Here is a 144,179-nt window from a genome sequence, read left to right as displayed (position 1 = left end):
AGATTCTGACTTTATTCAAAATTGTCTGTTAAGAAGTGGTCCCTGGGTTTTATAGTACATAATTAAATCGCTCCACCATTTGACAATTTGAAAAAAGGCGGTAAACTGTGGGCTGAATTTGTGGGCTTTGGCAGCCAAGTCTGCCAAACAACTTATTCGACAGCATATTCACAGTAACGTTGGAATCGGTTTAGATGAACTTTTTTTGAACCACCGATCTTGGACATCGTTGCAGGACCCACAGCATTAGGGCGTAAACCATGGCATGTTGCCCCATGAGGTGTATATACATGAGGTGTGTGTTGGGTGGTGTTCCAGTGATACAGCGCCATGCAGACTGAAAATAGACACCAAGGCGACTAAATGACAAAAATCCGCTCCCCTCCCAGAAAAGGAAATGAAAAACATCTAATTTCCACTTGCTTTTTCGTCGACAGTGTATATGTACGGTCAGACCAGGCCTAAACTTCACAACATTCGCAATCTTCGTACTCACCGGTGTCAGTATCTTCTATGATTGGATGGGGTGTTTTGGATAGCGTCTTTAGCAAGGTGTTACAGTGGGTCAGCATTGTTAATAAGGCGGAAGCGAGACCGCGCTGTGACAAGGAAACAACGTCATGAAATGACCGCAATAATATTGAAAACGATGTAAAGCTGAATCAAGAAAACAGGCTAACCATGCGTCATACCAGTTCGCAAATGGTCATATATGTGGCATTTAGGCTTACCTTGACATTTACCGCTTATTCAACATCCGGTGGAAAACATGTAGCTTCGATGCAGGAAGGCCGCCAGGTCTCTCCAGTAACACAATGTCAGTGTATTCGGTGACAGCACGCTATACAGTGAGGCTGAAGTGTGTATTTCCTGGGTTCTTTCCCATGCCGGAGTCCCAGGATATGATAAATAGAGGCATTGCTAGCTTCTTCTTATTGTGCCTATCCCTGTTAAACTGTAAACTAGGGGAAAAAACTGTTTCCTGAACTAAAACTGATATAGTTGGGCGTCCCCGTGGCCAGCGCGGTGAAATAACCCAGGAGACTCTCACTAACGCAGTCGCTGTGAGTTCTCATGCTGTCCTCCTCTCCGACCATACGGGGAAAATGCAGCAATCTGCGGATGGTCGTGAGTTCCCCACGGGCTCTGACCGGTTTCTTCCCACCATAATGCGGGTATAAGTGAAATATTCTTGAGTACGACATAATGAATACATAAATAAATATTTAAAAAACTAATGGCTGAAGAACTGGGATGCAGCAAATGATGGTTGACATAATTATGATAGGAATGCGTCTGTCGCTGATGTATTTGTTCGGTTATCAAGTCGTTATAGGCTGATATGTGATGCTTTCAGGGCTCTTTATGGAATATGTCATAACCATACATAGAATTATTTTCCACTGTGTGTTGGAATCTGTTTTTCCCTTATGCTGTCATTGTAAAGTCAAATTTCTGTTGTAAGGTAAACTTTCATGACAGACCGATTGAATGTATATTGCCACATACATGTATATCATTAAATTAGGACAGGCTCTCCAAGGTGCTGCGGTGTGTAATGTGACTGATTAGAGAAGTCTTCTACCATTTAAGATATTGTCCTGAATACGTGACATACACGTCATCAAAAGTCTGACATATACATTTCTTATTGAGTTCACTCGATGTATAAAAAGCACAAACTTTGTGAAGTTGTGAACAGAGAGTTGTATTTTGTAATTAACTTGAAAACATGGGCGAAAGTATAAGTGCATTTAGTCTCAGGAAATGCATGATGGTATTTATTTGAAGGACAAAAGATTTTAATACAGAATGTGAGGCATTGACTTGAGTGAACAGAAGGTTGCATTTTGTAACAAACTTCGAAACCTTGGAAAATTGCAGTACATTCGGTGACATGAGGTGATGTATATGTGAATTATTAAACAACTAATAATGTTGGCCGCCGTCGTATAAGAGAAATATTCTTGAGTCCGGGGTAAAACTCCAATTAAATAAATAAATAAATAAATACAACCAAAGAAATAAACATTCTTCTCATAAAATATTTCTCTCAAGAAGAGTAAGATTGTCATTGCTTTTGTGGCCATTTTGGGGTTGTTATTATTAGACCTATTGTTACATTTATATTTCATTACACTCTGACAAAAAAATGCACTGGGATATTGACACAATTTTGCATGCAGATCACCATCGGAGTTCAAAACATATATCCATTATGTTCCCCATGTAAAGACACATAAATGACCGGCGAGAATGTGCAAATTTGTAGTTGTTTGTAAAGAATGTAGAATTCACTATACATCTACCTGGATCAGGTGATATCCGCATGAGTTGAACATTAAACAACGAGCAATCAAAGGTCACGCGACAGACACGCGTCTTCGTTGTGATTATATGCATTATGGGTAATTGCAGGCTGAAGCCTCGCGACATTTGTCAATCATGGACAAGACTGCGCGCATTATGACAGCAGACCTTACTTATTCTATATATACGCAATCACATAAATATATACGGACTGATCTCACCAAAGTAAACATTCTACCACAGCAGATCAGACAACGCCCTGTACCTGTTCACAGAGGGAAACTGTGGTTTATGTCTCTAATATATTTACATCTGACGTAAACTGGGGGGAAACCCATGTCATGTAAACGCGGAAAACGTACTCGTCCATGGGCGTGGTGCATTAACATGCATGATACTACTCTTCCATATAGCCCCGCCTTAATTCCATGATTGACGGTCCTACAATGACATGTACGCGGACAATAACTGCGTAGTAAATGTGACGCTCATAACCCATAGGCATATAGCACAATAATCAACTTGTATAGCCAACTTTGTAACTCAAGACCATAAAAAAAATAAGAAACAAAAGCACCAATAAATCTTGGAATCTGTGAAAATGACAAACCAAGATTGACCTGCAGATATTTGTAACGCATTTGTAAATTTTCTAATCTTCACAGAATACCGGTAGTCTACGCACACTTCGGAAGGCTGACCACACCGTAAACCGCTAACCTCGGAAACCAAAACATGGTGATCACGTGACAGGGAGTACAAATATAGATAAATGACTCAGACCAAGACTCCTTATATACCTCCACAAAGAGTATATAAACAATTTACTAAATCTGTATAGATCAAAATATTACGGCGCAAAAAAAGAAGAAAACAAATAATTAATAAATGGACGTGAAGACTAACATTTTACATGTACTGTAGCAATAGAACACTTTTCATAGCGATGGCAAGAATTACCAATGAAGCACTGCACACATTTAGTATAGTTACAAAACGCTGTATTTACAAAAGAATATATGCATATTCCAAAAGAACGAAAAGAAGTCAAATAAACTCTAAACAATCATTTTTGTGGTTCATGTGCAAAATGTAACGGTCTGGTTTTCAGCACTGGTATAACAAATTGTAATGAAAATGTATGGGTTGAGATCATAAATTCTGAATTTGCCTGCATGCGTATAGGCCTATTTTCAATAAAACCTTAAGCATTCAACTGGCCTTCTCTCTGTTACCCTATAGTAGGCTACCTGTATCTGTGTAATAGTACGGGAACACGATTAGGCTGTAAATTTTGAATTTGTCGCCTGTTGTGAGGTATTTTACGCCATATCTGCGATCTGACAAAGTGTATATGGCAGCGTCGATGCGTATATAACCCTCAATATACACCTCACATCACTTCCCTCAATATAGGTCTACATCTCTCAGTATATACAATCTCAGCACACAGTCAAATAAACAGCTTGATACATGAAATTTAACTCTAAATGTGAGCTGAAAACTGCAAATTTCAAAATAAAACTTACGTTTATGTATGTATAAATATTGTAAGTTAAATACATATCTGATGTGTACGACAAACTATAAGTTTAGGAAACATACATACAGGTATTAGACATGAAGCATAAACGAAATCTGTGTGGAGATCATTATATATGGATTCAAACTACTGCACTTGCGATATTTATAAGTGCATGATGTCATGACAAGGTTTTCAGTTTCGACCAGATTTCACGGTGACTGTTAAGAATACAACATACGTGTATATATATAAGCACCTATGTAATTTAACAGATTGAAATTTTCTGTTTCTATATACAAAGGTTTTACACCTATTTTTTTCATAGAAGAATATAGTCTTTATATCAAACAACCCCACTACATATGATTCATACAATTATTATAAATGTAATTAATAAATTCAGCTCTAGCTAAGTCTAATGTAATTAATAAATTTAGTTAAAGTTGACGTTTATGTTATAGTAGGACAACCGTACAGATATGCACATAAAATGCTGACCACTTCTTACATACATACCCAGTGATATATATTTCGCTGCAGCTGCAGAGGACTTGACGTTAAAATTATTATTTCTGATAATCTTACGATAGAGATACATGTAAGGTGTTTCTTACATTATAAATTATATTGCATTGCATATTCAGTTTATAAGCATTACATTATCTTCGTAAAATATTCCGTACATTCTTTATCTAGTCTATATTTATATAAGATGTTATATAGAGATCTTTTTAGGTTGAGAAAAAGACATGCCACTTATGTAAAGTAAGTATGAAAAACACCTCTCCTATCATACACACATGACATCCAAATTGCATGGACTTTCATATAACAGATGATTTTTAGAATATTTTATTTGTTTGACATTTATTTGTTTAATGACGGGCTCCTAGCAAATACATATGGTGACTGGTAACCCCTCCGTTCCGAATCACCTGATATACTAGATGACTACATAAACACCACGCAATCAGAGGATAAAGAAAAGCGACTTGCTCAGCAATGAAACGGACGTGTAGTTATAGCGGCTGTCAGTCGTGAAAAGGTCCGCGTCCGCCTGAAAAACTCGGCGGTCAGATGGGAAGGGATACACAGGCCTAGATTTGACTTAAGTACTTAGATACTTAATGACATAAACGCGTTTTCTGTGCATATCTCCTTGAATTCAAACCAAAGCACCGACAATATTTAAGATTACGATGCATAATAAAACAATTATGTTCAGCTTCGACCAGATTCCACTGCGTCGAGAATAAAGCATGGCAAAGTAAGCAGGATAAAAATTTAATTTCTTTGGCTAAGCATAATTGTCTGTTTGTAACCACGAATGTACTTCACAAAAGGAATTATACCATAGCGTTATATAGTATATATACTACAGCATGCACAATCTCGACAAGCTGGCCTGGAATAAACTTAACAAAAATACTGAACATTGCACGGAAAAATCTCTCGACCCGATGACTGGATGTAGGCTATTGATCGAATGAATAGCCGTAGAAGTGTGATGACTGCCCGTTCAAATGAACGTCTTTGGTATGCATATACTTGTGGTTATGTGACTACATGGCGGTTTACTAGCGCGTGGTGTGCTGACAATGCACGGGGAGCGGTGGGGACACGTGGCAGTGGGCGTGGTCTTTCAGCAGCTGCCTTAGGTACTTCACAGAAGCAGTCAGTTGCTCCTTCTCTCTGATCAGGGCGATGTTTTTCGATTTGAGGCTAGACAGGTCCTGCAAACAGAAAGACATGGATACTAAATACACTTATATAAAAATGTGTTTCTATGGTTATAAACCATATATTGTATTTGTTTGGCGGGATGAATGGGAGCCTGACATCGTGTGCAGAAATATCTTAGTGTCTACCGTCAAACCCCTTTATTATACATAAACGTCTCCAATTTTAAAATGAGTATCACCTTCTTATGAAAAAATATTCCCAGAATTTGTCGCATTGCTTCATAGTTTTGTCTAAATCCGCTTAACAAGTAAGGGGCTAGGGGCTGTATATACATCATCTTGAATAATATCGTCACATTGGATTACAGGTTTGCACCTAGAGCATTTGTGTATTTGCGGCATCATTAGCAAATGTTGTCCCTTCTACTTTCTTACTTTACACATTTTCCTGTAGTTCACTGCTGGTTTGTTTTGAACTTTGAACACAATGATCATGCATTGTGGTTACGATTAGTATATAAAAAAATAGCTCTGCATTATAGTGTTCCCGTTAGGCCACAGATCAGTTCGGAAATTACCTGAATACAGTTGTGACGTCAAAACGGTCATAGCTTTCAATACAGCTCTTTAGAGGAAAAGAATCCCAATGTGGGGAGGCTAAGCTGGTCTTACGTTTCTAGTAAATTCGCCGTTGATGTTTTACCCGAAAATTTCCTGCCTCTTGAGACATATATCATGCGGGGAAAAAAAGAAAAGGTTAATCATAATTTTTTAATCCAACATATGCTACTTTTCATGAATGTTTTACACTATTCTTATATATTCCACAGCATATTCCTCAACCCGCGAGCTGTGATCTATATTGTGTCAACCGATCGCTTTCAATAATTGCATTCAATACGCAAAGCTCATCTGAATTCAATTCCACGCATCACAGCAAAGACGAATTTACAAATTTATAGTTTATATAAATAATTTATATTTATAATTTGTAGTTCTGAACATCTGTGTGACCGATATGTGTAGTTCTTAATATCTGTGCGACCGATATGTACTTCTGAACATCTGTGTGACCGATATGTGTAGTTCTGAAGATCTGTTTGACCGATATGTGTAGTTTTGAAGATCTCTTTTAGTGATATGTGTAGTTCTGAAGATCTGTGTGACCGATATGTGTAGTTCTGAACATCTGTGTGACCGATATGTGTAGTTCTGAACATCTGTGTGACCGATATGTGTAGTTCTGAATATCTGTGTGACCGATATGTACTTCTGAAATCTGTGTGACCGATATGTGTAGTTCTTATGATCTGTGCAAACTATATGTGGTGTTCGGACGATCTGTGTAACTGATATGTTTAGCTCCGACGATTTGTGTAACCGATATGTGTAGTTCTGAATATCTGTGTGACCGATATGCGTATTTCTGAACATCTGTGTGACCGATATGCTTAGTTCTGAAGATCTGTGTGACCGATATGTGTAATTCTGAAGACCTGCAATTGCACGTCGCTGATTTACCATGCGCTGACTGCCATCGCCTATTCTTAAGTGTAGCGTTTAACACTCAAATAACTAGCTAACTATATTGCCGAACAGAACGACTCTATATGCACCATGATTGCGACATACGTCAAACTAACCAAGTGGAAAAATCAGCATAACTATCTGACATCATAAATCACACTTTGAATCGTGTATCACACCTTTTACATGTATAGATATATATCTCGTATGGCCTGAAGATTGATTTATTATTTATCTGACAATTTTAACGCCATACTTAAAACTTTTTACTCATACGACGGTGATCAATGTCTTGGTGGCGGGAACCGGAATGCCCGAAGTAAACGATCGAACGTTGGCAAGTTACTGACGAACTTTCCCATGTGTGACTTACAGATATGCACACCATACTGGTGGAAGGTAAGTGATGTTCAACAAACGTTAGGCTGTGTGAACGACCTCATACACGATGTGCGTTGTCGTCAATCGCTTATTGTCATCAAACTCCATGTACATGCTACAAAAATCTACAAAATACATTTGAAGCGATGGAGACTAAAATCATATCCATCATGTACGAAAGTAAAACTTACTGAAACATCAAAAAATATCTAAATGACAAATAACGAGGACAGGGACAAACTGACCTAATTAAAGCTTAACAAGATGAACCGTTGCGTTCACTCATACATAAAACAAAAGTTTCATGCACCTCAGTTTAGTTATCGGACAGTATATGGACACAGTTTACACTGATGCATATATATATATATATATATATATATGCAGCCACCGTTGCGCTTCTTTTCGGTGCTTTCACAAAGGCTATACGAGTCTATTCTGAGATATTTGGCCAAGTAACCACTCCTCCCTGACGGCGCATGCCCATAAGAATCTGGGAGTCTCTGTCTGAAAGCCCATCCCCATTCCATGTGTTGGAATGTATTAATAGGCGATGCACATATGATACACCGTGTAAGAATACTGGATCTAATCCACGTACATGATTTGGGTGTATATATACAGTTTGCAGCTCAGATATTGTGTTAAGCAACAATATGACATAAAGTTGAACAATCGCGCAGATTACAAAACACAAGTTAAAGCAGGTAATATTCAGTACAATTTAAGACACAGTGAAATTCTTGCATGAGGGCAGAGATAATATATAAATTATATATAAAATATATAGCCACTAGCCCATTTAATATAAATAATGTTCCGTCTGCATGAAGATACCACGCGCTGCCAAAAAAAATTACCGATTTACGCAAATTATACATAGTAATCTCTTCACTATTTTTTCCTGATGACTTGTCTGTTGTCAAGATTATCTAACATTCATAACACTGCCATCATTGGCACAGAGGACAGATTTCAACGATTGATGGATACGAGGCTTTAGAATCATAAAATAAAAGATCACCCTGTTAACGAAAGAGTTATACAATGCACAGAGGTGTTCTTTGAATGATGATTGGTTGGTTAATATTATTTTGTTGGCTGGAAGTTGAAGTCTGGAGGAAGGGTATAGGTTGCTGGATGGCTGACGATTGTTTGACTAGAAGCTGGGGTTTGGGTAGATTTCTTAATGATAAGACAATGATTTTGGATTAATTTTGAAAGTTAACACTATAGATGATATGCAGCTGAATGCTTGATATAGGTTGTTTGATTTCTTAACTGTCTTTGGTAATAGAAATCGGACAATAAGTAAATTTTTGGAAAGTTGAGTTATTGTAATAGGAGCTTGAAAACTGGATACGTTACCTGGATGTGGCTTGTTGTTTTATGTCGGAGGTTGAAAGCTTGACAGGTTTCTGGACTGTTCAAAATTTGCCTGAAAATTTGATCTTAACGGGTAAGGCTGCTGGATGATTAGAAAAAAGCGTTAAGTTGGATGTTGGGGCTGGGTAGGTAATTACATGGATGGCTGCAAAATCTTTTATGTCCAAAGTTGAATGTTCGGTAAGTTAAAGAATACAGCTGGACAAATCTTGGTTGAAAGTCGGAACTTGTCTTGGTATAGGTTGTTCGATGGTTATAAAAAGTTCGGCTGAATGTTGGTAGATATATATGGGTTGTTGCGTGGTGGGAAATGTTGAAGTTTTGGTTAATTTGCTGAATAATTTGGTATAGGTTGATCGATGGTTATAAAAAGTTCGGCTGAAAGTTGGTGTGTACAGGTTGTTGGGTTGTTGGATGCCGGAAAATACTGAAAGGTTTTATGTTCATTTGCTGACTAATTTGGTATAGTTGCTCGATGGGTAGAAAAGTTTTGTGACGTAGGTTGAAGGTTTGGTAGGTTACATAATTGTTGAAAGTCTAAAAATTATAACTTGTTAGGTTGCCAAATGTTTAGAAAATTTACTGGTTGTAATTTGGTGGTCGGATATAGGTTGCTGCATGTATGGCTTGACAATTTTTTCGCATCGATAATAATTGGTTTGTTTTATACTGGTGTTAGTTTCCTTGTTGGTTAGTTGGTTATGAAACCTTTCATTTTGTGAACCAGATTTCTACGTGAGCATATTTGTGAATGTTCAACTCTCATTGTTTCTTCGAAGGGGAATATATTATTTTCGTGCATAAAAGACATCTTGTGCCTCCACAATTTGCCTTGTATAGAAATGTCTGTCAGTAAATTGAAAAATGGCCACTGATTTAGCCCATCCACATGTAGCGGTTTCCTCCACTCACCTTCGTCGCCATCATATAAGTGAAAATTTCCCCAGTACGTTGTGTTCAACACCAATAAAAAAATAAATAAATGCAGGTTCAACTTACATCTTTCAGAGACTTTTCCATTTCTTTTTTCTTGGCGCGGTATTTTCTGGCTGCTGTGCAATTTTGCTGCTTCCGTTTGTGACTCTGAACTGCTATCTCTCGATCCGATGAGGCGAGCTTAAACAGGAACATGACCAAAAATCATGCATCATGACGTACAACTCTACACACTCGGTAAAGAAATCTTACGCGTTAAGGTAATTAAGTTAAATGTTGACGATTTACAGAAAATTCAAAACTGAGAAGAATAGCCTTTTAGCCTTGCCCATCATTCCTGTATATATGCAAGAAAGGTGTTCCGGCAAAATCCAGTACCATCGAGAAGTTATACACACTGCCTTTATTTTTAAAGGAAATAATTAAAAATCAATAAACCGCCATTTTATAAAGGCCTACATATTATTCACGCGGAAACAGAAATGATTTAAACTCTTTAATGGACATTGGAGACACAAAGTCTAAACTTCTATCCATAATATAACACCAATGATTTATTTACTTAACTTGTACGAAGTATTCTATAACTGGATCTTATACATGGGAACAGGGCCAAGATAAAACTCAAAAATACGGTCAAAATGTAGAGTACATGTCTAAATCATGTTGGTTACCTGTCAGAGGTGTTTTGTACGTCTGACAGGTAATAGATGTACAGATGAACAGATGATTGACAGATGTACAGATGAACATCTGTCAAAAGTGAGACGTTCATGTTCATGAAATTAAAACGATATATTTGTTATAAATTAAGTTCACACGAAATGAAATACAAAACTGCATGGTATTTATATGCTAAGTAAAAGTACCAAAGTATAAGTGAAAACACAACAGCGATTTTGTATGTTAAGTCAAAGTACATACGTGCTTAGTGAATTTACAAGTGATAAATGCAGTGTTAAGTCAAAGTATAAAGAAGTTCTAAATGAAATGCACAAAGTAATATTTGAAATATGGATAATCAAAGCACGATCAGTAAATTTAGGACAAAGAAAACATATTCTAGCTGCGTCATTTTAAAGACTTAAGATTTATAGATAGTCATTAGATTATTTTTGTGGCAATATAGGCTGACATCGTTTAGAGTCAAATAACAATGACGAAACAACGACAAGAACATTTTGATCACTTTAGTTGTAGCCTACTTGAGAAATGCTATGTGCTTATATTCCACCTGGTATTTAGAATTACTTATGTATAAACAATATAAAATGCCATCGGTATATTATTATGTGTGTATCTGCACGTTAACTGCATACAGTACGAAATGTACAAAACACTGAATAACGCAAATCTGTGTGTAAAACTGCTGGTAAAACTGTATGTAGATCGTCATATGCTCAAGTCACATTGTATGGGATACTTTGATTATTGCTATACATGCTGTTCTAACGGGTTGAAGTTTGATGACTGCGTACAGATCTTGAGCGCCTGGAGCTAGCACTGTGTAGGGGATAAAACTATCCGTATAACTACCTCACTGCAGATTTCGCAACGTACAACAAATATTACGAATGGGGACATCATTGTGATAAAAATTTAGAATACCATGGGGATTTTGGTTTTCATTTTGTTGCGTGAATTTGTAATGCCGGTACCTTGTTTATTAAATGTAAGAATACCAAACGCAGATATTTACTAAACTCATCAACTATCATGAAAACAACAAATAAAAGGAATAATTATGAATTAATTCCCAATCTTAATAACGTTGCATCAGATCAAATATGACTGCGGTTACTTTGTTATGAGATATAGTCCCTGTAGACATGTTGTGTTGTTCAGTTGTGTGGCTTGATAATGACCGCGTTGTATACCTGTGGGTCAGAGGGGCGAAGCGAATCTCGCTCCACGAACAGTTGAAACTGCGTCATAGGCCTACCCTCCAGCCCTTCATCCGTAAGCTGCCAGCTCTGGTTACCTCCCCGAGGGCTATGGTTACCTCTATCGGTCTCGATTTCCAGGGCATTCACCACCTGGGCATGTTGAGAGTCGTCAAAAGGGATTTCGGAGAGTCCGAATTGTGAAAGAATGTCCTGCATATCTTGTGAGGGATCCGCCATCTTTCCTGCATGTGTTTCTTTCACGTGTGATTGTGGTTGTATACAACAGTAGTATATACCGTATCCAGAGTAATTGCTCCGGCACATATAACCTCACACAGCGGTAAATTCGCATGCATTTAGCATAATTAGAATGGCATAAACTCAAACTGACCCTTTATAAATTTTGACATAAGCCGCATGATCTTTAGTTAACGACCATTACGTGAATCTGGAAACTCTTCTCGTGTTATTAACATAATTGTAAGTGCAGATGACAGACACGCCGAAACTACGCCCATTGTATCGATTTACTTAGGCCACGCCTTCAAAGTGGGCTGTCTCAGGCAAGTTTTTCTCTTAGCGCGGCTCAGTTTACATAACACATATAACATGAAAAGCGATATGGCCCCATAATCGATATGTTGTCGTATGCATCACAGTCTGAGGACGGATGAATGGAAACAGAGATATTCCATGTTGAATACAAAACAATATACCTATATCACTCAGGTATATGTATAAGTATCTTTAATCATTTACTATAAGGCATATATATACTTATAATTAATAAATGTTTCATCCACGAGAGTGTGCATAGCGTGATTTGTATCCGGTATATTCATGAGCTGTGGTCTCTTAAAACTTAACCTTCCTCTTCTTTTTTCCCCCGACCTCAAACTGAATTCAAATTCAAAGCCGATAAAGTTCTGTTGATTTCCTGGTTGAGGAGATTTTTTAAAGTGTACAAGTTTGTGGTTCACAAAATTCATTAGAGCATGACCATTAACTGTAAACATGAATAAAAACTGAAAGCCATTTTTCATTATTTAATAATGCATGCATAATTTATGCGCATGTTAAATTTTATTTAGACTCGTGCCTAACCTGTAAATCCAGGCTGCAAGATCTCTGTAATATATGTAGTGTCCGGCTCGGTAGCCAGACTAAGCCATGTATCGCACTATAAACGAACATGTCAGCTAAACTTCTTCTGGATGTCACATCATAATAGTGTATTATAAAGCTACCCATTAATATATAGAAAAGTGACAGGGAAGGAATCAGTTGGCTGCTCCAGTTATACCGACTGGCGGCCAAGTTTCTCCTAGAGACTGTCACAATGTCACATAGGCAAATAAGACAGTGCACAACATATAGAAAGATTGTGTTTATTCCAGACACAACCATGGTCCATAGAGAAAAATATACCATGATGAATAGTGATAGACAAAAGAGAAGGCCACACGCAAGACAGAGTGGCCTTTTTCGTATTACAGAAACAAGGAAGGTTATTGACAGTGCAACCTTTGAGACCGTTTTACCTGAAGATCAGATCGACTCAATACATATATGCATACCTATGACTGCAATACTGCCTAAGTGGTGTTACACATGCATCGATCATTCATTCACTCACTCATGTCTATTGCAAGATGCACAAGTTCAAAAAATCATACAATTGCTTAAAGTGATTTCTGTGACAGAAATTTTTTTGGGTCAAAATAGTTATATCAAAATTCTATTACAAAATGTCTAATGATATATATATATATATATATATATATATATATATATATATATATATATATATATATATATATATATTCATCGAAACACATCTTACTCCAAAGAGTCGTCCATTTAATACATACGCACATGTGAAGTATCCATATGGTTTATTTCATATTCAAGCTGATATAACAAGCCATCATAAACATAAGCACTCAGAGTATATATACATGTAGAGTAAATAAGTTTCCCACAGTCAAAAATGAATCGTGCCGACGAGCGGAAATAATGGAGTCGTATGGGTGTCGAACTCGCGGCTCTCAGTCTGCGCGTATTTGATAAGTTAACATGGTACTTTAGAACCGCGGGAAACAGAGACATAATCGTGAATAATGATATACACTTTAATAATCTTGGATTCATGCAACAAACACAGACAACATTTATAACATTTTGAGGATTGCCAAGGAACATGTGGCGCATTGTAGTACATTAATATACCAAGCTGGAAGCCCTAATAAATTAAAGAAGATATTATGCATTTATCTGAAGGAATATCATATATTACACCCAAAAAATTGATCTGTTAATTTCAACAGAAAGTCTGTTGCCTGAGTGATGCTAGGAAATATTTCTGTTAACACACTATTCTGTCATGTTCAACATAATATTTTATTAGTCTAATAGAATCTTTTGTTGATTTAAAAGAATATGTGCGTTATATTTAACAGAAATATCTGCTGCAAAAGCAGAATATATTCTAGTGTCACTCAGACAACATACTTTCTGTTAAATTAACAGACTATTCTTTTGAGTGCAAGTGAAGACCCATAAAGACATGATCAAAAAAGGCTACAGTGGAGCATTTATAATTATTGTAAATCATACAGAAGTCATGAACAACTGTCTCTATATTTCTGAAGGGATATATTTTGTAATAGAATTATAAACGTAAACATCCAAATTAGAACGCATGCTTTATAAGACTGTATACGTGGAACATATTTGCCCCCTTAATCGATGTGCACATGCATAGGCCTAGACAGACCTCTGCAAAATGATAAACTACATAGGCATGTTTATGTTCCCAGAATAACACTTATTTTTTTTTTCTTTTTACGCCCATATATTTTAGCGACAATATGATCATATTCAGAGATTGTTGATGAGACCCGTGATACGTATAGCTCTATACACGATAAGGCAGGTCTGCTACCATGGTGTCTAGGCACATGCCCATATATGCTATCATGTGTAAAGATATAATTCTTTAAGCTGACGTTTGATCTGTATATAGAACTATACCTTCTGTGCTATATTTAAATATATTCATTTATCGCAGAGCTGAGGGGATTCCCCTTCCAGGCGATACCCTGCAATGATCTGTGCCTGGCTTATCGTTATAGCCCGAAACTGTATGCATATAGGAACTCAGAAATGAAGGAATTAATTACGGATACAGTGTATGTACACAGTGAGATGACCGATGTGTATTACACACACTTTCACTAACATGCATATCTGTACACATTAGAACGACACCATAGCACAGACGATTCAAATAGTGTACATGTGTGTATGTATATCATCAGGTAGGTGAACATAACACGGATGGTCTTGCTGTATTTTTTTTTATGTTTTGTACATTCGTGTTTTAAGCGTGTGCGCATACATGTACTTCAGTTACGTGGACACATGACGAACAGACTTAGCATCAGTGTGTACAGTGTAATGTCAGTTGCACACTGTGTGTTATTCGTCAGTGTTATTTGTGAACACGGTCATTGCACACTGTGTGTTATGGTCCCGTGTGTATTGCATGTGTACTGCTAGTTGTGAATAGTGGGAGTTGCAAACTGTGAGTCACTGTCCCGTGTGCACACAGTACATGTTCTCTTTGAATGTATTGCGTGTTACAGTCCTGTGTGCTGTGTGAATATACTGCGTGTTACAGTCCCTTGCCGTGCACTATGAATGTACTCTTCGTGTCACGGTACTGTGTGCACTGCCCCTGTACTGCGTGTTACCGTCCTGTGTGCTGTGTGAATGTATACCACGTGTTAACAGACTCCAACGTTGGTATCTAATCAATACATCATCGTGCAGTTATACCTTATCACTACAGACATGACAAACAGCCCTTTGGGACAAGCAAGCATGTCCATACATGAATTATTCATGTTAATACCCTTGCACAATGCAAATACGTGAGACCATAAACATACTGAATGTCAAGACTGGAACACTTTTGCAGAGTAGCAAAGCCATCTTATATACTTATATTACCTGGGTTATTATGTGATTTTTGTACAAATCTTAGGGATTTCACGTATAGACATATTATGATGTGAAAGAGGTTATGTTTATATGTGCGAAGGTGCGAAAGTCTTCCAAGTATAGGTTAACATAACAAAATATCCGATTCCGAGCCACAGATAGACAGCAGCACCTGGATTTGACCCCATGGCCTCACTGGTGTGCTGCACGTCTTCTTGTCTATACCACTCGTACATTCACCACGCATTATAAATGTTGGCATGTATAAACGCTCCTCGACTGATTATGTTTGCTGTAAACTGACGTTAACTGCCTATACTGTGTTACTTCCCTGACAAGGAAATTGAGAAGTTTTCGTTGTTTCTGCTGATACTTGACCTCCACATCAGAGCATTCAAATTTTTACCTCAACAGTTAGCACAAGTACAGGTTTGCATACAACCCGAGTGTCAAAAATAAATAAATAAGAATCTCGATTGGGCTTGATCATGAAATGGTTGTGATTATCGGGTCACTCTGGAAGAAAAATCAGTTATATTTCCTGTTTATTTAAACGCCGGACGGATCTAGTCCTGGTCAAGGTTACACGAGAGTAGGGATTTTCCTTACTATTTATGTAATAAATTTTTCATCTCCACCCCCAAATATATATATATATATATATATATATATATATATATATATATATATATATATATATATATATATATATCCCGTAACTTTCGCTTAGTACCATACCACCACATGCAGTTTGTACTTTTCTGTACAACGTATCAAAAAATCAACCTACATGTACTCGCTGTGACATGACCACCTTTTTGGAACTGCTGTTGCTGGAAGTGAAGTCATGACATTTTGTCACCCTAGTAACCTCCAAGTGGCTGGGTAGTAACACAGGGTAGTGCAGAAATTTGCCATGTATCAACGGCTTATAATGTGTGGAAGTATTATTAAATCACTGAATTCCAACAACTGCACATGTGTAACCTCAAGTGCTCTCGAATTTTAAATTTAACAAAAAGTCTGCATTCTATTACATCAGATTATTCTATTAAATATAACACACGCATTCTATTAATAATTAGGCTAACGGGATATTATGTTGAATATGACCCAATATTGTGTTATAATAACAAAACACATTCTAGCATCTCAGACTTTCTGTCCAAATTAACAGATTAATGGTAATGGTTTAAGGTCTTGGTCTTTTTTAGCTGCTAAGAACACAGACGAGCTGTTTGTTCAATACCAGCCTCGGGCATGGACTGATTCTTGTCATTTCCTGCCTCCACTGTTTGTAAAGTAATTAGCGGTCAACAACGCTCACAGGGCAGCTGACGTGGTCCTACAAGACCGTTTTCCAAATGTGGAAAAGTTCATCAGTTACTGGCCAAAGGCTAATTGTTTACTCCAGGCATTCCGGATTCACCCACCCATAATAAAACAGACAGCCGTCCTATAAGTAAAACATTCTTGAGTCCTGAGTTACCACAAATCAAATAATTAAAAGAAATAAATTAAATAAACGGCAACAAGCAAGTTAACGGCTATAGGCATATATACGGTGTGGGTATGTAATAAGATCCATCTTTTTTATGTGCTGTTCACCTGAGTTATCACCGTCAACAGGAAATACAGCGAGCCTTCGCGACAAAGCTCCACGATGTGATCAGTTTACCTGCTTTAAAATGCATGTTTGACGAGGAAGCTGATACGGCTTACCGTTCCATTTCATACCATAGCATGCAATGTATAAAGTATATACGCTATGCCATGTGTTAATGCTTAGTACAACATAATCATGAAAACAGTCTGTCCGTATGTATGACAAGCACTCATTCAAATAACCAATCAATAAATCCCAGAATACATGTGAAAAGACAAATTTCCATATTGGCACATAAATGTGCGTTTTATTTTAATCTGACCCGGAAATTCCGTGGTTCAAGCATGAACAGTGAACTCATTTTGAATCGTGAACTACAATTCTGGTAGCCTACAAATACAGGTACAGCTGAATGATATTTAACTATAATATTAACTAAATACTTACCGGGTCACCTTCCAGTATGGTATATTCCTACATAACAGTATATATGTGGTACACAGGCAGAGATATTGTCAGGAATAATTAAATGTGCCTTCACCACAAAATTAGACTGTGTGTATACAACCATGGATTAGCCCATGTATTTTCATGGCGCAGCTTCCAGAACGTCACATCTCCACATTAAAACGGTAATCTCCAGGCCATGTACACGTTCAAATGTTGACAAGGAACAGAACAAAATTTCCACACGGAAACTGTGAGAAAAGCAGGTACTACATTTTCACACCACCGGAGTGATCAGAAATCCATATATGGCCTACACCAGCTGTGAAATGCTCGAACTCCAGGGTACAAGCTTCCTTGTGGTGCATAGGCCTACAGCGTTTACACGAACCCAAGGCCGTATTAAATGGCCTAATGAGAGGCCAGTGTGGCGCACCTTAATTGCAGCTTCTTCACAAGTACAGTTTGGTCGAAGAGGAAATAACTGTGGGTTGTGCTGATATGGAAACAAACATTATGTCCTAGCATGCAGACTAAGACGATAACCTATCCCTCAAAGCTTCCCTTTTAGATGTATAATAAGTACTCACTGGTATATATATATATATTATAGGCGACTGTGTATACATGTGAAGTCATTTAGTACGGCATACATACAGCACGTAAGCATATATACATGTCTACTCTCTGTCCCACAGTGGCACGATGGTCACATGTTATTTTCTGCATGTACGCTCTCTACATAATAGATAAATAGGTGACGGGTCTGGTATAATTCCAAAGGCCAACGATATGCACCACACAGACTTCTCTGTGTACTTTGTAAACGACATTCCGCTCCTGCTCGTCCAGGTTGAAATTCAGCACTGGCTGACCCCGATCTAGGCTGATACCGTTAAATCTGAACAACACAACTGACGTCACACAGATCAATCATTTCCAGGCGACGGACGTTAGTAATTCACCGTAAATGTAGTGGGGAAAATGTCCACAAAGAAAACGACCGGCGTGCACGAGCAATTAATACGTGTGCGTTTACTGCAAATACTAAATAAAAAAATTAAAAACAAAAATAAACTAAACCACTTAGCTGTTATGAAGGCAAGTGCGGATACTGTAATTATAACGACGTTATTAATGATACATTGGACTTTAGCCCGGTCAGTATATTGTGTGGTGTTACTTGTTATCTTTGTATATGAGTTCGATTCCTTTCTACTATCAAACATGAATGTAACCTAAGTGGTAAATAAACCAAATCAATTTATTCAGGCATATGAATGGCACATTAAATATTAATATCAGTATTTACATGGTGAAGGTGCATAATAATTTTAGTGATATAAGAACTTACGACGACCATACAAGATGGTTCACACTCAGGCCTACAATATACATTATACAGACCAGCCGTCTGACACAGACGGCGTATCAGGGGCGTATCTGAATGTTATATGTATAGCTATAGATAGAGTTACAAGATAGACTTAAGAATCAATAATTCTTTAACCTACAGAAACTCTTTTATTGGGTTAAGTGTCCGAAATAAAAAGGGTAAGCTTTGTTTATCAACCAATAAAAGATCAATAGACCATGCATGATCGCTTTGTATACCCAAATCTACCAGTATCAGACATGTCAGATGCTGCACAAGGGCTCCAGTCGCCCAAACGGGGCCCAAACATTGACCGAGGGTACACTGCAGAAAAACAAAGTTAAACCGACTAAAGCATATCCAACAACAAAATGCTAAATAAATGGAAGTCTTTAAGCCGCCATGAGTATAGCCAAAATGATGACGTCACCAACCCCATCTTGTTTTAAACAACCCGATTATACAACGCTTTTCAATAACGCTTTTCGGTGACGCTGTCTAGGACACTGTTAAACCCTTCGACCTCGGGACTCGTGCATGGGAGAATTGGGCTAGTTCAGAATTGCAGGTTTTATGGTTTCCCGGTTTCACGATTTGATTGAGACCCATGCATACATCATGTTGAATGAAATGTCTATGTACATGTATAGATAGGACACATACACTTCCGTAATTTTTACGTCTCGAAAAAACTTCTCTCGCCAAGTGCATGATTAGCAGGTTTAGAGGTCATCTCTGGTAACGTTAGGAAAAATTAGTGTTCACACAAAAAACACCTGTGTTGAAACCAAACACAACAACTTGTTTTGTTCTCATTCAACACACAAATGTGTTACCCTAACACAAACATGTGTTAATGGACTATGAAGTACACGTGTTTGTATTACTAAATAATAAAACACAAACTTGTGTTGAAACAAACTGAGGAAATGTATGCATTTGATGCGCAGTTTTGTTGGTGCTACAGCACTTGTGTATAACATCCAACACATCTTGTCTTCTATTCTTTCAACACAAGACCTTGAGTTAATTCAACATAGGATAGATTTCTTCAAATATGACACAATATTTCTGTTGGAAAGAACACAAGTTTGTGTTGCATTATCTTGTTTTTGTGTGTGTGTGTGATAACAATGATAACATGCTTTCATTGCTGACTTACTGGAACGCCCCACCGATTCCACCATGTGAGGTAACGAGAGTCTCTCATGAGGTACTGACATCAGTATTTCCGTGTTGAAAATCTTCTATGCAGAGTTTGCATATTCATGTTGTATATAGGTTCTTTGATGAATCCATCATTAAGAAATCTCGAAGCAAGATTTTTTTTTTTTGTCATACTAACTCCATTGGCGTGTGTTTGATAGTTGGTGAATAGCAATGTGACACTGGCTTCTGTTCCATGGGTGCCGAGTGCACAGAGTATATACCTTTAATTAAAGGCAAATCCAAGTTTCAGAACATGTTCAGGACACAGTTATGGTTTTCTTCTAACTGTTCACGTGTGTTCCTAAAAAGACAGCAATCATAAGCCCTCTAAATAGCACCATGGCTAAAGCAGAAGAAGTAAAAAAAAATTCAAGTGATCCTGTTGCAAATAATAGTTGCAAAGTATTAGGCTTCACCTGTCTAGAATTACACAAAATGCTGACTTGTCATCACATTTAAGATGGAATATCATCATAAAACAATGCAAAGGGAACAGGTCTCCGGTCCACATTTCCAAACTTCAGAGTGCTGTTACAGGAAGTTTACATACAGACCGAGTGAATGAATGAGTGAGTGCTCCGGGTTTAACGTCATACTTTTTTTAAAAGTCATACTATTTTACTATTTTTTTAGTCATATGACGACGAAGGAGTCCTGAGAGTGCATGTACGAGCTACCTTGTTGCAGGACGGACTTCCACCACTCTTTTATCTAGTGCTGCTTCACTGAGACGATTAACCAAAGGTAAGTAAGCCGCCCAGCCGAGTCATTATATTGATACGGGTCAACCAGTCGTTGCATTATCCCCTTAATGCTGAACGCTAAGCGAGGAAGCTACAAGTTTTTCTTCTAAGGTTTTTGGTGTGACCCGACCCAGGAATGACCTTGGATCTACCATCCGCGAAGCGGGCGCTTTAACAACTGAGGTATCGAGGCGGGTTCAAAGCGGACCAATTCCAAAAGAAATACTAGCACTGCGTACATGGGGTTGGTAGAAATTATATAGTACAGAAGATTGTGCAAACGGCGCCTTGATCGAGCGCCAACGAACGTTCTTACTGTTGTAAAGCGCCAAGGCAGAACGGGGGTTTCAGTAAGGAAAGTTTCTGCCCTGGACAGGGCCTGAACTCGGCCCTTCTGTGCTGGCAGTTGTGATTCTTGCACCGTGTTCTATAAGGCTACTGCCGCTCCAGTGAAATATAAATAACTATTTAAAAATAACACTTCTAATATAACACTGGTCTCCATTTTGATCCTAATATACAACAACCGTTAGTATGTACAAACGATCTTGAATTCTCGAACATATATACTTACTGCTGCAGATTCGTCAGTTTTTTGTACGGTTGAAATAATGAATGATTGGAATCGTGTCGTGTATATACAGCAAGTTTAGTACTGGGTACACTCTTTTTTTGAGATGAATCTGGTTCTTCTAATGACGTTAACTGCAATCCTCGCCAGAGAATACATGAATTTTGATGTAATTTTTTATATTAAGTATCACTAAAATCAAACATCAAAAGTTGTTTTATCTGGTTTAATGACCAGTGTATAGACATGTAATGACATCGTTCTCACCTACAGTTCTCCAATATGTTCGCTATTTTACAGATATTTTTATGCCTGCTGTCTCAGAAACGTAAATGTTAAAAGTCAATAAAAGATTCCGCAATTTCAAACATTAAAGTGCTGTTTAATAGAAACCCGTGCGCTTCAAGGCTGGAAATATAAAATAACCAAATGGTCTGGGCTATTTATATTACATTTACTGTTATATTTTAAAGCTATACATGCATGCATATTGCTTATATAACAATGTTGTTTTCGACATCACCAGTTAGGCCTGTATTCTTCAGGCCTGATAATTCCACTTAATATTGCTATACATATCTGGATATAATCCCTATACATCCATATAATCTTAAGACAAAATTGTCAACGGGGCATATGAATAATTAATAAATGCTGTATTACAAGTTAACTATAAGTCTAAATTAATGTACAAATGTTCTCAACCAGATTAAATGTATTTATTTATTCATTTGATTGGTATTTTACGCTGTACTCAAGAAAAACTGAGTTTTCTTGAGGAAACCGGGCAAAAACCGGGCGGAGCCCATGAGAAACCCGGTCAGATTAAAGGATAAACCACAAAGCTATTCTGAATCGAAAGTGTCATATACAAAATTTTTAATACACTCAAAATTTAAATCTGCATATATATCTTCTCTGCACAAAACTGCAACAAATTCCCACCAACTCTTTCAAGACTATATACAAAGTCACGCAGATATCTTCGTGCGGTATACATGCAGGTAAGTTAGCATGGATATGCACATGTACTAGGTCATGCCCGTTTTCCTCCCACCAAAATGCTTGCCGCCGTTATATAAGTGAAATATTCTTGAGTGCGGCGTAAAAAAATCAAATAAATAAATAAATAAATATAATAGGCCATGTTAAATCTTATCGGGTTTACCATTCTATTGTGGATTCCATGACGGATAAGTGTGACATGAGCATACATGCACATTGATACAGCTGTCTACTTAAGTAGCATTAAAGAAGAGCTGAACGTGCAAAAATGCGAGACAAAAATGGACACCAATGCTTTTACGTGCATTTATTTGATTGTTGGTTAACGCCATACTCAAGAAATATTCACTTATATGATGGCGGTCAGTTTTATGGGTGGGGGAAATCGGACTGCTCGGGGGTGGGGGGGGGGGGGGGGGGACGACCGTCGTTCGACTTGTATGTATGTATGTATGTATGTATGCTTGGGTTTTAACGTCGTATTTAACAATTCTTCAGTCATCTGACGACGAAGTGTGCACATATACTCTGTCTTCTTTTGGCAGGGCGAGCCCATGCCGTCAAAGTGCTGCTGTCACTTAAGTATATGCCGAAGACACCAGGCATGACACCCCACCCAATCCAGTTATACTGACATGGGACCAACCAGTCATGTTTCCTTGCTCGAGGCAATCAATGCTGAGCGCTGAACGAGGTATCAAATTCCGTTTTTAGAGTCTTTTGTATCATCCGACCCGGCGTACAGATATGTGTGTAGGTATGTAATATTTGGTATGACCCGAGTTTGAGCGGACGCTCAAACCATTACACCACCGAAGTGGTCCGTAGGCCTAAATGTATGCATATTGGTGGAAGACACATGCATGTGTATAGTATGTATGGGGTTGATTGGCTCATTTAGAGCACTCGTGGTGTCTATTTCTTTTCTTGAGGCCGATTTCAGACGCCTGACCAGATATCATTAGGCCAATAGCTTGAGGTAACAAGTGTCCATATTCTGGTATGTACCGGTATATGGCATCAACGCCATAAATACAGGAGCAGGCCAAGGCGATTACTCACTGGAACACCATTCCAAAGACACCAGACATGACATCTTAAAACAGGAAGACGGCAACCCAACACCACTGTGAGAACCAAGGTTGTCGATCTGAAATTATATAGGCTTTACCTAACACCATGTTATTATAAACCAGGTTAAATTGTGACCGGGGCCTCCGTGGCTCAGTCGGTTAGCGCGCTAGCGCAGCGTAATGACCCAGGAGCTGTGAGTTCAAGTCCAGCTCATGCTGGCTTCCTCTCCGGCCGTAAGTGGGAAGGTTTGCCAGCAACCTGCGGATGGCCGTGGGTTACCCCCGGGCTGTGCCCGGTTTCCACCTACCATAATGCTGGCCGCCGTCGTATAAGTGAGATATTCTTGAGTACGGCGTAAAACATCAATCAAATAAATAAATAAATAAATTGTGACCAGATTTAAAAAGAGAAGCAACTTCATGAGTAACACTATGTACATAATCACAGTATTTATATATACATTATATCTCAAACACTTACAGTAATATTACAATTTTAAACAAAGACTGTTTAGAAATTTAAACATATAATACTTATATTTTGCAAAAAAAAAAAAAAATAAAATAGAACATTTTTTCTTATCTTTAGTTATTTATATATATATATGTTCTTTCAAAATTCTTCAAAAACAATCACAAACTTAAAATTTTATACACAAAATTGCTAGTACAGTATTTATTTATTGATTTGATTAGCCTTTTACGCCGTACCGGTACTGAAGAATATTTCACTTATACTACGGCGGTCACATCGTGGTGGGAGGAAACCGGGGAAGGGGGGGGGGGGCATTTGCAGGTCGTGCTAGTACGGTCGAGTTTGGTGGCAGTATAATTTTTCATCTAATTCATTTATTTTGGCACCTCCAGTAAATAGTTGCAACACGTTTCCAAATATTTTGTATCGACCTTACGCATTATTTGAATTTTAACAAGTGGCTTGCAACAATCTTAGCATTAAGATCGACCCAGAGAAAGTAGGTTCTACCTGAGATAAAGATAGTCCGTCTATCTTAATCCCAGGTCCCACTTACCACTTCAGCTTTGCCCCTGTGCTCAAGGAAGACAGGTGGTTGATCAGTCAGCAAGGATACCAGTTGTCTGCCCCTGTTTTGGCAACCACAGCTCTTCAGTTTTGAAGTCTCGAGAAAGCCGCCTGGCCTCGTGTGGGTGAGGAACTTGTAGGTATTTGCTTAAGGAAAGCTCATTTATTTATACGAATATGCTACATGTGTTGACCAAAGTTGAGTATGCATGCTTGCATAAACACTGTGCATTAAAATGCAACAATAGTCTGAGGTAAAGTGTTTCAGCGAAGTATCCTCCACTAGAAATGGCGGGTGTCTGAGGAGGGCAGTTTTAGTTGACCACCTCGTGGATGAGGATTCACATATGTAGATATGTGTGTATGTGCGACTATGATGGAGCTCGCAAATAATTTCGCGTATGCGTTATGATTTATTTAGACAACATCTCCTCCTTTGCCCTCAGCATATCATACTTGAGAACCATTCGCATATTAATTGCATCTAACACTGTCTTAAGTTCTTAAATTTGAACATTGCGATTTTTAATAAATGATTTGCAAAACACACACAGTACCGCTTGTGTAAGTCGGTCGTAACACAACCCAGGTACGGAGACTAGGTGGATTTTTAGCTTTATTTATATGTTTTTTATTTTGCCACCGCTTTTGAACGAAATGACCCACAATTGCAACCATGGATATTGAGATCCGTACTTTCAGTTTCTATTGTAGACGAATGCTGACTGCTTAGTTGAAGTTGTTGAGTCAGTGTTTTTTTATATTCCGTTATGGGTTATGTTGAATACACTAATTTGTCAACGCAGCCATGAGCATGCAAATGGAAATCGCAGTCTTCTCGCATCCTCAAAGTCATTTATTTGGAGCTTATAGCAGACTAACATGCACATAAATGCATGAACCAAAAGCATTTTGATTAATTTATGCCACTACATGCAGAAGGTAAAACTTTTTCAATACATATGGTTCTGTAAAATTAAAACGGGGCAGGCCTGAATACAGTAGTGACCGAATGAGCATAAGAATTACACAGGGGTCGGCCAAATATCTGTGATCGTTACGCGCAGGACTAATTCTTGAATATCTATTTATCAAGGCTACAGATTCAAATAGAGTACATGTCAAGCTAGTTAATAACAAATATAATGCGTCACGATTTAATTTATTTCAGGTCTATTTCTTAGTCTCAACAAAAGGAAACAGCCGTGATTGCTGGCATGGGTAGTCAATTTGAATGGGTTATGTCCCCTTTCTGCCAGGCCAATAACAGGGTTGTTCACTGCAATTGTTTGCTGTTTGCTGAGTTAATCTTATTCCAGTCTAAGAAATAGAATTAAAACATAAACCAAACCTTTATATAATGATATGTATATAATTTTGGATAACTTGAAATGTGCATTTTTTTTTTAATGTAATAATAGGTATATATTTCTGGATAACTTGAAAGGTGCATTTTTTAAAATTCTGTATCCATGTTACAGCCACTGCTAGGTAGCTGACTCCTCTCTAATCCTGTCTTTATACCTGTCTGGGTTAATCATTCCAGTTTTTGGTTGGCCCATCAAACATCTTTGCATAAAATGAGCAGTGACATTTGTGGGAATCCGGCAACAAAATCCGAAGTGCTTGTGCGAGTAGGGGCAACATGCTACAGGAAGTCCTGTCACCTGACTGGATTTGCCTGTTTGTGTGTACAATTGCTAACTGTTGTGGGAAGATAAATCGTCTGACTTTCTTCCGTGTGTGTTTACAAAGGATCAGAGTAGCTATTGTAAGATTTCCATGAAATCATTGTTCAATCTAATTGGATCATAACACCTTTATTTCTCTACAAGGTTGACCACCAGTCCAGTTCTCTTCATCATACTGTACAGGTGACATTTTGTACCAAGTCCTAATTGTACAATTACTCTCCTCCATCTCGTGGTGTGAGGAAAGCAATATCATAAAACAGGTGCAAATACTGTTAATAGTTAAACTTATTTCTGCTTGTCACATTGATTTAAATAGTAGTTGAGATTTGGCAAGCACAATCAAAGGAGCTAAACCAATCAAGGTCCTCCATTTCTGTCATCGTAGAAAATACTTGTACCTTTTTCTCAGAACCTGATCGGTTGTTTAATGGATTTAAATTGAAGCCACTCCTCATGATCGTTCAATGTTTTGCATGAGGTTTAACTTTTAGTCCTCGGACAGGTTCAGCTGTATAATAAATAGGTTATTGTGCAGTGTTTTTCACATTGTGGATTGGTATTGTGCGAGTCCATGTTGTGTTGAAAATCCATCTTGGACGAAACGTGGCAGGCATTGAGCCCTTTTGCTGATCATCCATTTTTGTGCGCCGCAACTCAGTTAAAAAGAAATGGATATTTTTTTGTCTTTGTAGGTGATGTGGCACTTATTCGTACAAAACAACGCCAAACAAACATGCAGACAAATGGGTAATTAGATAATGTCCTGTTGACTACACATATTCAGCATTCTTTTTGTACCATAAGAAAACAAGGCTAGTGTAGATATACATGTAATATGATTAATTTATTAGCTCCCTGAAAAACTACATTGACTGGATCATCTACTGTCTCAAACATTGGCACTGACACACAAGTTCCATCCTATAAACTGACAGGCATTGTACATAAGTGATATATTCTTTCAAAGCGTTAACACCAATCGTTGAATGTGTATGTTACATGTGTGTCTCAGATTGTGTGTATAGATGTGTACAACAGAAGAAGTTGTCATCAGTATTCTTCCTAAGCCTATGTGCTTTGGTAGCCTAATGGTTAGAGCCTTTGCCTCGAAGTCGGGACACCAGGGTTCAGACTTGCATCTGGCTATACCAAAACTCTAAAAATGGTACTTGTTGCTGCCTCGCTTGGAGCGAGGATGAAGCACTGGTTGGCTCGGTTTCAGTATAATGTGACTTCGTCGGGTGTAATGTGTGGTGTCTTGGACATGATACTTTTGTGGTGGCAGCACTTTGGCCGTATGTAATCACCCTGCCACAAGAAGATACAGTGTATGTACACGCACTTAATGTCTCGTCATTGTCATGTGACCAAAAAATGCTGAGTATGACCTAAAACCCCAAGCATTCATTTATTCTTCCAGTAATACTCAGTGTGGCATTGCTGTGTAAATTAAATTCCAATCATCCACCCAGTTCAGATGCCACTTGTGGGACACAGTTTGGCCAAGGATAACCCAATGTTGGTCAGTTTGTTCCATCTTATTCACCTCAGCATAGGCTGGCAGAGAATCTTTCAAAAAATGGACAGTAGTTTATTCAAGATTTGATCAGACCATCAAAATGTGAATCAGTGTCATTTTAGATAACTGCTGATCTTGTTACAGAAATGCAGATCTTTCAGGACTAGATGATTGGGATCCTAGAAAGGATGCCTTTTTGAGGGCAGACTTCAACTCTTACACACACGGAATTGGCAAAGACTTCTCCAGAAGGTAAGTTTTCTCAGTACTTCAGAAAACTACTGTCATGAGTTTGCATTGTTCTGCACAGTTACAATGGTAGATGGGACATGAATGTGGAATATATTTGTAAATTGTAGAAAATTAAGAAATATCAGGATCACATGCAGCAGGGGTTTATAGAAGTCGTTTTTCCACGTACCGACCACCATTTTCTGGGCGAAATTGAGTTTTTCTTTCTGCTGAAATTGATATTTTTTATGTTTCAACTGATCGTTTGAGATGCCAAAATTGAATATTTTTATAGATTCCTTCATCAATTAAAATAATCAAATCAAGCTGGCCTCCTAGTTGATACCGCAAACTGATAATCGACGCACATTGCAGTTATTGTTACATGTATTTCAGGATACCTGTCCAGCAAAGTGTGAAGACTTTCTCAGAAAGCTTTCTCTAGAACATCAGTCTAGATTGACTGAAGCTCACATCATGAGCAATTGGTCTTGACAACACTTTATTCAAAATATTCATTAATCATGAATCAAGACAAAATGGTCATACAATGGCTCATGGAGTATATGGTTTTCACTCTTAGTCAGTAAAAGGACATGTCAAAAATGATCTCAGGAAAAAGAGAAAACATTTGAGAAAATAAAAAATCTTGCAACACCTTACAAGTGTACTAGAAAGTAACCTGAAAAGTGCATTCACATGAATGTTCAGTGCATTATCTACATTCTCTTGAAATATTATCCTTACCTGTCAAAATAGGCAAAGATTTCAATCAACAAAAGCAGTTCGAAATGAAGTCTGATTTGACGTATTGACAAGGCACTAATCACATGAAATTTACCTCGAAATCAGTCACTGGTAATGAAAAAATTAAGAGATCCACTAATAGTGAACTACCCCATGGAGTATTAAAAACCAGGTATAATGATCTTTAGAGATGTTACATACTTAGAGATAAAATACACTCCTACTTCATGTATCAATGAATTTTCACTTTTTCCACGACAAATATGGCTAGATCTCAACTGCCTGAAATCCTGTCTGGTACACATCTCCATGTTCAGTCTTTGCTAAAAAAACACGCTTTTCTAGTGAATTCATCTTGCTGGTAAATGTTCATATCTGGCCATGAGGGTTTTAATTTCACTGCTATAAGCCATTTGTCAAACTCCAGACTCCTGAAAACGAAACCTGGAGGCAAACTCCATGCTCGCCTTGAACGGAGCTGCACTTATTAGCGCCACCTGACATCCAGGGAAGGAAAGCTGTCGGATCGCGTGCGCTCACATGCAGTCACTTGCGCTACGCAGATGAAAAAAACAGAACAATTGGTAGCCGAAATAGGTCAAATTATTCCTGAGGACTGATTTGACAGAGACGAAAGAAGCTTACTATGTGTCATGTTTGATTTCGTACGACCCTCCGCTTCCAAAAGTTGCCTTCTTAAATCTTCTCAACGCAGATGGTCGGGAAGATTTTCGTACAACGGAGATAAATCGTAATGCCAACAGGTTGCTTCGCAGAACATGGATATGTTCGGAGTTTGTGTAAAATTCTGAATATTTCTTTCAAAAAACAACCTCAAATTGAATAAATATGACCAGTTATTGATTTTTTTGTTCAATCGGCGGACTGAATACTGACTCGGCCAGACATTGCAGTCAGTTTTTTTATATTCATAATGCGTAACCAATTAATGGAAACTTTAACTGGTCAGAAAAGTTCAACACGTTGCACTTAAATGTTCTTAAAAATTTGGTTAATTTATGCTGAAAATCTAGCGGTATTTGCAGCAGGCATCTGCAGAGTACTGCTACATATTGTTGTTCACTTAAAGTGATATGTATCTATGCCTTGATAGGGAAAAAGAAGGGACAGAGGTGAAACTGTTTGTGAAGGGGATACCTAACGAACTTACTCAGGTAAGTGTTCATTTCATATGTAACCTGTGCTAATGCTAGCCTTTGTTTTTTCTTTCGCCAATGTGGCAAAACTGGTCAGAAATCTTTTGTCCATTTTGATGTTCATCTACTCACATCAAAATTCACAACTTGCGAACAGAAGATCAAAGCAAAGCAATGGATCAATACAAAGTGTCCTGCACGACGTTAAAGATAAATGCTGGCAGATTTCGAGGGACTTGCAACTATTACAAGATTTCTTTAACTAAAGATATTGTGCTGATCTAAAAATTCAAAGAGCATGTATGATACACTTAATAATCGTGACCATTAGCAACCTTGCTCTTGATTCATGCATTGCATAAAATGCTGTCGCCAAGAATTCTCTTCGGAGTTTTACAGATGCAGGCTATTTTTAATAGGGGAGAGAATGTGTGAAGACGAGTCTGAATATCATCACTAGCAAAGTGCCTATGTATGATGTGAATTGGTACCTTCCACTGTATATTTTCTCCAGTATGTGATACATGTATGTAACTTTGAAGTAACCACTCTAACATGCACTTCCACCCTTGTCAAATTCCTGTTTCTGAAGTCTGCTTGTTTGTTTGAGATAACTCCCTGAACGTTTTACATTAACATTGATTCTTGTGCACATAAGCACTAATGATCATGGTAACTGTCGATGTCTTTGTAGGAAGGATTGAAGAACTTGTTTCTGGAGTTTGGGGAGGTCTTGTCAGTGAAGAAGTGTATAAGCAAATTTCCTGAGCAGGGAGTAACCTTTGGGTAATCATATAGTTTGTGATAATTACATTTTCTACTCTCATTTTTAGTTTGCCTTACAAAGTAAGGAGAGGTATTGTGAGAGGCTGATCAGATGCTGTCGGTGGCAAAGTCAGTGTCCAGTTTTGTTAAAGTTTTTGGCCAATACATAGGGTTGAAGTGACTACCCATAGTACACAAGAAGCCAGTAATCGATAGTGATTTGCATATCAAAGACCAAGAAAGTTTTTTATCTCCTAGCTCAGCATTTTGCTCAGCTATTCACAAGGTTGCAATTACCTCCCACAGTACATGGATTGCCAAAAAGCTCCCCCACAGTGTCTTTTACAACCACAGAGATTTACTACTCCATAGCATATGAAGTCACTGCTCTGCAACCCTTAGGCATACGATAAGCAGTCATAGTTGTGACAGCATAATAATTTTGGTCTGTTTTGTTGATTTAATGGCAAGATCTTTGCGCTTCATATTTAGAGCATAATATCTGTGTATGATAGTGTTAATCATTCTATTTTTTTTTTGGTTTAGAGGCCTATATTTGAATGTATCACATGACTTGAACATTGTGCAGCTTCCGGTATTCTCTGAATGCCTTGTTATGGACATGTCGCTAAGAGTGTTTATTCCGTCTCCTTCATGCACGACATGTCAACTCAATGGCAGCCTCAGATGGGAACTTGCGAATAATTGGGATTGCCCCCATCATTTTTGACTATGTTTGATCAGCCGCCTCGTTAAGTTAAACAACATGTCATAAAGCATTGAACTGTCATAACCATGATTGTTGCCAATACACTTTCAAGCAAAGCGTGTCAGATAAGATGTGAACCATTTTGGATTGTACTTGTACATCTAACCTGTAACAGTAGTAACTACAGTGGATGGGATATGCCCATCATTTAGATTAATTTTATCAAGTGTTTCTATCTATATTTTATGAAGTGTTTATAAATTATCAAGTGATTGTAATTCTAAAGGTACTTATTTCAGCAGTAAATGCCTTTTTCTCTGAGCTGTCCTCTCTGTCAACTCATCCATAGAAATCCTATTCACCAGGTTTGTGAGCTTCAAAACCATCCGAGAGGCATTGGCTGCCATAAAGAAGCTGGATGGATTCCAGATAACGTCAAGGTTTCATCTGAAGGTGCGAATAGCTCTGTCCGATGAAGAGAGAACCAAGCAAAGGAAAAAACGGGAGGTGTGTTCTGAGTTTTGTTTACACGTTCAGCTTCAGATGTTCAGCTCTGTTTGAGGATGGCACTGTTGTTGTTGAAAATCGTATACATGTGGCTGTTTATTGTCAAGTACATTTTTGAGAGCATCTGACTCATTAGGCATATTGCAGTAAATGTGACAATAAGTTACTTACGCGTTCCAACCATTTTCATCGACAAGATGTTCAGTAGATAAAACCTCGTGGACAAATCCGTACTGTACTGCAGCTTCAGCGCCTCTGGCATAGTGGTTAGCGTGCTTGTGTAGCATAATGACTTAGGTTGGTATGAGTTCAAGTCCAGCTCATGCTGGCTTCCCCTCCGGCCGTAAGTGGGAAGGTCTGGCAGTATCCTGCAGATGGTCGTGGGTTTCCTCCCACCATAATGCTGGCCGCTGTCATATAAGTGAAATATTCTTGATTAAGGTGTAAAACACCAATCCAATAAATAAATAAATTATGGGGGAGGGGAGTGCAGGGTGGTTGGGGGGGGGCTCTTTGGCTGAGGTGGTTACCAGGTCATGAGCGTAATGACCCAGGAGCCTCTCGCCAATGTGGTCGCTGTGAGTTCAAGTCCAGCTCATGCTGGCCTCCTCTCAGGTCATATGTGGGAAGGCCTGACAGCAACCTGTAGATGACTGTAGGATCCCCCAGGCTCAGCATGATTTCCTCCCACATTAATGCCTGCAGCTGTCGTATGAGTGAAATATTGTTGAGTATGGCGTAAAACACCAATTAAAAAAAAAAAAAAATTTGGGGGGAGGACACCACGGCCATCCACAGGTTTCTCGTAAGTCACTGATTGCACTAGTTGACTACTTGGAGCTGGTTTCACAATGTAACAGAAGCGTTGTCTTCACTTAACTACAGTACAACCCAGAAATAACATGGCCTGCAGCACCATAAAAAAAATAAAAGCCGCGCCCGTTTTTCTGACTGTTCTGATGTCTTCACATGTCGAACAGCGATGACTTTGTTTCTGCTGAATGCTTTTTATCAGGATTATGTTTTTAGCGCATGCATACGCGCCATGAATAAACTGCATTTTCCCTGTGCTTTTTTTTTTGTTGTTTGAATGTCTGGACTACACATATGCACAGTGAGATTTACCAGTTGATAGAAGCATAAATCAAGGGTTGTATAGTATAAGTGAATGTCCTTTTCTTGTACAAATCCTGTCTCCTAATTGAGGATGGTGGCAATCAGTGCTTGACGCACTGTAAAAACTGCTCACCGGTTGAGTATTTAACATGGCCACTTAGTGGTATCTGTGTAATTTTCCACCAAATGCTGGCTTATAGGGCAGAGTGGAGGTCTATATTTTGAAATTGCTAAAAACGATAATTGCTTCTTTCAATTATTCCCAATGTTGAAGTCACTATATTAAAAAATGATACTTGCTTCTTTCGATTTCTTTCATGAATGCATGAATAAAGACTGGGATTAAGTTGCAGGACATGCTGAGACAGTACCCCACTGTGAAAGTTGAAGCCATTCTCAGACATAGTACCGATAATGTCATTGCTCAATACAAATAAATAATCTGATGAAATCGCACATGAAAAATGCATATAGTTGCTGTTGTAAACGCTGTTCCCGGGTCGGGTAGGTTGAACAACAGGTCCTGAGTCTTCACGACTGAATCCGCACAGAGCTCGTACATTCTCTGGCAGTTTATGGGAAAATGGTGATCAACCGTGTGGTCTGATCGATATGTAGATTAAGCTACATTGCACCATGATTAGATATCATTGAGCAGATACCGGCTCCTTAACTGCATGTGCATCTCAGTGTACAGTGTTGGAGAGCTCAACAATGTTTCTGAAGTGCAACTGAAATCCGCTTTATATTTTTCTTGATCACGCTGCATATGTGCTGAAAAACATTATCTTCCGGGAACATGGAAAAAAACATGTTTTGCTCGAGCTTTACTTTACTCTTTTTGAAAGGTTATTTCTGGGCTATACTGCAGATGTATATAGCAAGCAGCATTGAAGATAAACTCTGAGCATGCCAGGTATCAGCATGTTACAGATCAAATTTGTATTGCATACATCATTACAGGTAAAACACCTTTACTGCTTGGGTTGTAGTATATATATTCTAAATCCTAGGTTTTCAGTGTGTTTAATATGAAAATATAAGGCGACATGAAATATCATTTCCCTGGAAAGAATAATGTGGCATGAGAAGTCATTTCCTTGGAAATAATAATGCGACATGAGATATTTCCATGGAAAGAATAATGCGACATGAGATATCATTTCCCTGGAAATCGATAAAGCAGTACTATGCTATGAACTGCACTTCAGTTTTGTCTTGTTTTAAACTGTTGTCATTGGTTATAACCGTTTTCACCTGTTATTGATGACGTGCAGGAGGAAGCTGCTTTCCTGAACTCCCTACCTGGCCGATCCACTTCTCCTGGCCACATCAGTTCTGACAAGGAGAATAAACCACAGGTGAGTAGTTTACTCTGTCAATTGTGGTAACTAAGAATCACTTAGTGGTAAAGTTCACCTGAACAGTTCTAACAAGGAGAACAAGCCACAGGTGAGTTGTCCACGCTGTCAGGTGTGGTAACTAAGAATCCCTTAGTGGTAAAGTTCACCTGACCAGTTCTAACAAGGAGAACAAGCCACAGGTGTGTAGTCCACACTGTCAGGTGTGGTAACTAAGAATCCCATAGTGGAAAAGTTCACCTGACCAGTTCTAAGAAGGAGAACAAGCCACAGGTGAGTAGTCCACGCTGTCAGGTGTGGTAACTAAGAATCCCATAGTGGAAAAGTTCACCTGACCAGTTCTAACAAGGAGAACAAGCCACAGGTGAGTAGTCCACGCTGTCAGGTGTGGTAACTTAAATGGTAAGGCTCATGAGGCTCCTGGCGAATGTCAGAAACTTTATATTGTTATTAAAGGAACGTGTGTAGTCACTGGAATGTAGTAAATAAGAATTTCAGTATTCCCGTGGCAAGTTTTACATTGAGTGTCTCTGAAACTTATCATCATGCAACACTGACATACATGTAGAAGTCATTCCCTTAGTACATGTACAAATAAATGTAAAATGTAAACTTGAGAGCTATATAAAGTTAAAGCTTATTTAAATATTTTAAAGAATTGAATATATTTAAATCCTGTGATATGGCAGTAATTATGATCTGGAAAAATTACTTTCAGATTCACATGATTGTTAAAAATTTTGTACTTTCTCCTCAGGAACTTGACATTAAGGCATCTGAGAGGGCAAGCCAGAAACCAGTTCAAGGGGAAGAGCCTAAGTGAGTGACCGCTTTAATAAACCTGTTTGACATGTAGTGTTGTCTTAGGTGTCTCCGCTCCTGTTGCAAGCTACACTCCTGTTAGCTACTTTGGTGTGCCGAGTTGCAATGGTTCATCTTTTAGTTTCCATTGTGTGAACCCCAACGACTTCATTTTCACGCCAAATGTTTCCTAAACACAATATGCCATGTTAGTCTGTAAACTGCATTTAGGAAACCATTACGCTAACTAGTTCCGTTTAAAAAAAAAAAAAAAAATTAAGGTGGACTTTCTGCATATCTTGTCGACCACAGAGCCCTGGGCAGGTGATGTCATGCCGTGAATACCTGCCAGGATTATGTATTGAAATGGGTTCCCATTATGGGCTTCAAGGTACGGCATGCTGTGATGTATCACGTGCACAGCATCTTATAGGCGAGGTGTGAAATGAGCTGGAGTGCCGCCCTGTGACCTCGTGGCTGTTGTAGGGCAAAGGTTAGTGGCTCCCTACAGTTCGTGTCACAGCCTGCTGTTTCAAACGAGCATGTAGCTCCTGACCTCTTTTCTGTGTAGCTTTTTTGGGGGATATTATAAAGCTTGTCCTTCGACCTTTCTTTTAGCAGTTATGGCGGAATTGGCAAGTTTCGTGTGTCTAAGATTGAGTTTCATGTAATTCAAGGTCGTTTTTGATATCTGATCCATATTTTGTAAAGCTGTGCCGTTTTTAGACCATGAATGTAACTTTAAAGTACCCTAGGTTGTGTTACTGCAGTAGCTAGCCACACTTGGGCATGGAATACTCTCAAAATTATCCGTAAAAGTATAGCAATTGTCCTGCTGTGTGTGTTGTACACATAGGGAAGCCTCAGATGTCTGCAGTGAATGTACCGCTGTGCGGTCACAAGGTCAGCAGTGGCTTGATCGTAGTGGAGTAGATTTTTTGGAGACCAAATTCTGCCATTTTTCTGAGGATACCGTGAGCTTTTGTCAATTATGATTTAAAGGCAATGTTTTATTATACTTATTTTCGTGTGAAGCTTGCGTTTCATGTGAATATTCAGAAAGCTCCTTTTATTTCAGAATTATTCCATCTTATAGATTCTTTAATAGTCACAAAGTTTCATTTGGCATGTTTCGTTTCAGAGGTTTTTATGAGAGGTGTGAACATGACAGTATCTGTAAACTGGTAATATGAACTCCTGTAGAATTTAAATTTCTATCTTTAAGACAGCCATGACTTTAGTTTATTTCCTCTGAACCTGACAGAACATCAACCCCCGAGAGCAGTGAGGGGGAAGAGATGGGGCGCATGAGGGGCAGGGAACGAGGGCCAGGGCTGGACAGAAGCAGGGTACCAGATTCACGGGGGCCAGGACTGGGCAGGGGATTACTGTCCATTAGCACATCTCGTCCAGGTGAGATCCGAGTGAATCCCAGGTACAGTAATCACATAGCATTAAAACTTTCCCCAAACATGGTGGGCATTTGGTAAGCTTTCATATGTATTAAAGAACGTGGCAAGCAACAGTGAAACAAACATTTGGCAAGCTGAAAGCATCCCTTATTATCAGTTAGATCGCAGTTTCTCATTCTAGGTTTGCCTGTGGCCATTTTTTTCCAGTATAAGTGCAGCTTTAAAGGGAAAAATTTTTCACAATGACATAAAACTTAAGTGAACTAAACAAGTGCAAATTCACAAACATTGTGACATGCCCTGTGTAGGGTTTCATCTCGTCTTGAAGTCAGACCCATCGTTCAGTGAATTGCCCATATTAGAATATGGGGGACCCATAAGAGATTGTGGTAAGAGATTGAAAGTTAACATAGAACAACTGAGTAAAGCTAGGTGATTACCTGTAGTTGATAAGAGTTGATATCCCAGCCACACTACTCTGTCTGCCTTGTCTGGACATTAGTGAGGGAACTGGAGAAGGGTGAGGGGGTTCTCTCCTTGTCCTCTGCTTGTCTGAATATACATGCATAATACATTACGTGATCATCTCAGGTGGGGGTTCTTCAGAACTTACTAGTGGAAATTTGAGCCCTCGGTATTTGCATTGATAGGTTTAGGGATCCTGTAGGTAATTGTAACCATAGCCTTGTCCTGCCTTAAGGTCCTGGGGGAGACAAGGGCTTACCACCTCTTTGTGGGGACGATCACCTAAGCACCACCATGCAGCCTCTGATCCAGGTGAGGGACAGCCTTAAGATCACGCTGTCAGGTGACCAGAAGGGGCGACGCCGTGTGGAGGCCACAGAGGACCAGGTGGACGTACCTGAGTCCCCCGATGACGCCACTGACAGAGACACTGAGTATGACCCCTTGGATTACCCAGAGAGGTACGCAGAAGGCCCCTCACATTACAGCACACCTAGGCACTACAGCCCGTATTACCAACCTCGTCAGCCATACCCAGGTTACAGACCCCAACACCGTCCACCCAGGCACTTTTTCCACAGGCCACCACACTTCCAGATCTATGGTAGGCCCCATTTTCCCTATGGTGGCCCCCGCTATGGAGGTCCTCACTACCCGTACCAAGAACCCAGACCCTGCAGATCACAGTGGTCACCACGATTCCACCACGGCCATCACGACTTCCCAAGACCAGCAGGAACAAGAATGTCTAGCAGGGAAATCCCCCTGAAATCCCCTCGTTCTTCCAGTGGATCAGAGCTCAATGACAGTGTTGCCATGACATCTGGTAAGGTTCTCCCCACCTCCCCAAAATATCCACCCAAATTTAACTAACAGGGATGCAGTTAAGTCTTAAGCACATTTTAGATCACTGTTCCAGTGCTGTGTTGGCAGGTAGAAATGGCTTTGCCTGTGGGGCAGTTTGTTCATGTCCTGAAACCCCTAGGTTACTTCATAGAGTTGCAATGGTCACCCATAATACACACATCATCAGCCACTCATCAGTAGCGATTTGCATATCAAAAATCAAGTAAGCCTTTTGCCTCATAGCTCAACATTTTGCTCAGCTATTCACAGGGTTGCAATTGCCTCCCATGGTACATAGATTGCCAAATGCAGTTCGTGACTTGCATATCAAAGACCTCTGTGGTAAAGCACTACCCACAGTGTCTTTTACCACCACATTGATTTACAACTGCATAACACATGAAATCACTGCTTTGCAGTCCTTACGCATAGTGTCATGTACTTGTGACAGTATAGTAATTTTCATCTTTCTTGTTGAACTAAGGCAGAATCTTAGCACTGTATAATTAGAGGATAATATCTCTGTATGACAGTGTTTTTTATATATGCCCCAACCGTCAGGCTGAGCGTATAATGTTGTAATGATTTTGTCCATCTGTCTGTCTTTATTCATGTCCGGGTTATATCTCCAGTTCTTTTCAGTTTTGGTGGATACATAAATACACAGATGATGAAGTGTCGCAACTCACATTTATTCATTTCCGTGGTTATCATGGTAACCACATAGGCATTTTCCTGTGTATATACTATGTAAACAGAAATGATTTTGTGTCTGGGCTACAACTTCAACAGTTTTCTGCATAAAAATTTCATTTTTGGTGGACACATTTGATTACCTGAGTGGTTGTCATGGTAACCACATACCTTTCCTCAGCACCCATGAAGATTCCCCTCAGGGGTTATACTCACCATAACACTGCTGGTATTCCTTCATACATTTCAAACAAAGGCATTTGTTGGGGCCTTTGTTGTGTTCACCTGAACTCTTGTTGGTTTAGACAATATTTGAATGTATCACATGACTTGAATATTATACAGTTTTAAAAACTGCTCGATCAGACGAGCTACCAGCATTCTGTGAATGCCTTGTTGTATACTTACACTACATGTGCCCGTTCCTTTTGTGTAACCTCCGATTCAGGTGGAAAACCAGCCAGATCCATACATAAGATTTGCTTATGTAATGATCCTTGATTTTGATTGGCTGGAGGTCAGGTTTTTATACGCCTTCGTCAGTAGGCGCAGCGTATTATGTTATAGCAATTTTGTCCGTCTGTATTCGTATCTGGGCCATAACTCCAACAGTTTTCAACATAGTTTTAATTTTTGGTGGATACATGGATACACAGATGACAATGTGTAACAACTCACATTTGTCCATTTTTGCAGTTGTCATGGTAGCCATTTTTCTTATATATACTATATAAATGGATATGATTTCGTATCCGGGCCATAACTCCAACTGTTTTCTGGGTACAGTTTTAATTTTTGGTGGATACATAAATACACAGATGACGATGTGTCACGACTGGACATTTGTCCAACTCTGCGATTGTCATGGTTATCAGATGGCCACTTCCCTATGTACACTATATAATAGATAAGATTTCGTGTCCAAGACTTAACTCCAACAGTTTTCCTAATAAGGTTTTAATTTTTGGTGGATACATAAATACACAGATGACGATGTGTCACGACTGGACATTTGTCCAGCTCTGCGATTGTCATGGTTATCAGATGGCCACTTCCCTATGTACACTATATAAATAGATAAGATTTCGTGTCCAAGACTTAACTCCAACAGTTTTCCTAGTAAGGTTTTAATTTTTGGTGGATACATAGATACACGGATGACGATGTGTCGCGACTCAGATTTGTCAATTTTCGCTTGTCATGGTTAACAGATCGCTAGTTTCTCTATATCAAGTGGGCATAAAAAACTGGGCCGTACTTTGATGCTGTAGTTATCCATTATCCTTTGTTCAAACCCTTTCAAACTTTAGGCATTCAAATGGCATGATTTTTTTAATATAATGACCAGTTTTCAAGGTCATGGCTTGAGTAGTCTGAACACAGGGTTAAAATGAAAACATAGCCTCAAAAATGCAAGTTCCGTTGCCATCAACTGGCGGGTGTCATGAGTAGAGCGCATGCTGCACCTGTGTGACACCTGTCAGTCAAGTGTCATCTGGAAAAATTGTCTGGCTTTAGTGTCAGAGAAACCCTTCTGCCAGATAGGCACAAGTTTTGCTGAATCAAGATGGTTTTCTCTTCGGCGCACAAGGAATTGATCACCTTTTCAAGTAAAACAAGGTAGAACATCATTTTGAAATGTCCGGAACATGTGTTTTTGACTCTATTTTGATTTTGGTCACATGAACAGAAATCTTAAAGGACGAAATTGAAAGTTGGCCTGTATACTTAGGGCATAATGGCTTTTGAGTGTGTAAATTTTTAGAAGCTGCCATAAGAGGGTTTCAGAGATATTGTCAAAGTACGGCCCATTTTTTTATGCTCACCCGATATATACTATATAGATAGATATGAGTTCGTGTCCGGGCTAAAAGTGCAACTGTTTTCCACGCAGTGTCCCATTTTTGGTGGATGCATACATAAACAGATGATGATGTGTCGTGACTCACATTTGTTCTTTTCTGCAGTTTTCATGGTTACCAGATTGCCATTTTCACTATGTATACTATATAAATAGATGTGGTTTCATGTTCGGGCTAAAGCTCCACACTCCATATGTTTTCCACATAGTTTTAGTTTTTGGTGGATACATACATGTAATTAAGCATAATCATGGATAATTGTAATTTGCTCATAATTTGAAAACCAATATTTACATTATGGAAATTAACATGTTACATTATGTATGTGGGACGTTGGACTGAAAAAACAGCCTGATAAGTAAATAAAGTTTTCCCTGATTCTCATGGGTGGTTGGTTTTTGTGCAGTAGCTGTTAAAATTTTGTGTGCCCTCAGATATAGTTTGAAAAACAGCAGGATCCATGCATGTTTTAAGCATTTAATGATTTCCTATATTTTGACTACTTCAACCAATTCACATGTTTTCAAGTTGTTTATTCAAACATATTCTGAAGGCATTATTCTGTGTTGACTGATAAAGTCATACTTTTTGTGAAACCCTAAAGTTGGACAATCCAACCAATGTTATCGTGTGTCCAAAATCAAATTAAAAATGTTCATTAATTGCACTGAAAGTGGCTATTTTATATGTGAAAAAGTTGAGGAATTAGCTTCCTGTGAAATAACTCCTTCAAATATTGCATGATTTTAAACAGATTTAGTGGTTCAGATTCATTTTGTATCCTCTCGGTTAAAAAACTAGCCCAATCCATTCGGTTTTACTTTGTGATACTTTAAGTCAAGTGGGATACTCAGAATCTTTGACTGTAACTCTTGTTTCAGTCGATGAAGAATCCTGTTCCTGGACATCATTTATCTTCTAAATGGAAGGATTTTTTGCGAAATGAATGCAAATGCCTAATGTTTTCATGCATGCATGTAGCATAATTCCCATGCTGATAGTTTTGTAATGAAAATGATATATGTAAAGGTAAATTGTATTTGTTACAGATGCTAGCAGTGTGACAAGTGAAAAGTCCAAGCTGCCTTGTACGTACTGTGGAAAGTTAGGTGGCTCCAAGTGCAAGAATTGTAAGAGTCCATACTGCAGTCGTCCATGTCAAGAGAAAGACTGGCCGTCTCACAAGTCACAGTGTAATAAGATTCGGTGAGGCAAATGAGTGATAAGTCACAGTGTAACAAAATTCAGCCAGACTGCTGTATGACAAGACACAGAGTAACAAGATTTGGTTAGGCTCCTGGATGACAAGTCATAGTGTAATAAGATGGGTAAGGCTACTGTTAAACAAGTCACAGGGTAATAAGATTAGGTGAGGCTGCTGTGTGGCAAGTCACAGTGTAATAAAATTAGGTGAGGCTGCTGGGTGGCAAGTCACAGTGTAATAAGATTAGGTGAGGCTGCTGGGTGACAAGTCACAGTGTAATAAAATTAGGTGAGGCTGTTGGGTGGCAAGTCACAGTGTAATAAGATTAGGTGAGGCTGCTGGGTGACAAGTCGTAGTGTAATACGATTCAGTTAGGCTAGTGGGTGACAAGTGACAAGCGATCCATTAAGGAAAGGGAAGGAAAAGTCACTGTGTGAACAGATCCAGTAGGTGTAGTGGGTAACAATTATAAAGGTTATTTAGTATCTATAGGTACTATCTATTTAGTGTAGGTTTTGGAAGGCATGATTGACAGACCCATTGCAGAAAGTTCACCCGTTTGACATCGGTCAGATTTGAACTTCAACACGATGCATACTTAACCGTCAACAAAGTTCAAATTGTGATATTTTTTTCTGAAAATAATACTGTAACAATCAAAACTTCAACGTTTGGTTCAGTCTAAATCTATCGAATGTTCACATTCATCAAAAAGCTTGCTGTCGTGGAAGCATAAAGATTTAAGAAAGTGACCCACACAAGTTCAGGAAGTTTTATGTTGGGAAATGAAAACAAGAACCTGACAAGACTAAGAACCAGCCTGAAACATTCTGAACTTGCATGTAGCTTAGGTAGTAGTATTTTCGGACACATGAATCCAGTGTTAATTGTGTTCACAAAAACTTTGGTGCTCCGTATTTGATAGTGTGCCTATCTTTAGTTGTTTCTTTACAATCATGTTTTATGTCTACTCTTCTATCCTTTTTATCCAGTGAAAACAAGGAAGATGAGGAGGAATTTGCTAAAAGATTTGAGTTTTCCATTGATGATAATCTGGTCATTGTAAGTATTCCCGCTGCTTTTCTATTTCATATTTACCTCACTGTTTTGTTGGCCCAAGGGTATTGTCATAGCCATATGCATGTGTCTGTCCGAAGTATCCTGGGAACAGATTAGTGTATGTTCATAAAAACTGATGGTTTGCTCAGGCATGGGGTATAGATTTGAGTCCTGCAATAACTGCCCTAAGTACACTGCTCCTTGGAAATAATGCACTCATCCAGACCCAAAAGATTCATGTCGTGTCATAATCGAATCCTGACAAGGGAAATAACATGTAATGGCTGGAATAAGCAGAATTCTGGACATGGCTAATGACATTTGTATGGTATGATACAAAATGTACACAAGGATATCAGGTACTTGTGTTGCTGGAGTGACTCGGTTTAATAAATTCTCACATGTCTCGCAATAAAGTGTTGATATACTGGAACGTTATCGTGTTTAAAGTGATTTACCATCGCTTTATCCACAAATCGAGAGTCTGTTATCTTCAAGAAAGGCGAACTTTAGAAATACATGACAAGGGTATGTCAAGAATTCTTTACTATGGAATAATGAGTTTGAAGAGAACAAACCTTAATCCACTTTGACAAAGTGTAAGAAAACAAAGAGTGCAGCGACACTTTGTTACATCGCTGGACTGATGATAACAAATCTTTCACTCAAAATAAACACAAATGGGGATTCTTGCCAAGTCATCGTTGGTCGAGCATAGGTCACTCCACAATGCATTTATTTCCATTTTTATTTAGATAACAACTGAACAGATTGGTAATGTTTTTCAACCACTCAGACAGGCAAGCCTCATGGTGATTTGAAGAAGCATAACCTGTGAGGAGATTTGTAGTTTTTTTTTTGTGCGCTGACGAACTCTCCCCCATTCAGAGTTTTCGTAAATGTACTGTAAACTAATTGCGCCAACCGGACAGTGCCACATACCAGGAGAATTCATAATTATGCGCAGAATGTTGCGCGACCAAGTTACCCAAACACGTGTTCAGCTGTTGAATTTCATCATTGAAGCTTTACGTTGTAGAAAATAAAAGTAAACAACTTGGAATTCATGGCAGCATCATGTGGAGGGTTTAATAGCACCCAATAAGCGTGAAGGGAAGCAATTCAGCTGAAATCACGTTTGTTCTTAGGCTCCCGCTCTAGCATGTCTCACTGTTTACCCAGGTGCGGTAGGATTACGATTCTCAGCACAGTCAAAAGTGATGCCTAAAGCAGGCAGCGAAATTTGGCGCGAACGAAACCGTCGGTCGCGCAACGGTTACGTGCGGTTCAATTTGGCTAACCGGAAAATCGGTTAGGCCAACTGTCCAACGAGAACGTCCTTAGAGTCAGTGTGCATTAGGTAACTACAGATAAACTGGACTGAACAGCTTTCATAATCACAACGCGGCCAGTATGGCAACGCGTCTAAAAATAGAAACATCGATTTCAGCCACAGCCAGCTGCCTGTGCTGGTCACATGGAAATGTAATCATTCATATATGCTTTACAGGCTTTGAGATAATACTCAAATTATTTATTTTGACTTATCTTTTCACGATCACGCAAGTAAATAAAACAAGGTTACCTTTTCATGTACATGTAGTTTAACTGCTACTCGAGCCCAAATTAGTCGAGTCTACCGTACAGATTGATGGACCCCTTACGGGACCTCACCGGCCGCGTTCTGATTTAGAGCACAGGCCTGTGACGCCTGTGGTAAGACTCACTGTGGTAAGACTCACACCACGTGCGTTGGAAAATGCGTTAATTATCAGTAATCAGGGATACCAAACTCGCTCCCCAATACCGTAATGACACTTACTGGAAGTACTTAATGTTGGACTGGGCATATTGCAAACATATAAGCCTGTATAACGGAATTTCACGTAAAAATGTGCCACAGGAGTCAAGTACCAACCAGGCAACACACAACGTTGAAACACCGTGTGAGTGTAAAATTTCTCTTTCTTTTGTTCACCAACCTTACGGTATGAGCTGCTAGATATAGAAAAGAAAAACAAACATAACATTGAGCTGAATACTTTTATTAATGATCCACAATGATGCCTGAAACATAAACCACGTAAACAATTAGCGTAACCGATCGGGTTGATAAACATACTTGGCGTAACCGAATGATCGGTTAGGCGAGGCGGAAAAGACGTAACCGATTTCTGGGTTTCGCCGGCAGGCCAAATTTCGCTGCCTGCTAAAGATATACTTGTGACAACAATTTTGCGCTTTTTCTGTGAGCATTTTGATACTGGTACAGAGGGAAAAATTGGGGGACACCACACCATCATGTTAATTCTGATTTCACCATAAATCGATTCGCGTAAATTTGAGGGAGCAGTGTATTGTGACTTTTACCCAACTTTGATAAAACTTGGAGAGCTGGCTCATATTGTGGAATGTCTGATCTTGTTTGTAAACCAGCCTGATCCATAAATTTTGCATATTTAACATATTTAGTGATTTTCACTTGTGATTGGATTTTGTTCAGTAACTGCACCAAATCGTTTTCCGCTGTTAATTTGCGTGCCGTCAGATCAAGCTGAGAAGGCAGCTCTCTCCGTGTATAAGTTTTGTATATGTGGCATGGGATATAAATCTCCTCAATGAACTTGTTTATCATCGCACCAGTAGGAAGCCTTTTGAAAATGAATGCCACTTGATGATATTTTTCTGACCATTGGCCTTCTTCCACGTCAGAGGAATTATTTTATATTTCCTGGCATTAACTTTCAGATCATAGAGCTTACAGCCTGTCTGTTCTCTCTGTGGAAAATAGTGCTATGTTTTGATTTATGATGACTTGTTATTTTTCTAACTTCAGGCATGTCAAAATGCTCTAGACTTGGACGAGAATGTATCTTCTCCAGAAGTACAAGAAGGGTCTCAAGCAAAAGTACAAACAGTGACCAAGGTACCATCTTGTCAGCTTACTTTGAACCAGACCGTTAAGGTAAGTTGCCAAATTTTCAGGTGCTAATGTTTGTAGTTCACAATAAATTTTTTTTCTACGTGAACCATATTGAAAAATGAAAGTGAAAATAACAGGCTCTAGAAAACCTTAAAAAATTTTGCTGGGTCCTAAAAGTACTTGAAAAGTAAAGAATTACTTGACAGGGGCAATTCTCAAGTATTGTATTTTCACATATCAAGTTGTGCTGTTGCAATATTTAAGGCATAGCACAGCTTTTAATATTCTAGTTGGAAATCTCTCCTTCATTAGTTAAATTCAGAAGAAACTTTTCGGTATTACTGTATGTCACCTAAAGCTTGGTATGTTAAAATGCATTTGCAATAACACATGAAGGCCTTGTAATGGTACTTTTGACGTCAACACTTCAGTCTATCTGATACGAAAATTTGTCAAACTTATAAGTTGGATGAATCTGTCAGAATCCAGCAAGATTTGTCACTTGTAAAATGCTAAAGTTGAGGTGAAATATATAGATTCCCAGGGTGGTATTTACCAGCCTGGACTGCACAGTTGGTAGAGCGTCCGCTTTGGGAAGCGGTAGATCCAGTGTCACTCCTGCGTTGAGCCACACCTAAGACGTTAAAGGAGGAAGTTGTAGCTTCCTCACTTGGTGTTCAGCTTGCAGGAGATAGTGCAGCGACCGGTATAAGTATAATGGATGGGCAAGGTGGCTTACTTGGCTTCAGTAAGTCATCACAGTGAAGCAGCACTAGATAACAGAGCGGTGGAAATCCGTCATGCAACAAGGAGGCACATTACATGCACTCTAAGGATTCCTTTCTCGTTTTATGGCAGAAAAGTTGTTAAGTACTACGTTGAACCCCAAACACTCTCTCACTCACTCCAAGAGGTATCTAAGTTTCAACCTCAGGAGAAGTTTGTGTTTGATGTGTAAGTCTTGCTGCCTAGATGTTTATGTTTGAGAAACTAAAAGAGCTGTTTAGGCCTTGAAAACTTGTTGAATATTCAGGCAATTAGCTCAATATTAAACTTGGAATTTTTGGTAGGGAAAAATATTAAAACTGTATTGAGGGGCTAACTCTTGTACTGTTGCTGCCTTGCCTGTCACATTTGTTTTTTGATCTACAGGGTGTGATCTGCTGGGTGGACAGTCCCTGTAGTTTGTGGATGCATCAGGCTAATGAAGAGATCATTCATGGCTTTTGGGACCTCATTGCTAAACTAAAGGAGGTTTGGATATACATTACTAGTTTGTGTTATGTACATGGGTCCAATTCCTCACCTTGATTCGTTCTGCAGAATTGCAGATCCTGTAGTCTGGCAAGAACCAAGGTTCACAATAGACAAATATTTCTGCATGGTTTTAAAAAAATGAAAGAGCAGTTTTTGGTCGACATGGTATGTTATCTATACGAAATTTCCATGGTATTACACGTTAAACTAGAGTGTGTGCAACCAAGTATGTTATCTATACGAAATTTCCATGGCATTACAAGTTAAACCAGAGTGTGTGCAACCAAGTATGTTATCTATACGAAATTTCCATGGCATTACAAGTTAAACTAGAGTGTGTGCAACCAAGTATGTTATCTATACAAAATTTCCATGGCATTACAAGTTAAACTAGAGTGTGTGCAACCAGGTATGTTATCTATACGAAATTTCCATGGCATTACAAGTTAAACTAGAGTGTGTGCAACCAAGTATGTTATCTATACGAAATTTCCATGGCATTACAAGTTAAACCAGAGTGTGTGCAACCAAGTATGTTATCTATACGAAATTTCCATGGTATTACAAGTTAAACCAGAGTTTGTGCAACCCAGTATAGCACCCAGCAAAACAAACCAGACCTAATCTACATTAAGGCGTAGTAAGTCAGTTTCGCTCTTGTTTTTTCATTTCACTAGGACATTTTGAGAAGATCTTTTTGCTTTAAAAAAATAACGAAACAAACACTTTCAGGTCAAAATTAGCATGCAGGTTGTGAACTAGATTACCCCCAAGTCATTGTGACCATAATCCACATTTCATAGATAACGCAGTACAAGTGTTTTCTCCAGCCATCATTCCCATCGTACCCAAGCTTAACTTACTGTAATACACAGGCCCATGCTGGCCTCCATGTTCAACAAGGAACGGTTTATTCCATCATTGATTCACTGGGTACATATTAAGTACTGCAATTTACTGAATACTTGACTGAGTGTATTGTGTATTAGAATCACTGTTACACAAAATGTTAGAATTTGTATCTCAAAAAGTACATTATTTATTGAGCTCTGGGTTTGCTCACATGTAGAGCAGAGTAGCACAAGGGGGATCTTCTATCGTTGATTCAGTGTGTACATATTAAGAGCTGTAAATTACTGAATACCTGACTGAGTGTATTGTGTATTAGAATCACTGTTAAACATAATGTTAGGGCTTGTGTCTTGAAAAGTATTGTATATATTGACCTGAAGTTTTACATGCATATAAAGAACAGTGACAAAAGGGAATGTTCAATTGCTGATGCTCTGTGAGCATATTAATTACCGTAAATTACCAAATTCATGATTTTAGTTCTTTATGTAATGACCTGAAGGTTTGCATTCATGTGTCTCATACAGGCAGCTGTTTGGTGGCCTTGCTACCAATTCTTCTTGTTCTAAGTTTTATGTTATTGTAAGTTGCATCTATGATGGGTTTTGTATCACACAGCAAAATATAATGGTTGTTTTTAGACCAATGACTTAAGCATCTTCAGTTCAGATCACAACTATCCTTGACCATACCTGACACAGTGCTCCAGATAAATATATTTTTGTGGCAGTACATTGCTCCTTCAAATTTTAGCAAAGGAATACTGGCTTATATCTTAATTGCAGTGCCTAATCAGAGAAGACCATTCAGTGTAGTCTTTGTTATCAGCATTGTCCACATGACTTTGATACTCATTATTTCTAAAATTGAGGTGCCTGCAACAGCCATCATCAGTGATGTCAATAGGTATTCTGTGGAGTGATATGTGGCCATTTTGAGTGGGTCCTGGTAATATTTAATGGGTACTGAATAAAGTATTTTTTTTTTCTTCTTCTTTGGACAAATTTTTAGTGTTACATGTTAATAAACATTTGAATATGTGACATTTAAAACTATGAAGACACAGTCTTCTCCACCTTAGAGACGCTCTTACAGTAAGAAAACAGTATCTAGAAAAAGACGTTAATGTTCTGTTTGCAACTGTAAAGTAATGCATCAAATTGTGAAAGAAAATTTATAATTTACTGGTCACTTCATTTATTGTACAGAAAAGGACTTTTTTCTGTTCGGCAAAAAATAAAAACTTAAGTCACATGGAACATGTTATTAGATGCCTGTTAACACATTTATGGGTTCAAATTACTATTATGCACTTTTCAATTCGCATTATTTCGAGAAAACATTCTTGTATTTATAAAGTTTATGAACAATACACAGGGAGCTTAGGGATGGTTTGTATGCAAGTTATCACATTTAGCAATGTTCAACAACAACATGCTGTTGGTGAAGGTTTACAAAGATCTGGAATTTCCATACAGGTTTGTTGTTTTCATTTGTCTTTGGTTGTTGGTTGCTGCTTTTGGGTACCCAAACTCTGTGGCAAATCTCCTCAGAGATCTCGTAAGTTTGGCGTCCTTTCACTTGACAATGTGTGTGACTCGTACCATGCCAGTCATTTATCATCAGGGCAAGTTTCCAGACAATGTACAAGTCAAACATGCAAAGTTATCTCCCATACTCAACTCGCGAGTGATGCTGCCTATCAACATGAATAACATGTCCGTACGCTTTTAGAAACTCCTGCATATCTTAATTTTCCTAGGCATATTTATTATTAGTATTTTTTCACTTATATGCGTATTATTCATTTTTGGTAGCGTAAATTACGCTGATATGTTCTTTATCTGGAGCACTGCTGACAGGATGGGGCAATTAACAAGAAACTCTAGTTTTCAGCAGCCACACTGTATGAACCTGTCTGCTGATGGACAAATGAAAGACTGTTGAATGCACAGGAAGAATTATAAACATGACATGGTATAAAAATAAATCGATTGTTTTCATTTATATATTCTTATTGGGTCATGAGTTTGTGAGAGAGAGAGAGGGATTATATTCTGAATATGAATTGAAGAAGCAATTTGAAATAATAAATATTGTTCTGTTTTTTTGGTTTTTTTTCTTTATACCAGTTGTATTCTAAGGGTGGGAAACCAGTTTATAAACAGCTGAGGAAGGGAGATTATGTGGCAGCTCTGTCTAAAGAGTATGACACCTGGAATCGTGCCCAGGTCTTGTCAACTGAAGGAATGGAGAAAATCACAGTGCACTTCATTGACTATGGAAACAGTGATACAGTCTCCAAGGATTGCCTGAAAGAGATTGACCCATCCTTTCTCCAGCTTCCAGCCCAGGTGAGCAGAATTTAAACTTATGGTGTGGCTGTACTATCCAGTCCTATTTCCTTGCCCCAACCCCCTCTGATAACCCACACGCAGAAGTCAAGGCAATATGAAGAAGTAGGGATTTATGAAGCGATGAAATGTTCTTGTCCTCTTCTTGCTCCCCCGGTAGTAGATCCATCCATCCATCTAGTTTCCAGTTCAGAATTTGCTGTGGTTGTTGGAAAGCCATTTATTTTTCATGAACTCCTAATATGGATCTCTGTAGCTGTGTGTTAAAACAGTTAGAGGTGCATTCCTGCTGATGTAGCTAATAACATTTCTACTAAGTTCAAAATATGTGGAGCAGTTATTGTGATAACAAATTTATATTTATTTTGTTTTTTTTAATTTATTGCACTGGTTTTTTTGCTGCTGGTAGGCAATCCACTGTGCCCTGGCGGGATTTGAGGACACAGTGACGTGGCCTATGGAGAGTGTGAATGTCACCCAAGATGTTCTCAGCAGTGCCGATGTGTTTGACATAGAACCGTTGGAGTGTAAGCAGGGCGTGTATGTCATCTCCCTGAAGAAACATTCTGGTAAGTGAAGCACGGTCTCCAGTAACTGACCAGCAGGAAAGTGTCCAATAAATGATTTCATGATACGATATGAATTGTAAATTGTTTGTTACTAGTGATAAAATTGTGATTTAAATGTCTTACACATTGAAAGATTTTAACCTGGAAACATCATCAAGAAATTAAGAATGCAGAGTATAAAATTACCCATTACAATATCACGAAATATTCCACAATTTAATTGATTTTCTGTGTGAACAGTTGTACAGAAGGGTGAGGAGCTGGTTAAAAATTATGTGGCCTACCAAGTATGATGTAATTGCAGAGGGTTTTTCACCAAGAGATCTTACCACGGCCAAGTGATGACTTGGTGAAAAATTTCATTAAATTTTGCCCATTTTGCAAATTCTAGGATTTTCAACTTGAAGAAATAAGAATATGAAGCCTTTTCAACAGGAATGTTGAGGTTTCCCTGTTCACTTGGACCTATACCTGATGCAAAGTGTTCAGTCCAACAACTGGACTTCGGTCAGCAGTTGAGCATTCTGACAAATTGTTTATGTACATGTAAATGTTGTTGTCTGTTTTCTCTGTCAGATGGTGTGTCAGTTAATGCCCTCCTGAAGAAAGCTCTCTCTGCCCAGGTGTCCTCCTCCAGATTAGAAACTGTTAGCACAGCACCACTAGTGTAAGTCACAGACTTGGCCCTGTCTAAGATTGTAATAGTTTAATAGGGGATTCTGGTCTTCATCTAAATCTTAGAGACTGTCAGTTTGCCAGAAAACTCGTGTTTTGCACTGGCCAAGGTTTGGCTACAACCATTTATATTAAACAGGGTGCACACACTCCTTGAAACTTCTTGCAAGTGCTTGAAAAATACAATTTCATTTTCAAGTACTTGAAAGACCTTAAAAAAAGACAAATACTCTTGGAAACTCCTTGAAAATCTTAGTTTGTCCTGAACTTTAATATTGTCTGATGACCGCCGGGTCTGTATATCAGGAGCTCGCTGATAATTCTCCCATAATCAGGGCTTCTGCTGGCACTCGCCATTGTCGCAACTTAGAACAATTTTTTGAAATGGCGATAAAATATGAAAAAATGCGAATGTGTTTGGCGACAAATTTATTTACTTAAGGAAAAATACAAACATTATACGAAAACTACCATGAGAGTTTTCAGGGGTTTTTAGCAGATTTTCGCAATTTTTCATTTGAAAATAATCCACTTACTTTCATTACAAACAGCCTCATCTGGGCGAAACAACAACAACACAGTTGTATGGTGATTACTTGACAGAAATCTACAAAGGGGGTTCAACATTGTTGCAAGTTGACTTACATTAAATAACGCTTGAAATCATTTTTGTTAAAGAACGAATGAGAATCATGGCATTTTGGGGGATGCCCAAGATTATCAAGGGAAATGAATCAAGGTAGATTTACATCTGTAAATGAAGTTACCTCCCATGAAAAATTTAAACTTTTCCACTTAATAAACTATTTTTTTTGGATCCGAAGAATATTAAATGTTTCAGAATATGTGCTGTTACATAAATGTGTACGCCGTCTGGTTTTCTCCTGTCAGACCGTGTTACGCCAATGTATTGATCATAATGTTGTATTTAAATCAGCTGAATTTACGAATTAATTTCGTAACAAATTCTTCTGATAGAGGAAATTACATTTTAAAAGGATCCTACAGATAGGCTGAAAAAAGGATTGATTTTTTTTGCCAATAACAAAAACATGCTGCCTAGTATTGGTCCATTTTTTTGAGGGCAATTGTTCTAAGTGTAACGTTTGATAAACTCCAGATATAGCTGGAAGAGACCAAACTGATTCTAGCAGCTACACCAAGGCAGATAAAAACAAATTACAGAGGGAGACCTACAAGAGTCGTGGCCGCTAAGGAAGTATGGCTAAAGAAAAATAGTATTTACTACAAAATCTGATGAGTGGCTAAAGTGACTGGCTAAAATAAATATTTACCCAGAGGAAGCATAATGATGTATGGCGTTCATATTTTTTTTACTGAGCCAAGGCAGGGTCAAAGAATGTGTCGCATAACAGAGGTGAAGGGCAGATATTTCCTGCAAGAGCAAGCGTACTATTCAGTATACATGCATGCAAATCAAAGCATCTGTAATTCAGGCTTAAAATATAGTCTATAATTTGCACCTAGGTGTGTTTAAACTAGTCTTGAAAATGACAAAAAAAAACTCCTTGAAAACTCATTGAATTTCATTTTCATATACCTGTACAAACCCTGTTAAATGATCAATGTGGCTTCACCCAATTATAGACATTTTACCCCCATTTGGGGATTACAATCAGGCATTTCACGTGTGGCAATAGGAATACATGTATGAATACTGTATTTGAACTATAATTTCGTCCATGAGTAAGTTACTCGTTCTGAGTGCTCTTAAAAAGGTTTTTTGGGGGTCTGGAAGAGTCCTGTGAAGGCATGTGTGAGGTGGTGAAAATTGTCACAGATTTACCAAAGTAGTTCTAGTTTTAGAGTGTCCTGCCATGGTGTGTTTTAGCAGGATTTCTCCTATTTGGACATTGTGAAGCACAATACTTAGTTCATAAAGTACTGGCCAAATTATTTTTTTTTTTTTTTAACAATAAAATTTGAGTGTTGTTTATTCACACTTTAGCTGCATGATACAAAATTTTTTTCCTGATGTTCACTAGAAAGAAGAAATTTTTGGGAACATTGTATCAGTAATCTTTTACTCACGGATAAAAAGAGTTATTCCGGTATTCAGTGTCGTGCTTAGATTTGGATAAGCTTCCTGTGATGTCAAAGTTCCTAACCTCTGATAGTATAGTCCATAAAGCTCACCTTAGAAGTTAAATGTTTGACCGCCTTTAACTCATTTCACAAAAATCTAAAAATATAAATGGAAGTATATTTATGCATAGTTTTATGTAGTCTATTTAGTGATGGCTACTTTGATTGTTAGAGGTCTTTAATGTTTTGCAGCCCATATTCACAGATCTGTTGGACCTACCGTTAATACCACTTGTCAGCAAAGGCTGAGTACTGCTGGGTATATCAGTGCATCGTTACATCAGTTGACCGTCATTTGTGTGGCTAATACCTTATAATCCTGCGACCACTGCACAACAGACCCCTTTTAAAGTTTTTTTGTAAAAGTAGTTTGAAAAAATATAAGGTTCATCACCACATGTGTGACCACAAAAGTGCACTTATACAGCCAGTTTTATGAAAACTACACTATACACCAGGTAGCAAGCAGCTCGAGTCTTGTGCTATTGTTGCACTAAATCTAACCAAAGGAAGACATTTAACAGAAGTTTTATATCATTCAAGATGAAAAGCAATGGCACAGCCTGATTATTTTCTTAACTTGTTACAGAAGAGTACATGCATGTACATGTAGGGTGCAATTTTTACAGTTACACTCAGAATTCTTCAGCTGGAAATTCTTCAGATATGTCTGCAGTGTCGGATTCAGTAAGAAAATCTTTCTACCATATGTCATACTCTGTCCACCACAGACCGTTCAATACTGTCATAGCGGCTAAGCCCTGAAGGGTTTTGTTTAAGGCAGGTGAATTTTGTTGTGGCTTGTATTTGTCTGAGTTTGCAGATGGTCATGTATTTCCCTTGGGCTCTGTCTAACCCCCCCCCCCCCCTTCCCGCCATAATTCATGTTGCTGGCATATAGGTGAAATATTTTGATTATGGCATTACTGACCTTTTTCAAATAAATAAATAAATAAAAGCATTTGCTTGTTGACAGCCCCATCCCTTTGGCTGACCAGCTTCCTCTGGCCAGCGACACAGTCAGGCTTGGTGACCATATCTGGGTGAACATCGTCCTTGTCACCAGTCCAAAGTCATTCAAGGTTCAGCTGTGTGACAAGCAGAGAATTGCTACCTTTCAGAAATTCTGTGAAGACCTGAACCAGTTCTATTGCTCTGCAGCTGCTATGCCCCACCCGTAAGTCTATGTTCAACTTACTGCTGCCTTAGGCACGACTCTAGTTTCTAGGGTCTGGTTTTAAAAGTGTCAATGAAATTTAATATTGCAATTCTTCATTTTATTACCTTTTTTGTTAAATCTCTTTTGCTTTGTTTGGTAATGCCCTTTTAATGAATTTTTTGATCTCTAATAACTTCAGAATCGTTTGAGGAAACTGTAGGGGTATGTCGAATTGGTACTACAGGTAATTTATAGTCAGAGTGATTCAGGACATGTGGGCATAGTTCCACAAACATTGTATAAATTAGTTAAAGTTTCCCTTGTTTGTTCACAGGTGCTCTGTGGGAGAAATGGTCGTTGCCAAGTTCTCTGAAGATGGCACATGGTACAGGGCTAAAGTTCTGGAGATCTGTCAAGAGTCTGTCAGAGTGATGTATTTAGACTTTGGCAATGAGGAGAAGGTCTTGATGAAAGACATCAGAAAGGCTGGGGAGAAGTGCCAGAGTTTCCCTGCTCAGGTAGTGGAGAGCGCTTTGGTAGGGGTGGAGCCAGTAAGAAAAGGACAATGGGCAGAAGGGGCCATTGATTTACTGCGAGAACTGAAACCCCTCCAAGCAGTGGTCAAGTCTAAAGTTGCTAAAAAGCTGATCCTTGATATCTATGATGAGAAATCTGGATCGTTGTCGGCATACCTTGTCTCTGAAGGGTTTGCTCAGTTTGGTACTAACACAGTAGCATCTTCCCTTGTGCAGCCAGCAGCGAATGATTTCACACCTGACCAGGTAGTAGCCTCGGAACAGCAGGCTGCCATGGTGCAAAACACACAGCCATCCATCGCACTGTGGTCACCCAAGGGACAATCTTCTTCACCACTACAGAAGTTTGCTCATTCCTCAAACACAGAATTGCCACATGCCAGACTTCAGCCCGGAAAAACAACTCAGGCACTTTGTCAAGTCGTTGAGGAAGATGGAAGTTTTTTTATTCAAAATTTAGCAAAGGAGAATCTGGACAACCTAACCTTGATGACCCAGATACATGAGTTGTACGAAAAACGTCCGGCTGCTCCCTGTACACCAGTACCAGGTGATTGCGTTTGTGCCAAGTTTGCAGGAGCCTGGTGTCGTGCTGTTGTCAAAGACGTTCTTCCTGATGGTCAAGTCAGACTGTACTTTGTGGACTACGGAAACATAAGCTGTTTGCCAGCAAACTGTGTTCAGAGTCTGGATGACAGCTTCAGCAAAATCCCTGCACAGGCTATCAAGTGTGTCTTACAAGAGGGCCGCAGTATTAACTGGTCAGAGAAAGCCAAGTCTCTGTTGAACGCTTATATTTTGGAACAGACATTATCAGTTACTTTAATGGAGGAAGTGGGAGGTGTAAGTTACGTCCATGCAGTATCTGAGAAAGGTAATGTTGGTGAACTCCTGTTGAGGGAAACCTCTAAATGTGCAAGCTCTGCAACATTTTCTGCTGCCCAATTTTCGCAGGCTGCCACTGACCAAGGTGTGAGGCCAGCAGCCTCAACTTTACCAGTCATCAAGCTTCAGCCAGGTCAGCCAACTAATGCCTTCTGTTCAGTTGTTGAAGACGACGGAAGCTTTTATGTTCAAAGTTTGGTTGAAGAAAACAGAAATACTTTACTGACGATAACACAAATTGACTCCATGTATAAATCTCGCCCTTTGATGACTTTCACACCAGTCAGAGGTCAGCTGGTATGTGCCAGCTATGAAGGATCTTGGTGTCGTGCTGTTGTCAAAGACATCCATCCAGATGGTCAGGTCAGACTATATTTTGTGGACTACGGAAACACAAGTTGTTTGCCAGCAAATTGTGTTCAAAGTCTGGATGACAGTTTCAGCAGAATCCCAGCACAGGCTGTTAAGTGTGTCTTAGATGGCTACAACGAGGGAAACTGGTCGAGTGCTAATAGTATTAAATTGAGCGAGAAGTTGGTGGAGAAGACATGCACTGTAGCTGTAGTCCACACTCAAGGTGATACAAACTATGTGAAGGTCATTTCTGATACAGGGGAAGATGTGAACTCGATTGTCATGTTGACAACAAGGGATTCTAATCCTGTAATAACTCTCTCGTCCTTAGGCATGGCAGCTCTTCAGTCAAAGGAGGCAGACTTAGTCCTGATGACCATTCTATCTCCTGGAGAGTTTTACTGCGTGTCACCAATTGCTGAAGGTAAATTATTTGTTACTCCCTTGTAAGCTTATCCTCATGTTTGCATAATATTTATGAGACCTAAAACACCTATCACATAAGAATTCCTCTCCAAAACACACTCAGGTGTTTCTGCTAGGGTTACAATTTGCTAAATCAGTCTTAATTTTTAATTTCAAGAAACTAGGTGGTGTAAAACCTTTAACAGTTATGCATGTAGGGCATGCTAGGTGAGGAAACATGCATTTCAATAATGATGATACAGAATTATAACATAATTACTGGTATTCAAGGTAGGGTTAAAGACTAAGCACTGTGTAAAGCCATTTACTCATTAAAAGCCCATTGGCGGGAGTTCCACTAGTGACAGTGTGTAAATCCTCATTTTGTCCGTTCTTGGGCTGATTTACATGTACTGCAAATATTCAACCTTTCTAACCACAAAAGCACTTTTTTCCAACATTTTGCATAAAATTATTATGCAAATGATGCTAAAAATGATTTCTTGGTGTCATTAAAGATGGAAGCTTCGTGAGACTGCAGATTATTTCTGTGAATTCCTTAGTTATCTCACAATGTTTCAAAATATAGGTTACAGAGGTGGTTGAAAAAGTTGAATCTGCTTTCATATACTGTATGTAAGCAAGATACATGGTTTTTTCCACGTTTACTAGTACTATACAGTAACAGCAACTTGAACTTTGCCTTTTGACACTAGTAAATGAGAAGACAAGTGAAATTAAGTGGCTAGATTTAATGAACTGTGAAGTCAAGTCCCATAAAACATTGATTTAGAAGTGACGGTATGTAGCATGTCACACGAAAGTGTAATATGTTGATTGTCTTTTTATCTCTTGGAATGCTATATTTTGTCATTAGGCTGTGTGAAGATGGGTTACCTGATATTTCAGATGTTTGTGTGTGTTTTCTGATCCAGAACTAACAGTGAAGGTCCACTCTGCCTGTGTGAACCAAACCCCTGACACAAACTATGAGCCAAGCATTAACCACGTCTGTGCAGCTGTGTACGCTCAAGGTAATACTTAACACCTGAGAAATGTTGAGTGAGTGCCTGCTTGGGGTTTAACACTTTTTCAGTCATATGACGACAAAGGAGTCCTTAGAGTGTATATAATGCGGGATATAATCCTTGTTGCAGGAGGGATTTCCAGCACTCTTTTATCTAGTGCTGCTTCACTGAGACGGCTTACCGAATGTAAGTAAGCAGCCCCACCCGCCAATGCTGAATGTCAGGCGAGGAAGTTACAACTTCCTCTTTTCTTTTTTTTCTTTTTTTTTTTTTTAAGTTCTTAGGTGTGACTCGATCCAGGATTGACCCTGGATCTACTGCCCCTGAAGTGGATGCTCTACCAACCCTGAGAGATGGATGTTATATGTAGATAAAGTGATTAAGACTTGCAAACTTTATTATTGTAATTCATAATTTATATTATGTAGACATGCATGAAGTACTTGGACAACAAGTATGTACATCATTACAGTTTTAGAGAAATTGTTAACCACTGAATTTCAGACTTCATAGCATTTTGAGATATCTTTTCATAACTGATTTCATGTTCATTTAAGTAAGCTTTACTTTTGTTTGATTTGCAGATAATCGGTTTTACCGTGTTGCTGTAGTGGATAAGGAGGCTGCCTCAGGCCAGTATGAGGTGTTTTACCTGGATTATGGGGACAGCGCTCTGGTACAACAGAACCAGCTGAGAAGACTGCCCACGGAGCTCACCCAGCCACCGTGTGCCTTCCTCTGTTACATTCCTGGTGAGGATTTGACACCATTAACTACATTATGATTGTACATGTGTGATAGGAGCAAGGTGGGGTATAGTGGTCAAAGTCGCTTGCCTTTCAGTAGCTTTATACACGTTGATTGTAGTTTCCCATGCTCTCAGTGATTGTGGTTCATAGTCATTTAAGACCACTTTCTAGATTTTTGAAAATCTGTTTATTTTTATTTGATTTTGGATGGTATCACTTTCATCATGAAAACCACACATTTTTCCAGTTCAAACATCATGAAACGACTGAAATATTGTTGAAGTGGTGTTAATCCATAATCCATTGTTTATTGCTGTACTGAATGTGTGTTCCAGGTGTGATATGTGGAGCAGATCAGCACTGGTCTGCACAGACAATAGAAATCATCCAGAGCTGCTCCCAGCAGCCCGTCCACGTGGAAGTCCTGACGCAGAAAGATGGCCGCCATGAAGTGCGCCTCTTTCACAAAGGTGTGGATGTGGGACAGATGTTACAACAGTCCTGTCAGCCTACCCCTGTGCCTGCCATCCCTGGAGCAGACCCTCCTACCCAGACAGCTGGTAGGTTATGCTTGTCTATCACTAACAACAAAATACCTACTGAGTATACTACACTTATCAACATTCATGGTGCTAGGAGGGTTGGTGGTTAGAGTATCATGAGTGAGAGGTCAAGGTTCAATTACAAGGTCACACATACTGATTTGTTTATTTGATTTATTTGATTGGTGTTTTACGGCGTACTCAAGAATATTTCACTTATGCGCGGGCGGCCAACATTATAGTAGAAGGAAACCGGGCACAGCCGGGGGAAATCTCACGACCATCCACAGATTGCTGCCAGACCTTCCCACGTACAGCAGGAGAGGAAGCCAACACAAGCTGGACTTCAACTCACAGCGAGTGCATTGGTGAAGGACTCCGGGGTCATTACGCTGGACTAGCGCGATAACCAACTGTGCCATGAAGATTTTGCTTTGTTTTTGTAACTGCCTTTGATGGCAGGTCTGGCGGTGATGGCATGATGAATTAGTAAAATTAGTTAAATACACTCTACTACTGACCTGAAAGCTGTACTGAAAACTCAAGCTGATGAATAGTATGGGAATTCTGAAAATTCAGTGGAGAATTAGCAGGGGGGAGTTTTCTACTGTGCCAAGACCCATTTTCACAAAACTTAATTTAATACTTTTTGCACAGTTTGTTTGTTAAATGACAGCTGACAAAGTGACTTAATAAAAAGAGTATAGAAAAAAGGTGTGGAAAAAAGTGATACCAGACAAATTACATGCTGTATACAAGGGCTTGAATTACTGCTCTTAAATTCAGCCCCTGCCCTCCCTCCCTCTCTTTCCTGTTTCCTATATGAGAGGTACCAATCCTGTTAATCAAGTAGGCTAGGAATTTTTCACGCCAAGAATGAGTCCAACTTGCACTTAGGAAGTAATATTAGAGTGATGCTCTTATTTTTGATTTAGTGTTTGGATTTACTTTGGTCACAAAAGATGTGTATGACAGTAGATTTACATTGACTTGCAGGTGCAGGTGATGATACTGGTGCAACTGAAGCTGAAGTATTAAGAAAACAGAATGAAGATCTGAAGAAAAAGTTGGAGGCCTTAGAAGCAATGATGGCTTTGCAGAACTTACAGAAATCCTAGCCTGAAGTAGGATTGTTTCAGACTTGAGTTGACTAGCAGAGGTGAGGAATTCTCCGTCACTGGTTCCTCCTAGAAAGGTCAGCTAACCTATCAACAGGATTGCAACGACTAAACAGTATTTTGTGTGATTTGCAAATGCTATGTTTGCATAAAACTTTTTTTTTTCTATTATCATGCCATAAATATGAGGACATTATTCTGGCCACTCTAGTTACGACGTAGTTATACTGTGACACATGTTGACAAATGAGTAACGTTGTAGTACATGCTTGTTTACTCTTAATTACCCAACATAATTTGCCAATGATACGACATTAATGGGTTGTTTTTTTTTTGTTATTGTCTCTGAGAGTGTCTTGAGAGTAAGAAAAAAAATGTAAAGAGAAGAACTTGAAATCACATCATGTAAATAACGCAAATTTAACCTTCCATATTGGAAAGGAAGCAAGCCCTAAACAAGTTGATTTAAGTGAATTTAAGTGAACCTAACAGTAGCTTTTTCATGACTTTATGATTCTTTACATTAGAGAATGTGAAATGTGTGCCACTTGAAATATTTTTTGTGTGTAATATTTCACATATTATGCCATGAAGAGGACAGCATATCCGTGACACCTAGTCAAGCATGATAAGACTGGTCTGGTAAGTCACACATGTGGATTTGATGGATACATCAACGATGCCTGGATTCAGAGGAATGAGGTGGGGGTGGGGCAGGGGTGGGGGATATTGTTTTTTCAACATAAGGTGTTATTGACATAATTTCATGCATGGAAAAAGTTTGAAATCGCTTGTGGCTTGATTTCTAAGGAATGTGAAATGAGAAGTAGACTTATGAAAGCATTGTAGTCTTGCCACTCGACACTGATGTGTTTTTCGTGATACGCTGGTATGACATAGGATGAATCCTGGTGAGAACTCACAACCCGTATGACAAACACTTGAAATTGCATAAACTGTTTGAAATCATTCCAGTTGACTCTCAGAATATTGTGAAGTTGAGAACAGTGTTGATCTGCTATTAGATTTTATTCATTTGGCAGAATGTTTGGTTGGTGCATATCTAAATAATAAACATGGTGCTGTAGTACACCATCTTTGGATATATGAAGCCCAGATTTGTGTTGTGCACAGCGCATAGTACACCACCAAATTAGTTCTTACCTGTTGTAAAGAGGATTTGTAGAAGAAAAGTTTATTTTAAACATGCTTCATACAATGTTTTTATCACTGCTGCGCGCAAGGTACATGTAGCATTAAGTTTTAATGTCTTCAGTATTTCATCTCTGCGAGAGACTTCTTCTCACTGAATCTTTAGTCATGCAGGTGCAGGTTTTTTTTTTTGTTAAATTTGAAGTTTTTGAAGTACTTGTTTTAGATAAATGTACTTTTCATGTTGACATAGATGATTGGGGCACATGTGCTTATGGCATAATATGCACTGACCTATTTTGGAGGTGATTTTATGGTCATTTTGAACCTTTGACAACTGTCAGCACATGTTGAGATAAGAACCATCCTCAAATTTTGTCCATGACTGAGTTGCCCATTTTTTAGTTTAGGAATGATAGTTCTTTTGATCTTAGAAAGGTGCGAGGTTTGTTTGGTTGCTGGGATGATTTCTTAAAATAGAAGTTACAGCATCAAAGGTGACACTTTCATGTATTTGTTTTGAGGCAAAATTTTTGGTCGTTTACTATAGTTGTGATTTTTTTTATACAAGAATGCATTACATCAGACTAAAATGCCAATCTGCTGGATTACACCATTGCAGACTTCAATATTAGTCTGTTGCATTCGGAATAATGATCTTCAGAAAGGACAGCACTGAATATGTTGGTGTAATTTAGCTTTTGTGATCTGTTTGGTCAACTTACAAAGTACAAAGAATGCGACAAAGAACACAAAGTGGCTGGTAAGGACTACTGAGCATTTGGTCCCAAAACAATACAAAGTCTATGATACATGTACTTGTCTACTATGCCTTGTATACAACTGAAGTTGTCTTCTTTATATCCTATATATTTTGTTTTTTACTTGTTGATACTGATGAGATTGCCAGTGTTTGCTACAATGTATAATGATCATAAAGTTTTTCTTTTGTTTAGCAAGTTGAAATAAATATTTTATGTTCAAATGTAATAAGTCGTGTATGTTGAACATTTATCTAAAAGAGCAATCTTGTTGCTCATTACCAGTATCACATCATATTCCTACTACTTTATTTTAAAAGCTTGTTATGTACACGCTGAAAAATCAGGAGTAAGGAGTGCTAATTTTCAAAATGAATCCGTTTTATATGTTATAGGTGTTGGATTTCCTGGTGTGAAACATTTTTGTGTCACAGTGTGGAATTGGGGCTAACACTGCTTTGAAAACATTAGATCTATAACAAATCGTTACTGATTTCAGGGAATGTTGTAGCTCGCCATGTACCCTTTGTGCTACACATCTGTCATACTGGACAATCAGTGGGTGAAAAATGTCATGAAACTATATGCTGTCTTTGAGTTTTATGCTGTAATTCAGGATGTGTATGTCACTGAATACAGGAAACCATCAGCCTTTTTCAGGCACCTAACATAAAGTCCAAACAAAAATAACAGGGCTTGGATTTGAAAAGTTGATAGACTATAAAGACATGCTATGAAACCTGTCAAAGGACAGTGGTTGCCCAAGACAATTCAGTGTCCTCCATACAAGTCAAAAATTTTTGTACATGACATTTAACATTCAAATAAAATAATAGAGACAAGCAGGCAAAGTTTGAAGGGTACAGTTTATAGGAAAAATATCAATCTGTTCTCATTGATTTTACTAAGTTAAAATGGAAACTGAAAAGAAAAGGCTTTAACAAAGTGTGACCTTTATTTAGTAAAGTTAACACAAAGGTACATAAAATTTGTATTTTCTGGACACTAAAACTGACAAGTGGCACTACCCACATCAAATTTTTGAACATCAGTACTTTACAGGACGTCAGTTCTGATCTGATTATAAAAACTTCCCAAAACTTAATGTATATCTGTATATAGGATGTTTACATCCTCAGTGTTCATGGTGAAAACATATTTTCATTAGAACTGCTCAGTTGGTTCAACAACTTCATTTATGAACTGAAACACATCCTGCAAATAAATATCTAGGACTACATGTACTTTCTGGCAAAGAGTTGGCACACCAGGTGTGATAAAATTTTCCAACATGCCAAACATTGTGAAAATATGTAAACATAATTAAAGATACTAAAACTAAAGACTGGTAAATGTGAATTGCACTTGTAAAATAAGGGAATGTGATGTCACAAGCTATCACAGAACTGAGTACAATGACAGATATAATGATAATTGTACACCTTAGTGGACATACTGTACCAAGAAGAAATGCCACTTGGGTTGACTGCACTGGGAGCAAACACGAATAAAGCTTGTCTAAACCTTCACTTCTGCTTTACAATTATTGATTACCACACCTTCTTATGGCAAATGATACCAACTACATACACAGCTGATGAAAATTAACATGAACAAAGATTTGTGAAAAAAAAGTCCAAAACAGGACAAAAACATAATTTTCACGAAAACAGATAAAACGTCTTCAAACAATTTGATCTGTGACTTGTCATGGTGAAACCATGGACCAAATTTCAATTGAATTCAATAAAATTAACCATCATGAAAACAAGACTGGATTCCTTTCTGATCTGACAGATCAGGCTCCTTATTAAACACATGTGGCTTATATAAAAGAATCAAACTTGTTCAAGACATAAGTTGCCAGCACTGCAGTATTTGCTGTCAAAATGGATATCTCTACCTTTATGGTTTATTTTGATTGTACAGTCGAGGCCATTGAGTAGAAAGTGGATAGACAAATTCACACATATACATAAATATATCTATACACATGTATATATATTGTACACTCACACAAGATACTGGATATACTTCATCAAGCGCAAAGTCCATCTGACCTGTCAAGCATAATGTGGCTGCCATGTTGTACTCAAAACAAAGCCTACCAGTAGCTAGCTAAGTAAAAGGCTCACACGTCATCAGACAAGCACCTACCAAAACAAAATCTCGTCACACCAGAGAAGGGATAATTGAGCAGATCACAGTGAAGTCACCTAGAGCTATGGAATATGACATAATCTGACTACGTACATGTACCACCGAGCCTAAAACAAGACATCCATAAATTGTGAAAGACTAATTACACCAAATGCATATGTACAGTTGTATAATATTCTTACTGTATATAACATTTGTATTTTTTTATACAACCATTCACACTTTACATTATAATTACAACCTCTTTCACTCATGCATTTAAAAATGTGTTGTAAATTTACAATGTAGTCCCAAAACGTACAAAAAAGTTACAGCCTCCCTTGTGTGCGGTCTGTAACACATTACCTCATTCATCTTATCTAAACAAGAAGTTAAATGCTGACCATCTATTAAATCCCTTTCTGCACACGATTAATGGAATGCTGGTTTCTAGGACAACTTTCCTTCTACGCTCAACTTATGAGTAACAAGCCTCCAACTTTAATTTGAGAACCATGAGACTCTCTTCACCTCAAACATCAGCATCATTAAAGTGGCTGATAAAACAACCAATCAGGAATGAATGAAGCTGGATATAACAGGAATGCCGAGTTTTCAGAATGTTAGCTACAAATCTTTCTAATGGTGACAGAGAAAACCACAAATTACAGGTCTCATAAGTCTGGTCTGTAAGGAATAAGATGATTGTAATTTTTATCATAAACATTACTCAGCTCTGAATGGTTATGGGCTAGAAAAACAAGTCTATGTACTTACTATAGCACACTTTTTTTTCTTTTTTACTGTCATTTACTGGAATTATAGTAATAGTTAAACATATATTTCTAACATTTACCTTGAAAATTATGTCTGTTCGCAGACATGGTTTTTAGTCTAATTAAATAGGTTAATCTCTCCCAGACTCACACATGCACAATTTAAACATTAAAATCCTCAAGATCTCTTTAATTCAAAGCCTTTGATCTCCTGAAAATGTTTTGAAAAAATCAAGATGAGTTTCAGTACTGTGTAGTTGAATATCAGTTCTTCCATGATAAATCTCAACAACCAGCTCAATCATTCTACAGTTTGGTAAAAAAGCCTGACTTCCTGTTTCATGGGCAAACACAGTCACATGTTAAAATGATGTTTCGTTACCTTCAGCTGAAAATGAGAATCACATCGAGTGCAGTTTATGACTCAACCTCGCACCAAACAAGCTGGTTAAACAAGGGAGATAACTATAAGTACATGCCATTAATGAGATAATCTGCTTCATTTGAGTGGAGTGCTCTCCCTTTTCGGATTCTTCTCTTTACATTTCTGAGCCTGCACCCCACAAAAATGAGTAACATGACAGTGAAAGCCAGGCCCAGGGCCAGAGCGACGATGGGGCCCTGGGCTGAGTCAGTCGGACTGGCAATAATGATCTGTTCCACCGCCACATCACGTGCTCCATTCACCTCTTCTGCAAGATGCCCACCTGTAGAGTTCTGGGACTGTGAGACAGGAGGTTTGGGCGTGCTCTGGCTTGTGCTGACAATTGTGGTAGTAGTTAAGGGTGATTGACTGGATTTCCAGCCTGGTGTGGGAGCTGGGGTAGTGGCAGGGGTACGAGCAGTAGTTTGGGTTGAAGGCTTAGCTGTGGCCATCACAGGAGGCTCCTGCATGTGTTCTGCTGGGCTTTTCGCGGACTCAGGAACTGAAAGAAAAAGAATATACATACACAATCTTGTACTACAGCAAAAGCACCAAAAAGTTAACACCAATATTAACTTGCTAACACTGTAACACAAAAGGAATTCAATACTAAGTGGAATGACATATACATCTATATAACTACATACATCTCCAATAGTATTATATAGTGAAGGTATGGATTGAAGGTCTGTATTGCATTTCTCACACAATACTGATCAATTCCCAGTGGAACTCACATATTGGTTACCTACCTTTCCCATGGTTCACTTTGACTCTGTTGATGTGTGATTTACTGGATACAGGTATGTCATCTGAAAGACAAAACAAGCTTCATGAGTTACACAGGTACAAAGTGTGCATGTTGTTAAAATTACATAAGGCTCACAATGTATAAAAAGTACATCTACGTGACAGGTGCTGACACTTAAATCATGGCTTCAATAGATAGATCCGGAAACACAAATCGTATGGCATATATACACGTATACTAGACACAAATGAAGATATAATGGATTAATTGTTTATATAATGTACATTGTAGTTAGTTGAAAAACTATGTGGGAGCTTTGTTAAAACTCAGTATAATACCTTAGTGTTTCAGTCATTTAAGAGAGGATAAAGAACAAGGTATTCACAATAGATGGATACATAATATGGTCAGATTGTGCGATTAGCTGCACAACATGCATATCACCCATCTTCAGTACAATAAAACACTGCAAGCATGCACCATGAGGCACAATGCATACACAAAAAATAACACATGATTCAAACTCAAAACAAAGCAAAAATGCATGGAAATCATCCAAACTGCAAGAAATTATCACAATGATGAAGACAAGCTGCAAAGAATACAATATGTCAGTCATAAGACGTAGATTTCAAAACAAGCAAAGGTATAAATGTGTAGACCAACGAACAATATTGTTCACAATGTTCAAAATAATCACATCTGATAACATACAATATAAATACATGTGTATAGAGTTGGATGCAGGTGGCGAGAAGCAAATCTGAAGACAGATCATAACATAAATGAGGACATGCCTGGATAACATGACCAACTACATGCTGAGTCTACAAATACTGGTACACACAATAATGATTCTGAGCGATGACAGTACACAGTATACAGAGTTGCCTGTAATGCTAGGTGGAGCACGAAGACAACAGCACGTCATATTGAGAAGTCGTGTACGTGTATACCTGGTCCGAAGTTGGAATGTCTGTATGGGTAGTCGTACCCACCCTGGTCCAGAGGCCCTGGGTTGTAATCTTCACCCCTGAAGGATCCACCATATTCGTCAGGTCGGTAGTCCCATTCGTATGATGGATACTGTACAGGGTACTGAGGCACCTGGCTACGATCCGCATCAATATTATAAGGGTATGGGTAACGGGTCCTTGGATTCAGTGGTTGTCTGACAGGCTGTCTGTTTGGTTGTCTAACTGGTTGCCTGCCCGGTTGCCGGACTGGTTGTCTAAATGGTTGCATGTTTGGCTGTCTGACTGGTTGTCTCATTGGCTGTATGTTTGGTTGTCTAACTGGTTGTATGTTTGTCTGGCTGTCTGGTTGTATGACTGGCTGGCCGTCTGGTTGTCTGTCTGCTGTAGGGCCTCTCATGACACCCGGTCTATGACTAAGTTGGTAGGGCTTGGGTCTGCTGGGGTACTCAGGCTGTACAGACTCTGGCCTGCTTACTTGAGGCTCCTCCCCTGGGCCTTGACCCTGCCCCTCACCTATGGATGCTCGGTCAGCATCAGTTTGTGGTTTCTGGTAAGAGTGCGACTTCCCATCAGCTTTAGGTGAATGTGTTGATGAAACATATCCTGTCTGAGGCTCCCCTATAACATCAGAGTTCAAAACCTTCTCTTTCTTCAGTGATGGTTTTGTCTCCTGTAGCTCCTTCTCAGGGCTGTGTATCATTTTAGCAGGAGCAACAGTGTCTTCTCTCATCTCGGACACTTCGGCGGATTGTTTCTTGTCTTCCTCTGAGCTCTGCTCTGCCCATGCCTTGCCTACAGAGGGTGCAAAGGCAGGTAACTCTTGCTCCTCTGCTTGAGGAGAGTCAACATGGTCGTCCTTAGCTGCAGAGGTACTAATAGGAGGGCGACCATCTCGTCCTTCAGGAGGAGGATTCTGAGAGCTGAGCTGTTGAAGGGATTCCTCATGGGGAGCACCTGTAGTATTTCATGGAAGGAAATGTGTGCAGGGAACAAATAATCAGCATAATGTGCCCAGCGCTACCAATATAAAAATAACAGGCCTATAGTATTAACACATCTTATCAGCTAAAAATTCAAACTCTAAACAACACACACTACCAATTACAACTAGACTCAGAGGCATGGAAATTTCAAGAAAGAATGATGAACTTCCTGTTCCTTTAACTGTTCTAACATTCATTTTATGAAATAGTAGGCTCTCAAAAATAAACAGATGGACACCTGGTTGGTTTTGATAAGTTGTCACGATATTGTAGGACCCAAAAACTCCATGCTACTAAAAGGAGACCCTGAACCTGAAAGTCTGAGCCCCATGCAGCCAACAATATAGTTCCTAAAACCCTCAAACATTTGCATCACACCCAACAAACAACAACAACAAGCACAGAAAATGTAACATTTCAATCAGTTAGTAAAATTGTTCACTCAGTTATTGGTGTTAATTTGTTAGCAGGTAATGAGGTGTGACCAGTTGTCTCCCTTGATCAGGCCAACACTTACGGCACGTTTGGGACCTGGAATTGTAGCCTGACTTGCACACACAAACACCTCGTCGACAGACAGCATTGTCATCATCACAATATAAACCATCTGCACACTCTGAATACAGCTGACCTGGAACCAAAATTATCAGCAGGTTATTTTCAGTCATTCATAACTTTATCATTTTACTACACTTCAGCTTCAGACTATGCATGCAGAACAAGTGGCTTAGTTATGCATACAGTTACTACAAACCTTTAATGATATCTAAGTATTGGAAGAACATTTTCAGTTCATACAGGTGTTTTTTTTTTTGTTTTTTTTTAATAACTTAGTGTTCGAAATGATATTAAGTTTGTAGTGGCTTAAGTCACCCTGAAATCCTTATCATAAAATGCATGTGCCTTAGTTAACATCCTGTAGCAATGCATAAAATACCGATCAATCTTATATGTCATGAATACCATACATTCCTTTACTGAGGAGTTTCTTGTTATGAGGACAAATGGCCTGAACTTGCGTGCATAAACCAGTCCTTGTACTTCATGAAAGTATAACAAGAAACATACCGTGCAAGTTTACTTTGGACACAACTTAAACACATTTCAATTCAATTCAAACACAAACACCTCTATAAAAACTATTATGATGAATGGTGAACATTAACATTTAAATGGACATTTAAGCCTTGTCTCAGTGTGAACTTCAATTGTTTTATACATGCACCTCGAAACAGGTCATAAAATCAATGTTATCATTTACATATGAAAGCACCTTTCAAGTTTAACCTATCAACATACAAGGCCTGGTCCATAAAATATGCAAGTACTGTCATGGAAATCAGGGTATGAATAATGACACAAATATATATGTAGTAATGAGCATGATGGTCATCAGCGCACTAAATTCCAGCCAGAATGGGAAAATGTCAGCTATAATAGCCCATTAATTAAGGCATATTGATCACTGACACAGATACAGCAGGAAACTGTGGAGACAGCTAATAACTATATTAAATACGTAACAAACTGGATTTCCACACCAATACTGCATGTATATCCATTAAAAAAAAAAGGCCAAACACTGCACGTGTGGATTTAAGTACCCCTCCATACAGGGGATAGTTCATCAGACTACCAACACCAAATGGCAACACTTCATGTAGTGCTAAGTAAACATCCAGTTTCTACATACAGCATAATATCTGTGTTTTGGTATACAAGTAATGGGGAACCTGTGCATCTCCTTTCCTCCTGTATCAAGACGGTCCAAAGCTGTGAACTCGTTTGTTCTGTCCTTTATTACACCGCAATTATCAGAGCACGTGTTCTCATAAAACATATATGAAGTACACATGCACTGTTACATCATAGAAGAAAACGATGCATTCTACTGTCATCTGGTGACTCCTCTGGAGTCACCCATTGTCTCTAAGTATTTTCTTATCTGCTTGTACAATATGTGCTGGAAACGGAGAAGTTTGAATTACTCTGAAATTTAACAATCTCATCTAAGTTGTAAAAATTAAACATTTAGCTGTACAGTTCCCACATAACAAGTTGTTAACATCGTATACACAACAAATTGTATGTTAATGAGTGTTGTAACATCTGAAAATACAGATGATTTACATGTTGTTACTAGAGTGCAGTAGACACTATGAAGGCATGGGGAAGACTACAACACAAGGCAGTGTTCATTTTGAGAGAAACCCCACGGCAATCAATAAATGCTTAGATTCCTGCTGTGGAACAAATTCTTGTCAAGCAGAATCAGGCCATATTTCAGTGGTAATGTAACCCTCATCTCATCACTAGAGCTCCATATATGGGCTTACATTTTATATGGAAGCAACTCTTTGCCATAGGAAAATTGCACGTAGGTAAAATGGCAGGTTGATATCAAGAAACATCACGTAGTTACAATGCAAACTTGAACTGTTTTATACAAGGAAAAGAAATATGAACAAGTCTTCAGGAACATGTAGCGTTGTTATAAATGCTGTCAAAATGAACACGGTGTGACGTTATGACTGGTGGCTGCTATAGACCCCACCTAACAGACTTGCTTACACTACATGTACCTGTCAAAGCTCTCCACTGTGTACACCCAGGTGAATATATGCCCAGGTACAAAGGGAGATTTATGATCCTTCTTCATGACTTAGGTCAGTTCAAAGCCTTGTAATCAGAGTGAGGTATTCAGCAGGCAGCAGAATAGGTTCACCTTTATATAGCCTTGAACAAAGGTGGGGCCCAAGCTGTGTGTTCGCCTTACCTAGCTACTGCAGTCACGAGGTTAGGGTAGGGGTGTGGTGGGGGGGGGGGGGAGGGTGAATGGTGGAGGGGGGATTGTATGGTGGAGGGGGGATTGTATGGTGGAGTGGGGGGAGCTTGACAGCTGCTGGAATATAGGTCTCTGGAACTGGGACAAAGATTCATTCCTTACCTAATGGGCATTAGCAATACAAAACAAAAGGAAACTTATCATCTGTGACCTTGCGGGGCTGAATACAAAAAAAACTACGAAATAAACAGTGTGCATGGTGTTCTACAAGTTTAGTAAATGTCCTGTTAAATTTTCTGCAACAAATATCTTGCATGACAGTTGATGTCAATTAAACACAATTGGACAACAAGCTAATACAAGAGTAAAGTGCATGTTAAAACTCTTGAGCAGCCACTACTGTTGACAGGCATAATGGTAACCTTGGTTAATATCAAAAGTCATCTCGTATGACTTGGTCACTGTGGCTTATGTAGTACACAGCGATGGGATCACATTTCAGGTGAATCAAACAGATAGTGTCGCTACAGGACCTATAAGTCAGGAATGTTCTTTGCAGGGATTCACCCAGGTAAGAATATCTCAATTTCATACCAGCTAATCTTTCCACGAACAAAACATATGAAGCCAAAATAGCACAGATGAAATATAGTGAACACACGTCACACCCTGGCATACCAATCACACTGACATGAACCATAGGCTGGGTTAGTTGATCAGTGATATACAGTACCAGGGCATGCCTACCCCCCTGGCCTGTTTGATATATAGTTCACACTCAAGTCTGGCCCTGTCCAGGATACAACAAGAGTGGTGGACATTGACTCTAAGTCATCTTTTCTGGCAATATGGAGGACACTGTCAGAGAAAGAGGTAACACCATTAGAGATACAATGTATCTGTGAATGCTAAAAGAGTGATACAGAACAAGGTCAGAAACAGAGAAGGGATCACTGATGAACAATACCAGAGAATAGTACTTGCAACATGGCAGACAGATAGGAAATCAGGCAAGAACAACCGCTGAGAACACAACCAGTGTTGCAGGTAAACAATACCAGTACTGGCGATTAATAGGCCAACATTTTGTAACAGAGGAAAACATACGGAGATGAATACATATTATCAGAGACATGATTACAGGTAAATACCTCCATACACATACAGGAATATGTCATACAATGCACATGTACCTGTACATAGGAACAGGATATTATAAGATAATAAGATATTGCTTGACATACCTGTATAGCATGTGTACATGAAGTCAGAGGTATATATGTGTATCACAATGTACATGTGCAAGCAAACTGATATACCCACAGATAAATGTAAACATCACATCATGTACAGGTATAATCCAAGAAAAAGAAAAATCTGCCTGGTTATTACCATTGTTTGTTAAAAAAAAAAAAAGGGTAAAAAGGTAAATGTTGCCAGACACTGAGTACTTACCAGCATCAGGATCTTCTGATTTAAGTGGAGCGGCTGTTGTTTCAATTTTTGGCCGAATTGTAGGTTTGACATCATCCTTGTTTGGTAATATTTCAGCTTTCTGGTCCATGAGACCTTCTAGTTCATCTTCGTGTTGACTCTCTTTCAACTTGGTCAGTGGCGATTTGGGCTGTGAACTCTTTCCACTGAGCGTCATTATCATGTAACCTTCATGACGCGCAAAATGACACCTGGATTTCTCACCCGTACCACAATTAAACAGGTAACAATTCCTGTCATCCTTCAAAAGATAAAAAAATAACATGTAAAATAAGAAAGAAGTAAAATAAATATCACTGCAAAATGAAGACATGACAGCAATTTATAACTCTGCAAGCCAAGTTCATTATTCATCATGTCAGGAGCCTGTAGAAATACAGACCCATAAAATATATGTGTGGTCTTTAAAAAATCTTTAGATACAGGACACAACGAAAAAAGAAACATGTTAATTCTTTCCAAATATATACTATAGTATGGGTATGTGGTTGTACTGGTACATGTACTTATACACACTACCTGCAAGATGCAACCCTTCAAATACAGTTACAGCAGAATGTAATCATCCTGCCACTTATTTCAGTGCAGCATCTGTGCCATTTCACAATCTATGTACACATATATAAATACCTTAATCTATAAATATGACGTAAAAAAATGGCTACATGTTAGCGTAAGCTGTGACTTAATTGCCAAACCAGTTTTATCAACCAGCTGCAAATCTAGGGAGATCTGGAGCATGGATAAAGTTGTATTACCTACATCTTTATGATATGACACAATCTACCTGTCTAGAGGGTATACATGTGTAGATTAGCTATCACCTATACTGATATTAACCTGCACAGGTGAACAGTTACAAGTGTTTGTGTGGTACTAACCTGTCTACTTAGACTTAAAACATGTCATGTCTTTTTTTCTTTTTTATTTGGCAGAGTAGTAATGCAAAGAGTACATTTTAGGCAGTGCATAAGTGTTTGACAGCAAGATAGAAATGTGATGAACTAGACACTTACACAGAAGTCATGCATCGTTCAGGAAAGTTGGTGAGTTGTAACCCCTGTTCTCATAATATCAGTCATTTGTACACAGTACTTTGCTATGTATATATATGCATCGTTCAGGAAAGCTTGTGAGTGGCAACTTATGTTGACGGCAAGCATGTAGCATACTATGGTCTTTTATTTTTTGTTATCACAGTCCGAAACTCAAACCTGTTGCCTTACAACTTATCTCAAGATGAGAAAGTACATAAGAACACATACATATCTAAGTGAGAATTCAAAATTAAGACTCATATGCGCCCACCTTTCAGCCTGTGAAGTCTAAGTTCACCTGTACACTAATTTTGTTAATCTCAGTGAAGAATTTTTTTTCTAATTAAGCCACTGCATGTACATTATCATACTGCATGTTTCAAAACAAAGTGTCTAGGTTGTTTTTCAAAATTTATCAACTGATAACTTTTATTATATTTCTCAAAAAACTCTTTAGTCACCCTATAAAGTGAATGAATCAACTGGCAAGCAAAATGTATCACAAAGAAAAAATCTAAACATTAGGAGATGCAGTCCATGCACCTTAGTATAAGCAAAATTGTCACCTCACTCCTAAGCTATACTACACATCAATGCATATCTTCAGTGCAATAGACGAAGTACATTTACCTAAACATGGATTCTAGTACAGGGACGTGAAGTCAGAAATTTTGTAAATAATGCCAAGTAACAATCGAACATCCCTCTCATGTTATCATGCTTTACACATATATATGTGCAAAACCTAAACTTCATCCATGCAGTACTTTTTAAGACATCACTTGTAACATTTATTTCGACATTGCTTTAGCGGTTATTCGATGCTGATGGGTATGCTCGTTCACTGTTATTGAGTGCTGCTAAATGTCTGGATAAATTAAGACACTCAAATTCCATTGGCCAACTTTTTTCACATGAATTTTCAGTGTATGTAAGTCGCACGTCAATCTGTCAATGTCGGTGCTTGAAAACGAGCGGAAAACAGTGCCATTTGCGCATAAAATTTACCTGCGCCAAAATCAATGCAGAAGCTACAGGTTTAAATTGTTACAAGCTGCTTCACTCTACAAAAGGCATGAGAGGCTGAGAACATTAGATTGTCTTCAAGCTGTAGTCATTATAAAAATGAAATCTCATTACAGCCAACAATCCTGTGGTGTGACAGTACAAAACAGCACAGTATACTACATGCATCTGTAGAGTGGTCTCAAATTTTCCACATTAAATTGTGGAAAAATTCCACAACTAATTCTCTAGACCTCCACGAAGAGCCATTACCACTAGGTTAACATGGAGAAATCTTCAGGCGTTATTAAACAAGGTGACATTTCTACTTCATTACAGCACATTCCTGCACACACATGTACATGCTAGAGCAAAAACAGAATCTGATAATGAAGACAAGTTAATGAGGTATGGACCCTAGTTTTCTAGTATGGCCAGCAAACCAATGAACGCATACATACATATGTGTACTTAAAAATCATAATTTTGTTCTTGCTGTCAAAGGAGCAAAGTCTGGTAAACCTAACTTTCTCCATTAATACTAATGTTAAAGGAGAAGAAAACATAAAAATGATGCCAAAATTAGATGAAAGAGCATCAAAACTTATTTGCAAATATGATTTTTAATATATTTTTTTAGATTTCTTTTTCAAGAGAAAAGGGTATTTGAAAATATTTTTGTATGGTGGGTATTTGGGACCAACTTTTGGTATTTATCGTTGTTGCATAATAATGTTCTAAATAAGGATGTGATGCTTGTCTAATTAACTTATTTGAATGTAAATTTGTTGTTTATATCGAAACATATGCATTTAACCTAAATTATGTTAATATTTATGAACATATTAAAATTATAAATATGATCCAAATTGAGGTTTAATTCATTTGTTAACTGAAGAGAAAAAATTCTAGTGCAAAATTATTTATTAAACCTCTGTTACATGCTCATTTATGACATTATTAAACAAAGACTATAAAACCAAAAGGTGGTCCCAAATACCCACCATACAAAAATTATTTTCAAGTGTCTTTTTCTCTTTGAGGAAACTTTCTCGAAAAAAATATTGAAGGCCACATTTAAGAATAACTTTTCGCAATCTTTCATCTGAACTTCATGTCATTTTTATGTTTTCTCTACCTTTAAATACTTTACTTTAACATAAGTATTATTGCTGAAAATTAAGATTAAGTTTACCTGTGCTACAGTTTTGGTTGCACCTGATCCTATGTTCTAAGCATTTGAGTCTGGAACTCTGATCTGACCCCAATATGATTCTGATGTCAAAGTACAGTCAAAGTCACTCTACCACACTTGGAAATAATAAGTAAGTTGGTGCATGACATAATGGTACATCTTCCAGTTATGCACCAACTTTTATATTATTAATGCAAAATACAGCTGCTAAAGCAGTGATGCCGGTGTTCAAGCCGGTATTTCTGGTCTATGTGGCGTTACTTCAGGTTAACTGAATTGTGTCCATGCATTGGTATATAACCAACTTAATTAGAAAGAGTAAATTCTTCCTAGCGATCAATACATTGCTAGTACTTGTAACACTATATAGCATGTACATGTAAGCGTGCCAAATGTAGTAAAATCAGCCCATGGACAATATTCTGTAAGACTGATCGGAAGCTAGAGACCAAGTGATCTCCTTAGTAACAAACAGCGTGGGTGAAGAAAAAGGCCCTCCCAATGTTATTGCATAAGAAAATGCCTATTTTTGAATCACTGTCAGCAATCTTCTATCCGTTGGATTTGTATAATTTTCAGATTTCCAGATAGTCTGAGTATTTCTGCAGAACTTTCTTGACGTTATTTTGTACAACTAGGCAATAATGGTCGCCGGCCAAGTGGCAAAAAGCGATCTTTTCCCCCAAAAAGGCAGCCATTTTGTTCTAGACACGAAAGGATGGTTACGTGACCCCATCTTCCGACCCATCGGAATTACAGAATATCCAGGCATGCATTTCCTGTGCTTTTTAACACAGCTAAATGATTTTCAGCATACATACAGTACATAGATAGGCCTTTCTGCACACCAATTTTCAGTTTTCTGTCACATGACTTGCGAATATGGGGGAAATTGTGTTTTTTTCCCAATTTGATTGCAATTTGTGACAAAAGTATACACTGCAGGAAAAAAATAAGTACGGTTGCATGATCAGGATGTCAAACTATGACCAGTACCATGTTTAGAATCTTTAAATTCAAATGAGCTTTAAATGATAGCGCCCAGGGAACGCTTGCTACGTGTATTAAATTTCAAGTTGATCCGACATGGGGTTCTGTAGAAAGTGACTCTCAAATGTTTTGACTTCAACCTAAAATGGCCGCCAGGTCACCCAAATTTTCACTTCCTTCATCTCAAGGTCTACAACATACCCCACTTTCACGCATTCCTGTTGAGCACTTTCAGCGATAGAAGTTTTTCAGTTTTGAAAAATGTAAACGTGGTCTTTTTTTTTTCCCCAGCATTGCTGTTCACACTTCAGCTTTGTCCTGTACTAAACACATGGAGAACACATCAATTGGGTTTCCAATCTAACAAGGCTATTGAACAAAACTCTAACTAAAATTACCAGACCCACAAACATGAACATACTGAAAAAAGGGAAATATTTTTAACTACTTTTGATCAAATTCAACCCACAACTGCAGACAAACAGTTGAAGACCCATGTCAATAAGGCTTCAAGACAAATAGGTGGACTGGCACATTAGTTTTAGAGATGAACTAAGACAAGATTACAGCAGACAACAGAGACATACTGAAACTGAAATTATATCCCGTAAGGCCCATAACACTGCATCCCTTGTCTCTCATCTGAATATTTTGGAAAATTGGTGCAGGCAGTGGAACAAATTATAAAAACGAAATAAAGAGTCCCTATGCAGTAGATTAGCTATACATCATGCCATTTGGCAGCTTTAAATGATCACCGTGTCTGTAAAGTGATCACATTGCCGCAAGTGATTGTAATTGTCGTAAACATTGCCAAAAAGTGGCCTGTGCAGATGTTCGCAACTCTGCTTTCGGCACATTTCTCAGTCTGGGTGGTCTCCGGCTGTATGTGGGAAGATCTACCAGCAACCTGCGGATGGTCGTGGGTTTCCCCCGGCTCTGCCCGGTTTCCACCAACCATAATGCTGGTTGCAGTTGTATAAGTGAAATATTCTTGAACACGGCGTAAAACACCAATCAAATAAGTAAATAAATCAGTCTGGGTGGTTCCCTCTCCCTGACGTCAGATGGCATTAATCGCTTCAGATTCAAGGTATGCAGCTAACGGCAGGGAACCAGACTAATTTCTCTGTACCAGTAAGCGAGGACCCCAAGAAGTTGTGACAAACGAGAAAAAGAGTTCTTTTCTAGAAGCAAAGTTATCCAAACAAAAGAAACAAGCCCTATTTCAGTTAAAAAAAAAACATAAAGCAGGTATTGCTATTAAATGCTCTGCAAACTTCAATGTGGGCAGTGTCAAAGTAAATTTACAGTTTCAAAAGAACGTCAACATTACACGCCTACACTATACAGTAGGCCTATAAAATATTTTACTTCCTATATTTCTACTAAAGTATTCCACAGATTTTGTTCCAGCTTTCTTTTTATCTCTCATGGTTCTGATACTGTCGCAGAGCACCATTAGATGAGCAATTTTTGAAAAATTTTTCCCATATGAAGTAGGACGCTTCCTTTCTCACAATAAAAAAAAATTAAGTTAGGCTTAAACCTTAATACAAGTCCTTCCCTAATATAAAACAAATTGACTTAAGTCCAGACTAAAGTCAATACCGGTCTTAACTGCGTATACACTTTTGAACAACTCGGCCCTGGTCACCGTGGAAACTAGAACCACATCTCACTTTTTTGCTTGTATTTCATTGTATAAAACTTCTTACTTTTTATCACTCTGCTGTAAATTATGAGGGAATATGCTTAATGACACAGCTTTTGACCTAGTGGCTATACAAAATAAAGCAGTACTCAGTGAATACATTAACCATGCTATTAAACAACAGTTTATGGCTTTGAAATTTTGTAAAACTAAAATTACAATTTAAAACAAGAAAAAGGTGATCACCTTATTTTCATAAACTGCCAAATTGCAGTCAGATAGAGAACAGCAACTCTGCAGGCAATCTTCTTTCGTCTTTCCTGTTAGGAAATCGAGAAATACAGCTTTGTCTGCTATGGATTCATTTGTTTTGATGATCACACTGTAAGTTTGTTCTGTGAGAACACCATCCATCCACATCCAAAGCTTGTTGATGTTTGCTGCCCACTGTCAGACAAACCTTCCGATACCGGGTAGGTTTTCGAGGCAAAAGCTACCCCTTTCAAGAAATAAACGACGCATATCAAAAGCAGTTTCATACTTAATTTTGATTTTAAACTACTACGGCAATTTATAGAGCCCGATCAAATGAAAATCAACGCATTTTCTACCCGCTATTTCCACTGTTTACTTCGCGAGTATCGAAATATGGCTTCGGTTCCGATGCCACTGACGCATGCGCATTGGCAACTAAATGACGCGTACTTTTGTCTTACGAGGTTATCTCCCTTGATTCCTTTATCCGTTTCACTGAGATCCATAGGTAGAACACATACCGGTATTGAGAGGAGGAACGAATGGATAAAACACCGTTTATTCGCGTCACATTAAACATCAGAAGAAAACAGACTACTGAATATACTGGGATTTGTTGAGTCTGTTAAAAGATGAAATGCCAATGTATGAAAATCGATATGCCGGTACAGCCATATAGACCTACTGTATTCATACAGCGTTTGCCTTAGTCCAACCTGGGATTAAGCGACGTCTATCTTAATCCCAGGTCCATCTAGATGGACTCAGTGTGCTATTTTAAAATTCTGACATTCAAAACAATCATGGTAACACTGATGAATGTCAGAATTTTTAAAACAGCACACGGAGTCTATCTAGATGGACTATGTTAGCCTATGAAGCCAGATTACCTTCAGAGCTAACACCTGTAATTGTTTGTCGAATAAGCTACACAGTTGTGCGTAAATTGACTCTTTTCTCATAAAACCTTTGTCCAGCCCATATGCTGCGAGCCATCACCAGGGGAAAGCTAATTACGGACCGATTCATACTTTACTGCTCTATACAACTGGTGTCTGCTCAGCTAAAAATGGACAAGTCCAGCTCATGCTGGCTTCCTCTCCGACCGTAAGTGGGAAGGTCTGTCAGCAATATGCGGATGGTCGTGGGTTTCAACCGGGCTCTACCCGGTTTCCACCCACCATAATGCAGACCGCCATCGTATACGTGAAATATTCTTGAGTACAGCGTAAAACACCAATCAAATAAATAAATAAATCAGCTAAAATGGCAAAGATGTCGATATTATATCTTGCCAGTGAAATAATTCTTTACGAGTGCCAGTGTTAAAACAACAAAGAAAAAAGAATTTCTTATTTATACCTTCACTTTTTTGATGCGTGTCGTGTCGTATACTAAGTTGGCCCTACAGTAGACATGCAGCTGGCACGCTGTGTATATTGTAAAGTACGATATAGTACAAGTACATAAATATGTGTTGACCTTTTCCTGATCTGATTACAAATGGATCGATCTCCTTGATTATCAGTCAGCTTCATGTGTAGGCATATATTGCGATAGATATAACTCATATCCTATATATATTGGCGCCAAACAACATGCATATGTAAATATACTGTCTTCAGTCAAGGTCATCTGTGTTATCGATAATAACCCAGTTTTATTGTAGTTACACTTCCGCCTGTATTGAATGTCAAAAAAGTCACTCAATAGCTGTAGGCCTATAACTGATCCCACCTAACCTGTTTCCATGGTGGTTATAACAGGACGTACTTGTGCATGAATGGATGGTTAGTTTACTGTATTCTCCATCCACTTAGCGTACGTATAGATCAATATACCAATTGACAAAACAATTTTAAAATAACACAGTTAACTGTTTACGGTAGACATGTTATAAAAGTAGTCTATAGTGCAACTATAGAGTTATAGAGACTGTAATCTTAATAATTCATTGCACTTGATATCTGCAGAAAGTCAATGTTAAATTTTGACTGCAATCTCCCCAATTTCCATCAAAGAGTTAAAGATGTGATTATATATATATATATATATATATATATATATATATATATATATATATATATATATATATATATATATATATATATATATGTGTGTGTGTGTGTGTGTGTGTGTGTGTGTGTGTGTGTGTATCTGTATCAGCATTCACGTATATATAATACATGGAATTATTTGTGAAATACTTCGGTGAAAAGCTCTGGGTACGTGTCTCGCAAGCACCTACATATGCCTAATATTACAATACACAACAACTGAATACAATGAAAACTGAAACTACGCGCGAATAACCATGAGGAGGGTAAAAAAAAGCTATACATACTTCATCTCAGGTAAAAATGTTTAATGGTCTTGTGTCAAAACACGATGAAGTAGCAGTTCAATGACTCGGGTTCGCAGGATTATTGAGTATATGCATTGTAAACTCCATGAAAACACACGAATGAATTGCGTGTGTTTGATAACTGTATTAGACTGACGGACTGTGATCGGGTGCCTTTAAATAGTACATGTATAAAAGCAGATTTTTCTCGAAATTTACACGACGGTCTGCTGTACTTGGTTTTGTTCACACCTATACACGTGCTGCGGTTGCAAACAGCAAGATGACACACCTGTGCCAGTATATACAGGCATTTGCGGCGACGGCATGTCGGCTAGGTACACAACGCTTGAAATTAACAAGTGTTACACTTATATGTTGTAATTTACGAGGAAACGAAAATAAACATATATGATATATATGCATAAATATGTAACAGACGACAGGTCTATAGAATTCGTATATATCTCAGGAAAAAAAATATGTAATGTGTCTCGATGCTATGAAACTGAGAATATATCTCCCCAATACCGTGGCAAATTAACCACTGCATGGATATTTTAAGGGATGGAGTTGAACTCTTGAATTTATATAAGCTCATCATAGAATATATATCTAAAAATCAACACATTAAGTCCAAATACATGCACAAAACAATAGTCATATAGACATGCGATGAAAAATTGTTATCTAAAACTCAACAGAATGTTTGATGTATGTTCATCGGCCTAGACGATGAAAACAGAAACTATAATTTCAGATAAAAATCGGCCAACCATTACATGGTTACTATGCCATGCAGTTTCTTGCAGATACTATACATATTAGACCTATACCAGAGATTATCATGCAGGTAAAACAAATATCAATACAGTTATGTAGCAATGATCGTGACATTCACGTCGACGATGCCTCCATGCACAGTTTTTCATGTTTATATATTATGCATGTTGTTTTTATGTGGCAACCTGCGTATTCATACAGATCAGTAGTATATTCCTAAACAACGGGCATACATATGTAATTACTCTCTGCCATTAATCCTTTAAACGTCGGAATAAAATATTATATAAAATGATATAGAGGGCTTCGAACTTCAGCATGCTGCCATATATATAGGCCTGGCTACATATACATCGGTCTCATTTAGGCCTATTTATTTTCGTATCAGATAATCTATAGGTTTGTGCCTGCATGCAGAGTGCTAGGAACCACCGACTGTGGTCAGATAGATGTCGGATCTCATACAGTGAAATGTGCGTTGTGCATGCATGGGGCTAATACGTGGATGTGAGAATAAATTGCCAGCTTTACGTGTATAGATCTATATTTACCATTATATAACGTATTATGTTTTATCACTTCATAAACTTCATATTTAGGTGAATATATGTTGTTAAAAAAACCTGTAATATAGGAAAATGCTGATCCTGCCATGCCGTTAAGAAATAATGGGACATATGAGAATTGCAATGGGACAGAAAAAACTAACAATCCCCTTAAAAAGCGTATAATGAGTACAGAAACAGAAATATCGGTACCATTAATTTATGAACACGTGAGCTGATAAAGTTTTATCTCCGCGCCACGAGCAAAGTTGATCAATCACATTTTTTTTTACAGAAATTTGAGTCTTTGAGCTCAAGCTTTTGTACACGGTTTGCTTTTGTAAAATCAATAGCGTGCTCAATAGAATCAATTTTTTTTTCAAATTTAAGCCAAAAAAGAGAAAAAAAAATTTGGAACCAATGGATTGTTGACAATACATGTTGCCCGAACACCTTGGCCGGTAGGCCTACGTGCGGGCTGTACAATAACCGTACAGTAGGCCTAGTATACGACAACTTTAAAAAGCCAAACATTGGTCTGCTTGATATTAGAAGAGCCGATCGAGCAGCTGAACTGCATGTTATAGGTTTCTTTTCTTTTCTTTTTTTCCTTTTATATTTGCTTGAGGGCTTTCACACGAATATACGGGTGTGTAACTATAGCTCTATTTATACCTTTCTTACATGGCCGATGTGGATACCATAAGGGCTTAATGTTATATCTGTATATATCCTGTATGCATGTTATGGTCTTATTTCATAATGTCGTTATAACTGCCTTTGTTTGACGATGCGGGACGCGTGTGTCATATATTAAGTGGTCTTTTGTTCCATTCTGATTGATGATGTGGCAGGGATAAGGCCATCTGGCTTGTTCTGGTGAACGGGCTCATTGTGCTGGGTCAGGGGTTTGTTTACAGCCAGCTACCGGAAAACCGGATGTTTTCGGACACCAGCCAGTTTATAAGTAATAGCAGTAGTCTTCTGGTTTCCGAACAGAACTATAGTGATGTCACAAAGTTCGTGCGCCTTGCGGAAGTAACGTGGGAAAAACGTAGTCCCGTTTGGGAATCTTGCAGAAGACAGTGTTGCTAGAATCTTGTGCTTGTGTCAAGTCGTAGTGAGAGCGAGAGACAAGGGAAGATAATTTGCTAAGCATCTACGTGTTTGCGGTTGGCTGAAGTAGAAACAGTTTTGTGTAAAACTTGTGTGTTATCGACATTGCAGAAGCTGAACAAGGGAGTGAAGTTCTCAGCTACGAGTCGGGACAGAGACGAGGCGGTAATGGCGGCACCTGAGTGCCACAGTCCAAACATGAATCAGAAACCAGCCTTGTCACAGTCGATCGAGGGACGATCACCTCCCGGCGGCAACCATGTCCACTTTCCGGAAAGAGAGGCCAACAAAATCCAAAAGAGACGGTATCTTACGGCCAAATACGGCATGCACCAAATGGCGTTGATACGAAAACGTTTAGCTATCGAAGATTGGGTGTACGACGAGTTGAGACGACTTTACGATTGCGTGGTGAGTGTTGTTGAACTGCTAAACTGCTTCTTTGAAAGGTAGCACTACCAGTTTATAAATTGAAAATGTTAAATATTATGTAAAGTACCTGACTTTTAATTGATTTCAGTTCTTCCTTTGAATACGCTAAGTATGTTGTAAAAAGTGTAACTTACACACTCACACACATGCCCGGTTTTGACAGTTAGGGTCATTGTCTCACAGATCGCACACCGGGGTGGTAACAACAACAACGGGTGCAATTTCCATACTATCACATATTTGTGACATGTATACGCAGTAGTTATAATAAAGAAACTTCAGTAGAATTAAATTTCCACGTGATAACAGACTATAACGAACAGGTAAACCGACGAAGTCTTACCTTATTCAAATTATTTTCGGAGATAAGATAAGGTTAATGATACTAGCTAATCATCTCGTCATTTTTAAACTACAGAAAATGTCAAGTGTTCGTCAGAATTTTATAAGTGATTTAGTTTGTACAAGTTTCAGAACTAAGTATACCTTGACACTATTTATGTAATACCTTTCAGCTAGGTAAACACTCTTAAACCTGTTCAAAATTATAGTTTATTTCTGTCAAAACACATTGCTAGTATCATTCAGAATAGAATTATCTTGTGTAACGTACTGCATCAACAACGTCGATCAGATTGGATCTGATCTTTTTGTACGATTTAATCTGAAATGTAGTTAGATCCGGCATAGAGGTGCTCGCGTTCTGTAAGAAGCAAAAGACTTTTTTTTTTCAATGGGGCCAAATACACTAGGTACGAGAGCATCATTTTCGTATCTTTGACTTTCCAACCATGACAGGAGGCCAATGCACAGTGATAGAGGGGATTTGACAAAGTTTTAAAAAAATTTATGGTTACAGAATGTGAATCTAAAGTGAAATGGACTGTTAGATGATAAGTGCACTATTCTACATATGCAGTCTATTGGATTTAATTTTGACCAGATTTTTGTCGCAAATGTACATCCTCCTAAGTAACACATTGCATAAGGACACGTATTTTGTATGAGGATAGGCGTAATAGAATTTTGTAATACATTGTAATAGAATGACATGAAATACTGTAAATGACCTGACATTTCGCCCACAAAAGTGCATTTTTAGAGGCAAATAAGTGCCAAAAAATATTATTTTTTGGTGCTGAAACTTACAATTTTTCAGTAGAATATCATCCCGTCCTCCAAGCATACCTCAAAACACCTTTTTTGAAGATCAATAAAACTTTCAGAATTGGGAAAAATTGGGCCAGTTTATCATGGAGGAAATGTATGGTCACTTGGGGTACTTGTGAGCATTTATCCAAATCTGAACAAAAAGAAAATGTTTTTGTATACATCTGTAATATAGTGTTGACAGAAGTTGTTGTGTGTAAATGTCCTTCATAGGTTAATAGAGCTTTGTGACACATTGTATGAGGGGAAAAAAAATAATAGCAATAAGACAATCTGATCCATCCTATTCCATTTTCAACATGGCTGTGTGTACATGTTACAGTATTTTTTGGTGTTTGCAGAAGTTGCCTATATGTCTTATTTAACATGTAAGTGACTAAAAATTTTGCCCCAAAATTGCATTTTTAGAGGCAAATAAATATCATAGTATATTACTTTATGGGCAGAAACTTACATTTTGTAGTTGTATATCCTCATATCATGTAAAGAAACCTCAAAACAGCTTTGTAAGATCAATAAGCTCTCAGAAGGAGGCAAAATGTGCATCTTTGTCTTGGGCATAATTTTAGGACATTTACCTTATTTATAAAGCATCATTTAAACAGGGGGAAATGGTGCTTCACGTTACTGTTGATTTGGTGAAAACTTTGGCAGTAAGATCTGAAATGAGACTTCTGGATGGACTCAAACTTCTGCCCTAGAGTGCTGTTTTACAAATCAAGTGACTGGGTATAAATGGCAGGACGAATTGGGAATATTAGTGTCTATTACGGAGATACTTCGTGTCATTTTCAGGTGTCATTAATGAAAATTGCCAGAATGATGAGCTCCAGATGTTACATGTAATAGGCAATTAGGTCCTGTCACCAAGTTTTTTTACCTTGTTGAAGGTCCTTTGTTAGTGTTAATTAGTGATGTTTGTTGTGTGATTACGCACTTTTGTGTGCAGAGCTTCACTGAATTAGGATCTATTGTAAAGCTACAGTATTAGCAGATTAGATGAAAGCCGCAAGTATGCCGCTAAAAATATAGGATTAGGTCCGAATAACTCTAGTCCTTCATGTACATGTACGTGGTTTGTGCCTGTGTATGTATGGAATGTGATTTATATTACTGTGGAAGTTCTGAATTCACAGCCATGCCAGTTATATAATTGGATATTGGAGTGTCCAGATCTTTATGCATAGTTCATAAGTGGTAAACAATACAGCTCCCACCTAGATGTGTGACCAAAGTTCACATCAAGTTGGTATTTCATGAGTCTGTACATATTTGCAAATGTATGCATGGAAAAACAAATCTTCAGCTCAGAAGCTTTTTTTTTGTATTTATTTAAAATGGATGATATTACATTGATTTGGCTTTAATTAACATCTGCTATGCCCAGTCCTAGGTTACATATGTCATAGGCTACCAGACACCCTCATAATGCCCTCCATTTATAAAGAGTTGAAATTATGTGATTAGTGTCTGTATGTGGTTTGCTATCTTGTACAAGTTTATGGACTTGAATGATATCCCCAAAGTGTATGCTAATGTACTGAGTTGCAGTGTTCAGCAGCATTGATCAGCATCATGCATGTACATGTATGGTAATGTGTCAAATTGGCCTCAGGTTAGTGGTCTTTCAGAACCAGTGACCAATTCCACAAAGACATCTCAAAATTTAAAATCTTCTCACAATGCTTGGTTTTTGGTTATGGAAGTTGAAATTTTGACACATTTGTCTTAATATAACATTGAGGAGGTGGTAAAAAAATGTTAATTCACATGACTAGAAAATAAGCTCTAAAATCATATTTCAAATTTTGCCTGAAGTCAAAACTGTCTGTGTTGAATCGGCCTCTGGATGGTTTTGCAAGACAAGTCATTGTTCAGGTGTCACTGTGTCATAGGTCATTTCTATTTTTAAATTCTATACCTTTGTGCATTTTTAGAAATGCCTCTATCCTGGAAGACCGCTCCTCAGCATTGTATATGAATACTTCAGCCACTCCACTTGTTCCCTCATTCCTTCATACCTGTGAAAACTGTCCGTGAACATGTATGCTGTAACCAGTCCCAACAGATGTGTATAGTTTTGTGCTTTGTTATCAGTAGCATGCCATTCATTTCCCCATTCCCAATTTTGCTGTTCAGTGATCTTATCATGCAGAGGACAAGACATGCTTTATCATAGAAACCATTTTTTGTTTAGCCATGCCTTTGTCCCCAAGTTAGACTTCATTATCCGCAGGAAACTGTAAAGTGTGTATATACTTTCTTCCCTATATACAACATGCAGGCTGCTGCTCATCTCACATGTATTTTCACTTGGATATAGTGTTTCTGCAGGTTACCATATTTCCCGCTGTGTTAAGCCTGCAAGATAATTTCTTTATGAAATTCATTTTCAGTCATAAGCTGCTATCACTGATTTTTCTCACACATACATAAAGATCTAAAGAAAGCCTGTAAATAGACTGTTACTGCTTAGATCTTCTCACTAATATTATCAGTATTGCATAGCTATAACCAACATTTATAATTCATAGGGCAGAAACTAAGGTCTGTCACAAGCTTTTTTTAATTTTTTTTTTTTCCAGAAGATCTTGATCTTGGATGTATGCTGTGACCGGTACATCACTTTAGTGTTCACTATATATTCAGATTTATATATGTTATATTTGCCTATAGAATCATAAATCCTGTATTACGAAATGAATTTGCCAACCCAGAATTTTTGTAGGATCTGTATAGCCTTTTTCTGTGTGACTTGTTCATTGACCGTGAAATTCTATCCACCTTTATGTATAGACTTTATAGTCCACTGGCTGTTCACAAAGAAAACTGTGAAAGAAAAAGTACTGTCGTCGTATTAAATCAGGCTGTGTAATAATTTCTTCTTCACAAATATGGCTTGGATCTGTCTGCTGGAGATTAGTCCCCTTATTCAAGTCCGCGTGAAGAGTGGTCAGGTGAATGACTTACAGATGTTCAGTGTTTTTTTTAAATTTTTTTAAAAACTGCTCAGGTTAGTTTGAAATTCTGTCTGTTATCAGAAAATGCACAAATGACATCAGCTCTACAAAAAGTGTCCTGAAGTAAGATCGTACAGAACATGTATTTAATTATTTATCTATTTGATTGATGTCTATACTCGAGTATTGAATATGTAATAGTATATGTACAAACAGGTCTTGGTTCTTTCAGAGACTACATCAGGAACTTCTAGAACTCTAAATAACTGAACAAGTGGAACTGTAGTTCAAGACCCAAGTATTAAGAATGCCTCCAAAGTCTTGTAGTTTAATGTTTCTGTGTTAATATTTGTGTTTCAGAACGATTCGGAGGATCACAACTGTCAGTTTGATCTGGAGGAAGTGCTAAATTTGGAGGATGATTCTCAAATCCGAGAATATGTTGCAGTAAGTCACTCCATCATTCATTTGTTCACTCGGCATGTGCTCATTACGCTATTCATAACATGCTGTTCTACCTTCTCTCTTCATGAGTGAATCATTAGCACCTAAAGGCATCTGTTATTAGAATGTTTATTAACGGTATATGTATGCCAATAAAATGTGTCTGTCATGTCAGTCTGTACAGTGAGCAATGTAGCCTGAAGGCAGAACTGAACAGTTACTTTGTTCTGTTGTACCTTTCTAATTACTTCATGTTGCATAAGAATGAAACTTTAGTGTGGTCTACAAATAATGCTTCACTAAAGGTTGGGCTTTTTCTTATAGACATTTCTCGTCACACAATACTGAATTTTTTCCCTTTTAGTATTTCGCTCTTTTTTTTTTATAAAAGGAATTGACGAATTAAAATTGTTATACTGTGTAAAGTGTAAGGCATCCTCGTGAATGAAGTCAAATTCAGAATGTTTGTCACTGTTGTTAGAGGGTTTTTTTTTATTTTGCGCTTTTATGTCTGGATGCCCACAAGGAAGTACATACATTGTACATTTATGTGCAATTATTGTTCATTATAACCATTTTTACATTTAATTTATGAATAGTTGATATTGTTATGGTAATCAGGAATGTAACAGTATATTTAAGTGGGTTAACTGATTGTACATATAACAGAGCTTATGTTTATGGGCTAAATTTTTAAAGTTAAAATCTAAAGGTTTCTCACCTGTATTCTGTGTATAAATTGTCACAGTACATGAAGTTCATTTATAGTAAAGAGGTTTACAAATGAATGGTACTGCTTGCTAGGGAAATAAACTTTTTTGTGAGTCATGGATGCATGAAAGCAAAGATCAGTGAAATATGTTGTGATTTTATCCACATTGATGCATTAACTGAATAAAGCGTACATTACAAGAAAAAATTCTTTGCCAAATTTCAAATGACGTTACACTTAAATCTACTGTAAATCTTCAACCTTTTCAACCTCTAAAGCACATTTTCACTGGAATTTATGTACAGAATCATTAAGAAAATGATGCTAAAAATTATTTGTTTGTGTCATTAAAGATGCAAACTTCATAATACTGCACAAATTATTTCTTCATTTTCTCAGAATATTTAAAAATACTCATCTCAGAAGCTGTTGAAAGGGTTGAAGAATTAGGTAGTTAAAACTAACAGTGTTGAAAGTACCTGTAAGAAAAGAAATACAGCCAGTGGCCATGCTAGATTCACACATTGAAATATGTTACTGTGTGTGGGATGTGCAGACCCTGGTTTGGAAGGATACCTGTGGAGAAGGGAGCGATGTTAGTGTACATGGTCAAGTAGGGTGATAGTTTGTGTGTGTGGTAGGGGGTGGGGAGGGGGGGGCCCCATGTAATATTTTGGTCATGTTCACTCCCACATCCCCCGAGTGTTACCTGACAGGTCACTAGGCTGAGTCTTCAGGTCACCAAGCTGACATTTGCTCAAGCATCCTTGTCAGTTTTGTTTGCTAAACTGGAGGTATCCATGAGTCATTCTCGGTGGTTAACCCCCACCCATATAACAGTGGAACAACAGTGGTGCATTATCTGACCACTTTGTTAACTACTGCGGCTTCTGCATGCTGATAGGCTACCTGTATGGATCGAACAAGATTAGAGGCCAGATGGTCAACAATACACAGAATGGTGAAGAAGGAATTAAATGTCAGTTAGCCGTGTGAACATTATTCATGTCTGATTCAAGGGTAATTAATGTTTAGTACTTATAATTAGCTGATGTTTGAGAGGTTATTGTGTTAATGATGAGTATTTGGATACATGTAGAGAAAGAAAATTGATGGTTCGTTTGAATCCATCTCTACCAGTGTTATTAACATTACTATAATTCTTCAACTTTTAACATGTTTACAAGTTCTTTATTTAAGCATATTCTGAAAGCATTATTTTGTGTAGGTTAATAAAGTAATATTTTTTGTGAAGCTCTGAAAATGGCCAATCCAACCAAAGCTGTTTTGTCCTCAAAATAAAAATTAAAATGTGCATAAATTGCACTGAGAAAAGCATTTAAGCAAAAAGGTTGAGGAATTAGTGTGGTAGAGCATAGCCGTCCTACTTGCGTTTGTAGTTTGTGATTCTCAGTTGTCATTAGCTGCTGATCAAATGGGTTAAAATGGCGACATACACATGACAGAGCAGCAGGTGACACCCACATTGGGTATATAAATTCCGCCAGGGGTGTAAATAATTTATGCCCTGCGTACATGACTGACTGTGCAGGACTGAGCATGGGGAGTTGGACTGATGTCATTTTCCTCTGTGGCACTGAATTCCATGGCACGTCGGTCATTGTGACATCATGCCTCTATATCTTTGCTGTCTGCAATGGACACGGCTGCCCTCGGTGGTGTGATGGGTTTAAATCCCCATGTACCCTTCACAACACCAAGATAACTTGCCTAGTTTGGCCTTAAAGTACCAAAACCCAGGAACCTCTCACCAGTTCATTCTCTGTGAGTTCATGTCCAGCTCATGCTGGCTTCCTCTCCAGGCGTATGTGGGAGGGTCTAGCCGCAACATGCAGATGGTTGTGAATTTCTTCCGGGCTCTTCATGGTTGCGTCTTACCATAATGCTCTCTTGAGTACGGCGTAAAACACCAATTGAATAAGTGAATAAATTAAAGTTTCCAACAGAGCATTTATCATAGTTCTGTTATGTAGGAAGACACACCAATCCTACCTGCAATGTGTACACCAAGAGTCTGTTTATGCTAATGCATTTTGTTAGTTTTAACTGTGCATGTCAAATGCAGCTTGTTCCCAAATTTCTACTGTTACTATTACAAAAATATGAGCAGAAAAAAGGCTTCAGAATATGCTTCAATAAACATCTTGCAGGCATGCAAAAAGGTTGAAGAATTACAGTACTTTTATGTAGGTTTTAGTGAGAAGTTGTATTTATCATGTTTGTGCTGTTGTGGTTACAGGCTACACTTGCAGATGCCAAACAGCCAAAAGAGGAAATTGAGGTGAGTTTTAAGACAGCAACCTTCTGGCTATACAGGTATATGTGAACCTACCAGGCAAAGCAGGAATGTACAGAACTGTATCTGTGGAGGTACAGTATTTGTGAGCTGGAGAATATTGATTAAACATGCTGTGTGTGAAATAAAGCAGTTCCAAATCCTGCCTAATGAAACATTCATGGCAGAGTCTGTCTGTTTTAGTTGTGGGGAAAGGGTTGAGGGATCAGAAGTCAGCCCTGATAACAGGTCCTATCCATTATACAGTATATAGGTGCGTAATGAGATTAATGGCTCTCTCTGACATAAGCTGATGAATATGAGCAATACATATGAAGCGTTTGGTTGTGCTATGTGTTGTACTATGCACTTTATGCTTTCTTCAGTTTATGCCAGAAGCAGTGGTAAAATACAGTTGCACTGTAGCATTGAATATAGTTCTGTAAGAGTAACAAAAGACAAGGATTCATTTCATAATGTAGTTGGATTGTAGGTGTTGCTTGATGATCAGTTCCAACTGAACTACTGTATCTGACCGGACAGTTAACTCCCAAAAAGTATGAGGTTAGATGCAAAAAAAGTGTCATAAAATATTACTTTTGGTGGAGGAACTTACATCTTTTCAGAAGGATATCATCCTGCCATAGAAACAAACCTCAAAATACCTCTTTTATGGTCAATGGAACTCTCAGAATCTGATAAAATGAACTTAGTCACTTGAGAAATTTTAGGCGACATACAGTATGGTACATTTATTTTAATAAGTCTTCACGGGATATTTGTGACCAGTTATGAAGTTAGGAAGTCAGCATGTATTTGTGGGATGTAATTTGAAATATTGTTATTGTTACTTCTGTTTCAGAAATTTACAGAGGAGGTTCTGATTAAAGCTCGGACTCTCTAGCTGTCCCACCTAAACCTCACACCAAAGACTGCTATGTCTATAGAATCACTGTAAATACTGTACCAAATGTATGTAGTATGTGTCAAGAGGCACAGAGCTAGTCCCGGCTGGCCTTCCCAGCACCACCAGAACTACTGACACTCTTCTTACCTGTTTGTCAGTGCTGAGGAGAGAGTGGTGGGAAGTCAAAGCAATTTTAACATACTGTGTACAGAGGTTTTAATTTTTGCAGCACAATATTTAACACAAATGATTATAAGTGTCCTAGCTAGCAACATGTAAGCCATGTCTTCATCAGCAAGACATCCCGAACAGAAATTGGAAAGTGAAAACAATATAGGCTCTTGTCAAGAATTTACCAACAGATTAAGACCCTCGGAGAACCATTCAGGCTAAGCAGTCGAGCTTGATGTGCTGGAATACCAAGGTTTATGTGCTGGACACCAAGGTTGATCTGTCAGAACATTGATGTGCTGGAACACCAAGGCTGATGTGCTGGAACACCAAGGTTAATGTGCTTGAACTCCAAGGTTGATGGGCTGGAACTCCAAGGTTGACATGCTGGAATGCCAAGTTTGATATACTGGAACACAAATATTGATGCACTGGAACTCCAAGGTTGATGCGCTGAAACATGAAAGTTGATGTGTTGGAGACACAAGGATGATTTGCAAGAACACCACTGTATATCTTGTGAGGATGCAGTTTAGTGTATCTGCCATGAAATAGCCCAGCTTCTGCTGTGAAGCATACTATGCTATGGAAGCCCTGAGCAGCCTACAGAAGGAAATAAGATGTTATACAGTTGTGAAGAAATCAAGAACACTGATGAGGAGTTTGCATGTGATAGTTTAGCTTCCAGAATCAATGCTTACCTTCAGTACCTTTGTGGATGTTTCTATAGAAATGTCTGTTCCACTGACCCTGAGCTTAGCAGGTTGATCATACGGTCTTATTCTTAACTGTCTATAGTGACCAGTTTGAGTGAGTATCTGTGAATTCATCAGATCATAGCCATGATTGCTTGGTAGCCAAGCTGTTTGATCAGTTTTTAAGTCTGCAGTAATTGGAATAAGATGACCTCATTTCCGAGGGCATCAACATTTTATGGTTGTATGCTACAGCATTAAGCATATCATTGCTGTGCACTGGACCTGCAGCTTCATGTTTTCTCGTTTTGTCCTAGATTTAAACCCATAATCAGGCTTTACATGTTGAACCACAGACCTACAGGCTGCTTATTCATTACCTATAGGATATGGTGAACTACAGCAAGCTTCTGAGCGTCAGAAACTTTGATGCTAGAATTAGTCTTCCTTATTATTGCACAAGATGTGTTAATCTGCAACAGAGAGTAGGAAATAATTGGCATTGTATTTAAGAATATGTGATGGTCTCAGTCATTGTTTAGTTTACAATCTAAATACATTATCGTTATGACCTTGATATTTCTTTCACTAATGGGTTTTAAATGGGTTTTTTTTGTTTTTTTTTTTAATTTGGTGAAATATACAAGCTATCCTTTTGAGACATTTACACAGACTCATGTACATCAGTTCAGTCATGTAGCGACTCCACAAAATCTGTAAATTAGAGTTGAACAGACATTAAGGCATTACAGTATGAATCTTATGCTAGAGATGAATCTCATACTAGTCTCCTATCCATGCTACTTTGTTGACCCATGTTTTTTTTTTTTAGTGCTCTATCTTTAGAAGTAAAGCCTGTAGGTTTTCTTGTCACTGTGTCTTGGTTTTAACGACTAACCCCATAAATAACCTGTACTTGTCTATTCATGTATCTCTTTATCATATTTATGTATGCTAATCCAAGTCTGTGTATTGTGTGGATCAGGTTGAGGCTTTGTCTGTCATAACCTTGGTGAAATGGTGAAACTTAAAAAGTTGTTTGGGGTATTGCCCAGCATTTATTTATTTTTATTTTGTAAAAATTATTATTATTATTATTTTTTTTTTTTGAAGAACAGAGTTTGGTGTAACGCGTCAAAGTTTTTTTAGAGATGATTTATTAACAATTCCCGTCAGATGACCAAATGGAGTGTTCAAATAAATTAATACAGATTTACATTTTATATTTGTTGAATAATATACAAACAGAAGCAAGCTTTAAATGAAAAATGTAAAGAAAAAAAAAGTTAAAATTGAAAGCCAAAAAAAAAAAACAAAATTGGTGGGGTGGTTTTCATTGGGTAGATAGGGTTACCCCAAACAAACTTGTTAATTTATGCCTTAGCCAAGTGTTTTTTTGTGTGTTTTTTTTTTAACTGATTTGGTCAGGTAACTGTAGATCTGTGTTTGTAATTGACAATGTATTCTTGACTGGTCACTTTTAAATCACATATAAAGCATTTAGCTGCAATGTCGTAATGTTGTCAAATCAGCTAAAAAAATACCTGTACCCATGATGCCTTTCTGGATTTAATGCAAGGCTTTTGCTGCCTTTTCTCACTTGAGAACTGTTAGTTTTTCTCTTTTACAAAAAAAAAAAAATAATAAAATGCACCTCACTGATGAATTTTCTCCTGGATGCATAGAGCTTGCAAGAGGCATATTGCTGAATGCAGGTATACCTGTAAACCAAGGATATTGGACAGAAAATAACATGCATGTGTGGCTTGGATGCTGTTATTGTTAGTGTTATAATCCTTCCACAAGAAAACTTCTACCGTCCATGATGCAGGATAAGGGTGCCTGTAGGATGATCACATGTTTATAGTATTGCCTTTAATGACTAATAGTTTTTAGCTTGTAAATCAGTAATGAACTGAAATTCAGAACAGTCTGTGGTATGCCAACATCTTTATAACATTGCTTTCAATTTGGCTAAGAAATTCAGTTTAATATCAGAATATGTGGTACAGACAGAAGGAAGAGGCTTCCTGTGGAAGGCTGACATGCCTAAATTTTTGTAACAAGATTATAACAATTTGTGGTGGTTGTGGTAGTTAAAATTTCACCAAGCAAAGTTCGGTAGACTTAAACAAGGCTGCATTTTGCCTCCTTGTAGTTGGCAGTATAAAGACCCATACTACGAGTTAACACATACATCATTTATCTACTGGAATTCTTAGATTCCTTCGCTTTTTGATAAAGCTATGACGACAAGGCTTTGCGCATTGTAACTTGTTAACTGCATCTACAGGCAGATCTTCAAGGGTAGCTAGGATTGAGCAAGGTTGTTGACCGTACCCTGCAACACTTTACTGTCCTGCAAGAAAGAGCTCACTAACTGAAGTGCATTCCACTGTCAGCCATTGGTGGCCTTATATGATTGAGTCATGACAACCAGGTTGTTTTCTTTCCCATATCTCTGTATCCTATAGGTCACTTGTCAGGTTACCCATGTTTGTGATGCTATAAGATTAAGTGATTATGTGAAATAAAAAACTTGGATAGACAGTATTTTGATATACCTCAGTAGCACCCCATTTTCATGTAGCTCTCTTTGTACAATGGCTTTCAAGGAATATTAGGTGAGCAATGATTTTAGACTGAAAACTCTATTCCAGCACGTTAAAGGATTCTCGGAAACTCAAAGAACATTGAAAAAGGGGGTGAGGGTGGGAGAATCATATTTCTTCTCTAACCAGGCTAGATTATTCCCATTTTCTGATAAAACTTACACTTTTCTTAATGTAATATGGACTGGTTGAGACGTTCGTCTCATAGTTACAGGTGAAATATCTTTAAAGCCAAGAAAATATAATTAGCTTCATGATTTTGCACTGTTTTTACAACTCAGCCGTGGTTTGTATAGTGTTGATAAGATATGAAATCCAAGTCATTGATATATTCTTATACGCTACTCTGTGTTTGTAACTGCTATAAGAGACGTGCTTTGAAGAAATGTGAGGTGTATCATTTCACTAATACTTGTATTTTTTATTGTGATTCTGTTAACACCATGATTTCAGATGTACCATATTGTACCAGTCGTTCTTCATACGCAGTCGTAAGATGTCGGTGTTTGTCATCAGCTACCGCCGACCTGCTGGTTTATGTGCTCTCCGACAATTCGTAGTTTGAAATTCGTTATGTTTGAAAACAGTTATTTTGAAAGTGGAATTATGTGGTAAATTATTTCTCTGAAACTTGTTTGAGCAAATGTTAATATTTATTTTCAGGTTTTTTTTTTTATATGGCTTTGTTGAAACAATGAGTAAGACCGCGATTTTATCCGCCATATTAGTTTATACGTGGGGACTCGTGACTGCCCGATTCAGGCGCGGTGTATTGCCAAGGTACATTTCCCAGTTGGCCAGGATTGCCTCACAACTGCTGATTAACAGCTTGGGTTGTCTCCATATATTTGTCTTCCTTTCTTAAACATGGTCATATAGTGAAATATGTTAGATTTTATTTGTTGGAAACTGAGTTTGTCCCAGTTCATGATTAACCAAAAAGTTCCAAGATCGGCATACACGTCCATTATCACGATGGTTTTCTGTAAATATAGACATATATTTTGAGAAGAATAAAAGTGTCATACCTTCATTGTAGCTTTAATCTTGTTTTTGTTCGAGACCTGCGTGGACTGAAAGAGGATGTAGTTCATGTGATGCGAAATACCGCTGTCAACGTGGATTTAATTCAAAATGATAGGACTGATGCGAGTCTATCCGATAAGCTCCACAGCATGATTTTACCTGATACGCCACTGAAAACCTTTGCATGAAATATAGTTCATGTAATGGGAAATCTCTTTTCAAGGTGCATTCCACGATTGACATGCTTGTGGGAACGAGACCGTTTAATGCCATGCAAATCTCTCTCGAAGCATGATTTCGTCTTGCATGAATGTCTCGCCCTTTACGTTGTTTTGAGTCCTATACGTACTGATGTACATCTGTGTTTTGAATATTGGTCAAAGTATCTTCAGTTCGAACAATGGTTCATGTCCATTATGTATCCTGCATCCACTGTTTTCGAAATATTGAGATTTTGTGGCGAGGCTTTGAGGGCCAACTGGCAACATATCTTTAGCATATTTATATAAATCATTCCTTGCAAGTGGACATGTTGGAACGTTCTTTAGTTACTTACCAAAGGCAGGTGGTTTTCCTTGAGACTCTGGTCTCGGGGTTCACAAAGCGATTTTATACGTAAGTCAAAATTTAAAATTGTCATTTCTAATGTAACAAGGCCCACATATTGCTTGACAACGTAAATTTAGGGTATGTTATTGCACATTTCAGCTAATATAACGGAAAGGAACATGCCAAATTTAATGACGTGATCCCTGGTCTCTTGCATGTTTACGGATGAAAATGATAGCTATCGTTGACGCGAAATGTGCTTCAAAATGGTTTTAAATCATATTCGTTCAGTCAACTCTTTCAGTGAGAAAATGGTAACACTTCGCATGGGTATACAATATCCGTATACCTGAATGGCTTTAGCATACACAATCGATACATGATTTGCAGAAACTGTTTCATGTGTTTGGACGTAGTAGTTTCATTAATGATTTAAGGGTATGGGATGTAAGCTGACAATACAACGATCCAGAAATGCCCAAGGCAGACATCAGCGTTAAAGCAACAGGCCGATCATGTTTGCATTGGACATGCATGCGTGTATCTGTGGCTGTATGACTGGGAAAGTTGATCAAGTATTCACGACGTGTTAGACAGCTAGGCGGTTGAATAGGGCGTACTAATGCCGCACAGGTGAGGGAGCACGACTATGACACAGTTCAGCTTATACAACTATTTCTGGAGTCGTGTCACAATCATCCAGCCTATACACCGTCAAACCTGACAACAATACTGCTGGAACGTTGTTTTGTATGCACGTGGTGTGCTGGATACTACTCTGAACGGCCTTCTCTGCATTCAGAATGTCGCTGAGTGTCTTACAACAGACGGATCTCGGTCCTTTGTTAAATCTGTATATCTCCATAAATACCATTGATTCATAGTTCCGAGAGAGGGCTGTGGGTCTATAGATAACGCTTAGCTGCAATAAATAGGGGAGTCCTATAGTTCATAAACTCCAACATGTAGGCCTATTTTCGTTAATGCGCTTTAGGACTCGTAGGTATATCTTTCAAATAGACTTTTTTTTTTAATTTCGACTTAAAACATACAATTTTTTGCAATGTTAAGCTCTGCCAGGACGTAAACTTGGCCGAATAAACTGAAATATTAGGTATTAAGTTCCGGACAACTGATTCCAGTAACATATGGAGAACTGTATGTCGTAAAACGAGAATTACAAAAATCAGATACGGTGTTAAACCCCAAGCATACAAAAATTGAGGTTAAGAAACCTTAGTCTCTGGACCCGGTTGTTCAAAACTGGCTTAAAACTTAATACTAGATTTAAGTTTGAGCTAAATCTTCAACTTTGTACTTAGCCAAGAAAAAAAAATATATTATATTAAATATGAACTTAAACTGCTGCTGTTATACTTTGGAGAACTGCATTGGCTGCTGAGTTTGGCTAAAATTAAGATATGAAATATGACTCAATACCAGTATTATCTGATACACTTTTCTACAACTGGCCTAGTTCAGAAGTGTATTAGAACTTAATCCCGGTATTTACTTTAGTCCATACTAAAGTACCATTAACTTTGTATTGGGATAAGACTGGCGTTAAAGTTTAAGTCTGAATTAACTTTAAAACACTTTTGAACAACTGGCCCCTGAATAAGCAACGGTCATTAATTCTTTGGCACTTTCCAAAAGGATTCATCTTCTATGACTACGTTGCGCTCTGCTGTATGGTTTAAGGAAAATTAACTTTAATCTGTACATGTCTTTGGAACGACAAGCCAGATAGGATAAGAGCAACAAACAATTATGTCAATAGGGATCTGTACGGATGATCAATATTATGCCTTTTGTCAAGGTTTTTAAAACTAACTTGGATGAAACGGGTGTTGTTTTTTCTTTGTTTTTTTTTTTTTTGAAGAAAATAAATGACAAACAATTTCGATTACACTTGTACACTGTGATAAATTGAAGAACTTTGAAGGTAGGTACATCCAAATCAAGCTAGAGACAATAAAAAATCTCTTTGTGGGTTGAAACCCTAAACGCCAGAAGATTTAGAAGTTTTCTAAAAAATAAGATATTTTATGTCAGGGACGTCATATATATTATTTTGAAGACGCGAAGGTCAAATATTTAGATAATACTATATGGTGGGAAATATACCAGCGGCATGGCTAGATGACATACGCCTGCCCACCGAGTGTGCTATAACTTTTTCTCGAAGCAGAAATGGGAATTTAAAACATGCACAGCCTGTGAATGTGTGTTGGTTGGTGGGGGGGGGGGGAGGGGGGAGCCTAACCAGTAAGTTCACTGCTGAACGGAAATGTCTGACCACAAGCGAAAAAACAAAAAAAGCATACAAATTTAGAAGGTTATTAAGAGGTATAATAAAATATGCATCAAACGTGAATTTTGTTCTTATGTTTTGAGCGCAACTTTCATTTTTCTTAAAACCATAGTCTTTCATTTAGAGTTCCTATGAAAGCAGTATAACATCGACAGATTGCCTGTAAACCTATATAATAAGGCCTTATTAAATGTAAGGCGATCGTATATAAGTCATAGCTTAGTAGAAAGCGATGTATGGGGATAAACACTATAAATATACTCTTTAAACATTTTGAAATGTTTCAACAGTCCATGAACAGGAAGTCAAAAATAATGGTTATCGAGGTAAGTAAGAGAGTACTCTCGTAACTGTCCTCGTAAATCACATTGCCTTATATGGCGTTATATGAAATATCAACACATGTAGCATGCTTACTTAATTTATTGCAATGGCTAATCTGTTCTCTATGAATCCCTCATGCAAATGTACAGCCGTGTTTTTATTATCATATTAACTTCAAAGAACGACGTAAGGAAGTATGATGGTGTTATTTCAGATGGCTCTATACATCGGATGAAATCCAGGAGGACAATTTTTGCTTACAGAGACAGACAAATAGGCCTATAACTGTGCTCACGGTGTATAAGGTTGCATGTGTGCGCCGGGTTTTTGTACCGACAGACGTATCCATGTACAAACAAATATATTTATTTGTTTAGTTGGGGTTTTTTTATGCCCTATTCAAGAATATTCCACTTATGGTGGAACACATCCCAAGGGAAACGATCGGAGGAGTGGGGCCCTATAACCTCTAAGATCTAACGAACAATTTCTGGGTGGGGGGGGGGGATCAATTTAGAAACTTACTACAAATGTAGTTATTGTCATTGTAAAATGTGAAAATAACTCATAATTCCAGTGTAAAACACATAACAGTATATAACTGATGTAGCTGAACATGCATCAGCTGTATTATTACAAAATATAGAGCAAATATATAAATATATAAGTCTGTATTATGTTAACTTTATATATGTAGGCCTAAATAGCATACACCTTCGTAATTCACGTATGGCACACAAGTATTTACCCTTGTATTTATATATAATTTACTCTGAAAAATTTTAGCAACTAAATTATCGGTAGATTTTGCTGTGAAATTGCACATACATTTTCCACATTTCAAGCGTTTCAAGAATGTACGAGTTTAGAAAACACATACATGGGAACCCTGAGGAACCACCGCTCCCCCCCCCCCCCTGAACCTGAATAATGCTTAGGTCTTATTCAGCGCACAGTGAAGCTTCGTCTGGGCTGCCCGATTTTTGCCACCAATATATTTCTGTTCACATATAAGAAAATGAAATATGCCGCAATCAAATGCATGTGTGAATAAGGATACATGCTATAAAAACAAACAACAGGAAGCATGCTTTACACAGATGCGAGCCATGTGTGGGCATTGTATTCCGGAATAAGGCGTACCCAGGTGCTTGATACACTTGTATCCAGGATGTATAACACATGTTAATGTTGCATTCATGACTATATGTATCACAGTTGTCTCCCTGCTTATACAGTATAACATTATATCGTCCCAGTCTGAAGGCGTCTATAGGCTATAGGAACAAGAACCCGGTTTGCCCATGTACTATATACTTATGTATAGATGATGTATATTTTTATTCATGCCAATGTAACCGTGATTAAAGATAAACACAGTTTGGAAAAGAATGATCTCTAGTTTAATGTTTATCGGATTTATCATTGTTATTTTCGGCAGAGCATATGTTCTATGTACCAACGCCTTTCTACTGTTCTGCATGCTAGCTGAACTCCATTATCCGCTGGAATCTCCAAGGCTGCGCAGTCTGCAGTAAAAGATCAAACTCTCCACACATACATGCTGACTTCACACTAATATATCTAAAATGGATATCTAGGTTCTTCGAAATGTCGATAAGCGGTAAGGAAGTTTAATGCTATTTAAATCCAATCTCTTGCATATGTTCTTTGGTAATCTCTTATGCCTCTATAACACAAATGATATCAATAAATAACCACAAGTGTCACAAAGCCCTACCTATATAACATTCTTCAGCATCTTATGAATACATGACATGAAGAAAACCCAAGTTCCTGTCACACGTTCATATAATACTTTACCAAATGCGTTTTTTTCTTGCAATATCCATGCATAAAGAATGGCAAGTATGCAGATACAGGAAATCATTGCCAAAATGCACCTGCAGACTATACTTACATAAAAAGGAGTAAATATGCCTATACTGAAAATCCACCTACGCATACATACCGCATACTATACGCGCTTCTTCTTGATTTTGACATTGTATATTTACTATAGCTTAAACTGGTAGCCTACGACGTATTTCTCCTTTCCCTATATTTTCCTTGACACCACGATAGAGTAAACAGAGCTAAAATCAATGTACTTGTTGGAATTTTGGAAATGTTCTCATTTAGATAAAAAGCTGTGGTTATATATTAGGCCTTAGCTATATTAACGATTAAAACAAAACAAATGTAGGCACAGTGACAAATCGTACATAATGTCCGGTATTGGCTTAAGCATGTCTGAAATCAAGCTTTATATGGCGGGTTATGTGTCACAACGTTTGATAGGTATCTGACAATGTGATCTCGCATATTTAGGCTGGTATATACGCGTAGTTTGACTTTCCTTTATCCGTAATTCTATGATACTTCGTAATGTAGTTTTGAGTACGACTGTCAGATAAATAAATACGTATACATTACAGCAAAAGGGTTCTACAGTGGTTGCAAACTATGTAGTAAATCTGTTTATAGTGAGTTTGGCTGGCCTCTTCTTTATGCTAGATAACCGGCCTGGATAGCACAGTTGGTAGAGCGTCTGCTTCGGGACCGGTAGATCCAGGATCAATCCTTGATCGAATCACACCTAAGACTTTAAAAGAGGAATTTGTAACTTCCTCGCTTGGCGTGCAGCATGAAGGGGATAGTGCAACGACTAGTTGACCCGTATCAGTATAATGGCTCGGATGGGACAGCTTACTTGCCTTCAGTAAGTCGTCTCAGTGAAGCAGCACTAAATAAAAGAGCGGAGGAAATCCGTCCTGCAACAAGGAGGCACATTACACGTACATGCACCCTAAGGATTCCTTCGTCGTCATATGACTGAAAAATTGTTGAGTACGACGTTAAACCCCAAGCACTCACTCACTCACGTTTTATGCTAGACTCCACTATGAACCTTTCCAGTTTTAGAACATAGTGATTTTAAACAAGCTGTAAGCGATCGAGCGAATACAGAGAATGGTGCAGTTTCACTGTTGAAGGCACTAGACACTCCCATAAATAAACAAAAAGAACATTTTTTAAATGTTCAATGGTTATTTAGTGCGTTTCATCATAGGAATACTAAACACAGTTTTGCCTTGTAGACAATCCACCGGTGACAGTGTTAAAATAGAGTCCACGCACAGATGAAAACTGGGTTTTCTTCCCGAACGCTCATTCGACTCATTCACCACATAGTCTTTCGCTGTTTGACGAAATTCAAACACTTAAACCAAACTTGGGAAGGATCGTGTGTTGGTAGAGTGGGTACAAGCCACTTGGTTTTGGACACAGATGTCCCCCTGTAGTCCACACCTATCGTCACCGGAAGAACGCTTTTACACAAGCGACCCGGACGCCGCTCATGTTTCGCACTCCCTTTCAATCCGTCTGCTTGGGACATTTTCCAGCTTACGTTGATATGATCGACTTTGTTTTTACTCGATATGAAACGTGGTTTAGTTAGACAATTGCTCTCGCCCCTTACGGTATGACTGGCTGGCGTTACAAAACCAACTTTCCGATTTTGTCCATCTTTTCCAGGCGTATCCATGTCAGTCTTTAACCCCCAAGCCACGTGACGAGTTCTCTTGACCGCGTAGTCGGCCCGATGGCTCGCACCATCAGGCGTTATTATCAAAGTCTCTTCTGAAGGAGGTGGGGAATGGTTGAAATGTTTGGTGAATCGCCCTGCCGCGTATTTATCAGTGTGTACAAAGATTCCACCCACATTCTTATACTGCACCGCGTCCATAGCAGCCTTGTGACACGTGGCGTCATTGGCAACCACATCACTAATGGCGTCCCAGTCAATAGCTGTTTGGGGTCGACTAGAAGGTGACCGGTTAGGCAATGGACAAGAAATAGTTGTTGACTTGATTGAGGGAAGTGTTTCCTCTTCGGAGTGTTTTGCTTTTGGAAAGGTCATTGTCCCTGACCATTGTCTGAACAAGTTCTCAGGTGATCCTTCTAGCGGTAGTGTTTTAGAGCATTGTCGCGAAGGCCGATGTCTCAGTTTGAAGGAGAGACTTCGGGAAAGCAGGTTCCTGTCTGTTACTGATCTCGCGCTGGCACCTGAATTATGAACTGAGACAACCCCTGTGGAAAGATTCTCGTTTGTCGGGCAACTTTCTTGGTCCCCATTTGCATCATCCTGCCTCTCCATCTTGACAAGCTATTTTTGCCTTAATACACAAACTTGTTTACATTAACATTTTTCCTTTCGTTGTTGACCTGAAACATATCAGAGACGAACGTAAATGATTGATAGTTACTTAACACAAGTACTTAGTCCGAGTATTCTGCGTACTTAAAACTATACCATATACTAACGTAGCGCCCGATAGCTTGGCTAGTGTTCTGCATTTGAAAACGCTATATTAGTAATGTTTAAGATATTTTTGAAGCCAGATCGCAGACCCTTAATTCCATAAAAGAGCGTTTACATTGTCAGTTTCTATTGTTACATTCGCCTGGTTAATCCATCAAGACGTTTATGCTTACAAACCTCTTTGTAAAAACCAACCAAGTCCCCTCGTAACAATTTTAAACGCATTGCATGCTGATAATAGAACTAGCTAAGCTGTCACCTGGTGATTAAGTTTGCGATAGTATCCCAGTTCTGGTCATAGCATGTACATACTTAACTCTCATACTGAAGAAAATTTCACCTAGTTTGTTGTTATATACAGGCCATAATAATTAGGGGTGGTCTATGAAATATAATGAAAATGTCACTTTGTCCGTGCCAGTTCTCTTGGCAATATTTAGTAAAGACCTTTAAAGCATATGCACTGGTCGTCGAAGAAAACTTCTACCAAATATCAGCAAATGAAATATTATACTAGATCGATTTTGATCAGACTAATGTTTTGATGTTTTGATTACAATCGACTAACAACAGTCTTTATCATATACTTATAAACCCTTTAAATATATTATGGATATATATCAGTTTCATAATCATATGCATGTAACACTCAGTCGTGTAGTATGTAACTTGAATATATAAATAAAACAATTTTGCCGACACTCATCGGCATTACATTATATTCATTAAAATGCAAGTATATAGTAGCACATTAAAACATTTATGTCTGTAATGTATGAAATATATCAACAGAAACTGTGTGACAAACGTCAAGGTATATTCAATATATATCAATGCACATATAATGATTGGAATTTGCTATATGTACAAGTTGGTCGATGTCCCGGGCGTTCACACCAACAATATACAGGCAGTCCCATCTTTTATTCCTCAGGTAAATACCGTCTCTCACCTGAGTAAATGTTCCTTTGATGCCCTTGTAGGTTCTCTGTAACACTCCTTCCTGTTCGGTATCTGAGCTGAACACTTCTGCACTTCTGAACACCTCTTTCTGTTCACATTTCTTCGATCGCAGCTTGTCGGTCTTTCGATATAGATCTTCTCACAAGACGTTGGCTGCCAAATGGCATTAGGACTATTCTGGCAGTAAGCATATTAAGTGACCAAGCTCTACACTTATCAGGATAAGCTGAATGGGGTCGGCGCTATTGTACATGTACATACCAGTGTAAGAGGGTTTGTCAAGGAGCACGCGTGTTGAGTGCTTTACAGTGCCTGTATATTGAGACTATGCTGTACATAAGCACTCAGCTGGAAACATAAAGTATGTATACATGTACACTGCGACCAACCTCCTCACAGACAGGACCTGACTTGTGCGTCCAAAAACCGCCATGTCCTCATCGATCGATCCGCACTGCCATATGATAAATTAGAAACGATAAAAAAGTCACATGTTAGTGTGAAACAGTCATCGCAGAGATTTAATTTGTAATCAGTGTGAAAGCCATTTAAAACATTTGTAACTTACATTGGCGATTATCAGCATATAATAAATTAGAAAATAAATGTAACCACATATACGTGCAAAAGATACATATGAATGACATAGTTTAATCGCCCATACTCTATCTGAGCATGGCTTCAGAACGCGATCAAATTTGCTAAATATCTGGATTTAACTTTTTAATTATTGGCTGAATGGTTGTTCTATTCAGTGCGAATGTACTGACTGATGAATAACTTGGTTGTCAGTAACGAACTATTACAGAAATATGTGGACATAAGAAATGCTACCAATCCCCGGGGTGGGGGATAAAATTAATGTAAGTACCATAGGCCTACGTAACATTGTCGGATTCGAACTCATGCATATGTGACGTGGATTTTCTCAACTTCGACATTAAATGTATATCAGTATGTTTTTATGTACCCTAAATTAGCTTACAATTTTAATACTGATACTATTTGTCCATCGGAATTTTGACTTCTTAACCACAGCCTGCAAGTACATCTGCGTATACATGTATAGCTATATGATTTTGTTTATAATTAGGGAACAGCATATGCGGACCGGTTGTTGCTGTTTCAAGACACACTCTTCTGTGAATCCTGAAATACTTCTGATGGTCCAAGGCCATGAATATATAGCAGTGTTCATCTTTCGTCATGTGCAGGTATTCATAGGTGATGTCATTGTATATTCTTATTGGGTTATCGTGCAGTTCTGTGGGGAGCCAAGGCCAAGTTCATACATGAGTTATCGCCCTTTGTGATACTTGTGTCGCCATCTTGCGTAGTCCATGGTTGACGGAAGGGATTTGATGTTTGGTTTATCTTCGTTTTATCAAAATGTCAGAAACTTACGGTAAGCAGTGTTATGTCTTGAATCTGTATCTGTAGCTATCCAGTAGCGTATCTATACTGCAGCCTGGCTTCTCTGAAACGGATCAACGGATAGTTTTCTTAGTGTTATTTTTTTTCTTTCAACAACAGCAGTCGAAAGAAAAAAACGTCAACATAAGTATGTTGCTTCTGCATATGACAGTATGCACACAAACGGAAATGATTGCCTAATGGATAAACCTGCATGTATGATCAGCTCTTATATAGTGAACGGATTGAGTTTAACGTAATCAGTTTACCTGCTAAGTAGATCACAGTACCAGAGCAACCCTCAAATGTCTGGGTGTGGGTTGTTGTTGTTCCGCCACCCTTATATCATAATTAAAGTAAAATAAGTTGTGAGACTGGTCACAGTCCTATCGTCGTTTATGCATTCCTGCGCTCAAGACCTATGGGCAGAAGTCTGAAAGCTGCTCTATCCAATTCCTTCTCAGTAATAGACAGAACATCTGTACACGTGCCTTTCCTTCAGTGAGATATAAGCTACCGCTTCTTTGGCGGTGCTAAATGTCAGAAAGTTCTAACGCTAGCCCATCAAGTCAGAGATTAGAGCCCGGCACATGTTCCAGTGTAGTCCAGCAGGAAAATTCCAAACGAATCCTGTGGGTTTTAAACATATTAAAACCTGTGACAATAATCTATTAACAATAATCCAGCTATTGAAACTCAGAAAATTGTTGTGTTTCATACTCAAACCTAAGGAAAGTTATGAGCTGACTGGTTGAAAATTAAACTGTTGACAAAGAAATCCAATGACGAAAGTGCCTTTATATTTAATGCCTGATACAAAGCAAAAAAGGAACATAAATTGTCAACTAGAATCCCGGAAGACATTTTTGAACAGCAAGCATATGTCTTGTTTGAGCTTCAAGTATGAAATATGGCAGATGTCAGTTCGACATCTTGATATCAAAATTTCAATGGTATGACTATTGCTAGAAGCGTCTTCTGAGACACATAATAATGATTTGCAATCTCCAGTGGACTGCCCTGTATGACTCAGCGGGTGACGTCAAAGATGGCTGACCCAAGTCTATCTGGCTTGTATAATCTGGAAATTCATATCAAAACGATGTCATTTCCAAGATGGATTCTAGCTACACAGAAGCCATTTCAGTTTGAACCCATAGTGAACAACATTAAAGTTCCGATGTATGACACTGTCATCTCTGGCATCTCTGGTGTGTTCCACTGTATATGCCTTGTGTTATATTATATATGCCTTGTGTTATACTGTATATGCCTTGTGTTACACTGTATGTGTCGTGTGTTACACTGTATATGTCATGTCTTTATCTTATTATTTACTATTCTTTACCTCTGCTTGCTTCACAATAAATATCATTCTATTAGCCAGATTAAGAGATTCTAAATACATATCCATATCCAATGACAACTGCCGGTACATGTTATTGTTGGTATTCTGCATAGCCTATGCATATAACGGTACTGTGTTAGTGTACGGAGATTTTTCTATCTGTCAGTTTTCAGTTCAGTTTATAGTATTTATTGAACCACTGTGGACGTGCTGTTGTGAAATCATTCAAGTTCAGCTGTATTACTCACGTAGCTTTCAGTTGGTAAAATGGCGAGAGCAGATGCGGCTGTTTTTGGTGGGTACAAAATTGTTCCGTCTTTGTGCTGTAAATCCAGGCCTGAATGAGGGCCAAGTTGACTGGAAACTTGCAAAATCTAACTAAAAGGTTTTTCGATGACCTGTTTTTACAATCATGTGCAGAACAACAAACCATTTTGGGGAGAAATTCGATATGCTTGTTGTCACTCTTGTAGATTTTTTAACACTGAACTAAATGGTGAAGGTCTGACAGCTCATAAAGGTTGGAATTGTATGACGTAATTTGGTACAGACTGCAAAGTGTTGCCGGAAAATTCATAAAACCAGCCTCATTATCTAGTGATTTTAAGCAGCATGTTACTCAGAATGATGTGCCCTTTTTCAATATTTTTTTACTCTCAATTTAACATCATATACAGCAGTAGCTAATTATAAATAAATAATAAATCCTTTAATGAAAACTCAAGCAGACCGCAATGTGATGGTCTTGTGCTTTTAAAGCATCTATTTGGCAACTAGGAGACCTGGGTTCTCCCCCTATCTGGGTCAAGCCAAAATTCTGTAAAACTTGAAGTCTTTACTCTAGTCTGGCCATAAGGGAATGGACCAAGTAATAGTTGGTCAGGTGTCTTTAACATGGTGTTCCACTGTGACTGCAGTAACATGCTGTACCAGATGAATTATTGTAGGTAATTTGATTGAGAAGATATTGACAAAACAAACAGATTGCAGGATAATATTGACATAACCTGACATTTCCATGGTGTAATAGGTAGCTCAGAGCTTTTGCAGAGTACTCTAGGGTGATCACACTATTTACTGTGAGGTTTTATATCTTGATTAGCTGAATACCTCAGGTTCTTGACAAATGATTCACGTACTGTGTTTGTTACTTTGCAGCTTTATGGTGTTGTCAGGTACCTGGCAATGTGTCAGGTTTGCTGATAAAGATTTTGTCCTCTAATAGATCTCACTGGGTGTCAAACTAGTGAATCATTCCAGAGTTTTATGTAAAGCATAAAAGCATTTTATAATATTTGCCAGGCACACCAGATCAAAGTGACATTGATTGTTTTAATTCTATGTGTATCAAATATTGTCTTAAGTTTTTCAGACAGAAGTGTCCATAATGATTGTAGATTTAGTAAAAGAAATAAAAACTGCTTGAGCAGGCTAATGGTGTTATTGTTTGCTCATTACAGATATATTTTTCCTTTGTTTTCCACAGATTTTTTGTTCAAGTTTTTGGTCATTGGAAGTGCAGGCACTGGAAAATCTTGTATTCTTCATCAGTTTATTGAGAGCAAATGTAAGTAAATTCATACTTGTAGATAACTTGTATGAAGATCTTGTTGTGGATGTCACTTGTGAATTTTGCTAAAGCTTAAATGCAACATATTTTTTGGATGACATTTAAAGTGCACCTGCCGATTTCACGTAACAAAAGAAGTATTTTAGTGCATGTTGCTTATTTGGTATACACAAAGATTTTATTTCATTTTGTGTGTGGAAAATTGTTTCTGAGGTGTTTGGTTGAGGTGGTTAGTGTGCCAGTGCAGCACATTGACCCACGGCCAAGAACCTCTCTGCAATGCGGTGTGATTTCAAGTCCAACTTATGCTGGCTTCCTCCCCAGCCATATGTAGGAAGGTCTGTCAGCAGCCTGCAGATGGTCATGGGTTTGCCCCGGGCTCTGCCCAGTTTCCTCCCACCATAATGCTGGCCACGTCTATATCAGTGAAATATTCTTGACTACTGCATAAAACATTAAACAAACAAAAAAAATAAATAAATACTAATCATACAGACTGAAATTTTTCTAGTAAACAAACCTGTTGGTGTGCCATTGTTTCAGTCAAGCAGGATTCCAATCACACAATTGGTGTAGAGTTTGGCAGCAAAGTTGTAAATGTGGGAGGTAAATCTGTGAAGCTTCAGATATGGGACACGGCAGGGCAGGAGCGCTTCAGGTAAGGAAGGGATGGGGACAGTAACAGGTCAAAATCAGAAACTCTTCAGGATTGTCAAAACTGTTGTCTTTTCCTTTCTTCACAGTTTAAGTAGGGTAATGTCTTGTCAGTCTGCCTTCCATAATATTTACTTGTAATGTGTAAAACTTACCATGTTGTGAATGTGGTTTTATGCTTTGATTGAAGTCAAACTGTGAAACTGATTAGATAAGATCTGACATGTGTTCTTATCAAGAGATGAAATTTCCACTACTTATATCTTCTTGGGTGGGCTGTGTTTTATACTAGTATTCTATTTTGCTGAATTTTTCTTCAGCTGTTGATTTGTTAATTCACAGGTCAGTAACTAGAAGCTATTATCGTGGAGCTGCTGGTGCTCTGCTGGTCTATGACATTACAAGGTCAGTGTATGAGATTACAAATTAAGTGTATTAGATCAAACATTTGGTGTGTGCCCTCACAAGTTGGGTGTGTGATTTCACAAGTTTAGTGTGTGTGATCTCAAAAGTTAAGTGTGTGCCCTCACAAGTTAAGTGTGTGCCCTCACAAGTAGGGTGTGTGATCTCACAAGTTAAGTGTGTGCCCTCACAAGTTGAGTGTGTGACTTCACAAATTGAATTTGTGGCATTCCAAGCTGATGGTGTGATAACAGAAGTTCACCAGTTCAGAGTATGATATTAAGTTCATATGCTGAGTGTATGACATAACATGAGGTGTGGGATCTTTAAGAGTGTAAAAAACTAAAGCCTCATCCAGACTATCCAACACCACTCAATGTTTGTTCATTCAACGAGAGTCAACTTGAAGTTGAGTCAACAAGTTGAGCCATGTTGAGGAGTCTGGGCGGGTTCTTCAACTCTGTTCAACAACACTCAGCAACATTTTTGAATCTGAAATATGCATGTGTATTTTTTATTAACAAGTTAAGTCAAGTTGAATGAAAGTAACCAATCATATAGAAATAATGTGACCGTCTTAAGGCATGATGAGACAGTTTCATTGATACAGGAGTATGAAAAATACCCTTGCCTGTATAACACTGTCTCTTAAGAGTACACAGACAGAGACAAAAGAAAATCACTGTGTCTCATGCATTGGAGAGAAAGGTGAAAAATTCCCTCCGATTTAAAAAAAAAAACAGCTCAACACAGGACAACAGTGTTGGACAGTGTTAACCTATCTGATTTGTAGTGTGGTGTTTGTAGTGTCTCACCTTGCTGCTGAGTGAACAAAAGTTGAACGATGTTGGACAGTCTGGACGGGGCTTTACAATATATACATTTAAAATGATATCATGTTATACCTGTATGGGTAGTGATGGAGGTAATTCATTGTTTTGTTTCTAGCCGTGACACGTACAATGCATTGACTAACTGGTTGGCTGACGCCCGCACCTTAGCCAGTCCAAACATCGTCATCATACTGGTGGGAAACAAGAAAGATTTGGAGGCAGAAAGAGAAGTAACTTTTCTGGAAGCCAGTCGCTTTGCTCAGGAAAATGGTAAAGTGGCTCACTTTAAAAAAAGAAAAAAAAAAGGAAAAAAATCACTGCCACATCCAGTTGTTCGTGAACAAAATTACTCAACACATACTTAAGGGCCATGTTCTGGTTTCAGTTTAAAGTACTTCTGGTTCATACAGGCATGTGTACATGCATCTTTGGGTAAACCTGTAACATTGAGTCATTGTGGATACACTATATTCGCTAATCATTTGGCCTTTGCGTATGTCCTGTAATATTGTTGTGTTTTCCGTGCAGTGGTTGTCACATGGATCTGTGCTGTTTGTAGAGTTGATGTTCCTGGAGACAAGTGCCCTCACGGGAGAAAATGTAGAGGAGACATTTTTGAAATGTGCACGATCAATTCTCACAAAAATAGAATCAGGTAAGACATCAATTAATTTTTCACATTCAATCTTAAGAGATGTTGATGAGTGTTTGAATATGGTAAGATATAGCTGTATGATACACATATAATAGGGTATTAGAGATTGATAAATGTTTCTGTTAAAATCTGGTAAGACGTAACTAAATGTTCAAATATAGAATCTGGTAGAACACTAACGAATGTTCCAAATTGAGTATCCTAGTTAAGACCTGTAATGAACGTTCCAAGTAGAGTTGGACAAGACATTGATGAATGCATATATTTGAAATCATTTTTACCCTGGCTTTTGGCGAAATTTGAACTCGAGTGTTACAAACCTCATATTCATTATAAGGAATAGGGAAACCTATCTAAACAGTGTTTCCATGTATGTATTTTAGAACCTGTAGGATTGGCCAGATTTAAATGAGCATGGTTACATGATCATTAGGTAAGATCGGGTCAGATCAGGTCAGTGATTACCTTTCTCTACCAGGTGCAGCAACCTGCGGGTAGTCGTGGGTTTCCCCCGGGCTCATCCCGGTTTCCACCCACCATAATGCTGACTGCCGCCGTATAAGTGAAATATTCTTGAGTATGGTGCAAAACACCAATCAAATAAATAAATAAAATAAATCTCACCCAGGTGAATTGGACCCTGAGCGTATTGGCTCAGGTATACAGTATGGGGACGCATCTCTCAGACGCCTGCAGCGGAATCAGACCACAACTCGCCGCCCAGACTGCGCATGCTGACATCGTGTTCAGGGTTTGAGTGTAGGCGAAGGCTGGATGAGGGAGCTGACAGGATGACAGGCAGATTCTTCACTGTTCAGTGTGAACTTTGTACATAAGCGCACAGCAGGTGTGAGCCTTGCTGCTGTAACCTAGCATTGGTAGGACTGTACTTATATTACACAGAGACCCAGGCGCTGGGGGGGATGGCACCAGTCTCTGCCCAGGGGAAGCTGTACACTGCTGCGGTCATTTTCAGCAGAAACACTTCTTAATGCACTGCTTTAACTTTAAGTTAACATTCCATTTATGTATACCTTTGTGTTGTACCTACTTTTATTTATTTTTGAAAGTTCAGACTTGTTCTGACATGTAGAAGAAAGAAGTTTAGGGCAACTTTTATATACTATACTCCATTATCTGAAGGCAGGGTTAATTTCATATGGTTTGCTATGCATAGCTTACTGTCGTTTCATTTGAGCAGGCTCTGTATCATGGTTGTAGTCATGTATTAATGGTGACACTAACTCAAAAGTTTAACCTGTGTGATTATGAGAAGGATTCAAGCAGTGAACAGCTGAGCCTGGGTAGCTGTTGGCCTGGGACCCCAGTCTGCTGTGCTAGGCTTTGCATCTGTCTATGTACATAGCTGTAATATACCATCTCATGTGACATGTTGTATTATAGTAACTGGGCAAACACTTTTTGCATTATAATACAGGCTTGTTACTGGCTTGATATACACCATAGCAAACATTATATTGATTGTAATATATATACATATATACCAAGCCTTCGTGGACTTCATTGTGATCTAGTTTACTGTTTAAGACTTCGATTTTTTTTTTCCATTTCATGTCTTAACTTTTGTGAGATTTATTTGATGTCATTGTTTCAAAAACGTCAGACACCTTTTCATTTTCAGAGAATATTGAGCAAGTGAATTAGTTATGATTTGCATCTTTGTGTTTACAATGTGAACAGTGCGATTAACATTGACGATATGACCTTTTATTGATTTGAGACAGATGTTTATTCTGTGTGGGGGAGGCTATTTATTATACTGCTCATCTCTTGGGGAAATGTTGCGGACAAATTTCTACCTGGGGCTTATAGCTCGAAACTGCATTGTTTCCATTGTAACTGTAGTGTGTCCTAAAATTTCGTCCGTGTCTAAGATACTCATTTCGCTGGATTCTGAGAGTTCTGTCACCTGTAGAAAGGTCGTCTGAGAATTTTTTTTTAGAAGGTAGGATATCATACTGGAAAAATTGTTTCAGTACCAAAACTAAGTATATTATGACTTAGCCTCTAGAAGTGCACTTTTTCAGGTGAATTTTGAGGGCAAATAACTTTCATCTGTATTATTGGGTGTCATTTTTCAAAAAGCTGCAACTCAGCACAAATAGCAAGTAAGTAAACCCCATGGTATTAGAAATACCCCTTCATTTCAAGATGAAAATGGCACAAAGTGTGGTAATGTCAGTATTGGAATTTTCTGAAGTTGTGCAAAAAAGTTTGGTGATTCATGGAACTTGAAGAACATCTCTGCTTGAGAAAAATCATGCTTTTGGATCCCCATGTTACTTTGTATTGATTTTGGTTAGTTTCATTTGAAATGTTTGTTTTGTATTCAAGAATACATTTACTAAATGTTATTTTACTGCTGTTCTTTTTTTTACTTGTTAATATGAAGTTGTTTTTGTTTGGTGAATTCAGAATCTGAAATTTGTTCAGGGTATAATCGTTAAGGCCATTAATGATTTTATGTGCTCTCTCATATTTCATAAAAAAATGTCCGGTATAATCTTTGGTAGACTGCTGTTTGCTGTAATTTTGTAAAATTTCTTTTTACAGGCATTTGTCTTTAATGGCCTTTGGTGCACCCTGTTTTCTTTGTACTCTAATGTGACTTGAATCCCCATGTAATGCAAGCTAGCTTGTTTGAACATCAAGTGACTTCACATTTTGAAAAAAAAATAACACCAATATGCCTTTGTTAATTGCTTTTTTTTGGGGGGGGGGGGGGAATTTTACACTGTTGGTTTTAGTTTGTAGAAATTTATCACATGTTCATGTACATTCATTTGTATGATCTGATCAGCATATCATCTGTAGTATAAGGTAGTGCAAAGTGTGTTTGCTTCTCGAAGACAAATTTTTAATCGTAGACTAATGAGCACATCCATGAGGCATTGACTGTGCATGTCTGTGACTTGGCTTGGTTATCTGGGCATTGTTTGTATCAGCCATGCTTAACATTGCTTTCTGTCAACATGTGTTTACAAGTACATTATACATTATTGGATATGGATGTATATTATGTCACAGTGTTGTCCTTGTTTTGTGAGGAATGGAATCAGTTAGGTGTTCAATAACATCTGGGCATATATCTGGCTAGCAATTACATCAAAATATGTGTACAAAGACCTAATCATGCAAACTTAATTGCTGATATATTGTATGTCATTTGAGAGTCACACATAACAGCCTAAACTGATTGAGTATGCCATTTTATGCATTTTTTCGCCATAATATAGAAAGCTTGAATTTGTCTCTACAGAAAATCAAAATAATGTGACAATTCATGCATGTTTTTGTTATATGATAATCTCATTTGTGTATTCAGATGACCAGCCCTAACACTTAGCAGTAGTTACTGTTAGAATTGCACATGAAGGGTGTCCCCAAGGTCTAAAATCTTCAAAATGAGGGTATTGAATTAATAGTGAATGCAACTAGGTTTACAATTTTGGGGGTAGATTCAAGTTTTTGGCTTGCTATAAAGTTTTCTGTACACTTAACTGGGAAGGGATGGGGTGGGTTGAGTTAATGAGAGATTACAATTTGTTGCATACAGATGCTTCACATAAATGATTCCTCAAGTTTGTTATGGTGTATGAAAGATGTGTTGTGTGAATATTCTCCAGTACTGTGGCTTGGCTATTTGAGCTGGTGCAGTTGTAAATGTGTGCTAACTACTTCTATGTAGCTGGAGGCAGTGTTCATCTGAAATTTGGCGATGTAGATATACGTTTTATCTTACTGTTGTTGGTGAGAGGAGGGCAGTGTATATATAACCCTGATGACTTGTGATGTTCTGTATAGAGTTTTATATCTGCATTGTCTGAATAAAGTCACACTCTAGTGAGAATTCAGTATTGGCTCTTCGCACTTGTGCTCTATTTCTCTTGAGATGCATGCCCCGCATTTTCCCAGCATTAGAATCCCCCGCCCCTCAATCCTCAAAATGGATGTCTTTCTTTGTTAGCTTGGGGTTCAACATCATTTTGGTAATAATATAGTGGTGCTTGTTTGTAGCAGGCTGATTTACTTGATGTGATGTTTATAGTGTTGATTATTCTTATAGTGTCCGCCACGAACTCGAGCAACATGGGATCAAACCCAGGTTGGGTCACAAGGAAGACTGCGGCATAGTCTTGCTCTGCCACCAGAAAACACACACCTCGTGACTCCTCGTTCTCATATGACTGGCAACTTGGGGAAAGTTGTGACTTTACCGCAGACTCTATCTGTTTCCTCCTACCATACTGCTGCATAATGTAAAATATTCACATGCATACGTTAAAACCCAAGCACACATTCGTACATAGACACGGAATGCTGAAGGCTGCACCCAGTCACAATATACCCAGACCTTCGCCTGTTTTTTTTAGACTACAGTTTGAAAGTCTTGGGTATGACTTAAACTCATGACTGCATAGGGGTGCTCTGCTTCTTTGTCATCACGGTGTGGGCTTCTAAATAAATGAAGTTTAGGAAAATTTGTCACTTGAAGATAACTACTCAGCGTTTTAAAACATGAAAAATCACTGTGGGTGATAAGCACGGTGAATAATTTCATAATGAAGTTCGTAGTTTGACATGACATTTGTCGGGCACCTGCTAATGGGTGGTGGTTTATTCTGGTTTGCTCCACCCATAAACCTGAACAATTCCAGGGAAGTGAAAAATTCAGTGCTTGACCATGGCATTAAAGAATGTGGCGAACAGGTAAATGGGACAGCACCTGATGATACCATTTCACCTTGTCAAGGGCACATTTTCACTAAAAACAATAGGGATTTTCCTCCATATCTAACATTACCTTACTCCACAGTTTAATGCATATTTATGGCAGAAATCTCAGAACACCTCTCCCACATCACAACAGTTATTTTTTGAGGACATGTCTGTCCACATGCACTATATGAAATGTTCTTCAATAGAACACAGTAATAAAAATGATATGAAGGACACATACTTGGAGGACTGGCATGTGGGAGAAATCTGTGATGTTATATAACACCAAGAGATGTTGTAATGGAAGTGTGTGGTAATGGAGAGATGCACACTTTTGTAAAATGTGGCCCAAGCTACCGTACCCTCAAAGTTCCTGACACAGTGCAGCAACTAAGCTCACACTATTTATCTGATTGTTTTTTTATGTTATACTCAAGAAAATTTCACTTGTACGACAGCCGCCAGAATTATGGTGGGAGGAAATTGGGCAGCGTCCGGGGGAAACCCATGATCTTCCGCAGGTTGCTGTCAGACATTCCCACTTACAACCTGAGAGGAAGCCATCATGAGCAGGACTTGAAGTCACAGAGATCACATTGGTGAAAGGCTCTTAGGTCACTGCCGTGCTAGCACGCTAACCACCTCTGCCCCTGCCCGCACTTGTGGATTCCTGTTAAACTAAAATCAAAGGCTATGATAAACTCTGACTTCTACATGTATTTGTATTAAAGTCACTCCACAATCAGTACTCAGACTTTCATATCTACTTAAGTTTACACTCCACAGTTTTTCGCGATCCCAGTAAACATGGTCACCAGGTGACCTGATCCTTGAAATAATTCGGTTCCCACTCCTCTTCCTTCAACATCCAAGTGGTGGTGTACTTTCTGTCTGCGGCGCTTGAGTGCATCAAGTACAGCAGCCGATTCTCAATTTTCTCCACAGCGGCCAAGGTCAGCACCAGGCTCTCGTGCTTCAGCATACTGTAGACATTAAGACCTGCATGACAGAGAGCATACAGTAGACATGAAGACCTGCAGGACAGAGAGCATACTGTAGACATGAAGACCTGCATGACAGAGCATACAGTAGACATGAAGACCTGCAGGACAGAGAGCATACAGTAGACATGAAGACCTGCAGGACAGAGAGCATACAGTAGACATGAAGACCTGCAGGACAGAGAGCATACAGTAGACATGAAGACCTGCAGGACAGAGAGCATACAGTAGACATGAAGACCTGCAGGACAGAGAGCACACAGTAGACATGAAGACCTGCAGGACAGAGAGCATACAGTAGACATGAAGACCTGCAGGACAGAGAGCATACAGTAGACATGAAGAACTGCATGACAGAGAGCATACAGTAGACATGAAGACCTGCAGGACAGAGAGCATACAGTAGACATTAAGACCTGTAGGAGAGAGAGCATACAGTAGACATGAAGAACTTCATGACAGAGAGCATACAGTAGACATGAAGAACTGCATGACAGAGAGCATACAGTAGACATGAAGACCTGCAGGACAGAGAGCATACTGTAGACATTAAGACCTGCAGGACAGAGAGCATACAGTAGATATGAAGACCTGCAGGACAGAGAGCATACAGTAGACATGAAGAACTGCATGACAGAGAGCATACAGTAGACATGAAGACCTGTGTGACAGAGAGCATACAGTAGACATGAAGACCTGCATGACAGAGAGCATACAGTAGACATGAAGACCTGCATGACAGAGAGCATACAGTAGACATGAAGACCTGCACGACAGAGACATACTGTAGACATTAAGACCTGCAGGACAGAGAGCATACAGTAGACTTGAAGACCTGCATGACAGAGAGCATACAGTAGACATGAAGAACTGCGTGACACAGAGCATACAGTAGACTTGAAGACCTGCAGGACAGAGAGCATACAGTAGACATGAAGAACTGCGTGACAGAGAGCATACAGTAGACATGAAGACCTGCATGACAGAGCATACAGTAGACATGAAGACCTGCAGGACAGAGAGCATACAGTAGACATGAAGACCTGCGTGACAGAGAGCATACAGTAGACATGAAGAACTGCGTGACAGAGAGCATACAGTAGACATGAAGACCTGCAGGACAGAGAGCATACAGCAGACATAAAGACCTGCAGGACAGAGACATAATGTAGACATGAAGACCTGCATGACAAAAAGCATACAGTAGACATGAAGACCTGCATGACAGAGAGCATACAGTAGACATGAAGACCTGCATGACAGAGAGCATACAGTAGACATGAAGACCTGCATGACAGTGCATACAGTAGACATGAAGACCTGCATGACAGAGAGCATACTGTAGACATGAAGACCTGCATGACAGAGAGCATACAGTAATCATGAAGACCTCCATGTCCCGATAGACACCATGCTGTTCAGTAAATATTAAAACCTGAACAATAGACAGCATACCGTAGACTAAGCCATGCATGAGAGCATACTGTAGATGTTAACATCTGCAGAATGAAAGAGATCAGAATGTAGATGTTAAGACCTGAATGATAGAGAACACACCGCAGATATTAAGGTCTGAATCATGAGAGAGCACACTGTGGATGGTAAAACCTGAATGATGGTGAGCGTACTGTAGATGTTAAGACCTTAATGATGGTGAGCATACTGTCAATGTTAAGACCTTAATGATGGTGAGCATATTGTTGATGTTAAGGACTGAATGATAGAAAGAATACTGTAGATGCATGACAAAGAGCATACAGTAGACATGAAGACCTGCATGCCAGAGAGCACATAGTAGGCATTAAGACCTGCATGACAGAGAGCATACAGTAGACATGAAGATCTGCATGACAGAGAGCATACTGTAGACATGAAGACCTGCATGACAGAGAGCATACTGTAGACATGAAGACCTGCATGACAGAGAGCATACTGTAGACATGAAGACCAGCATGACAGAGAGCATATAGTAGATATGAAGACCTAGATATTAAGACCTGAACAATAGACAGCATACCGTAGACTATGCCATGCATGAGAGCATACTGTAGATGTTAACATCTGCAGAATGAAAGAGATCAGAATGTAGATGTTAAGACCTGAATGATAGAGAACACACTGCAGATATTAAGGTCTGAATCATGAGAGAGCACACTGTGGATTGTAAAACCTGAATGATGGTGAGCGTACTGTTGATGTTAAGACCTTTATGATGGTGAGCATACTGTCGATGTTAAGACCTTAATGATGGTGAGCATATTGTCGATGTTAAGGACTGAATGACAGAAAGAATACTGTAGATGCAAAGACCTGAGTGATACAGAGCATACTGTAGATATTAAGGCCTGAATGATACAGAGCATACTGTAGATGTAAAGACCTGAATGATACAGAGCATACTGTAGATGTTAAGGCCTGAATGATACAGAGCATACTGTTGATGATAAGGCCTGAATGATGGTGAGCATACTGTAGATGTTAAGGCCTGGATGATGGTGAGCATACTGTAGACGTTAAGGCCTGAATGATGGTGAGCATACTGTAGATGTTAAGGCCTGAATGAAAGAGATCATGCTGTAGATTTTAAGGCCTGAATGATGGTGAGCATACTGTAGATGTTAAGGCCTGAATGATGGTGACCATACTGTAGATGTTAAGATCAGAATGATACAGAGCATACTGTCAGCGTTAACCTGCATGATAGAGAGCATACAAATGTTCGGGTTTGAAGAAAACAGACCTTAAAGCATATGTGTAGCTTCTAATCTGCACACCACAGAGCACATTGTACATGTTCAAACCTGCGACACATAGATGTCGAGCATACAATTCTGCTCTGAATAAAACACGGTTAATAGAACAGCTCCAGATCTCAACACCACGAAGCATACTGGTACAGCAAATGTCAAAACCTGCACAGGGCATATGATCCCAGCAGTACATGTTCTGAACAGTACAAAACAGTCAGGGGTTGAATTGAAGAAAAAAAAACTACATGCACACAATGTATCACACAACACAACCTACATACACTCTGTATCGGTATGCACTGTCATATTTTGGAGAAATTTATAGCAGGAAAGTAGACAGAGAAATCAAGTGGATTAACTCCCACTACAGGGCATTTTTGGTACAATGTAGGTTTATGGTGGGTATGTACAGTCAGGTAATGTAGTGGAAAAACTTCTACACGCAAGGCCCAATGTTTAGATGCACTGCTTTATGTACATAGACTAAGCTTCTAAACATCACAGTGCAGGTACTGCAAATACCCAAGCCAGCATCAAAACAAAGCATACACATCTTTTCAAAGGCAGAAACCAGAGCATACACACAGTACATCAGAGCACTATTATAAAGTGTATAGAACACATCATACATACCCAGAATAAAGCAGAGAGTACATGCTCTGACTGGCACAAACTAGGGCATACACACAGCATATCAGAGCACTATTATAAAGTGTATAGAACACACCATACTTACCCAGAATAAAGCAGAGAGTACATGCTCTGACTGGCACAACCAGGGCATACACACAGCACATCAGAGCACTATTATAAAGTGCATAGAACACACCATACTTACCCAGAATAAAGCAGAGAGTACATGCTCTGACTGGCACAAACCAGGGCATACACACAGCACATCAGAGCACTATTATAAAGTGTATAGAACACACCATACTTACCCAGAATAAAGCAGAGAGTACATGCTCTGACTGGCACAACCAGGGCATACACACAGCACATCAGAGCACTATTATAAAGTGCATAGAACACACCATACTTACCCAGAATAAAGCAGAGAGTACATGCTCTGACTGGCACAAACCAGGGCATACACACAGCACATCAGAGCACTATTATAAAGTGTATAGAACACACCATACTTACCCAGAATAAAGCAGAGAGTACATGCTCTGACTGGCACAACCAGGGCATACACACAGCACATCAGAGCACTATTATAAAGTGTATAGAACACATCATACATACCCAGAATAAAGCAGAGAGTACATGCTCTGACTGGCACAACCAGGGCATACACACAGCACATCAGAGCACTATTATAAAGTGTATAGAACACATCATACATACCCAGAATAAAGCAGAGAGTACATGCTCTGACTGGCACAAACTAGGGCATACAGACAGCACATCAGAGCACTATTATAAAGTGTATAGAACACATCATACATACCCAGAATAAAGCAGAGAGTACATGCTCTGACTGGCACAACCAGGGCATACACACAGCACATCAGAGCACTATTATAAAGTGTATAGAACACACCATACATACCCAGAATAAAGCAGAGAGTACATGCTCTGACTGGCACAAACTAGGGCATACAGACAGCACATCAGAGCACTATTATAAAGTGTATAGATCACACCATACATACCCAGAATAAAGCAGAGAGTACATGCTCTGACTGGCACAAACTAGGGCATACAGACAGCACATCAGAGCACTATTATAAAGTGTATAGAACACACCATACACACCCAGAATAAAGCAGAGAGTACATGCTCTGACTGGCACAAACTAGGGCATACAGACAGCACATCAGAGCACTATTATAAAGTGTATAGAACACATCATACATACCCAGAATAAAGCAGAGAGTACATGCTCTGACTGGCACAAACTAGGGCATACAGACAGCACATCAGAGCACTATTATAAAGTGTATAGAACACACCATACATACCCAGAAGAAAGCAGAGAGTACATGCTCTGACTGGCACAACCAGGGCATACACACAGCACATCAGAGCACTATTATAAAGTGTACAGAACACATCATACATACCCAGAATAAAGCAGAGAGTACATGCTCTGACTGGCACAAACCAGGGCATACAGACAGCACATCAGAGCACTATTATAAAGTGTATAGAACACACCATACTTACCCAGAATAAAGCAGAGAGTACATGCTCTGACTGGCACAACCAGGGCATACACACAGCACATCAGAGCACTATTATAAAGTGTATAGAACACATCATACATACCCAGAATAAAGCAGAGAGTACATGCTCTGACTGGCACAACCAGGGCATACACACAGCACATCAGAGCACTATTATAAAGTGTATAGAACACATCATACATACCCAGAATAAAGCAGAGAGTACATGCTCTGACTGGCACAACCAGGGCATACACACAGCACATCAGAGCACTATTATAAAGTGCATAGAACACATCATACTTACCCAGAATAAAGCAGAGAGTACATGCTCTGACTGGCACAACCAGGGCATACACACAGCACATCAGAGCACTATTATAAAGTGTATAGAACACATCATACATACCCAGAATAAAGGAGAGAGTACATGCTCTGACTGGCACAACCAGGGCATACAGACAGCACATCAGAGCACTATTATAAAGTGTATAGAACACATCATACATACCCAGAATAAAGCAGAGAGTACATGCTCTGACTGGCACAAACTAGGGCATACACACAGCACATCAGAGCACTATTATAAAGTGTATAGAACACATCATACATACCCAGAATAAAGCAGAGAGTACATGCTCTGACTGGCACAAACCAGGGCATACAGACAGCACATCAGAGCACTATTATAAAGTGTATAGAACACATCATACATACCCAGAATAAAGCAGAGAGTACATGCTCTGACTGGCACAAACTAGGGCATACAGACAGCACATCAGAGCACTATTATAAAGTGTATAGAACACATCATACATACCCAGAATAAAGCAGAGAGTACATGCTCTGACTGGCACAAACTAGGGCATACAGACAGCACATCAGAGCACTATTATAAAGTGTATAGAACACACCATACATACCCAGAATAAAGCAGAGAGTACATGCTCTGACTGGCACAACCAGGGCATACAGACAGCACATCAGAGCACTATTATAAAGTGTACAGAACACATCATACATACCCAGAATAAAGCAGAGAGTATATGCTCTGACTGGCACAAACCAGGGCATACAGACAGCACATCAGAGCACTATTATAAAGTGTATAGAACACACCATACATATCCAGAATAAAGCAGAGAGTACATGCTCTGACTGGCACAAACCAGGGCATACAGACAGCACATCAGAGCACTATTATAAAGTGTATAGATCACACCATACATACCCAGAATAAAGCAGAGAGTACATGCTCTGACTGGCACAACCAGGGCATACACACAGCACATCAGAGCACTATTATAAAGTGTATAGATCACACCATACATATCCAGAATAAAGCAGAGAGTACATGCTCTGACTGGCACAAACCAGGGCATACAGACAGCACATCAGAGCACTATTATAAAGTGTATAGATCACACCATACTTACCCAGAATAAAGCAGAGAGTACATACTCTGACTGGCACAACCAGGGCATACACACAGCATATCAGAGCACTATTATAAAGTGTATAGAACACATCATACATACCCAGAATAAAGCAGAGAGTACATGCTCTGACTGGCACAAACTAGGGCATACAGACAGCACATCAGAGCACTATTATAAAGTGTATAGAACACACCATACTTACCCAGAATAAAGCAGAGAGTACATGCTCTGACTGGCACAACCAGGGCATATAGACATCACATCAGAGCACTATTATAAAGTGTATAGATCACACCATACATACCCAGAATAAAGCAGAGAGAACATGCTCTGACTGGCACAAACCAGGGCATACAGACAGCACATCAGAGCACTATTATAAAGTGTATAGATCACACCATACTTACCCAGAATAAAGCAGAGAGTACAAGCTCTGACTGGCACAACCAGGGCATACACACAGCATATCAGAGCACTATTATAAAGTGTATAGATCACACCATACATACCCAGAATAAAGCAGAGAGTACATGCTCTGACTGGCACAAACCAGGGCATACAGACAGCACATCAGAGCACTATTATAAAGTGTATAGAACACACCATACATACCCAGAATAAAGCAGAGAGTACATGCTCTGACTGGCACAAACTAGGGCATACACACAGCACATCAGAGCACTATTATTAAGTGTATAGAACACACCATACATACCCGTAATAAAGCAGAGAGTACATGCTAGAACACACCCTATATGCACAAAACGAAGTCAACAGTACAGCCTTCTGTCTCGCACAAAATATAGCATACAGTGCATATACCATAAATGACCTCAAATTTCGTCCACAAAAGTGCATTTTTAGAGGCAAATACATGTTACAAAATATCTTTTTTCTTGCAATGAAACTTAAAATTTTCCAGTTGAATATCATCCCATGTTCAAAGCTAACCTCAAAAACCTTTCTAAAATCAACAGAACTCTGAGAATCAGAAGAAAATGTGCAAGTCAGTCATGGACGAAATTTACGGTCATTTAAAATATTTAGAGTAATCTACACAAATACAGCATAATGTCAACACATAGAGCTGCACAGATGAGGGCATAGCCACATTCCAGCCTGTCCCAGGTTAGATCCACAAACATAGGAGCATGCTGCACGCATTCATACATACACATACCTATATTCATATCTACACAGCACACTTACATGTAATACTACAGATCAAAGAGAACAGATATAATAAATTAAAAGTATGCACTGATGCTCTCCATCTATATCTTTAATGTAACAAAAAAGGAAAACAACAGTGAATGACGTACCATAGACTGGCATCAGGTTAAAACTTGGTATTTTGTTCAGAGACAGGCTGATGTTTCTTGGCATTATGTCAGTGCTGTTAACATAAACGGCAAGAATCAAATGACATACTCACATATTCAAACATAACTTAAAAGAATCCTCAATTTACATGTATAACTAAGGAAATATAGAGTAATATATATCTGATATAAAGGAACTGCTCTACCCGGTTTCCTTCCAACATAATGCTGGCTGCTGTTGTAAAAGACGATGGAAACGACATAGAGAAGTTCTTTTAAATCAGACATGCATACTGCACTCAAAAATATTTCTCTTATACAACAGTAGCCAGCATCATGGTGGAAGGAAACCTTTAAATCAGACATACATTACACTACATGTATATTGCAAGGTCTCTGCACAGTTTCCTTTCACCATAATGCTGGCTGCTGTCTTATAAAGTGAAATATTCTTGAGCATGGCGTAAAATACCAATCAAATCAACAAATAAAATAAATTTGAAAGAACTTTAAATCCCCATCTTTTCCATCAAATACAAAATCTTTCATTCACTTTTATGAACACAGGTATACCTGACATGACATAAAAATATTACTGCTTTGATGTCAAAATCAGAAAGGACATAAATTTGTCTTCTTTTGCAAGGAATGGTTAGGTCATCAGTTTAGAGGGATGTAGGTGCATAGTGTCATCAAGAGATGATCAGCGCTGTGAAAAGCTGTCTGAACTTACTCATCTATGAACAGTACAGAAACGCCCCACTTCCGAGATTCAGCTAAAGATTCCATGTACTGCAACATCAATGTGACTCAAACTAGAAATACAGCATACAAGTTAAAAAATAAATTTGTACACCAAATTCAACATTTATTCAAACTGCTTAAAATCAATGGGACTTTGAATTAAGCAGCCAGTTGCACCGGTAAGTCTGATGTACCATACATATCACATAGTATGCACGAGAAAAATTTCTAAACAAGTGAAAGCTCAATACTCCCTTGATTTCATTCATAACTACTTGAGAATATAAAATAGACTGTCAAAGCATCAAGTACCTGCTGCTAGCCTTATACCACATATATGCTACTAATATACTGCTTAAATACAGAACCCCAAAATATTGCTGTTTTTTCACCAGCCCTGGGCTAAGGGAAGTAAATCTTGCCAAAAAGAAACAAAAAGTGAGCTCCAAGTAACTGAAGGGCAAATATGTTACTGTCCCTTTTTTGTACAAATATCTGTACTCTTCACCCAGGAGTTAAAAGATATGCTTCTCTCAATACATTAAGTTCAAGGACTTGAGTTTGTCAGGTGTGACATTTAAAACATTTGGACATCCTTATTTGTTTCATTCAACTATGTATTTGTCGCTATTTATCAAGACACACTGAATGTGTCACACCATCCCTTGGGCCCCATATCTCCATTTAGTGACTTTATTTATTCCCATGGAATGGAATGGACTGGGGTTTCAGTTGCTTCGTATATTTGACTGAAATTATCATAATATGTCACCATTTTTTCAGTCACTTTCTCACAGGCACTTTGATCTTGCCATTAACTCAGAGTGCTTTTTATTATTATCATTATTATCATTATTATTATTATCTGCTGCCTAAGTAGACAGAGGACAATTACATGCAGAAAACTTGATACTCAACATAAACGACCTTTTTGCTTCATGTACTCTCACAATGAAGAGACCATGTAGGTGTAGCACTTCTTAAGATCCTTCGTCTTACTCCAGGCAGATAAAACAGACCTGGATAGAATGCTAGTTGTACTCACCTCTGGCTGATCACTGGGGATGTCAAATGAGTCTACTATGTGTAAATCTCCCTGGGAACATACATAAAGATCAGATATAAATGGACAGTCAGATGATAGGTTACTTGAATTTTTTTATTCACTAACTGAACAGTTTGTCCATTGCAAATGGCTACTGTAACATGCAGTCAACATTGCACAATCAAATCAGTGCAAATGTGACATAATTAGATACACTCTTTCCCCTAAAATCTTGAATTTTTTTTTGTTTTTTTTTTTTGACATTGCTGCTTCACTGGACTGTCATGGAGAAGGCACCAGACATGACACCCGACCTTAGCACTGCATCTGGACACCTCATCCTTTATGCTGGGTGTTATATGAGGAAGTTCCAGGATTATCAAACTCTAAGTCAACTCAAACTGGTTAAGCTCTTTATTAATGTGCTTCTATTGCCATTAGATTATTTATTAACTAAACATACCTGTGCCAATTTGACAGATAATGCCACCCGCAAACCAAGCGCCCTGGTTGTCTTTGCCAACATATAAAAGTAACTTTTGGGACCTCTTGGACCGTGAGCAGCACCCCCTGTAACCAACATACCAGTAGTCCATATGATTTATTTCATTATTTATCTGATTGGTGTTAAGAATATTTCATTTATACGATGACTGCCAGCATTATGTTGGAAGGAATGAGTGTGGGGGACACTCATAACCATCTGCAGGCCACTGGCAGATCTTCTCATGTAGGACATGAATCGAATTAAGTCAGTGTGAGCTGGCATTGAACTGACAGCAACCACACTGGTGATTTACTTATCTGATTGGTGTTTTATGCTGTACTTGAGACCACCACTGATGAGTTGCTCCTAATTGAAGAATGTGTTGTGCTACCCTCCTAACCATGCGAACATGGGTGCCCTTTAGTCCTAATGATAATATTACATATTGTATGTGCATGTTAGCACATGAACATGTTCTGGACACACATACAACTGGAAATTTAGTACATTTCTTAAGTCATCAGTTATCTGATAAAAAATTATCCTTTCATAAATGGAAACTTTAAATCCAAGTTCATAAGCATTTCATTACATTTATTTCATTTGAAATTATGTCTAACAATGTACTTACAATAATTACTAACAATCTTTTTACTCATGTCATGTTCATCAGAAAATGGCAACGCTGGAAAGCCACATACCTGACCAGCCTGGTGATCGAGCCGAGACCAAGAGCAATGTTTCATCCCAGCAATTTCATAAACTCCCATTTCATAAACCAGGATGTTTAAATAGCACACAGTAAAAGCATTTCATATATACCCTTCTTAAAGATAGGAGAGCGGATACTCCCGTGTCGAGCCCGTCCAGTCCCTTTCTGTGGCCACGGTTTCCGTCCCCCTCCCCTCATCTCCGCTCTTGTCGGGACTCTTTTATAGTCCTGTCAAGAAGGTAAGATACAAATACAACATACCACATGCATGCTAACTAAAAATCCATGATACTGATACACAGGCATAGAGTGCATATACAATTTTGAATGCTAATGGTCAAGAAAGGATTATTTATTTTGGTACATGGCACTAAATTCATCTTTTGTTTTTAGGATCTTTTTGAGTTGACAACATCATCAACATGTCTAACATTAGTCATCTTCAAGTAAATAATATTTAATTTAAGGATTAAAATTATTTTCCAAGGTACCACTTTCTATCTTGCTGTTTAACATAATTTATTTGTCTTGTCCTTTAAAATTCACTTACAATCTTCTTATAGAGTGACTGCCATGTGACATTCTGATGAAGAACATCAATGCTGCAATAAAAAAGGGAAGGTGTGAGATTTGAAACACCCTGGCATTCTATACACAGTTACAGCCCTTGATAAACAGATCAGCCCATGTGCTACATGCACCATATTTCACTTTCTCCTACCACTTGATTCATTTATTTGATTGTTGTTATACAGCAGCTATAATTGTGTGCTATACTCAAATATGTATGTTACACTGATTGAAGGCAAGGGATCTCCAGTGAACTTCATGCAAGACAACACAGGAGACAATCATCACTTTACTTCCACCAAGACTCTAAAAACAGAGGACTTCATGCCAGACAACATAAGAGACGTGGATCATTTTACTGCCACCAAGACTCTAAAAATGGAGAACTTCATGCCAGACAATATAAGAGACGTTCATCATTTACTGCCGCAAAGACTCTAAAAACAGAGGGCTTCATGCAAAACAATGTAGGAGACATTCATCATTTTACTTCACCAAGACTCTAAAAACAGAGAACTTCCTGCAAGACAACACAGGACATTTGATCACTTTACTGCCACCAAGACTCTAAAAAACAGAGAGCTTCATGCAAACGTTCATTATTTTACTGCCACAAAGACTCTACAAGCAGAGATCTTCAAGCAAGACAACACAGTACACACTGATCACTTTACTGCCACAAAGACTCTAAAAACAGAGAACTTCCTGCAAGACAACACAGGACATGTTGATCACTTTACTGCCACAAAGGACTCTAAAAACAGAGAACTTCCTACAAGACAACACAGGACACGTTGATCACTTTACTGCCACAAAGACTCTAAAAACAGAGAACTTCCTACAAGACAGCACAGGGACATGTGATCACTTTACTGCCACAAAGACTCTAAAAACAGAGAACTTCCTACAAGACAACACAGGACACGATCACTTTACTGCCACACAGACTCTAAAAACAGAGAACTTCCTACAAGACAGCACAGGACATGTTGATCACTTTACTGCCACAAAGACTCTAAAAACAGAGAACTTCCTACAAGACAGCACAGGACATGTTGATCACTTTACTGCCACAAAGACTCTAAAAACAGAGAACTTCCTACAAGACAGCACAGGACATGTTGATCACTTTACTGCCACCAAGACTCTAAAAACAGAGAGCTTCATGCAAAACAACATAGGAGACGTTCATCATTTTACTGCCACAAAGACTCTAAAAGCAGAGATCTTCAAGCAAGTCTACACAGGACACACTGATCACTTTACTGCCACCAAGACTCCAAAAACAGAGAACTTCAGGCAAGACAACACAGAACATGTTGATCAATTTACTGCCACAAAGGCTCTAAAAACAATGAAAGCACTGCGAACTAGAGAATTCTCTGTTTGAGAATCTTGCAAGACCTACTGGCTGAAAGCCAAGCTTTAATAACCAATCCAGTGTTTCTTACCACCCGAAATGCTCAGGGTTATAATTATGGGGTAATATAGACTATGCTAACAAATCATTTTGAGGACTGGTTAGCCAAAACTGGAGAACGTGGGATTTCCAGATAAATGTGTGTGCCTTTTGCTAAAATATAAATGAAACATTCACAAGAAAATAATTCTGGGTCAAAAATTCACGAAAAAACTATAGTGATGCATGTACGTTATTTCGATAGTAACCAGCACTGTGGGTAACATGTTGCAGTAGCTGTCATATGCTCATCTTGTAAGGCCACTTTAAAAGTCCAGCCCCTTTTGCATATTAAACAATACACGTAGGTGATTTAAATAGCCACTGAAATGGTTCTATCCAAATTTTTACAGCTGAATCCAGGAGTAAACATACTCTCTATACACATATGTAAATTTTATTTCTAGAAATAAGCATTAGATACATGGAAAAATAGAGCAAGAATTCTATTCACAAACCGTGGAAATGTAGCAAAGACATCTGGGTGTAGATCAACGAGGCCTAATTTCTCCTCCTCTGCAGTGTTAAGTGATTCTAACCAGGCCACCTTATTAGGTCGGTAGCGATCTGGGAATTCAACCTTGCGAGATGTAATGATCGGTACGGCTCGCTGTCTTGGAATGACAGCACCATCTTCAGGCAAGCCTATGAATTAAAACATTCATTTTTACAGAAATTTTCACTTACCTTAAATGACCTAAAGTTTCGTCCACAAAAGTGTATTTTTAGAGGCAAATAAATGACACAAAATATTACTTTTGGTGTTGAAATTTAAAATTTTCCAGTGGAATATCATCCCATGTAGCAAGCAAACCCTTAGCACACCTTTCTAAAAGTAACCAAACTCTCAGAATCAGGAAAAAATGGTCAGATTAGTCATGGATAAACTTTATGGTCATTTAGGGTATTTTAACTGATGCACAATGGTTTATTAAAAGCTGACAGATTAGTGATATGCATCAGCATATTAACAAGCCTTTGACCTACAGATACCTTTCACCAATGGTGAACGTGGGAAGGTATGACAGCAACCTGCGGATGGTCGTGGGTTTCTCCTGGGTTCTGCCCGGTTTCCACCCACCATACTGCTGGCCGCCGTCGTATAAGTGAAATATTCTTGAGTACGGCGTAAAACACCAAACCAAATACAGACACCTTCATCAAGGTAGGAAAATTATCATGTATTGTGTATTTAGCAATAAAGTTTCAATTCCTGATAAGCTCACACTCCGTCACAGCATTGGGATCATGGCGGGTTACTGTATGCTAGACACTTAGCGCTAACATTAGACAGCATGGTGTGTCACACAATGACACACAGTGTCATAATGTCACATCATGATGTAACTCAGCCATTACCAACGAATATCATGATGTCCTATGAATATGATTTCATTGTATTAAACACCACCATGCCATTATGAACTCTAATATCTTTGCACACAATGATGTCACTGTCACTGCACTGGATATCGTGATGAATATAAAAGTGTAATTTAAATTTTAATTCAAATCTATACAAGTCAAAGTACAAGATTTACAGTCAGTTGATGAAAATGACATAATTTCTTCTTAAAGTAGAATTTTCTCACAGAATTAACATCACATACTAATTATAATTTGAGATGTGTGATGTCAACAATCACTTTTAAATCCCAATAAACAGAAAAGACATCAGTTTTTTAGGTCATATTTTTCAATGAGGCATACGTATTCAAACATGGCGGCTGCCTCCACACCGCCCCACCCCCCCCACCCCGCATTCAATCCATCAGAGACAGAAATTAAAAGGTATCTTACAATGGCAGGCAACTGAGAAAAATGCCAGCGATGTAATAGTTTAATACTATGGCAGAACAGAGCTACAATGACCCATGTTAGGTAACTGTTAAGAAAATATGAAAAGTAAAATTCAACCAGGGACTGCAAACAGGATAAACATTATAACACCAGCAATGACTCTATTTCCGTACCTCTTCCATCAAAGGGCTCAAACCTGTCAAAATCCTGAGGTCTCCTGACTGACAAATGGAGAGAACACTGAAACAAAAAGTTTAGTCAAATCAGCTACACGTTGAGATTCCGACGGTGGATTATCGACTAGGCATGTGTGGTATTTTTACAATCGTAGAATGTAGCCCTGAATGTATCAAGTGAAGCGAGTGTTGACAGTGTTGTGGCTGTGCTCACGAAATCAATGATAGTATCATTGATAGAGATGTGGATAGACAAAATAATAAAACCTGTCAAAATCCAAAACATTACTATCTACTTACCGCCTGTGTGAAAGCTGTAAAGATGTTCTTCACGGGAATATTGCTATGAAAAAGCGCCGAAGCAGCCCGAGAAACCAACATTTCTTGGGCTGCTGTTGTTGTTGTAAACCATGTGTCTGATAGAACATGCAAAATTCCGGCCTTCAAAGGATCCGAAATGTATTAAAAAATAAATGGCTAATAAAGATACACATACAATTCTTATAAAGTTTTTATGGTTTATATAATATATCAAATGACCATTTACATTAACTATAAGTGAGTTTGCTGATAGTAAAATCTTTTTAAGCAAGTCCATTTTTTCAGAAGAGGAAATCAAGCAGTTCATGGGAGTTTTTACTGTTGGTTTTAAAGCGTTGTTTTCAGAGGGATGTACGAGTCCCGACTAAAGTCAAACACACGAAATTATTGACATTTTACCACAACTATGTTTTACCATGTAAGTATGAGAAACAAGGCTATTGCTGCTATAGTTAGAGTAACCTATGTCAGCATGGGGTAAATTCAAAGCGTCGAAATTTATGTTTCTTGTGTTCCATACATGACGAAATCTGACATCCGAATAAGGCGTACATCTCTTATCTGCGTACGGGACGCTTTCATGGACACGTTTATATCTCATTTGGACATTTTGGAATGTCCCGAAAGGATTATTTTGCCACGTTCGTCTGTCCGTCTGTCTGTTTGAACGACAAAGTCGCAATACAAAGGCTAGGTGTGTGAAAAGCTGCTTCTTACCACGTGATGGCAACCCCAATTTTCAAATTCCAGCATGGGAAAAATAACATTTGATGGTATTCAGAGAACTACGGCTTCACTACTGCCATGGATAGCAGCAAATCATATGTTGTCTTTATAAGTCTTCGTGAAGTATTGGTTTAGAGAGTTTAGTATTGGCTCCCATGTTATTCCATCTTGATTTAATCAAGTTAGCCAGCTCATGCTGGCTTCCTCTCCAGACTCCAGCCGTACGTGGGAAGGTCTGTCAGCAACCCGCGGATGGTTGTGGGTTTCCTTTGGGCTCTCCCCAGTTTCCTCGCAACATAATGCTGGGCGGCATCTTATAAGTGAAATATTCTTGAGTATGGCGTGAGGCACCAATCAAATAAATAAATTAATTAATTTAATCAAGTTAGTGATGTCCATCATTCTGTAAGACAGTTTGGAAGGTAGAGACCATGTGATCTTCTTTGTAACAACCGGTGTGGGTGAAGAAAACTGTTTTCCCAACATTATTGCATAGCAAACTGAATCGCTGTCAGTTATCTTGTATCCGTTGGATTTGTATAATTTTTGGCTTTCCAGATAATATGAGTATTTCTGCCAAGCTTTCATGATGCTATTTTGTACAACTAGGCTTTACTGGTCGCTAGCGAAGTGGCAAAAAGTGACCTTTTCCCCAATGCTTTAACCTTGTGCGGTCATTTTGTTTTCAACACGAAAGGATGGTTACATGACCCCCGACTTCCGACCCTTCTTACAAGATGCATGATCAACCATTGTCATGTTCCACCTAACACAGGTTGACTGGCACCTTAGTTTATACTTACACTGCTTGAAGTTTAAAGCAAAAGTGGCTGTTTAGTGACAAGTGTGTTGTGTATGGAGTTTATTTCACTGCGTAGGAAAGATTCATAGTAAGTTGAAGTAGGTAACTATTTGAATGAGGGGCTGTTTACTTCAATTTTCCTGTTACCTGAGCATCTTACTCTAAATAACAAGTTTCAGTGATGTGATGGCAGAAGAAAGCTGGTTAGGTAATGATATCATATTTGGTGTACAGATACATACTGAAGTGAACAAGGTTCATATTTAAACTTGGACTGTTGTGATCAAATTTCTGGTTTCCATGGCAGCTGAGTGAGCAAGTTTCTGCAATGTAAGAACAATAAAAATCCAAGCACTTAGGACAAGGATTTCATTTTTTGTGTGTATGTCGATCCATATCCAGGGGAACAAGGCCTCTATTTGAAGTGAAGAAAAAAGTTTGGTTTCCATGGGAACAGACTGGAAATAACCATTTTCAGCTGTGTGAACACAATAGAAATAGATTTCACAATGGCATTCCAAGTTTGATTTACAAGCTCGTGTGGAGGATAAAGGACTTCTAATTTAATCCGCCACTTTTTCAATCAGAGCTCTGATTTATAAATTTGCCGTCTGAAAATAACAAATTACCATTCTTTAGTTTTACTTACTATTTATAAATGTAACAGTTACCTGTACTAATGTAATATTGGTTCAACATTGGGAACATAGGCATTCATGCCAACTTATGTACATTTGGGTACATCGGTTTAATGTTTAATGTTGTTTTTATTAAATATGCAGTACGCTGTCATTGAACAAGTGCAGATCTGAAGTATTATTTGCTGTTTTTGTTTCGCCAGGTGTCCCTGGAACATGAGATTCTTCTCCATCCAAGATACTTTGGTCCTAACCTCCTCAACATTGTCAAGCAGAAGCTCTTCACTGAGGTAGAGGGTACCTGCACTGGAAAGTACGTTTTTTTTTTTAATATATTCTGATCTCAACATATATGGGTGATGGGGGCCTCCGAGGCAGAGGTGGTTAGCGTGCCAGTACGCCGCAGTGACCATGGAGCCTCTCACTGATGCAGTTCTATGTGAGTTTAAGTCCAGCTCATGCTGCCTTTCAGTCCGGCTTTATGAGGGAAGGTCTGCCAGCCACCTGCCGATGGTTGTGCGCCTGGTTTCCAACCACCATAATGCCATTGTATAAGTGAAGTATTCTCGAATACGGTGTAAAACACCAATCAAGTAAATAAATTGATGGGTGATGCATTCTCAAAATGCCTTCCTACATCACCGTTGAAAGCATATATCTGTCAGTGCTACACATGTTTATGTTATCCAAAGCAGCAGCTAAATATTGTTATACCAGAATTAATCTAACCCATAATTGGTCTAATTTAAAAGCTGTGCTTTGCAGAGAAAATTGTTGTATAGGAATGGAGAGGTGGTGGCATTTAGGGGGAGATAATTCTACGAGCAAGAATTTTATCGGGATTCCTATGTTATCCATTGTTGTGTCCCTTGATATACTTGTACATTTTATAGCAAATATACTTCTTTATGAATACATCACTACTATAGCTGAGGTAGACTTATTCCATTTGACATTGTTCCTCTTCAGGTATGGCTTTGTGATAGCTGTGACAACAATTGACAACATAGGAGCTGGGCTCATCCAGCCAAGCAGAGGTTTTGTTGTTTATCCCGTCAAGTACAAGGCTATCGTCTTCCGTCCGTTCAAAGGGGAAGTGCTTGATGCTGTAGTGACGCAAGTAAACAAGGTACAGCTCTTTACTCACAGTATCCTCCTAATATTTGGTTTGTTAATAAAGCTTTCTGTTATTCACCATTTTTACTGGGAAAAAAAAAGCCAGTTCCAGATATAAAAATTGGCCAAGTTTAACTTTCAGTGTGATATTTTCATACAAGTTTACGTGATATTTGACAGTTCTCCTTGTCTCTGTCTAACCCACTGGGTTATCCCTGCTTAGTTATCTGTCAGAAAGGCATTTCATTTAAACCTGCTAGCATAACTATTGTATCCCTTCTGTGTTGAGGCCTAGCTGGCTTTGATGGATAAAGTGCCGTCTTGGTGCAACTATCAGACCTTTGACCCGTGTGGTTGAATGTTTGAACCCAGTTCCTGCTGTTTTGGGTGCGGCCTAAAGTCAACATTACTTTTCAGGTACCTGGCAAAGATTGGAGATTTAATCCAGGCACTCCGATTTCCAGACTTTCCTCACCCATAGTGAAAACATTTCATTATAAAACTGTCACATTTTCAAATGAAATATTCATTAGGGCAGCGTTAAAGACCAATCAGTCAAATGAAATCATCATTTTGTTAAGAAAAATTTGATTTGTATTCTTTTAAATATCCCACTCTTCCTCACAGGTGGGCTTGTTCACAGAGATTGGACCACTCTCCTGCTTTATTTCACGCCATGTAAGTATAAGATACACGTGTATTTTTTTGCAGTGTAATCTTACATAAGTAAGTATTATTTCTGTGAGTGTACATACATGTATTTCTGTGTAAAAAGTACACCGTATTAAGCTCAGCTTCCAGCTATGACTTACTTGTACATTTGTAGTAAATATATGATAACTGTTTTCCTTCATTTTCAATGTACAAATTATGATGATATTCTCAATATTACATGACTCACATATAAGGCCTACTACATATGTTTTTGAACTTAAATTTTTATATTTTGATGCATAGAGATTGAAGTGTGTACAGACATTTACTTATTGTTGTTCTGTTAATTATGTTGGGCTATGTTTCAAGCTCTCTGTCAATGTTTTAAGTTAGTATGGAAAAAAAAAAATTAAAAATATAGGTCAGTGGTGCTTACAACTATGTAGTGACCATTAGCTGGGAACATTTTTACCAGCTTTTAAAATCAATATCATCTTTCAATGAAATAATTGGATGGTGGAGTGGTAATTTGATAAGGCGTTGGCATTGATGTGGCTTTTGATTCACATTACATATGATTTATGTGCTTGCTGTGCCTTCAGTACAAACATATAGCCATGAGTTAATGCCCTTTTGTATAAATATGTAGCAATATTATCCTTTTAATAGGAACAACAGAACAATAGATTTGTGTTAAATAGGATTTAAAAGAACATGCATGACCTGTCATAATGGGTACAACTTGACAGAAAGTAATAAGGCATTGGACATTATCGCAGAAGAGTAGTGTCACTGTACATGTATGTACCCACGTTTAATGAGTTAAACAGCTGTGGTGAAAACCGCCTCAGATACTGTATTTGCCCTGCTGAAGTTTAGCCTTTTTTTTAAGTGACACATTTTGCTTGGTTCTGCTTAATTCAGACCTCTTATAAGGCAACTTGAACTTTTCCTGTGCTTTTGAAAGTGCATTTTTTACCTACATAACTTGAAATTGAACTTTGCCCTTTGACATTGGTGAGTGGCTGGAATGGTTTTAACTGGGAGCCTGACCAGTGACTCATGTGAGGGTCCTGTTCAGCATCATGTGATTTGACCCCAACACATGGCATGCTGGGGTGGGAAAACAGTTCACAAGGAATACATGTCATTGTAGTGAGAATGTAACATCTTTTAGGTCAAACGTGGTGAAATGTGCATCACTTCAAAATAATAAGTGGTGGCCTCCATGGACTAGTTGTTAGCCTGCTAGTGCAGTACATTGACCCATAGCATCTCACTAATGTGGTTGTTGTGAGTTTGACCAGCACATGCTGGCTTCCTATCCTTTTGAACATGCAAAGGTCTGCCAGCAACCTGCAGATGATTGTGGGTGTCTTTGGGCTCTCCCCAGTTTCGTTCCACCATACTGCTGGGTGCTTTAGCATAAGTGAAATATTTTTGAGTAAGGTGTCAATCAAATATAGACATCAATCAAATAAATATGATTATTTATTTGATTAGTGTTTTATTCCATACTCAAGAATATTTCACTTATATGACGGTGGCCAGGATTATGGTGGGACAAATTCCATGACCATCCACATGGAATGGAAGTGGTTAATCTCTATATAGTTGTTTGTCATTACATGAACTCTGCCATCCATTTTTGGTCTTCTGGTTGATAAGGGTCAGCCAAGTGCTCTAAGTAAGTATTGAGCAGGATGTAGTACACACACACACACAAACACACATGGGAAGACTGTTTATTGAGCAGGGTATTGGTGGATAAAGAGCCTGTCACAAGTCTCTGTTGTCATGTGATGGTCCCTTTTTTTTTTTTTTGCAGTCAATCCCAGCTGACATGGAGTTTGATCCCAATTCGAATCCACCGTGCTACAAGACCAAAGACGAGGTAACTGTTAACACAACTCCCTCAATGCTGACTCCTGGGGTGCGCTGTCCACACCGGGATCCTGGGTCAGCAGAAGAATGCTTTATTTGGGGATGAGTGTGTGTCTTTGCCAGGCACAATATTATTTCTGACAAGACAGTATTGAATCTCCCAATGCCCCACTACTTGATAGACACTCCACCCAGCTGAAAGATCAGAAATTAATATTCCAATCCATTTCAATTTCCGTTGGTAGAGTTGTGGGTTTAAGCTCAATATTGAATAGGGTCTGGGCATCGTGTTCTTTTTGTGTAAACAATCTAGAATAAATCTGGGTAAAAGATATGGGATGGGATATCTGTGGGACTTAGTCCAGTTTTTATATTGATCTTGGTTAGAAATGGTCCATATCTTGTGCTAAAGAGGGCAGGCCTTTATGACATGTCAGCTACCTCACTCTGCTGACTTGATCAGGGACGGCTTAAGGGTTGAGAAACACAAACTCTGTCACACGAGTGTAAGAACTGTTACATGCATCTGAACATGACTACATTTGTCAGAACACTGTTACATTTATTTGAACAATTACATTTGTCTGAACACTTACATTAATCACAATGCTATTACATTTTTTTAACACTATTATATTTATTTGAACATTATTACATTTATTTGAACAGTTACACATATTTGAACAGTTACATTTATTAGAACAATATAACATTTAGTTGAACTCTTTTATATTGATTGGAACACCATTACATTCATTTAAACAATTATTAGTTATGTTATATTGATTTGGACACAATAACGTTAGTATGAAGACCATTATATTGCCTTGAAAGCATCTACATTTGCCTCACATTTATCAGTGGGTTTGGCTGTGTGGCTGAGATGTTTGTCTTTGAATCATATGATAGATGAGGTGTTGGGTCAATTCGCGTATATTGATAATAAGTGATCAACAGCTATGTTCTGAAAACTATCTCTTCAAATGTTGTGTGCATATTACTTACCCTAAATTACATAATCAATGAATTATTGTATTGTGTATTAATGTATTAGAATCATTGTGAAAAGTAAATGGTAGGGGTAACATCTCAAAAAAAAAAAAGGTACTGTAGGTATGGAGCTGAGGTTTTGCATACATATAATGGACAAAGCCATGATGGATAGGTTCCATCACTGATGCTCTGTGTGCACATTATTTACCGTAAATTACCAGATTCAGGACTTCAGTACTTTACATATTTAGCTGAAGTTTTGATTTCATGTGTCTTCTACAGGTGAGCTTTTCTGTACCCTTGCTACCAAATCTAAGTCCCACCTTTAATGTTAATTTATTATAAACTGTTGATCTGTTTTGTTTTTGACAGGATGTGGTTATCCAGCAGGATGATGAAATCCGTGTGAAGATTGTAGGGACCAGAGTGGATGCCCAGGATATTGTAAGTTTACACACACTAGTCCATTATCTTACATTATCACATTGTCTCTATGAGTCTACTGACTGTTTTGCGTAACAAGAAAAATTCTTATCTCTGCTATTTGAAACAAGTTTTAAGCCAGGTATACCACTATTCTGTAGTCACTGACTGTACTTTTGACAATGCTTGCTGACTGCCTATTGTTTTGCTTCAGTTTGCCATTGGAACTCTTATGGATGACTACTTGGGTGAGTTAACATTGTTGACAAATTTTCATTATGCAAAGGTTGTAATGTTGATAATTTATACATACGCATAGTTATATTTTCCAGCAGGGTTTGTGAAAAAAAGCATGCTCGACAACGCTCGTCTACTCATTTGATCAGCCTAATCCTCTTTGAAGACCACTTTTCTTCCACCAATATGGTGTGCCTATCTGTATATATAGCAGACTTGTCTGAGGTTTGTAGTTTCCCCAGGCACTACGGTTTCCTCCACCTGTATTGTCTGAGGTTTGTAGTTTCCCCAGGCACTACGGTTTCCTCCACCTGTAATGCTGACTATGGTGTTAAGCAACCATCAGATAAATAATAAGAAGAGGGGGTAGCTATTGACAGTTTAAGGTTAAGTCATTAACCTGCCTCATGTGATTTTAATGTCACATTAACAACAAGGTCTTCATGCCTTAATTGCATCATTCATGTGAACTGTGAATAATAGTCATAGGATATAGTCAAGTGAGCTGTATTGAGTGTGTCCTGTCTGCCTTTCACCGTGAATGTGTTTGTTTTTTCAGGTTTAATCAGCTAATGATGCGATGTGTTTGATTTGGCGAGGTGTGGGGGCGTCGGTGGTCACACTTCATGATGTCCATATTTAAGGCTGTATGACACACAGCGGGGTCAGTTACCACCCTCAGGGAATTAGGGCGAAGAGATAGTGGTTGTCTTACAGGGCTTCATATGGATAGCGGAGGCAGCTGAGCTTTAATGATGTGAACCATATAGAGAGGACTGGTCTGCTACTGACCAACGCCCACGTGGCTACATGTGGTTATCTGTGTACTGTGCATACAGACAACAGACCTAATGCCATGTGTATGAATTGAAGGCTGTTCAAAGTGAATGACAGTGCAATACAAACTGCATGTGCAATCTTCTGCTGTCCTCTCTCTGTGTCGCTATAAAATGCTTACACAGTAGTGAAGGAAGCTGAGGAAGGTGAGGTTGTAGATGTAACAGAGGCACAGAAAGAAAAATGTGTACAACATTCTTCACTTAACAGTACAGTATTTGTATAACCTTTTTTAAAATGGTTATAAACTCTATTTAAAATTTAACCCACATTGAACTGTAATCTTCATCCAAATTATTGTATATCCGTCATCTTCTCTCCTTTTTCATACATAAAATTTTCAATTGTGAAAGGTTTAAACTTTAGACTGGGTTGAATATGTTAAGCACTGACTAATGGCGTGGGATGGTTATACGTGGAGTTTAGCTTGACTGGTAACTTGTATGTTTAATATATATTACAGTTTGTAGAGTTACGCTCTAGTAAGTTAAGTATTGGAATGTTACAGTGGTTCTTTCAGGCTGCGAACAGTTTCCTTGTGAGGTCATTTTTAGGAAATTCTTGTTAAGAAATCCTCCACAAAAAATATTGGGGAATTCCATTAATTTTATTCTGGCTAAAGAAAAATATAGGGATTTTAAAGAAATTGATGGAGTGTCGGTGCAGTTGCACCCAACAAACATATTGTTAAGGGTGGCCTGACCCTTAACTTGATCATTTTAGTAGTCAGGTGTATCAAGCATCACTTAAACAAAATAAACATAGAATTGGGAACATTCTAGTGCTGCCTTCAAATATGTGAAAATGATCTTCTGCTTGATTCAGTCATTTACTCATAACCCTGATCATTTGTCCTAACGTGCAGAAAATGTAACAAAGTCATACAGTAATATCCAGGATTTGTTGTTTAGATTTCATTTCATGGAAAACAGAATAATGAAAAGATGATAGACAAAAGCAGCGTCTGTTGATGACATGATAATGATTTCAAACATGAAAAAAAGTAAAATTACTATATGAATGGCTTCTTTAAGAGGAAATCAGTTTCAGGATGCAAAGCAAACAAAACTTAATGCCTAGAGGCAGAATTTTCATCGAGTTTGCCTTGTTTTTTTCCAATTTATTACCTGTGGAAGACATTTCCCAAGACACCGTAAGCTCCTGTATAGAACACTGTCTCAGCATGGGGTGATGTAATCAATTGGTTTCAACATAGCGATGTAATCAGTTGGTATAGTCATTCAACATTTTATAATATACATGAAAATCATTCATATACGTACATTTTCAATGCAGTGTAAATACATAATGCCATTGTATTTCCTTAACCATGTACCTACATGATATTATTTTCATTTATTGGCTAAATGTTTGCGGATTCTTTCAAAAGACCTGGCTGTCTTTGTTGTTTGGGCTTTGGTGACGATAAACTGTTGAAACAAGACTTCTTGTCATCAACCAGTACGGTGTGCACGCCGGTACGTCACGTGGAAATGGGGACCTCATTGGCCTAGTGGTTAGCATGTTTAGCATGTTCGGGCTGCACAATGACCCAGGAGCCTCTCACCAATGCGATCGCTGTTAGTTCAAGTCCACTCAATGCTTTTCCAGGTTTCCTCCAACGATAATGCTGGCCGCCGTCGTATAAATAAAATATTCTTGACGACAGTCTAAACACCAAATAAATAAATAAATAAATAAATCACGCTTGGGAAATTTCGTCAGTAACTTACTAAAGGATAGGAGGGGCCTCTGTGGTTTTGTGATGAGCGTGTTAATGCAACACAGTGGCGCAGGAGCCTCTCAGGATCGCGATCATCAGGCGTTCAAATCTAGCTCACGCTGGCTTCATGTCGGGTTGCACTTGGGATTGGGTGGGAAGGTCTGACATCAACCTGCGGATACTTGTGGATTTCCCCTTGCTTCTGCCCGGTTTCCTCCGATCGTATAAGTGAAATATTATTGAGTACTGCGTAAAACACCAATCAAATAAATACTGAAGACAGGTGGTTTCCCCCGTTTTCTCCACCCATAAGTAACCGCCATTGTGTAAGTGACAGTCAGCCCTTTACCAAAATGTCACAGAAACTGTATTTGGTGAATCTGTGGCAGGATTTTAGCCAGCGTGCGTTAATCTGATTACGTTAAACTGAGAATGGGAATCGGGCCATAGGCATTCCGCAGGGTTTTATGGATTCTTGGCTAACTACGTAATATGCTGACTTAAAGCAGTTTCACCGAGCAATAGTCTGTAAAACGTCCTTTGTATCGAGGAGTTTACCACCAAAACCACCAGAATTTCTTGATCATTGCTTAGAATTGTCTCTGCATTTTTGCTTGAAATTTGATGCAGCGTTTTGTCAGTTCGCGCAGGTGAATGTTGAAGGTTGAATTTGATTGGATTTATTTGATTGGTGTTTTACGCCGTACCGTCGAGGGTAGAAAGTCGTGGAGTATGTTGAACGTGTGGGATATGAATAAAATGGATGAATTTTATTACCTGAAATATTTATTTTAGAGAATTTGCGAGGTAAGTCCAGAAATATAGAAAGTATTATTTTGTGGATACTTTTCATTATTGCACACACACGCCCATGCAATGATTTGTTTTGCCATGTCGTAGTGCGACGATGTCACGTCACAAAGGGACATCCCCAAGATGTGACGTTATAACTCAAGGCCCCCCCAGTGTTCAAATTTGTTACAAGACTTCATCATGGCGACTTGCAGTTTCCACTCATTGTACATTGATTGCTACGTGTAGTTCGCGATTTGCATATCAATGAATATTTTATATTCGGTAAATTTGTGCGCGAACGA

The 144,179-nt window shown here is 38.4% G+C and overlaps 9 protein-coding genes across 12 annotated transcripts; 5 read left to right on the top strand and 4 right to left on the bottom strand.

Annotated features, from left to right (window-relative positions):
* Positions 1-4,217: 4,217 nt before the first annotated feature.
* Positions 4,218-18,510, bottom strand: LOC135468458 (uncharacterized). 2 transcript variants are annotated; one of them, XR_010444225.1, is made up of 3 exons: positions 17,692-18,510; positions 9,811-9,927; positions 4,218-5,568 (listed from the first exon to the last, which is right to left on the bottom strand). XR_010444225.1 is itself a non-coding variant. In XM_064746729.1 (3 exons), the coding sequence occupies exons 1-3, from the start codon at positions 11,955-11,957 to the stop codon at positions 5,413-5,415; spliced, it is 606 nt and encodes a 201-aa protein (XP_064602799.1). In that variant the 5' UTR covers positions 11,958-12,069; the 3' UTR covers positions 4,218-5,412. The 2 variants fall into 2 exon arrangements, 1 of the variants encoding a protein (XP_064602799.1); XM_064746729.1 differs by lacking the exon at positions 17,692-18,510 and adding an exon at positions 11,625-12,069.
* An 11,484-nt stretch (positions 18,511-29,994) lies between these two features.
* On the top strand, positions 29,995-32,092 carry LOC135466965 (CUGBP Elav-like family member 3). Its single transcript, XM_064744719.1, has 3 exons — positions 29,995-30,075; positions 30,752-30,843; positions 31,897-32,092. Exons 1-3 carry the CDS (start codon positions 29,995-29,997, stop codon positions 32,090-32,092), a joined length of 369 nt encoding a protein of 122 aa, XP_064600789.1.
* A 491-nt stretch (positions 32,093-32,583) lies between these two features.
* LOC135466964 (tudor domain-containing protein 1-like) lies at positions 32,584-62,512 on the top strand. Its single transcript, XM_064744718.1, has 18 exons — positions 32,584-32,616; positions 34,432-34,515; positions 35,273-35,334; positions 36,581-36,729; positions 37,429-38,019; positions 41,644-41,800; positions 42,791-42,860; positions 45,694-45,822; positions 46,933-47,034; positions 50,022-50,243; positions 50,653-50,812; positions 51,389-51,479; positions 54,570-54,770; positions 55,087-56,951; positions 57,868-57,966; positions 58,545-58,712; positions 59,045-59,269; positions 60,248-62,512. Exons 1-18 carry the CDS (start codon positions 32,584-32,586, stop codon positions 60,367-60,369), a joined length of 4,530 nt encoding a protein of 1,509 aa, XP_064600788.1. The 3' UTR covers positions 60,370-62,512.
* A 642-nt stretch (positions 62,513-63,154) lies between these two features.
* On the bottom strand, positions 63,155-79,137 carry LOC135466152 (uncharacterized). The gene is made up of 6 exons (XM_064743527.1): positions 78,739-79,137; positions 72,573-72,852; positions 68,850-68,963; positions 67,329-68,303; positions 66,374-66,433; positions 63,155-66,123 (listed from the first exon to the last, which is right to left on the bottom strand). Exons 1-6 carry the CDS (start codon positions 78,910-78,912, stop codon positions 65,663-65,665), a joined length of 2,064 nt encoding a protein of 687 aa, XP_064599597.1. The 5' UTR covers positions 78,913-79,137; the 3' UTR covers positions 63,155-65,662.
* On the top strand, positions 71,861-96,967 carry LOC135466153 (protein phosphatase 1 regulatory subunit 14B-like). 3 transcript variants are annotated; one of them, XM_064743528.1, is made up of 7 exons: positions 71,861-72,164; positions 72,669-72,834; positions 73,547-73,657; positions 83,647-83,946; positions 88,458-88,544; positions 91,514-91,555; positions 92,412-96,967. In XM_064743528.1, the coding sequence occupies exons 3-7, from the start codon at positions 73,637-73,639 to the stop codon at positions 92,451-92,453; spliced, it is 492 nt and encodes a 163-aa protein (XP_064599598.1). In that variant the 5' UTR covers positions 71,861-72,164; positions 72,669-72,834; positions 73,547-73,636; the 3' UTR covers positions 92,454-96,967. The 3 variants fall into 3 exon arrangements, with proteins under 3 accessions (XP_064599598.1, XP_064599600.1, XP_064599599.1); XM_064743529.1 differs by having other exon boundaries at positions 72,161-72,260; XM_064743530.1 differs by lacking the exon at positions 72,669-72,834.
* Positions 96,968-102,993: 6,026 nt separating this feature from the next.
* LOC135469130 (uncharacterized) lies at positions 102,994-105,554 on the bottom strand. The gene is made up of 2 exons (XM_064747663.1): positions 105,427-105,554; positions 102,994-104,377 (listed from the first exon to the last, which is right to left on the bottom strand). Exon 2 carries the CDS (start codon positions 104,307-104,309, stop codon positions 103,332-103,334), a length of 978 nt encoding a protein of 325 aa, XP_064603733.1. The 5' UTR covers positions 104,310-104,377; positions 105,427-105,554; the 3' UTR covers positions 102,994-103,331.
* Positions 105,555-106,752: 1,198 nt separating this feature from the next.
* Positions 106,753-114,305, top strand: LOC135469230 (ras-related protein Rab-4B). Its single transcript, XM_064747819.1, has 7 exons — positions 106,753-106,842; positions 109,685-109,765; positions 110,312-110,426; positions 110,765-110,827; positions 111,773-111,927; positions 112,217-112,312; positions 112,941-114,305. Exons 1-7 carry the CDS (start codon positions 106,827-106,829, stop codon positions 113,048-113,050), a joined length of 636 nt encoding a protein of 211 aa, XP_064603889.1. The 5' UTR covers positions 106,753-106,826; the 3' UTR covers positions 113,051-114,305.
* A 3,155-nt stretch (positions 114,306-117,460) lies between these two features.
* Positions 117,461-133,146, bottom strand: LOC135468658 (large ribosomal subunit protein uL4m-like). Its single transcript, XM_064747030.1, has 10 exons — positions 133,029-133,146; positions 132,726-132,792; positions 131,211-131,397; positions 129,274-129,325; positions 128,834-128,951; positions 127,988-128,094; positions 127,525-127,575; positions 126,469-126,527; positions 125,736-125,809; positions 117,461-118,051 (listed from the first exon to the last, which is right to left on the bottom strand). Exons 1-10 carry the CDS (start codon positions 133,107-133,109, stop codon positions 117,864-117,866), a joined length of 984 nt encoding a protein of 327 aa, XP_064603100.1. The 5' UTR covers positions 133,110-133,146; the 3' UTR covers positions 117,461-117,863.
* A 228-nt stretch (positions 133,147-133,374) lies between these two features.
* On the top strand, positions 133,375-142,937 carry LOC135467827 (DNA-directed RNA polymerase II subunit RPB7). The gene is made up of 8 exons (XM_064745706.1): positions 133,375-133,467; positions 135,419-135,528; positions 136,185-136,344; positions 136,959-137,009; positions 138,814-138,879; positions 140,235-140,306; positions 140,500-140,533; positions 141,082-142,937. Exons 1-8 carry the CDS (start codon positions 133,456-133,458, stop codon positions 141,093-141,095), a joined length of 519 nt encoding a protein of 172 aa, XP_064601776.1. The 5' UTR covers positions 133,375-133,455; the 3' UTR covers positions 141,096-142,937.
* Positions 142,938-144,179: the final 1,242 nt, after the last annotated feature.

This window comes from Liolophura sinensis, chromosome 6 (genome assembly GCF_032854445.1).
Source record: "Liolophura sinensis isolate JHLJ2023 chromosome 6, CUHK_Ljap_v2, whole genome shotgun sequence".
Lineage (NCBI taxonomy): Eukaryota > Metazoa > Mollusca > Polyplacophora > Chitonida > Chitonidae > Liolophura > Liolophura sinensis.
The sequence above is the reverse complement of the archived record's forward strand: the minus strand, read 5'-3'. Positions and strand labels throughout refer to the sequence as shown.

Excerpts from the sequence above, each read along its gene's own strand:
- LOC135466152 (XM_064743527.1), bottom strand. The coding sequence starts at position 78,912 with ATGTGGATGGATGGTGTTCTCACAGAACAAACTTACAGTGTGATCATC. Across the intron at positions 68,304-68,849 it reads TTCCAGGTCCCAAACGTGCC|GTGCTCCCCATGAGGAATCC; the intron begins GTAAGTGTTGGC and ends GAAATACTACAG. Across the intron at positions 66,434-67,328 it reads ACATTCCAACTTCGGACCAG|ATGACATACCTGTATCCAGT; the intron begins GTATACACGTAC and ends TTTGTCTTTCAG.
- LOC135466153 (XM_064743530.1), top strand. The coding sequence starts at position 73,637 with ATGCATCGTTCAGGAAAGTTG. Across the intron at positions 73,658-83,646 it reads TGCATCGTTCAGGAAAGTTG|AAGCTGAACAAGGGAGTGAA; the intron begins GTGAGTTGTAAC and ends TCGACATTGCAG. Across the intron at positions 83,947-88,457 it reads GACGACTTTACGATTGCGTG|AACGATTCGGAGGATCACAA; the intron begins GTGAGTGTTGTT and ends TTTGTGTTTCAG.
- LOC135469130 (XM_064747663.1), bottom strand. The coding sequence starts at position 104,309 with ATGGAGAGGCAGGATGATGCAAATGGGGACCAAGAAAGTTGCCCGACA.
- LOC135466965 (XM_064744719.1), top strand. The coding sequence starts at position 29,995 with ATGTATCTATGCCTTGATAGGGAAAAAGAAGGGACAGAGGTGAAACTG. Across the intron at positions 30,076-30,751 it reads TACCTAACGAACTTACTCAG|GAAGGATTGAAGAACTTGTT; the intron begins GTAAGTGTTCAT and ends ATGTCTTTGTAG. Across the intron at positions 30,844-31,896 it reads GAGCAGGGAGTAACCTTTGG|GTTTGTGAGCTTCAAAACCA; the intron begins GTAATCATATAG and ends CCTATTCACCAG.
- LOC135468658 (XM_064747030.1), bottom strand. The coding sequence starts at position 133,109 with ATGTTGGTTTCTCGGGCTGCTTCGGCGCTTTTTCATAGCAATATTCCC. Across the intron at positions 129,326-131,210 it reads GTCTTTGCTACATTTCCACG|CATTGATGTTCTTCATCAGA; the intron begins GTTTGTGAATAG and ends TTTTTATTGCAG. Across the intron at positions 118,052-125,735 it reads TAACCTGATGCCAGTCTATG|GTCTTAATGTCTACAGTATG; the intron begins GTACGTCATTCA and ends TCTGTCATGCAG.
- LOC135466964 (XM_064744718.1), top strand. The coding sequence starts at position 32,584 with ATGACCCAGGAGCCTCTCGCCAATGTGGTCGCT. Across the intron at positions 34,516-35,272 it reads ACAAGGAGAATAAACCACAG|GAACTTGACATTAAGGCATC; the intron begins GTGAGTAGTTTA and ends CTTTCTCCTCAG. Across the intron at positions 58,713-59,044 it reads CTTCCTCTGTTACATTCCTG|GTGTGATATGTGGAGCAGAT; the intron begins GTGAGGATTTGA and ends TGTGTGTTCCAG.
- LOC135469230 (XM_064747819.1), top strand. Across the intron at positions 110,828-111,772 it reads CTGGTCTATGACATTACAAG|CCGTGACACGTACAATGCAT; the intron begins GTCAGTGTATGA and ends TTTTGTTTCTAG. Across the intron at positions 112,313-112,940 it reads TCTCACAAAAATAGAATCAG|GTGAATTGGACCCTGAGCGT; the intron begins GTAAGACATCAA and ends AATCTCACCCAG.
- LOC135468458 (XM_064746729.1), bottom strand. The coding sequence starts at position 11,957 with ATGTGCCGGAGCAATTACTCTGGATACGGTATATACTACTGTTGTATA. Across the intron at positions 9,928-11,624 it reads TTCGCCCCTCTGACCCACAG|CTCGCCTCATCGGATCGAGA; the intron begins GTATACAACGCG and ends TTCCTGTTTAAG. Across the intron at positions 5,569-9,810 it reads TGGAAAAGTCTCTGAAAGAT|GACCTGTCTAGCCTCAAATC; the intron begins GTAAGTTGAACC and ends TTCTGTTTGCAG.
- LOC135467827 (XM_064745706.1), top strand. Across the intron at positions 138,880-140,234 it reads GCTACAAGACCAAAGACGAG|GATGTGGTTATCCAGCAGGA; the intron begins GTAACTGTTAAC and ends TGTTTTTGACAG. Across the intron at positions 140,307-140,499 it reads GAGTGGATGCCCAGGATATT|TTTGCCATTGGAACTCTTAT; the intron begins GTAAGTTTACAC and ends GTTTTGCTTCAG.